Source organism: Phyllostomus discolor, chromosome 7 (genome assembly GCF_004126475.2).
Source record: "Phyllostomus discolor isolate MPI-MPIP mPhyDis1 chromosome 7, mPhyDis1.pri.v3, whole genome shotgun sequence".
NCBI classification, from domain to species: Eukaryota; Metazoa; Chordata; class Mammalia; order Chiroptera; family Phyllostomidae; genus Phyllostomus; species Phyllostomus discolor.
The window spans coordinates 107100297-107244475 of NC_040909.2; the positions used below are offsets into that span (position 1 = coordinate 107100297).

Below are 144179 nucleotides of genomic sequence, written 5' to 3' on the forward strand. Positions count from 1 at the left end.
GATTAAATGTCTCATAAGCAGAGACTGGACCCCCCTCCCCCGCATTGGCCTTCAGTTTTGCGTTTCTGGTGGGTTGGTTTGGAATTTTCTTCCTTTGCTCCTAGTCCAGCCTGCACATACTGGAGTAGGGCGCTAGCTCCGTGCAGTTCTCCACCAGGATGAAAGGCCCAGCAGCGGGGACAGAATCCTTGAGGAGCAGATGCACGAGGTGCGCTGAGTAGCTCACAGGTGAACGCTGTGGCCCCTCGCTGGACGGTACCCCTCGGCCCTCCGGAGGCCCTGGCTGCACTCAGGCCAACTACAGCATTGGCCGCGGGGGCGCGCGCCGCGTTGCCGTAGAAACTCCGGGAAAGCGCGGCGGCGCGCGGGGCGGGCTCCCGGGCTCCGGCAGCGGCGGCTCCCGCCCCTGCGCAAGCCCGGGCCCCGCGGAGCCCGGTCGTTGGACCCCAGTCCAGGGTCTCGGTGGTGCGCGAGGCAAGATGTTGAGGCGCAGCTTGGAAAACCGGTAACAGCCCCGGGGCCCCGCTGCCCAAGGTGCCCCACAGGCTAGGGGGTAAGGGGGGAAGCGGATCTCTCTTGGTGGGGCCTCCACCCCGAATTCGGCCTCAGCGGCTGGGCCCTTCCTGCTGCACCGTGGGGCCTAGGCCTACCTCCCTGGGCTGCGGTGAGCCCCGGGGTAGCAGCCGGGCGCCCCGGCTGAGCAGCCCTAGCAGCCGCCAGCCTGTAGCAACGTGGCGGCAGGAGCCGGGCCTCTTCTTGCGCCTTCCCTGTGGGGATGTTAAGGCTGGGCCCGAATGGGGACTTAGGGGAATGGGAATCGGCCTCGGGAGAAACTGCAAAACGTCTAGGGAATATCTGCATATAAATTTAACGTGGAGATGAAGCCATCTTGTCCCTAATAAGAATGATTAGATTTTTTGTGTCATCTTTTTCTCTAGGGACGCTCAAACCAGACAACTGCAAAATGCTGTCACAAATGTGGAGAAGCATTTTGGAGAGCTGTGCCAAATATTTGCTGCTTATGTGCGGAAAACTGCCAGACTGCGAGACAAAGCAGACCTCCTGGTGAATGAAATAAACGTGTATGCCTCTACAGAGACCCCAAATTTAAAGCAGGGCCTGAAAAACTTTGCTGATGAGTTTGCCAAACTTCAGGATTATCGACAAGCAGAGGTATGGCGTGAGGTCACACCGTCATTGTTATGAATGAGGCCTGAAGTAGTGGATGAAGGAAATATGAAGACTCACTTGTAATCTTCAGTGGTGAACATGCACTTGATGATAAACCTACCTTTTTATGTCTGTAACATTGTGTGAGTCTATTAAAGGGAAGCTTCCTGTGATTTTACCGTTTTCAAACTAAAACTTCAGGGTGTCTTGAATTTTCCCATTTCATTTTCCAACTTTTGGCCAAGGGGTGGCTATTACAGGGGGTCTTAAACATAGTGCCCATGAGAAAGAAAAGGAGCATGACTTGTGCCTTGTGGCCAGGTAAGTATAAAACATGAGTGGAGATGGAGGATGTTGGGAATGGTGGTGTGAGTGAATAAGTCATAAATGGACAAAAGATCCTTGCTGCTTCCGTGCTGGGGGAAGTTTGTGGGGGCAGGGAGGGGAATCAGCACCGAGTTATATTGTGGATGCTAGCAAGTAGTGAAACTTTGTAGAGATTTTTTTTTTGCTGGTGGGGGAGAGGGAAGTTGGTTGTCATTGTTTTTGTTCCAAAAGCCCATTTTTTCCTTTAATGACTCATAAGCACTTTCACTTATATTTATTTTAGGTTTTAAGACACGGGTTAACTTGTCAGAAGTTGCCCAAATTAGCTGCATTGCTCTTTTGGCACTTTTCTCATCAGTGCTTTGGTCTTTTTTTTTTTTTCCCCTAAATCCTAAAACAGAAGGCTCAATTAAAAAAAAAAAAAAAAAAAAAAAAAGACTGTAATGATCTTTGAACCTATAATTGCTATTCATAGAGAAATTTGAGCAGTAATTACATTTGGGTGTACTTTTTGGAAAACTTTAGACATGTATTTCTTCTGTAATAAACAACTTTCAGTTATACATAACTGGTGACTATTTCAGAAATCATGTTTGTTCACAGGTAATCCTAAAATTCTATGTTAGTCAATCATTTCAATGTCCCTTTCAGAAAATCTTTATGCTATTTATCAAAGAGCAAAGTGAATTGATTCACATTTGTTCTCCTTTTTATTTCCCTTGCTTACCAAATGGTAGAAATGCTAATGAACAATGACCAAAAGGTAGGCGACAAAAAGGAGAACAGAAAAAAAGACTTGGATAACCCATACACCGAGTAATCAGTGTATGGATTATTCAAAATGATATAGACTAAACTATCCTGAATATTGATGTTTTTACTTTAGGATTCCTAATATTTAAATACTCAATGAGAACCTGATTTTCTTTGTTTTTCCTAAAATCTTTTAAAATGAAACATTCAGATACATTTTATTTTAAAAAATAAATATGAAATGTACCCACTGATTAAACATGTATTATCAAAAAAGCCCTTTTCCTGCTACAAAAATAATCCATTTTCTTCTTAAATATTTAAATACATGTCATCTTGTATTATCTATCCTGAAAAATATTTTAATGTCCAAGAGTTATTTTTCTTATGCTATGTACTTGCCTTTTTGCTTCAGTGTTTTCCACTAGTGCTGTTAGTAAAAGAATTACCCAATATGTGGTAAAAAATTGTAATGTTTCAGAAAAACTGTTTACTTCTAAGAGAGCACAGCTGTACAGTTTGACAGCTCTGGAACATTTGAGACCTTTTATCTTGTTCTGTATGCTTTGATAATTTATGAATGGCTTCCTAGAAAAAAAACGCAGCTGAGACAGTGGTCTCCAAGCATTCTTGACTTTTGAGGATTGTGTTGCTTTAAATATTTCCCATATTCTGTATCTTTCAGCTTTGCTTTTCTTGTCTGGAAGGTTGGGCTATTAATTTTGGAGAATATATACTCAAAGTATCCAACACCGAACTAAACACACTCAAAGAGATAACTATTAAAAGTTGAGATGCCTTAAAATTTAGCCAAAAGCTCCATCTTAGAGATACAATGTAATACAGAGGTGATGGTATGGTAAGGATGAGCTCTTTGGAAACCTGAGACATTTTCTTGTCATAATGGGTACCAGTTCTTTTCTGTTTTGTTACTGAATAGCTTAACAGTTTTCAATGTGCTTAAGTTTAGATGCTGCGCCTTAAGTAATTGTGGTGATTATTGAAGATAAGTTGAACTGTGACATTTTAATTTAAAAAAATTTTTAATTATTCTGTGTAATATGTTTAAACATCACATCTCTTATTTCAGAATTAAAATTTTGATCTGTGTTTCTTTTCAGTTATATTTTATAATAATTTTCAATAGGTTGAAAGACTTGAAGCCAAAGTAGTTGAACCATTGAAAGCTTATGGAACCATTGTAAAAATGAAACGAGTAAGTCAATTCATTATTTTTCTGTTATTACTAAGTATTCTAGAGTATACAGTTTCCAAAAATGTTCTTTTAATGAAAAGTACAAAGTAGTGTTTTTTCTTTTTTTTTTTACACATTCTGAAGAGTCATCATTTCCTAGAACTTTGAGAATAATGAAATATTTTTAGTGAGCTTACTAAGTATAAAGCATCATTTTGTTTATTGTGGACACTTTTAATACTTATGGTCATGAAGAATATATGAACAGAAATTATTTTACTAAATAAATGTAAGTTTATATTTTTGTTTTAAAGCAAGTAATAACAAATGAAAAATGAGTGTGACAAAGTTTTATGTTTTAGTTGAGGTATAATTGACATATTAGTTTCAAGCATACAACATAATGATTTGCTATTATAGATATTGTAAAATAATCCCCACGGTAAGTCTAGTTAACATCTGTCACCACACAGTTACAGAAACTTTTTTTGTGAATAGGGCTTTAAGATCTATTTACTCCCTTAGCAACTTTCAAATGTACAATGCAGTGCTGTTAAGTATAGTCACCATGCTATACATTACATTCTCAAAGTTCTGTTTTTTACATCAATTTTATTGAGGTATAATTTACATGTGATGAAACTCTCCCATTTTAAGTCTTCATTGAATTTTGACAAATGTATGTATACATGTAACTACCACCACAATCAAAATTGTTTATATACATATATAATTGAATATATGTGGTTTTACATGGTTATTAGTTTTACATTGAAATTATCTTGTGTTTGTCGTTATTTTGAGAGGATATTAAAGAAACACATGTGTGCACTCTCACACAGAGATACACACTGATGACACAGTCGTAATTCCTGTGGCAATGATGCCGGGATCAAACAAGATGATTCTCCCATTCTTAAAACAGAGTGTGTATGTTTTATCTCTAAAATCACAGATTATTATTAACTAAACAATGCCTATTTGCAGGATGACCTCAAAGCAACATTAACAGCAAGGAACCGAGAAGCTAAACAGTTAACTCAATTAGAAAGAACACGTCAGCGAAACCCATCTGACCGACATGTTATTGTATCCTTTGAATTCTGGTCTTTCAAAAAATATTTTGTAAGGTATGCAGTACAAAAGTAAATATATATGGAAATTATGCATTTCTACTTTTAAACATGCAGAGAATTTGAATATAGAGTTTGAAAAGAAATATGCATTTATGAATCCTCACTGTAGAATTAGGAAAACTTTAAAGAAAAGATACCACTTAATTTGCTCCCCTTATGTTGTTTTTCACAATATGTATTCGAAAAATAAAACAGTCATAAATGTAGGTGTTTTTATAAAGAGTAAGTTCAAAATTATGAGATTTGTTTCACATGATAACTAAGTATTAATTATAAAATTAAAGATCTATCATTAATTATAATTTAGCAATTACCATCTGTCCTGCTTTTGAGAACAGGAAGGAAAATTTTTTTTGCCAGTATAATTGCCTTTATCTTAAAACAGACAAAAAAAAACACGATGTGAAACCATAATTACAACTTCAGCCAAAACCTTGAGGAGACTCAAGAGTATAATTGATCCACAGCTGGACACTAAGTGATTTAGGTAGGAGTGTCTACTGTAAAGTAACGAAGTTCTTCTATTAAGAATAACTGTTTTCTCAAAGTGGATTGTGCCTTGTTCTTCACTAAACAAAAGAACAGAAAATAGTGCCATGGCTAACTGCCAGCACCTGGGATAGGTACAGTTGTATTGAAAGTACTAACTTATCCCACTGCCTCTTTTTCCCATTCCTTTATGTCTCCTTCCTACTTCTTTAAGGTTTTTACTGCCCAGCTCAGCCAGAAAGCACATGAGGAGTGGCTCTTTGGGGGCATTTGAGGTTCCAGAACACCTCCATTCCTGAGGTGAACCCCTTGAGCAGTGATATGGGGCTGCGCCAATTGCCTGGTCCTCCTTCCTGTGGACCAAAGGTACATAACGCCCAACCTTGTAATTTAAAAAAAAAAAAAAAAGAGCAGCCACAGGGCTGGAACAGGAACACCTAGACAGTACTTGAGAGTTAAGATCTACAAACTGGAGGTTATAAAGTCTAGGTTTTAAGTAAGTTAGACAAACGAGAGAATGATGGAAAATTTATGACTGACAAATAGGGACTAAGGGAGACACCAGAGAATGTCACTAGCTTTTGAGAATTAAGCCAGAGGTAAAGTTTCTATTGTTTTGTTTATAGAAGAGTATATAAAGGCAGGAAAAAAGGTCACATCTGGAATCTCAGTGGTTGGCAAGGTTGAGTGAAGGGTATTAGTATTGACACTCAACACAGAAATGAATCTATTCCTAAAACAAAGATGTTACAAAGATAACTTAGATGCCATTTTCTAAACACTGCTATGGAAGAAGCAGGTCTGCAGATTTATATGGGGAGAAAAATGCAACAACTGAATAGCTTATTGCTATAGGTGAATTGCTGTGCTCACTGGGAAGAAAAATCTGTGAATCCGATGGATTTTGACAACCCGGGACAAGAAAATAAAGTATGATCTACATATAAACGAATTTGATGTAAATATATTCTATCATAGCATGATAAAATATTTACGAGGCTAGGCCCCTAAAATTCATCGAACTATTCAAAAGAAGCCCATTAAAGTTCAGTATGTACTGTATTTTGGTGTGTGTAATGTGCACTATTTTGCCCAAATTTTGCAGGGAAAAATAAGGACGTGCATTCTATATGGGTAGTACTAATTCCATATCTATATAAATGTTTTTAATTCTCGTATTTATGTTTATGTGTTAAAAGTCTAACTCTAGAAAGCAATAACAATATCCACATGCAAAATAATACCCTGGAATATGATCATCAGTTTTGCTTCTAAATATAAATAAATTGAATTTAAAAATTAAAACAAAAGATTTTTTTCCTGAAAGTTTGGACCAAAAACATGGGTGCACATTATACATGGCAAAGTACAGTAAAAATAAAATGGAGTAGTTCTGGTACAAGAGGATAAGGCAGAGAAGAATCCCAGGGTTTCTGCCTGCTGACCCCCAAAACCCCTGGTGGCTTCTGAACAAGCTGCCTATAACACAATTGGAAAAACATCAATCTGGCTCACCCTTTTGTAAGGCATTTTGCACTCATGAGTACTTTTATTAAATATACTGATACTCATAAAGTCATGCAGTATTTTAATCAAAACCATTTCCTACTCAAATCGGTACATTATAGAATCTTCAACAAAGGGAAGAAACAAATCTATACCCACTTTGTTAAAAATAGCTGTGTAACTTTGGGCAAGATGCTATGCTGGATGGAATAAAAGGATTTGAGACTTTAAGAAAGGAAGAGTAGTTTTTGGAGGGTGGTAAATTAAGATACCTATGCCCCAGCTATAGCTTCTGTTTCCCCATTTGTTCCTCATTTAGCCAAATTTGCCTACCCTTCCAAAATGTAAAATGAACCTATTGATAAATGATGAGAAGAAAGACATAAAAGTCAAAAGAAAATATTCACAAGTAAAAAATTGCATAAGTCGCATGTAATAAACAGTATTAAGAAAGAATCTGGCCCTGGCCAGTGTAGCTTAGTGGATTAAATGCCGGCCTGCAAACTGGAAGGCCATTACTTCCATTCCTGGTCAGGGCATATGCCTGGGTTGTGGGCCAGGTCCCCAGATGGGGCATGCAAGAGGCAGCCAATCGATGTTTCTCTACCTTTCTTTCTCCCTCCCTTCTCCTTTCTCTAAATCTTTTTTTTCTTTTAAGAAAAATTAGTCTGCTTGAAACTCTCATTAGTAATAAAAGGTTAACATGCATCAAATGACTAAGAAATTTTTCCATGTTAATGGATCTTCAAAGAAGCTCTATTTTACTTTTGGATTTCCTATGAAATTATATTTTTAAAAAATCCCCAGCCCAGTAATATAGAGAATTGTTTTTGATTACTAGGTATGATTAAAGTTAAAAGTTTATATGGTTTTTAAAAACTTCACACCTTTTATGGAAAACTTAATATACACACACACAGAGTATTTTTAAATGCTTAGTATCTTGAAATTGTGCTTGAATTAACCCAGTTGTCAGAGTGTATACTCAGTATAGAGTTATAATTAATGTATAATTTAATTGTAAGAGTACATGATTTTAATTTATTGAAAAAAATTGTTCTCTTTGAAATGGATTTTTCCTTTATGAAGAATTTCAGTCACAGGTGGGTAATAAAGTGGTGTGTCAAGATGGATCCTTAGAGTAAACCATTTTACTTATTTTAATTTATATATTTTCTTGAAAAAGAAAGCAAGGGCTAAATGTCAGAATATTATGTGTCAAATACATTGATGACAAATGCAAATTTTTCCCATGGATTACTATTAAATGATGATGTGTGATACTTTTGAGGAAATATAGTACTAGCATAGGACATAAAACTTTATTAGAAATGAATCTGAAAGAAGTGAATCTGAAAATTGGACTTTTAAAATCTGTTACTGTTTAAAAAAAACTTAAATTACTTTTGGTTAACTATTGTCCTAAAGAAAGACTTGCTTTTTAAAAAGAAATGCATGATTAAATTGGAAATGTTCTGCACTGTACAGTACTGTAGCCACTAACTGTATATGGCTATTGAGCTCTTGAAATGTGACTAGAGTAACTGAGAAACTAGATTTTAAATTTGCATTTAATTAATTTAACAATGAATAGCCACATGTGGCTAGATAGTATGAGTACTTACTAGAGTACATGAAGTATTAGACTTGTCATCTAATTTAGTAGTTACTAGTATATATACGTCTTGTAATAAGTATTAACTAAATAGTGAATGTACTATTGTTAGCTTATACAAACAGAAACTTGATGCTGAAATAAATATTTGTAGTGTATATTCCACTCTACAGTTATAAAATTAGAAACATTGAATGCATTTGAAGAACTAGAAATTTGAAAATACTTAAATCACAGGCCCTTTATTTTGGGGGGAGATAGGGTTAAAAGGGAGAGAAATGATAAGGAAAAAAAGAATGATAAATGGCACAGATAGTGAAATAGGTGAAAGCAGTAGAAAAATAAAGACAATTATTTTATAGTAAATCATCCAAGGGTGATGTAGGGAAAAAATGCTTTTGTAGAAGGAAAGGGAGGAGTTTTGTTTTCTTTTGTTTGAGATCTTGAGTCATGTCACTTAATAGATTTAACATTCTTTATTCTGCATGTGCTTGTAATATAGATCATTTTATTTTATGTGGCAAAAATATTATCAAACATTTACACTGTTATGCCAAAAAGCCAGTAGACTCAAATGAATGGATTCTGACTTACTTTTTTTTTTTTCATATCTTTTGTCGGGCAATACTTCTGTAGGCAGAAACGGAATTACAGAGAGCTACGATGGATGCTACCCGAACAACTCGTCACCTGGAGGAAACTATTGACAATTTTGAAAAGCAGAAAATAAAGGATATAAAGGTAATAGAGTAGATGCTAAGGTATAAAACATGTTTTTAAACCTTACTTTATGTTTTAAATTTATGAAAAATTTAAATTACTTTGATTTTTTAATTACAGTTGCCATTCAATGTTATTTTACATGAGTTTCAGGTATACATCAGAGTAGTTAGACATTTATATAATTTAGAAAGTGATCCGCCATGTGACACCGTGTATAGTTATTATATCATTGACTATATTCCCTAAGCTGTACTTTAAGTCCCTGTGACTATTTTTGTAAATACCAATTTTTACTTCTTAAAACCTTCACTTTTTCGCCTTCTAGGATTGCAAATTGGTACAGCCACTGTGGAAAACATTATATAGGTTCCTCAAAAATTAAAAATAGAACTACCTTATGACCCAGCAATTCTACTTCTGGGTACTTATCTGAAGAAATCCAAAACACTAATTCAGAAAGGTACATGCACCTTATATTCATTGAAGCATTATTTACAGTAGCTAAGAAATGGAAGCACCTTAAGTGCTTATCAATAGATGATTGGATAAAGAACATGCGGTACATACATACAGTGAAATAGCACTCAGCCATAAAAAAAATGAAGTTTACTATTTGGGACAACATGGACAGATCCATTATTTCTTTCTGAAATAATTCAGACAGAAAAAGACCAATATGATTTCACTTATATATGAAATATCAAGAACAAAATAAATGAATGAAACAGAAACAGACCCATAGATATAGAGAATAAATTACTCTGATTTTTTAGCCCATATTCTGCATGAAAAAGTTATTATAAAAATATATCAAATGTTATTTTCTGGAAAAATAGTATAAAGGTTCTACATTACAAAAAGAGTCCAGATTTTCAATTTTTTATCACAAATACTATTTAATCAAAGAGAAATAATATTCATTATGTTTTTATGTATCAGGTACTATTTCAGGCACTTTATATAATCTTTTAATCTTTAGATTAACTCCATGAAAATGAGCTGATATTAACCATATTACATTAAAAAATTTGAACTATAAACCAATTATGCATTTTAAAAATCTGTGCTTCCTCTTCTAATACAAATACACTATTATTCATTTTTAAATATATTTTATTATAAAAATATATCATGCTATTATAAGTATCCCAATTTTTCTCCCTTTGCCCTCCTCCTCCTGGTACCCCTTCCCTCCAGCATTCCCCCCTTAGTTCATGTCCATGGGTCATGCATGGGTTCTTGGGCTTCTCTATTTCCTATAGTATTCTTAACCTCCCCGTCTATTATCTACCTACCAGTTATACTTCTTAGTCACTGCACCTTTCTCCCCCTTCTCTTCCTTCCCCCTCCCAGCTGATAACTCTCCAAATGATCTCCATATCTATGATACTGTTCCTGTTCTGCTTTCCTTAGTTTGGGTTTTTTTTTTTTTTTTTAGATTCAGTTCATAGTTGTGAAATTATTGCCATTTTAATGTTCATAGTTTTGATCTTCTTTTTCTTAAATAAGTCCCTTTAACATTTCATGTAATAATGGCTTGGTGATGATGAATGCCTTTAGCTTTACCTTTTCTGGGAAGCACTTTATCTGTCCTTCCATTTTAAATGATAGTTTTGCTGGATAGAATAATCTAGGTTGTAGGTCCTTATTTTGCATCACTTTGAATACTTTTTGCCAGTGCCTTCTAGCCTGCAAAGCTTCTTTTGAAAAATCAACTAGTAATCTTATGGGAACTCCTATGCAAGTAACACCCTGCTTTCTCTTGCTACTTTTAAGATTCTCTCTTTAATCTTTGGCATTTTAATTATGACGTGTCTTGGCGTGGTCCTCTTTGAGTCCAACTTGTTTTGGACTCTCTGTGCTTACTGGACTATATGTGTTTCCTTCACTAAATTAAGGAAGTTCCTTTATTATTTTTTAAAATAGGTTTCAATTTCTTGTTCTTCCTCTTCTCTTTCTGGCATTCCTATGATTCAAACGTTGGTACATTTGGAGATGTCCCAGAGGCTCTTTATACTATCCTTTTTTTTTTTTTAATTCTTGCTTCTTCATTCTATTCTGGTTGCTTATTTCTTCCTTATGTTCTAAACCATTGATTTGAATCCTGGCTTCCTCCCCTCCACTGATTATTCCCTGTAGATTTTTCTTTATTTCACTGAGGGTAACCTTCATTTCCTCCTTTATATTGTTGCCATACTCAGTGAGTTCTTTGAGCATCTTGATCACCAGTGTTTAAAACTCTGTTTTAAACTCAGTGTTTTAATTTCATTTAGTTCTTTTTCTGGGGTTTTGTTCTGTTCTTTCATTTGGTCCATATTTCTTTGCCTCCTCAATTTAGTAGTCTCCTAGTATTTGTTTCTGTGTATAGGTGGAGCTGCTTTGACTCTGTGTCTTAGTAGTGTGGCCTATTGTAGAAAAGGCACCTGTTGATTGTATAGGGCAGAGCCTTAGGTAATCATCAGGGTGGGGCAATCCATTTCACTTTGTGGCTCTCTGTCGGGGGAGGGATCAAAGAGGGGACAGAGCCACTGTGTGGCTTCTGCAGGTTTGCCTGGCACTCATCCCATTTCCAGTCACTTCACCCACTTCCCTTATGCAACTGGCACCCTTCCTAGCTATTGCCCTAGTGGTGAATCCCAGAATGGGTGGGTTTGGGGATGTTCTAAGTCTGTGCAGGCCCTTTAAATGGAGTTGTCTAAAAATCCAGCAGTTTCTTTTGCCACCCCAACCGCCATTGGTTTTTATAGCCAGAAGTTAGGGATTTATCTTCCTGACACACCAACCCTGGGCTGTGCAGTCTGGCCTGGGGTGGCATTGCACACTCTCAAGGTTTCACTCCAGATTTTTATCCACCATACGTGAATTTGAGACTGTCCATTTCACCGCTGCTGCCACTTCTCTGCACGACACTGCATTTCTGCCAGTCTCCATGACTCTGCCCTCCTACCCGGCTGGATGAAGGTAGCTTCTCTAAATCCTTAGTTGTTGGATCTAGTTGTAATTCTTTCTATGGTTACACAAGGAGGCGAAACATCCTCATCTTGACTAAAGTCCCTATTATTGTTATAGCATAAAGCTTTCTAATAACTACATAGTATCAAATAAATAGGGTAAGAATTGCTAACCATGTAAACTTGCAACCACTGTGATAAAGTGTCACAGAATTGCCTTATGGTATTGTAACACATTAATAGATATGAAAACTTTAGGATCATGGATTCCAGAAGGTCTTCAGTGACTTTTTCATAGGCATCTTGGAAAGATTTGGAGGATTGCTTATGACCACATTATGTCCTTCAAAACAAGTCATCTAAGGATGTTTTTATTGCAAATTTTCCTGGAACAAGTTTTAAAGAAAAGTATTTGGTCATTGTACAATTGTTAACAAAGAAAACACCCTGTTTTCACAAGTTATGTTCTTATCAGTAAGCATGGTTTGCCACTTAATTATATCATTCCTCTCTACAATATGTAAATAAAATCTATTTACACCTTTAATTTTTTTTAATTACCTGCCACAGTTCAAAGGATTTCAGAACTTTGCTTTTTCTGATAGCCAGGCTCAAAGTTCTCTGGTTTTGCCCTGAGAAAAGTTTTTAAAGCCTCTCAATTCAGTCTGCATTCTGTTGGGTAATGGTAGATTGCTACACATGACAGGCATCTCCGGAAGCTGGCCTAAGACAAACGTCTTTCCTGAGGTGAGAGAGTATGATGAGCAGATATAAACCTGAAAAATTAGAGTGAAGACTTGTGATGTATGCCTCATTTCACTGCCACTGAAGGGCTTCTTTAGTGATGGGAGTCTTCATTTCTGGCTCTCAGCAGTGTTCCTCAGGCCTGCAAAATTTTCTTTTACCCATGGCAGTCTGTCTCTGATCTTTGGGCTCACTTCAGTGTTCCTCCTGCATGATGACTACCTCTACAGGTGCATTTAACACCAATCACAAAACTAGGGCAGAGTGAGTGAGTGCTGAATTCCCAACTACAATTCCTAATACCTGGGCTTTCCTGAAGCAATAGGACATGGAGAAAGGGACTGCACATTGGAGGGTGCACAGAGAAGGAAAGGGCTTCCAAGTTTTTCTTTGCCTGCAGTATCATGCCATAGAAAGAGGGAAGTCTCCTGATGGTCACAAAAAGACAGAAAGAAACCTACTTTTTTAAAAATTGAGATGGTACATCATATACCACACAATTAACCCATCATTTAAAAAGTGATGTTTCATGTGTTCAGATATATGCAGCCATCACTACTCAATTTTAGACCATTTTCACATTTTCATCCTGTTCAAAGTGAAACCTAGTACATTTAGCTTTTACCTCCCTGTTCCCTGCTCCCACACTCCTACCGCAGCCCTAAGCAACTCCTCTGCTCTCATGTCCTTTACTCTCATGTATGAATTTGGCTATTCTGGACCATTTCATATGAATGAAATCCTAAAATACAAGATTTTTGTAACTGGTTTCCTTCATTTAGCATAATGCTTTCAAGCACATTGTAGCATGTGTTGGTACTTATTGCCACATTTTACTTATCCATTCATCAAGTGATGGACATTTCTGGTGTTTCTACCTTTTGGTTACCATGGTTAATGATATTCATCAAGTTTTTGCATGGACATATATTTTTATTTCTCTTAGGTATACACCTAATTGAACTGCTGGATCCTATGGTAAACTCTTACCATTTGAGAAACTGCCAGACTGTTTTCCAATGTAGCTGCACCACAAGTATGAGGGTTCCAGTTTCTCTGCATCCTCACCAATCCGTTCATTAGACTTTTTCCTTATAGTCATCCTAGTGGGTGTGAACTGTTTCACTGTGGTTTTGATTTACATTTCTTGCTGATGCTAACTGGCCATTTGTTTTTCCTTGAAGAAATGGCTATTCAAATTCCTCAGCTATATTTTAGTTGGGTTGTCTTTATATTGAGTTATAAGAGTACTTTGTATATTCTGATAGAAGTGCCTTATCAGATGTATAATTTGCATTTTTTCCTATTCTGTGGATTCTTTTCATTATCTTAATGGTGTTCCTTGAAGCATAATTTTTTACTTTTAATCAGTTTTATTTATACACCATTGCAATAGGATTTATATGTGTATAAGAGTTAAGGGAGTAGTACCTCTAAAACAGATCAAAATAGAATTCTTCCAACAAAAGTCAACTCAGAACAGACTTCTCAGTGCATAAGTTTTAATTTTGACAAAACCCATTGTATTTTTGTTATTATTGCTTGTGCTTTTAGTGTCATACTTAAGAATCCATTGCCAGATCTGAGGTTATGAAGATTGATCTGGGTTTTTTCTAACAGTCTTTATAGCTTTTGTTATTTCATGTCTTTGATCCATTTTTATACATGATCTGAGCTAAAAGTTAAAAAATTCCATTTTCTTGATGTGATGACCAGTTGTCCCAGCACAATTTGTTGAAGAGACTTTTCTTCCTCCAGTGAAAAGTTTTGGCACCATTGTTGACTTTTTAATAGTTTGTATATTTAAATCAGTTGACATGGTTTTTGTTTCAGGTCTCTCGTTTTCATTGATTTATATGTCTGTCTTTATGCCAGTACCACATCTTCATTAATTAGCATTGCTGTGTAGTAAGTTTTAAAATTAGGGTGTGAGTTCTTCCTCTTTGGTCTTTTTAGAGATAGTTTTGGCTACTCTGGGTCTGTTGCAATTCAGTATGAACTTTGGACTCAGCTTGTCCGTTTCTGTAGGAGGTTAGCTGGGATCTGATAGGGACTGTATCAAATCTGTAGGTCAGTCTGGGAAGCATTGCAATTTTACGATTAATTCTTACAGTCCATAAATATGGGATGTTTTCCATTTATTTCAATCTTCCTTAATTTAACAATGTTTGTAGTTTTTAGAGTGTTAAGTTTTGTGCATTTCTTAAACTTTTACCCAAGTATTTTATAAATCTCCATGATACTGTAAATGAAATTGTTTCCTTATTTCATTTTTGAATCGTTGCAAATACCCAGAAATACAATTTATTTTTTTTAGTAGATTCCTTAGGATTTTCTGCATACCAGACCAGTCTGTCATATGCAACCTAAACTTTTAATGCTGACCACAACTCTAGTAAACTCCCAGAAATCAATACCAGAGTCTTTTACAGTTCTGAATCTCTGCTCTGTATGTCCTGCACTGCTCATAACTCCTACGATTTTTGAGGTGGGATTAAATCAACAAGTCCATCTGAATTTCAGTAGCATTTATCAGCAAGATAGCACAATTTCTAGGCAAAGACTTTTCATAGGAACCTTTCAAAGAATTTGTTCTCTGAGAAAAGTTGGTATGAAACTTAATGTACAGAATGTGGAAGAAAAATCACAGCCCCATTTGTTTCCCATATAACAGAAAGTCATCAGCTATATGGTGAGTGTCAAGAGAATCTCATACTTACAAAATGGATCTTGACCAGGGTTCACTCCTGAACAGATAGGGACGGGAATCCAGAGTGTGGTGAAGTAGTACACATGAGCAAGAAACATCTTCTAAATTTAATTTTTAGTAGCTTTGTTTTCCTTATAAAATCACCATAAATTTTTAATGAAATTGAGAAAAATATAATCCCACTAATCAGAAATAATCAATTAGCATTTGGTTTATATCCTTTCATACTCTTTTACTATGTACATAGACACAAGAGATATGGTAATAACAAATTTTTTAGTCTTTTACTATGTCACACATTCTAAGCATCTTATGTGGATAAACCTCATTTACTCCTCATGACATCATTGTGGAAACTAATATGGTTACTCCTACAGTTATATTTAAATGGGAACACACTAGCCCTGGCTGGTGTGGCTCAGTGGATTGAGCACCAGCCTGCGAACCAAAGGGTCGTGGGTTCAATTCCCAGTTAGGGCACATGCCTGGGTTGCAGGCTAGGTCCCCAGTTAGGGGTGCACAAGAAGCAACCACACATTGATGTTTTGCTCCCTCTCTTTCTCCCTGCCTTCCACTCTCTCTAAAAATAAATAAAATCTTAAAAAATAAATAAAAATAAATGGGAACATACTGTATATAGCATCTTTTTAAAATTTAACATACCATGGATATATTTGTGCTAAGAAACAGATCCATATAACCTATTATTTTTAAACCTCTGTCCACAAAGCTTGAACTTTTACTTGCCTATAAAACCTTGTGTGAGCACCCCAGTGTAAAAATTAGTATTTTTAATAACCAATCTGATATTGTAGTGTCTTAATTGGCATTTTAGTATTGTTGAAGCAGAGTACTTTTTCATCTATTTAATGACACATTTCTTCCTTAAATTATTCACACTTGTCCTTAACCCACCTTTTTGAATGTTGGCATTTTTATTAATTTGTAGCAGTTTTTTATATTTAGAAAACTAACCCTTTAAGAAAAAATACGGTGCAAATGTATTTTCCCATTTTGTTGCTTATTGTGTGTTTTTGCCACCATAAGAGTTTTATTTTTGTTTTAGGTCTATTAGTCTTTTTGGTTTCTGCCTTGGTTTCATGCTTAGAAAAGTTGTTTTCATCCTCAAGATTATATAAATATTTGCTTATATATTCTTGTTATTCATATGATTTTTTAATATTTTAAATGTTTAATCTTACAGTAGTGTTTTGATGTGGTATGAGGGAGATATGTGACCTTATGCATAGAAAGTTCTTCTGACATCATTTATGGAATAGCCTCTAATCTGGAGAGCTATCATTTCCCCTTTATTTGCCAAAATGTAAAAAGACCATTTATAACTTTTTTGTTAAATTATCCTGCTTGCTAATTAAACCAGATGGAAGTTTTAATAATAGAATAAGGAACATTTTCTAATTTAGCGGGTTTACTTCTTGAGCAATAAAAATACTTAATTTGTGTTGAGTACTTACTCTAAACTAATAGCCATACTATACTTATTCTTGGATTAACTCTTTAATCCTTAAGACAATACCTATGAGGTTCATACTGTTATCCCCATTGTGTATATGAGGAAAATGAGGGAAAGGAGCAGAGTTTCATATTGCATAGCTGGTATGTTTCAGTCATGATTTGAACCCAGGTTTATTTAATCCAGAGCCCATATTTTTACCTACTCTGCTATCCTGCTTTACAGAATACTTGCAGATGGGTAAAGAATTTTTCAGATTAGCTTCCTGCCGCCCACCAATAAAAACTGTCTTCTAGTCATACCAAATAAATATGAAAAGGGGTAAAAAAGTAACTCTATCCCTGACCATACTGACCCATTCCAGATAAACAGATTATCTGAGATCACTGAAAAGTTAGCCATGTTTATTTGAGGAAAATTCTTTCTAAATATGATTTGGTCCTAGAAAGTGACACCCTGAAATCATCGTATTTCAAAAACATAATGCTTTTCCTTGTTCTTATATCATTTGCCATCTAATTTTAGTGTTCCTTAAAATGTTATCCTCCTTTCTGCATGTTTTCAGTTATTTTATGAAATTCTAGCTAGAAATAAGAATATAACTAGCAGTTTTCCCTTCTCACTATCCTCAGGAATATAATTCTCCTCTATGATAATCTTAAGGCTTCATGGCTCTTGGGTCAAAATTCCAAATCTAGGATACTAGCTTAGCAGTTCCACTGATTCCCCATCAGTCTTTGACCCAAATATATATATATATATATATATATATATATATATATACACACTATAAAAAATTAACAAGGCTTATAGAGGTGTATAATATAAATTTTGTCAAGAGATGAAAGTTTAAACCACAGAGGACTAAACCAAAGTATCAGAACAATTGAAAGTGAACTTCTTCCTACCCCCATAGTAAATAATAGTCGTTTATAGATTCAAAATACTTTAAACTGAAACTAAATTTTGAGATTGGAAGCTGCTAACAGGTTCAAAGTCTATCACTCTTTTAAATGTGATATGTTCTCTTATCAGAGGGTATGTATAAACAAAAGTAATGTATCCTTCTTTAGCAACAGGCCTATCTACCTATTTCAGGGCTTACTTAAGAACTACGGAAAATGTAACTCCTGTAAATTGTTAGCATTGAAAAACTTAGTTCAGAGATGAAATTGCTTAAGAGATTTCAACCATCAGGAATTTAACAACAATAATCAAATATTTGAAAATTTTTGTTATTTGGAAATTATCATATATTCCACAAAGTTACCATAGTGGAGCAGATTTGCATTAAGCCTAAACTTACTGATTTAGGTGTGATAAATTTGGAAATATTTGGACTTCGCTAATAGTGTGGTGATCTATTAAAGATTAAGAATGTCTACTTATAAAATATTATAAAATAGAAGTTAATACCCACCTCACTCCAGTGATTTAAACTTCATTCCTTACTTGAGGCTATTTTATTTATTTCTCAGGTGCTTTTATAATATAAGACAAATACCTCTTCTCTCTCCACATAAGTAAAGATAGACCTTAGAGATATAGTGGGTTCTGTTCCAGACCACCATAGTAAAGCGAGTATCACAATAAAGTCATAATTTTTTCCATTTCCCAGTGCATATAAAAGTGATGCTTACACTATACTGTATTCCATTAGGTATACAATAGCATAGTGTCTTTTTTTAAAAATGTACATAAATTAAAACATACTTTATTGTTAAAAATGCTAAGCATCACCTGAACCCTCATTGAGTTGTAATCTTTTTACTGGTGGAGGGTCTTATCTTCAATATGTAAAAAAATGCAGTATCTGTGAAACACAATAATGCAAAAATGCAATAAAACACATCCACATAAGTAAACAGGTGGTCTCTAAATCCTCAACTCAAAAATTAAAAGTGTCTGACATTCTATAATGTGTATTCTCCACCTCCCTCTGTACTCATCTTAAACAAGTCTAAGGGCTTATTCTATAAGTCTAATTTTTTATTCTATTTAAACATTAGGTGTAGTTGCTAAAATACCAGCTTCAGAACTGAACTGCTTTATCTAATACTCATAGGCATGTGGTGACAGCATATAATGTTATACATTTTAGTTAGATTTTTTTTATCACAAATGTCAATTACAAGGTATAAAGAGAACTAAAAAAAATAAGAGGTAAGTAAATGGTGATAGGAGATATTTTGTATAATTGGAAGGTTTTGCTGCAAAAGGTCTTGCAACTATTTTTTCATTTGCTCTGTAAAAAAAAAATTCCTGTGTATTTCATAAAATGGCAAGCATATAGTAAGGAATAACTTTACTACATTCACAATGCAATTTTTATATGATTGTTTAATTTCAAATTTTTGTGTTTTCAGACAATATTTTCAGAATTTATCACTATTGAAATGTTATTTCATGGCAAAGCTTTAGAGGTCTTCACTGCTGCCTACCAAAATATACAAAAGATTGATGAAGAAGAAGATTTAGAGGTACGACTATGTCTGTCTAAGCTCACTTCTTCTATTAATATTGAAATATTTAAAAGACAGCCATTAGCATTTTGTAGTAAAAATATCTTAAGTTAGAATACTACGGTGGTTAATTTGTCATTGTGTACAGTCCCAAATAGCTGAACTCCTATGATTTTTTATTTAACTTTTCAAATTAACCATGGTAAAGTTCCAAGAATTAATTTCTTAATAGCTAGTAAAATGTAATCTAAATAAAGCCATTACATAAAATAACATATCATTTTGACTGGTAATAAGTCACTTTAGTGTGCTCAAAATAACATTCATTGATTTGAGCTAACATTTGAACGTTTACGCCATGCACAGTACCCAAAGCTGTACATGCAGTTCTCTCATTCACTCCTCAAACAATCCTGTGAATAGGTGCTGTTATTATTCTCATTTTATAGCCATGAAAACAGGTTTAGCGGCTTTAAATAAGTGCCCACAGCCACTTAGTAAAAAGCAGAATCAGGTTTCTAGTGAGCTTTCTGTGACTTAATCTGTAAGCTGTGAAATAAATGTAGGCATATATGAATGGCTTGCATTGTACAGATAGTTAAATGCAAATAAATCTGGCCAACTAACATTAAAGCAATTAAATATCAAAGCCTGGCAACAATAAGCATATCTGAAGAGTATATGACCTACCCTCTTACCTTCCAAAAGAGAGGGAAAAAAACACAAAGTATTTTTGCTGAAATAGATAAAGTGAATATTCAAGGCATACTTTGTACTTACTATTTCTAAAGAAATGAAAAAGGCCATGTTTTCTCAATATATAACCATCTGTATTAATAAGTAGTAGAATTTGGGAGTGTCTGCCATTTGACGATTTTGAAGATTCCCCCAGTTTCTTTTTTACTAACTTCCACAAGCTTTGCACTGCTACACTGGTTCCAGGAAACCCAATTATATGAAAAAAGGTACATGTTTAGTATGTGTAGCTTTCCAATGCCAAAACCTATCGCAGCAGTTTCATCAGTTACACATAATAATTATATTTACATTTACTGTTTGTCAATAGATGGCTTCCTAAGTGCCCACTCCTTCTAGATACTAAAGCTAAGATTTCTTAATTTTCATTCCTTTTAAGGTCCTATTTTTTTAAATACAATATCAAGCTTTTATCTTGATTTGTAAAATATCAAATGCTTATATAGTGATTATTTTGGACCAGCTACTCATCTTATGCATTTTATTTTAATCCATCAACTTTGATAAAAGTACTTACTGCTCTCCTTTCTATGGAGAAAACTGACAGTGAGGCTCCCATAGCTAGTAACATAGCTGAGATCCAAATCCAGTAGCCTTATAACACTGTTTTTATCCTCTCTACACTACTATACTGCCAGAAGTGTGGTTCTTCATGAGTGACATGAACTATTTCCTGCAGAAACAATACTTCACTGAATAACAGGTTCAAAATTGATGCCTTCTAATACCCCTGACATGCCATTTAACTGACACTAAAATTCCTTCAACCCTTCGAACCCCAGGATTTTCCTTCTCATTCCAGAGGCCCTAGATATCTTTTTTGTCACACCACTTCCATTACAGCTTCTCTTGCCACTATTTTTAATCAACTAAGTAGCTTGTGTGAGGAGAGATAAACTAAAGATCTCAGGGCTCTGTGGTATATCTGCTTTTGAGTATCACTTCCCCACTTTCTAAAGGGAAAATATTGAGCAAGTTAACTTTTTCACACTTCAGCATCCTTATCTCTAAAATGGAGGTACTTACAGTATTTACCTCATAAAATGTTCATTCAACAACTATTTATTGAGCACCTGTTATATACCAGGCACCATTCTAAGTGCTGAGGACTTAGCATTTTAAGTTAGAAATGTAGTTCAGACAATAAAAAATATACATACTGTATAAGTATTTAAGTTTTATAATGTAATCAGTCTCATAGGGAAAACATACAGTGTGCTGTGAGTGTAATGTCATGGAGGACTCCAAATAGTATGAAGCATCAAAAGAATGATTTAATTAGAAGTTTGAGGGATGAGTAGGAGAATGCCTGGCAACAACTTTCAGAGAGAGATATGCAAAGGTTCTGAGGCATAACAAATTATAGGTACAAACTGTTACTATTATGCCATACAGAAATTGTGGAGAAGAGAACAGTCTGCAGAGTTACAGGGCCAAGGGAAGTAAAATTATATCAAACAGGTACCAAGAAGAGGAATGATCTTTTAAAAGCAAGGTTTCTTGGAAATAACTACAGGAAATATACAGAGAAGGACAGAGAAATAACTTGATATTCTTCTTAGGTAGTCCGTGCTTATGAGAACTACCAACACTTATTCTGGCAGCACTTAATTTTTCGTAGTTAGGCATCTAGCTGTATCACAAATCATCTTACCTTATTTGTTCTTCACATAAAAAGTATTCTCTGGCCCATTTGTTCTGTGCAACTAACTACTTCAGAGCATATTTAGATCTTCAGACTCACTCCTAGAAGAGATCTTGGGCCATACTGGAAAATGCATTATTGCCAATCTGTAAATCTGTTATTTTGTAATGAGATTCATTTTCACTGGTTTAAAATTTTAAACCAAGGGTGTATATTGCCTTTCACTTCCTACTCTTAACTTCATTTTGCTAGAAAAGTTTTAAAAAATCTTATTCTAACAAAAATATATCCCTTCCAAATTCCTATTGATAAATGAGTCACCCAGCTTTTCTATCACACCAACATGCCAGTGTTCCATGTCTGGCACCAAACACAATTGGGTCCTCAGTAACCTGTTAAATAACCTAATTAGCATACCTGAATTGCCCTAAAACACAAATCTTGCCTCTTGTGTTAAGTTTCACCCCTTGATTCCTTTTTTGTTCCATACTTCTCTAAGGTTTAAAGAAATGCATATAGACATCCTCTAGTTTGGGTCTCCTTCCCCCCTCCCCAAAACATTAGAATTAAGTTCATGGTAACATCATTAATTTACCAGGTCACTGTCTTAAGCTTGGAAAGATAAAACACGACTCCTTGCATTAGAAGAACTTAAAACCAGTTACGGAGACATAATTACAAAACAGTGAGATGAAGGCTGTATTAGGGTATGAACAGTAGGAGCTACTGACTAGAGAATAGGAGAAAGCAAAAGATGGAATTTGACTTGGCTTTTGAAAGTTGAGTGAATTCCAGGATGAAAAACCAGCATTGCAAAGTCAGAATATAACATGTTCCACATGCAGGCATATAGGCTAGAAGTGAAAAGTGATAGGTAGATTTGGGTGATCTTAAGCTGTGGATGTCACCAAGACATCTGAACTCTTGGTAGTCAGGAACCATATAATATTTTGGTATAGGATTCATATTTTGATGTTTAGTAAGGTCATTCTAAGTAAGCCATAAAGGAAAATATGTAGTCAAAAATTAAAATAGAAGTACAAACCTGTTTTCAAACATCTCCAATCTCAAACAGTTCAGTAACAGATTCCACTGTACCTCAAGGAATTTAGGCAGAATGCTCAGGCTTCTAGCTTGGTCTACTAAATATATGGTAATGTCTTTCATTGTAAAGGTCAATCTAGAGCTACACTGTCCAGTGTAGTAGCCAGTAGGCAAATGTGGCTCTTTAAGGTTAAAATAAAAAATTTAATTTCTCAGTCACAGGAACCACATTTCAAGGGCTCAGAAACCACACACGTGGTCTTTCTGGACAGCCTAGAACAGTAAGCATTTCCATCATCTCATTAAGGTCTAGTGGACAGTGCTGATCTTAAGAGAATAGAAGGCAGCTGGGAGCATAAATATAGCCATCAAAAGAGGTCCATAGAGAACTGGTTGAAGGGTAGCCAGTAAATACTGTAGGTAAGATTTTCAGAGAAAGGTGTCAAGAAAAGGAAAAGTGGCCTAAAGGAAGTTCTTCAAAAATATTTATGGTGCAAGGAATAAAAGAGAAGATGTGAAGTAATAGAACAAGTGCACATGAAAAGTTGAGTGAAGGCATGCTTTGGGAAGTAAGTTTCAGTGCAAGGTCAGTGAAGATGACAAAACAATGACTGGTGATTTTTGCAAGAGCAATTTCAGTGGAAGGTAAAAGCCTAATTATAGTTTACTGACAAATGAATGGAGAAGTAGAATATTAGAGAAATTTTTTAAGGAATACAGTTTTATCTTAAATCAATAAAAAAGAAAAATTGATCTTGAGTTTGTTTGCTTTGGGAAGGAACCTATACAGAGAGAAAGCTTTTATTTGCTGGTTTGGTTTGAGGTTTTGGACTAAGGAAAAAAATCACCTTGGAAAGCGTCAAAATGACATTTACTTTAAGGGGAAAAAAAAAACATGAGGTGAAGAGTTAAGGAAAAGGGGAAGGAAGTTGAAGAAATTCATATCTGATAACCTTACATTTTAGTCTACATATTAGAGAAATGGGGCAAAATAAAAGATACATGTAGGAAGGCTTAAAAAGTGGTAAGATCTGGAACCACAGCTCTTAAGGAAAAAGAATTGACAAGTAATGGCAATCCAGATCCTAGTGAGATTGGAATCCATAAATTATAGTAGGTCTACAATGGAGTTATATTGGTAAGAGCTGAGGATAGGCACAACAGAATCAAAGGTGTGCTTTGCAGCCTTCCTACTGGCTTGCATATTCTTTTGAGGTGTAAACTTTTCCATTTCCCCAGCAAAATCTCTCAAGTGTCAGTTTCAGGATCCATCATTATCATATATTGTTCAAATAGAATTTTTTAGCTTTCAGCTTTACAACTTAAAATATTTAATTTTTTGTTTTGAGTTTATAATAAATAATTGAAATTTTATACTGGGGGAAAGGGGTTAGGGAAGATTACTTTTAAAAGAATCTTAGCCCTGGCTGGTATGGCTCAGTGGATTGTGTGCCAGTCTGTGAACCAAAGGGTCACAGATTCAATTCCCAGTCAAGGCACATGCCTGGGTTGCTGGCCACATCCCCAGTAGGGGGCACACAAGAGGCAACCACACACTGATGTTTCTCTCCCATTCTCCTTCCCTTCCCCTCCCTAAAAACAAATAAAATTTTTTAAAAACATTAACTAAGAGGAATTTAACATGGCTTTCTAGATTTCCATTATTTAATGTCTACTTTATAATGTTTTATCATTGCAACAGGTTTTCCGAAATTCTCTGTATCCACCAGATTATTCATCTCGTTTAGATATTGTAAGAGCAAATTCAAAGTCACCTCTTCAGAGATCTCTGTCAACTAAGTGTGTATCTGGAACAGGACAGGTGAGCTAGAAACCATAACTTCAAAGAATTTGAGCTGCTGCCATTGGAATTGTTTAGTACTAAAAATGTTTCCCTTAAATCATATGATCTCATGTAACTTATCCTGCCGTATCCTCTTAGACATAATGGTACCAGACTGCACTCCATGCATCTGTTATTTCTTTTATTATGTTTTATACGATAACACATACTATTCTCTCTCTAAAGCAGAACCTTCAGAGCCAAGATACAAAGGACAGGAGAATGCTCATCTAGATTTGTTCTCTGGTATAATACAAAGAACAGAGATTCTAAAGTCAACCTACTTAGAGTTTAAGTCCCATTATAATGACTTATTGGAAATTATACCTAAAAAGTGCCTTTCCTGGACATTACCATAAATCCAGAAGCACAGATCTTTAGGTAAAGAGCCAGTTTTCTCAGTCTATATCCAGAAAGCCTGAGTTACCAGGTATATAGAACAGGAAGGGCTCAACAACCTTCTTCTCTAAGGGACAACAAAGGAAAATAATAGATTTTGTGGGCTGTACATATGGTCTCTGTTCCATCTAAGAGCAGCCATAAGCAATACATTTAAAAAAAAAAAATGGCTGTGCTGTAATGAAACATTATTTAAAAAAAAATGAAAACTAGGCCATGGCTGGCCAATTCCTGATCTGGAGAGCTATGTGTTTTTCATACCTTGCCTTCAGAATTTAAAATTGAGCAAAATATTTTCAAAATAAAATTTTTAGGTAAATATGACCCAACACCTTCTGTTTTCATCTGTCCTCTACATTATCTACTTACTGCTTTATATTCATGCATCTCTCCCCTTAAACAATTTACCTTAAGATTCCAACATTAAATGACGTACACATATATTACATAAGTTCAGTATACCATTACCTATGAAGTTCTGTGTGACTATTTAGAGTTAATGATGTTACACCTAAGTTAGATAACATCTCCATAGCATTTGAGAATACATTACCCCAGGGTTTCTCAACCTCAGCACTATAGACTAGGAGCCAGATAACCTGGTGATGGAAGAGGTGGTACTGCCCTGTGCCTTGTAAAGATGTTGAGCAGCACCACTAGTCACTACTGAAGAGATGCTACACACAGAAGCACACACCCCCATTTGTGACAATTAACAATGTCTCCAGACATTGCCAGATGTCCCCTAGAAGGTATAATCACTCTCAGAAAGGTTTAGAACAAGATAACCAAAGTGATAACAGTCAGCATTTAAAGCTAAGTGGTGAATTCAGACTGTCGATTCCTTCTATTTAAGTTACTCTATTTTTAAAGTTTACTATTTCAACTGCCTCCTTGAAATATCCTTGTGCTTTTGCCATCCCTTTGATCATTCTCAACGCTTTGTGACCCAAGAATTGTTTAATTTAAATTTTTTTGACATTCATAATATACTGAGACTATACTTTTTTCCGAAAGTATTTTGTTATTGAAGTACTGACATCCAACTGGAATGATTTTCAATTTTTATTCAAAAAATAACATGAATGGAAAGCCTTTTGACTGGTTTCCACCTAAAAATGTAGTAACCCATAGGGAATTTTCATTACTAAAAATCATTATTTATGGACATTTTTCTGAAGTATTTGTTTTATGTGCCCTTTTCTGTAAGGGCATGTTTAAAATACCACGCATGTACAAACATACATTTTTTAAAATGTTTTCTTAACAGGTATCCACCTGTCGACTAAGAAAGGATCAACAAGCAGAAGATGATGATGAAGAGGATGAAGACTTAGATGTAACAGAAGAAGAAAATTAGTTTATGAGGACAAAGATGTAACAGAAGAAAATTCATTTTCTTAAGTAAACTTCACATTTCCATTTTTATCTTAAATGACTTGGAATCCAAAATCACTAAATTGTAAAACTTTATACTGGTTTGATACATTAAACCTCAAAATGAAATCCTACTGGAAATGAAAAATAAAGGAAATTTCCGCTGACAAAAATGAAGGCTTTAAAAAATATTACACACCAGTTATTTTAACATCCTGTCTAGCAGTATGTGATCTTTTTGTATAGGTTCCATTTTTTTAAAAAGATTATGTATTTTCAAAGTATTTCATATTAATTACCTAGTTGAGGTTACAATAGATGACAAAAAAGAAAATATTTAACAATACCACTTGCTTCAAGTTAGGACATCATGCTTTCATGCTTTCATTACCAGAAAAGAGTCCTTAGTCATTGTGATTAAATACGAATTCTGTTCTATGAAGTCTTAATCAAAAAAAAAAATCTTTCACTTTTATTTCAGCTTTTAAAAGCCACATTCAGCCTGATGCTAGTTTTAAAACAAAACTGCTGTCATACTCAAGTTGTCATGGTACTACTGCAACTTTTGGAAAGCTGTAATTTGGTGGAACGTTGCCTAAGAAAACACTGTGGAAAGGCATAAATCATTAAAAATTCTAAGAAAATTTTACCAAATTACCGTCTAATAAAAAGGAGTATATAGTCACAATTATTCCTGAAAATGTAAAACTAATTAGAGCCTTTCAATGCATCTGATGCTTTTGTTTCTTTGGATGGGGAATTGTACTTTGTTATTTCATGGATCCCAATCAGGCATATACAAACCAAGAAATTTACAAAGTCATTTGGGAAAACTACAAAAAGCAATTATTCATAACAAAGACTTTCTAGAATGTTTTTTTGACTTTGTTATTCATGGTTCCATTCCTAACAAAGCACTGTTTCCTGAGTGAATAGTCTTATGTGATAAAATTACTTCAGTACTTTAAAATATTCAAAACATTTAAAAATCCTAAATAAATTGGTATTCTTAAGGAACTGAAGATATCACTGCATTTTTATTTCCCCAGTACTTAAACCTAGTGGTGTACTTGAGAGAAAAACAAAGTTATAATTTCTTTTGCTGCAACTTGTGAGCGTCAGTTGCCCCATCTGTACAGTCAAAACAGTGTGACATGTAAAACAATCAGCAAATAATTAATACAGAATGTATGCTCTGCGTACCTCAAAGAAACACTCTTAAGGACAAAAGGAATACTATACATGATAATACTTTCATTGATGTAAAATTAAGTAGACTAGACATAGCTGCAAACTTTTCCTTTAAAGGCTAAGTGGTAAATATTTTTTTATATCAGTGAGCTAAAAGACAAAAAGCAGCCATTTAAATGTAACCACCTTTAAATATATAAAAACCTCTTTTACCTTGTAAAAAAATAGGCAACCACCTCAAGCAGCTTTTAGCTTATAGACCTCCATTTCTTATCTCCAAAATAGGTTTAAGGTTATTAGGATTAGAGGATATAGTTAATTTACATAATTATAGATCATATAGTATCTAATACAGCTCAATAAATGACAGCTAACATTTAATACAAACACAGAGGTGACAGGGTTACTACTTAACAGATGATTTATGGAATAAGTCACTCTTAGCCATGTTTTCACAGTAGGTGGTAAAAGTACATTCCTAATATGATTCCTACCTTACCTGTCGGTTATGGGCTTAAGTTTACTTTCTGGACATGATCTGTATTTTCCACATACCCTCTAGACAAAAATGTTTTAAGACAATTAAAATGGCATTAAACTAAAGAACCAATATGCCCTAATGTACTGATATATCTAACAGGTAAGAAAAAAGTAAAATTGGCTATGAGATGATATTGAAGTTAGATGATGGGTATGTGGGGCTTTATTTAGTACACATGTATACTAATTGGTACTCTTTTATGTGTTTGAAATTGGTGGTGTGCTAGTAAGCTGACTCCCTAGAGTGGAAAATGTCCTGATTTGCATTTGCCAATTTCCATGGTGTAATACTCCTACCATGGCCAATTTTGGTCATCAACATACCATTGTAGACAGAGTTGGGAAAAGATGTGGAAAAAAATGGCTCCCAACCAGCAGAATCCAAATTTGTATGATAAACTTTTTATTTTAAAAAGTTTGAAAATATATTAAACTGATGTATTACAGAGTAAAATTCACTTCATATCAATCCATTATTTTTACATTTATAATCAAAATACAAAGCTTGTGTTTACTATTGTTGGCCTCTTATCCACCCCTACCATATACCAGCCTCCTTTCAGCAGTTCTACTTTCAGTGATATTTCACTTTTAAGCTTCATCTTAGCTTTTATTGGTATATATTTGAGAACCATTTAAGTCCTCAACAATGCTGACCAAATGAACTATGTAGTCTTTTAGCATGTAAAAATATTCCTTCCTATTTTGTTCATTGTGCTTGATTTGGATATTAGCTTATCATTCATCTATTTATAAGCTCACTAGTTTGAAGAGCCATACTGATGTGTTTTTGAACCAAACTTCCAGTTTACTCATTTTACTAGCAACCAGAATATTCACTATTATTAAAAACAAATTTAAGGTTAGCTTCTCTCATATTTCTTTAAACCACTAAAGATTATTCCAAAATACTTATACTACTAATTGGCTAAGTACTGACACCGTCAGTTTTCTACTTCTGCAATATCCTAATATTAAATGACGACTACTGTATATCAACTCAAATTTTATACTTATTTGCTCAATGTAGGAAATCTCTGGACACAGAATTGAAAAAATTACCTAACTTGTTTTATGTAACTATAAAAAGCCAAAGTCAAATCATGTTTGATAAAATTAATTTTAAATTAGAAGTCAATATATAATGTTAGCATCCAAGAGAAACCCTGGATATATAAAAACTTCTAAAATTACTTTGTCTTTTGTTAGCAATGTTTGAGAACACTAATTTTACTTTTTAATGTCATTTTTAAAACTACAATGGAAGTAAAAAATATGGTTCACTCTTGAAAATGTTGTTAGCAAGGTCTTACTAAAATTTAAAGTACCATTAACAAAGTTAGTAGGCAAAAGTGTTAAGAGCATGAACTGAAGTCACTGGTGAGTGTGTTGAAACTGGCTCCATGATTTACTAGCTATGATTTTAGGCAAGTTATTTAACCTCTCTAAACTTTATTATCTCATCAATGAAACACAGGTAAATACTTACTCTATGGTTCTTACCATATTGAGATCATGCATGTAAAGCGCTTACACTTCCTAGCACACAGTAAGTGTCCAATATTTGTTAGCCATTAATATCACAAGTATAGAAAAATCAAATGCAGTATTTGCAAAATTCTATGCTAAATGTCAAATATCAAAAGTCAAAATTTGACTTCACAGATCTAATAGTTGTTTGGTCTTTTGATACCAAGTTTTGAAATTAAAGAATGAGAACCTAATAAAAATAGAAGTTATATGAATCATCAAAAAATTCTTCCTAGAAACACAAGCCATATCTATCAGGTGTTCCCAGCACAAGCCTGAAAGTCTCTTTGTACCTACAATTATTTTTTGTCTTTTTAAGTATTTTGAGTTAATCTTACCAGTTTGGTTGATGAGATGTTGAAGAAACCACAGGAACTTAACATAACACTCTACACTAGCATTACAGAATGTTTGGTCAGTCCTAAATATTGTTTAATGTAACTGTTGAAAAACTTCACAAAAGAAACTGTAATTCTTTTTTTCCCTTTTATACAAATACAAGTTAATTAGCTGGTCTACTCAGTTGCAATTTTTTTATTTTTATAAAACTTTTCAAGTCATGAACATGGAAACTAAGAATCTCCTAACCTTTTTACATAAGTAAATTTCAAGTTCACAGTATGTTCATTTAGAAATATTTATAATTAATAGGAAGCTTAACACAGTAATAGCTCGGACAAGGAAGAGGGCATTAATTCTGCAGGCAGTCAGCAATGAAAATGCTAAACCTGAACAAATCAGTTACCGATGACCATTCCTTATACATTTTGAGTAAAATATATAGACTACAGAATGCAAACAAGTGATTATGAAACTTGTCTTCCCCAAATACAGCTCTACTTTATACAGGTCTTGAGGTATACCCATGACATCAACAAAAATTAATGAACTCAGGGAATTAGTCCTCTTCCCCACTGTCGAAAAAAAAAATATATAACTTTAATTAGAAAAAGTAAACAGCAATTTGCAAGCAAAAGAAAACTAGACTTACATTCCACTACTTACATTTGTTCCAGTCACAAATCAGATTTAAAATGTTTTTCATTAGACTATTAAAATAAACACTTTTTAAGAAACAAATGTATTTTACTGCATCAATACTGTGGGGAGGTAACTGAATTTAGACGTGCTCTCTAGAGCAAAATTAACCGAACTTTGCGCGGGCCAACTGGCCTATCATTTAGATCTTTAATAGCAGCCATAGCTTCATTATAGTTTACCATGGCCACAATGGCTTCCCCTGTAGGTAATCCTTGCTCATTATACTGTATCCTAACTGAATCAGGTATGACTCTATAACCATGAAAAAAGTCTAGAATTTCATTAACATTAGCTTTAAATGGAAGATTCATTATCTTAATAGGTGTTATTCTACCTGAACTACAATTTAATTTCGGATCAGGCATAAATCTCCCCTCAGGAAAACTTCCCATATTACGCTTTCCAAAATCAAACTTGCCACCTTCTGGGCGACCGAAATTCACAAAAGGGCGATGACTTCTAAAATCATCAGATGGGCTCCTAAACTCTTCACCAGGCGGCCTAAAATCGTCAGGAACTCGAGAGTCCTCTGGAGCTGTCCTGAGATCTTCCTCCGGACACCGCCTGAAGTCCTCATCGGAAGGACATCTAAAATCTTCCTCCTGGGGACTCCTAAAGTCCTCCTCAGTAGGATTCCTGAAGTCTTCATCCGGGAGGCGCCTGAAATCTTCATCAGGCGGATGCCTTAAGTGTTCCTGGGGTGACCGTCGGAATCGGAAATGCTCCTGGGGTGGCCGTCGGAAATGCTCCTGGGGCGGACGCCGGAAATGCTCCTGGGGAGGCCTCCGAAAGTGCTCCTGGGGGTGCCGCCTCAAGTCCTCTTCAGGAGAACACCTGAAATCCTCAGGAGAACGTCTGAAGTCCTCCACTGGTGGACGCCTAAAGTCCTGTTCAAAAGGTTGCCTTAAGTCTTCCTCCGAAAGTCGCCTGAAGTCCTCCTTAGGTCGTCTCCTCCATTCCCCCTGGGGAAGCCGCCTAAAGTCATCCTCAAGGGGTCGTCTCCAATCCTCCTCACGTGGCCGTCTGAACTCTCCCTCGGGAAGCCGCCTCCAGTCCTCCTTGGGAAGTCGCCTCCAGTCCTCCTTGGGAAGCCGCCTCCAGTCCTCCCCAGGGGATCGCCTAAAGTCCTCCTTGGGAGGTTCCCTGAAATCCTCTTCTGGTGGACACCTCCAATTCTCTTCCCTTGGGTGCCTTAAGTCTTCTTCCCCACGGTACCTGAAATCCTCCCAAGAGCATCTGAAGTCCTCCTCCTGAGGCATCCGGAAATGTCCCTCGCGAGAGTGCCTGAATTCTGGGGAGCGCCTGAAGTCCTCTGGGGAATGCCTAAAGTCTTCTGGAGGGCATCTGTCAGGCTGCTGGAAATCCCCTTGGGCGTGCCTGAAATTGTCCATCTGCCTCAAGTCTTCTTGCAGATGCCTAAAGTTTTCAGAAAGGCCCACTGCATATACCGGTAGATCATTTGAGTCAAATGAATGGGAAGGGTCATCCCTATCACATGATTTTGAATGGTCTTGCCTTCTCTTACTGGACAGCAAAGAAAAATTTACATCAAACTCCTGCATCTGTGCCTCAGATATAAGTCTTAACAACACCTCTGTCCCCAAGTATCTTCGGCGATTTAAACGTTCAGCTTTCATGGCCTGTTCTTCTGATTTGAATTTCACCAGTGCTTCCCCCAGACCAACGCCTTTGTCATCATAAAGCAAGTAAATGTCATCCTCGGCAAGAGAAAAGTCTGCAAAGAACTTCTGCACTTCAACTTTTGTAACATCAAATGGAAAATTTCTCATATATATGCACAGTTTCTGGCCAGAGTAACCTTCTTGAGAATATTTTTGTGAAACATGTCCAATCCTCTCTTTCTCTACTGATGCTGGTCTTTTCTTTTCATAACATTCAATGAACTTCAGCATTTGTTTTCTAGAAATTGGATCAACAAGAACTGGACGATACTGTAAAACAGTCTTATGTAAACCCAGAGCAGTGTTATAGTCTTTCAGCGTCTTGAACATCACAAAGGCATATCTTGTTCTTCTTTCATCTTTATATAAAAACCTAATCTGTTCATTAGTCAGATCAGTATCTCTAAAGAAATTTCTTAAATCTCTTTTGTTAATACTTAGGGACAGATTTTTTAAGTGAACATAAAACCCCAGTGGGGAGCGAGAACGTGTTCTTCTGGGAGATTTCGAATGAGATCGTTTTCGAAAATGCCTATCATTTATTCCTCTTAGTGGAGAATGTTCTTCAGTTCTCATAGGAATGTCACCCTCCTTACTTGTGCTACCACCAAGCTCAATCCACTGTTGTTCTGAGCCTTGCATTACTTCTATAAATCTGGAACCCATGAAACTTCTATGACATTTAAGACCTCCTGAAGCATCAACACATGAAGCAAATTTTACTATGGCATCACCATTATTTCGGCCATCATGATGTTTTAAGAAAATTACCCCATCTACACACAAACCAGAGAAAAAGACACGTACATCATCTTCATTTACTAAGTAAGGCAAACCTCGTAGAAACAAGTAAGGATTCTCTGCCTTTAATGGTCGTGTCTTTCTTGGTCTTAAATCACCATGTCCTGTACCATTAGTATGAAACCCAGCATCTTGATTAATCGGAGAGCCATATCCAGAATTACTTGCTTCTTCTTTAATACCCTCAACAAAATTAGATAAGCAGCCAACCCCTGATGCCCCAGATCCCGGTCGCTCTCTTCCTTTGTGATCAGTTCTTTTCATTTCTATAGTCTTCTGCATTTCTGCCTTACTGCTAAGAAAGAGCTCTACAGATGAATCCTTGATAAACCCTCCTGAACGACTTATGGCACGTCTTGCATCTTCATCTGTTGCAAAAATAATAAAAGCCTCCCCAATTTCCCCTCCAATTATATGCACTCCTCCATCAGGAATAGTCAATCCCGTAAAAAAGTGACGAATATCCGCAGGCCCCGCAATAAAAGGAAGCCCCAGTAAACGGATGACTACAGCCATGCTGAGCTCAAATCACAGCAATAAAGACCTGCAGACAAAAAGGTACACATAATAGCAAGTCTTATTTTTGAAGTACCTTATCCGACACTAAGCTTAATAATTACTTGGTTCCTACTTTCTTCAGCACTTTATAAATGACAACAAAATACGAGTTCACAAAAATATTGATTGTATCTAATTCTTTAAAAAAAATAAGGAATAAACTTTTCTCCCATCTAAACATACAAATAAACCGACTACTTTGAAGATACATTTTCATATCACCTATCCTATATAGTATGAACATCAAAAATATAAAATCTTCTTTGTAAGTCTGCCAAGTACTGTTTCACAACAAGACCAAAACATTTCAGACTCACTAAGAAACATACTTTCTACTGACACATGAGAGAGAACTTTGCGGATGAAAGAATTTTACCATGATGAATTTTACATATTTATAAAAGCCATCTATGGTCAGTATATAATTTCTGCTCATTACATAATAAATTGCTTACCACTAGTGCATCCCTGGCCAGACATAAAGTACAGAAGCCATGGGTACCTAATATGTATTATTCTACTTTTACATTTTTTTGTCAAGCCTCTGTGAAAAGCCTTAAACTCTGAATATCTTACCTTTTTTTTTTAATTTCTTGGACACCTGTTAATTCTGTAAAAGCAACTTAACTGTGGAAAGAAAATGAAATATAATTAATCCCAGGACTCTATAATTGATTTTAAACAACGCCAGATTAGGATATTCACTTCAGAATGACCTAGTAAAAAAGTGAAGCAATATAAGGAACCACAACTATGGGTGTTACGAGATGATCTTCTTTGTTCTGAGAGGAAATAAATCATTCTTTAGCAAAAAAGGCCTACAAATTCGGAGAAGACATCTGCAAATAATTTTTTAAAAAACTTCCTATAAACTAAACTTGATTGAAAATGGTACAAGGAAAGGGATGATGGAAATGTTATACATTTTCATTGGAGTGTTGGTTGCATGGGTACATAAGTCTATCAAAGCTAAATAAATTTTATCTTTAAAGTCTGTGCTTAAATTGTATATAAATTTTACATCCACTTAAAAAAATAGAAAAGACAATCTTTCCACAAGTAAAATAAAATTTAAAAATAAAAAAATTCCCCAAAATTTTATCTCTTCCAACCATGAAAAGACCAAATACCTAACTCACTAATATGTCTGACACTTGTAATTCTCTTCCCTTTCAAAACGTAAGACCAAATCAAATTAAAAAGGCGACCATTCAAAAGATCAAATAAAAGAATAAAACACTTCAAAAACCAATTTTTAAAGCAAAATCCAAATAATGGCTACCATTTGGATACAATTTTAAGTTCTACATATACACTTCCAAACATGGAACCAAATATAATTAAAGCAAATATCGAAATATCTCTAAAATCAAAAATCTCAGCTACTACCATTTCTTATCTTAAACTCAACTATTACACTATTCCATAAACTCCTAAAAGAAATCACTATTCATCTCAAGTCAAACAGAAAATGTTCAGATACAGAATCTTCTCAAGCTTCCATTTCAAACAACTACCCTGGGTTCTAATGAATAAACCCAAATGACAATGTAGAAAAGTAAAAATACCTGGAATGTTTGGGGACTATCAGTAGGAACTACTGAAAAATCTCAACCTAGTATTTCCTTAAGGAAATTCACATCAACTTTCAGAGATAACCTAACAATATTTAATCAAGTTTTCCAAGGAAGTTTTTAAGAGCCATTAAATTAATAATTATAAATTGGTTTTTAATGTACAAGTAAGTGTTGCTTTAATTCAATACTTACACACAATTACCACTTTTCCACAAAGTGGGGTCTGAAGACACATTCTTTGAAGTCTGCAGGATTTATTTTCCTTTGAAAAGTGTCCAAAATTAAACTTTATAAACTACAAGCTAAACTAAAAAAAGATATCAAGAAATTTCTTGGCATCTTAATTATCAACGTCAAATTAATATTAAAAATATTAATGAGATTTACTATTAAAATATTTGCATGGTCTATGTGGGGGCAGGGTAGGTATTTGGGAAATATCTGTACCTTCTGCTCAAAATTGCTGTAAACCTAAAAAAACTGCTCTAAAAAATGGTCTATTTAAAAGAAAAATCTGCCCAGTACCAAAAAAAAGTCAAATATAAGCTAATTCTTCAACAAACCAACATCTACACCAGCATTTTAACAAAAACTATAAATGGCTTCTGGAATAGTTGTCACCATTCAAGTTCTAAAGACTCCTTCTTATACAAACTAACTTAGCTCCTTTTTTCACTTTTAAAATGTTTTAGAAAACATGTAAGATACATACCATGTTTCTCTCCCAATTTTTTTTAACTTTAAAAGGAATTTACCCTGAGAACATAAACAAATCTACAAGAAAAGTTAGGGATGTTTCAGGGAATAATTATGTCAAATTCCAAAGATTTCTAATAATTTGTCCTCCCTAACTTAAAAACAATATTTTACCTAAGTAGTTCCTTGAGGGCAAATCTCATGAATTCCAATTCAAGCAGACTATATTAAAAATGTGTTTTAATTTGCCACTGTTAAATATAACTAATGCTTAAAATTTTTTCCCTTCAGATACTAGGGTAATGTACCATTTATCTCTGCAATAACACAAGAGACCACTTATAAGTGACCAGTTCTCAAAATGAACACTTTTCCTCTGTTTGCCAAGTAATTTCCTTAAGCAAATTCTCCAGAAACTCCATTCTTAGAACATTACACAAAAAACAAAATACTCTAAAGCACTTAAAATTTTTCTACTTATGAATGCAACAAAAGTATTTTTCGTGACTGATGATTTAAAGACAGTGACAGATTAGAACTTCAAACCTATGAAAAGAAGGAAATGGGTCCTTAGAAGCTCGTTTAAGGGTAAGTCACTGAAATTAATGAAATCATTTTAAACTCATTTTGCTGCACTTTTATCCAACAATTCATCCCCCTTGGTTATCATTCACTAAACAATGAAATGTACATCCTCTAATCAAGCCTGAGAGGGCACTGGAGGCTAAATTTAAATAGGTATTATTTCAGATCCACTTGATTTTAACTAGCAAATAACAAAGTCATTCCAAACATGGTGAGGGAGCAAAAATTGCGACAATGTTTCAAATCTCAGTTACGATAAAGTACATTCAAACTCTAAACGCATAAATTTCCCCCGCAGAAAATAATCTACCCCCAGTCCACAATTATTCTTTATAATGACCTGCCTTTTATCCTCTTATAATGTAATGGTTCAAATGAAAACCAAAGGCATGAAGACAGAACCATAGTCCCCAATAGGCTCTGTAAATGAAGACGAATCCACACGGCACAGGATTTCTCATATCATCATCCATCAATCCTCAAATGGGGATCAGCAGAAGGCATCGCTTCTATAGCCCAAAGCCTTTGTCCAGATTCCCAGGGGTCAGAGCTTCCTTTTTTCACGCCAGGCCCAGGTTGCTATGTGCGATCCGATGCTGTCGCCAGACCTTCCAACAAAATCAGCTTTCAAATTAACCTGGACCGCCCCACCTCCGTGCCTTTCTGTTCCTGGGTCCCAAGGGCAAACAATCCGCCCTAACTCGCCAGAGCGTGAACTTCCAAATTTAAAACACTTTGGCCCCTCTCGCGCCTAACGAGCCGGGCCTTCAGCGCTTTCCTGCCACCGCTCACTACAATGACAGAGCAAAGGAAAAAAGATACCTATGAAATCCCTCGAGATCTTCACTTTTACGAAATCTGGAAAGCGCACACACAACAGCACTTGGAGGCTGACGGGAGAGTGAGTGTTTAGCAAGTAAAGAGGGTGCCCTAACGGCAGAAACTGAGCTAGGTCCTGGCGTGGCTGCCGGCCCCGCCTTTCCCAGTTCTTCCGTCCCAGACGCCAACTCCTCCCCACCCCCGACGCCCCCAGGGTAACTGCTTCGCACTTGACAATAAACACACACCACTGCTGCGGAGTCGGACACACTGGCCGGGGGGCGGGGGGGGCACCCGTCGTCGTCGCAGCAGCCTCCCCAGAAGAGGTAGAGAGAGCCCTCAGTGAGCCTAGAAGAAGATGGCGCCCACTCTCCCCTCGGCTCCGGACAAACGGACGTACAGTTTGCCCATGCGCTCTCCAGGCGTAACCCACCACCCCGGCGCCCCGGCCAGGTTTGCGCACGCTCCCTGACACTCACCCGTTTCCCGTTATCGGGGGTGAAGGGAGGCACCAGCCCGCACCCGCCCGCCTTTGCTGAGCTTCTGCGCATGCTCAGATTCCAGCCAATCCGGGAGCCACACCTAGGAAAAGAGATAATTCAACACAGAACTTGGGGATCAACCGGTACCTAGAATGAGAAGCTTCGATAAACAACTGCTTTAGTACATTGTTCAGTGGATAAACGTTCGTGATTTCCGGGAGTAAAGGAAAGGGAGGTAAAAGCAGAGAAAAGTTGGCAATTTGTTTTTCTTTTCAGTGCTGCAGTTAATGTATGGCATAAGCATCTTCTGAAAGGATCTTTGTAAACTATAAGAGGCCACAAAATAATAGTTTTACTACCTTAGATATTCTCAAGATACAATGCCAACACCCAGGAGGCTTAATAAATGCATGTTTATTCAATTTGATAGACATCAATAATTTTATGTCTGCATTTGTTGTTCATCTCACGGTGTTTTGAAACATAGGAACAAGCCAATCATGAAAAGTGAGAAAGCACAATTACAGTCATGTTCTATAATGCCTGCTCTGTAATAGCTGGTGAACTACCTTGTGTTTGATTTGATTTTATTGTTTACAAATAAAGCAGCCCACCACGTTCATAACTACACACGCATTTATCAGTTGTTTCAAACTTCACTAACAAAGCAAAAAACACATCTTTAAAATAGTTACAGGTGAGAAAAAGTGTTTTCGAGGCCTCGCTCACTGGAAAATACACGCTCTTTAATTTAATATGATTGTGAGTAAGAAGAGATAGTTTAACAAATGGACAATAGGTGGTTCCTGGAGTGAGAGCCACCATTTATTTACTCACTAGGGCAAATCACTTAACCTCTGTGCCTGTTTCCTCATTCGTAAAATGAAGGTAATAACAGTAGCTACCTATTAGTGTTGCTGGAAATGTTGAATGACTCCCTGTTTCTCAGTGTCTCTCTGTCGCTCTCTTCTCTCTTCCTCTCTCATCTGTCTCCACCCCCCCTTCTTCTTTCTTTCTAAAAGCAATAAAAAGAAGAAGAGTAAGGAGTTCATTCAAAACATAATAGAGGCTGCAGGGTTAAGGACATTTCCAAAGTGAGTGTCTTCGACATGTATGTGCCTCCCAAGCCATATGTGAACCTACATTACTGTGTGAGTTGTGCCATTCACAGCAAAGTAGTCAGAAAACATTCTCATGAAGCCTGGAAGGACCAAACACCCAACACTGATTTAGCACCCTGCAAGTACTGCCCCATGACCTCCACCAAAGCCCACACAAGGAGCTAAGTCCTTAAGGACTGATGAAAAGTTTTCTGGAAAAAGATTAAATGGAAATTGTACTCAAAAAAATAAAATAAAAAGCACACAAAAGAAATGTTCCAGAATGTTAAATTGTTAATATTAATTCACAAGAATAAATACTATTAAAGTGAACCCGAGATGAACTTAGTCTGACTAGAACTTTCCTGGCTATATACACTCTCTATATGAAGTCATATGATCAGGGAGTTGTTTGCTAAGCATGGAAATAGAACACGAGTTACCTAATCTCAAAGAGTGTTTCTCTATTAAGGGCACCTGGAAACACTCTCATCTATTTTATTTTTAAAATTGGTCTTAGAAAGAGAGAGGAAAGGAGAGAGAGGAACATTGACCTGCTGCCCCACCCATTCACACACTCATTGGTTAACCACTGTATGTGCCCTGAATGGGGGGGACTGGGGATCGAACTGGAAACTTGGTGCATCATGATGACACTCCAACCAACTTAGGTACCCAGCCAAGACCATTCTCATCTGTTTTAACAAGAATAACAGCTATCATTTAATGAGCACTTACTATAGGATTCATCTGAACAAGTGTGCTTAGATCAGACTGCCTTTCTTGGATAGGCTTGGATAGGTATTATCAGCCTCCTTTGTTGTTCTAGGATGACCATTTCCTTCTATTGACTCAAATTTTCTCCAAACAGGAGACTGTAGTGAATGCATGTCTTTTCTATTCTCTTCTGCCTTTCTCAGATAACCATACCATTACAATTAAATAAAGAATTCAGTCAAAGTATTTGGGTTTAATTACATGATATTCTGGTTCTTGAATAATTTCTTGAGTAATGTGTCAACATTAAAACCTGATCATTCTAGAGAACAGAGAGAATTAACTTTCTGGAACAGCAAAACATAAAACTATACCCCGAAATATGGTAACCACACCAAGCCACCTCAGCCATTCTGTGCCTCTACCTGGGTAATTAGCCTCTCTCCCAAGTGCACTATCACAACTACAGCACTACCTACTTTTCTGGATTATATTGGTATCAGATAGTATTCAGCTGCCTTTCCTAACTCTTCAACATCCACAAGAACACTCTTCAATCACTTGGTCTCAGAGTTCCTTGATCTTGTCACCTCCAAGGTGCTTCATGTCTCTTGCACACTCTGACTCCCATTCAACTGGCATTTCTTGAGTATGGAGTGTGAGTCAAGCACCTTGCTTAAGGCTCCTGAAAGACAAACCTGAAGAACTCATATTTCTCTTTCCTTAAGGAGCTCATACTATAGCAGAAGAAAGAGCACACTTGTGCAGCTAGTCATCACATATGGGAAGATGTGTACAGCCTAGGAATTAAGATGATGGGATCAGGAAGATCCAGGTGTAAATTCCACCTCTGCTACTTCGTGACTATAGATAATCCTTGTCCTTAGACTTCTCCATGTATAGAGTGAAGACAACAGTACCCATAATGCAGGTCCATTATGAGAATTAAGTGAAATAATGCTTGTAAAGCACTTAGCACAGTCCTTAACATGTAATAAACTTCACTTAGAATCCAAGAAAGCTGGTTCAGAAATCAAAATACCATAGTTTCAAGCCTAACTCTGTCACTTATGAGCTGTATCAGTTTAGTTGCTGAACCTCTCTGTGCCCTGATTTCTTCACTTATCAAATGAAGATGACAATAGCAAGATTGTTGTGTAGATAAAATGATCACACACACACACACACACACACACACACACATTAAAGGTGCATAATGAAACACCGATAAAGGCTTATAACATGAAATCTTACATGTTGCTCTGGTGGCTTGAATGCTCACTTCCTATTTTCCCCCTGCAGTGGTCCTCAGAGGCACAACTAAGGGTCGTTGGAACACTATTTGGATACCACTGACTAAATAAGGGGCTCCCTCATTTGTGTGTGTGACTGAAGTCAGATCTAAGAGACTTAACAGGATTAACACATGAACGACATTGGTAAATAAGAATGGAACAGGACCCCAAGCATTTAAGTTGGATAACTCCTTTCCTGAGGTAAATGGGAGTCTTGTCTCCATGGTGGAAAGACAGAGTAGACTGAGATCCTGAACATTGTTTTAATGCTATAGGTTAATACAGCAGGCATGCAGAAAGAGTACTGTGTCAAAATCTTGGTGTTTCATTTGTGGGCAGATAAACCTGGAGGAACTGTTGGGAACCACCCTGCCTGGTTTCAGAAGCTGTAACCCCCACCAAGGCTAAGGCTGAGGAAACAACCTTGGACCATAAGCCACCAAAAAGACAAAAGCTTATCTCCCTGGCAGGAGCACTGCTTCTGCTCTTTTTACTTCATCCATAACTGGCCCTCAATGCTTGGCCCCCAAGCCAATGACAGGTAAGATTCCCCAAGGGGGGAACGATCTAAGACAGGCATGATCACGTGGGAGACCCCCAAGGAAGGACTTGGGGGGCTACAGCAAAAGGGGGTGATGGGCCCTCACTCCTCAGCTTTGACAAAGCCTGAGTCCTCATTGTCTGAGAGAAATCTCCTCATCTCTTAGCTGCCTTACTTCCCTTGCTCCACCTAAGCCTGAAACAATGACAGAGGGTGGTGCAGCCCTGTGCTGAAAAGGGCAGGTTGCCCTGGTGATCAGGCCTAAGAAAGAATATGTAAAATCCTGTGAAACATGCTTTGTTTAGAATGCTCTCAATTAAGTGATAAGGGTCCAAGCAAGAAGTAAGTTTGTTCCTCAAGGTTTTCATGTTTCATGTTTCACAGATAGCTCTTTAGCTATCTGACCCTGACTCAAAAGACGCCCTCAGAGTTCTCTGTGATCTATTGTTTGATCCTTACTGCTTGACAATGATTAATAAGCTTTACCTGAATCCTTGTGTAAATGAACCCAATAAAAGCCCCTGAGGAAAAGACTCCTGGCCCTTCTCCTTTGAGAGATTGGCCAACTTTCCTCCCCAAGTAGATCATGTCTTGGCCTGCGAGCCCCCCCCCCCCCCCCCCCCGCCACAAGGAACAACTGGGGAGTGAGACAGACCACACAAGCCTGGGTTCCAGCACAGGGAAATAAAGCCTTAAAACCTCTAATTGAAAACACTGGTGGGGGTTTCAGCTGCTAGAAAAACTCCCAGCCTCACAGGAGAGCTCGTTGGAGAGACCTACAGGGTCATAGAATGTACACAAGCCCACCCACTTGGAACCCAGCACCAGAAGGGCCGAATTTGATTGTGGGTAGTTGGTAAAGTGACTGGAATCTAGGAGAGAGTAGAACAAGTGCCATTGCTCCCTCTTGGACCCCTCCCCCACATACAGCGTCAGAAAGCAGTGATGTGTTTGTCCCACACTGGTGAACACCTGAGGCTCCACCCCTTATATGTAACAGGTATGCCTAGACCAGAAAAAAAAAAAATGGACCAAATGAAAGAACACATCAAAGCTCCAGAAAAAATACAACTAAATGACAAAGAGATAGCCAACCTATCATATGCACAGTTCAAAACACTGGTATCAGGATGCTCACAGAATTGGTTGAATATGGTCACAAATTAGATGAAAAAATGAAGGCTATGCTAAATGAAATAAAGGAAAATGTGCAGGGAACCAACAGTGACAGGAAGGAAACTGGGACTCAAATCAAAAGTGTGGACCAGAGGAAGAAAGAAACATTCAACCAGAAAAGAATGAAGAAACAAGAATTCAAAAAAATGAGGAGAGGCCTAGGAACCTCCAGGACATCTTTAAACATTCCAACGTCTGAATCATAGGGGTACCAAAGGAGAAGAGGAAGAGCAAGAAGTTGAAAACTTACTTGAAAAAATAATGAAGGAGAACTTTCCAAATCTGGCAAAAGAAATAGACTTCCAGGAAGTCCAGGAAGCTCAGAGAATCCCAAAGAAGTTGGACCCAAAGAGGAACACACCAAGGCACGTCACAATTACATTACTCAAGATTAAAGATAAGAAGAGAATCTTGAAAACAGCAAGAGAAAAGGAGACAGTTACCTACAAATTAGACTGTCAGCTGATTTCTCAAAAGAGACCTTATAGGCAAGAAGGGGCTGGAAAGAAGTATTCCAAGTCATGAAAGGCAAGGACCTACATCCCAGATTGCTCTATCCAGCAAAGCTTTCATTTAGATTGGAAGGGAAGACAAAGTGCTTCTCAGATAAGGTCAAGTTAAAGGAGTTCATCATCACCAAGCCCTTATTTTATGAAATGTTAAAGGGATTTATCTAAGAAAAAGAAGATAAAAAATATGAACAGTAAAATGACAACAAACTCACAGTTATTAATAACCACACCTAAAATAAAAACAAAAACAAACTAGCAAACAACTAGAACAGGAACAGAATCATAGAAATGGAGATCACGTGGAGGGTTATCAGGAGAAGAGTAGGAGGGGGAAAAGGTACAGAGAACAAGTAGCATAAATGGTAGGTAGAAAATAGGGGGAGGTTAAGAATAGTATAGGAAGTGTAGAAGCTAAAGTACTTATATATAGGGAACTGTTTCACGTGGGGTAGGAATGTAGCCCAGCCCCTACTTGGAAAGGCCAGTGGGGAGCAAGGTTCCAGCACACAGGACCCACACCCACAGATAGGTTCTCCCATGTGGAATCAGGCCTGCATTGTACCTAGGCTGCTACATGACTTGCTTTTGCTAAAACTCCCTCACCCTGAATTGAGACAGCAAGTGCTTACTGTAACTTCCTAAAATTTGAGCTAAACCTCCCAAGTATGGAGTGCAACCAGTCCAACCACTTTTCCCCTTGGCCTGCAACATCCTTCTCTTTGAAGTAATTAGCAACATTCTTTCCTTTGTTATCTGGAAAAGGCAATCACCTACAATGAACCTGTGCATAGTAAATGAGGACCATCCTCTATGTAATGTACCCAGAAAAGCAATAAAAGCCTGTCCAGGCAGGGGTCAAGGCCCTCTCTCTCACTTAAGAGAGTGGCCCTGCCATCCCTTTTTCTCCACAGGACTTCTGTAGTCCATGTGAATTTGTCCCTTGCAACCACAACACACGGATCCTGCCAGCCACGATCCACATCACTTATATGTATGACCCATGGACATGAACTAAGGGGAGGGGCGATATGGGTGGGAGGGGGCATGCAGAGTGGAGGGAAATAAAGGGAAGAAAATGGGACAACTGTAATAGCAGAGTCAATAAAATATATTTAAAAAATTTAAAAAATTAAAAATCTTGGTGTTTTATTGATGAAGTGAAGCTTTGACCCCCAAATCTCAGTGTAGAACCAACTTTTAGTTAATGGTCAAGACCATCAAATGGGGCATCTCCTTCTGCATAAGTTTCCTTCCCCTGGGTTACATCCAGTCCCAGGAAAATAAAATAACAAACAAGTAAGAGGAAGGCCTAAGAATCTACAGAGAAATTTCAAAGACAGAATATAAGGAGAAAACCAAAAAAGAGAATCTGTAAGACTTTGTGTTGGAAAAGGCAGCCACATAAGAATGGGCTGTGGGCCATGACTGGTGTGGCTCAGTGGGTTAAGTATTGTTCCATATACTGAACAGTCACTGGTTGGATTCCAGGTCAGGACACATGCCTAGGTTGAGGGCCAGGTTCCTGGTTGGGGGCATGCGAGAGGCAATGATCAATGTTTCTCTCACACATCGATGTTTCTCTCCCTCTCTTTCTTCCTCCCTTCCCCTAAAAATAAACAAATAATCCTGGCTGGCATAGCTCAGTGGATTGAGCGCAGGCTGCAAACCAAAGCATCACAGGTTCGATTCCCAGTCAGGGCACATGCCTGGGTTGCAGGCCACGACCCCCAGCAACCGCACATTGATGTTTCTCTCTCTCTCTCTTTCTCCCTTCCTTCCCTCTCTAAAAATAAATAAATTTTAAAAAATAAAAAAAACAAATAAAGTATTTTAAAAACAAACAATGGGCCTTGAGTCTGGAAGAGTTCTTAGCAACAGTTAAAAGCCAACATAGACTGTGTGTGTCTTATCACCTTGTGTAGGAATAAATTTCTTTTTTTTTCAGGCTCAATGAGTATTCTTTTGTCTCTGCTTAAAGTGTGTGCATCGTATGGCACCTGGCCAACCCCATTGTATATCTGTCCTCCGAGGGAAGGAGGCAAGATTCCTCCTACCGTCGCATGAGGCCAATTACCCTATGTCAGCAATCAGAAAGGACCTGCTGGCCATGGGAGACCAACATCCACTATTGAAGCTGATCTTGCTTTGTCTCTTCTCTGTGTAAGTAAAGTCTTGTCCCATTTGGTGCTCTATGTATTGTTTTTGGGGGGAGTTTTTTGGCAATTCTGATACCAAGATTCAATGGGCAGAAGTGTTCGGAGTCTTCCCCTGGGATTGGTAACCAGAGCACAGTACTCTGCTTGACACCATGCCATGTGAACACAAAAAATATCTATCTGTTAGGACTATGGCCAGAGGCCTTATAGTTCAGGCCAAACCCCCATTGGTCCTCTCCTAGGGATAAAATGAAGGGAGACATCACTGAGCTCCCTTAGAGTTTGGAAGATGGCAATAAACTAGAGCATGAGGAAATAAAGCAAGTTTTGATTTCTTCTTTTCCACTCCAAGAAATGTGTATTAAATGCTTACAATGTATTATGAATGACTCCAGGCACTAAGGAGACAATGGTGAACAAAAATGGATATGGTGGCTGCTCTCATGAAACTTGCAGTCCAGGAGAGGAGAAAAACACTAATGAAAGAATTATTAGGCCTCACTTTTCTTTTTCGCCATCTTGAATCTTGCGGTGCCTGCCAGGAACAGAACTTCTGCAACAACAAATATGTCTGGAAGGCTGTGGTCCAAGGCCATTTTTGCTGGCTATAAACGGGGTCTCCAGAACCAGAGGGAGCACACAGCTCTTCTTAAAATTGAAGGTGTTTATGCTCGAGATGAAACTGAATTCTACCTAGGGAAAAGATGTGCTTATGTGTACAAAGCAAAGAACAACACAGTGACTCCTGGTGGTAAACCAAACAAAACCAGAGTAATCTGGGGAAAGGTAACTCGTGCTCATGGAAACAGTGGTATGGTTCGTGCTAAATTCCGAAGCAACCTTCCTGCTAAGGCCATTGGACACAGAATCCGTGTAATGCTGTACCCCTCCAGGATTTAAACTTACTGATAAATAACAACCCTGACTATGTGGCTTGTTTGGGGGCCCTCTGGCAAAGCAAAGGATTCCGGGTTGGGGGACATGGTTGGGTTGCAGGTTCAGTCCCTGGGAAAGATGCAAAGGAGCCAACTAATGAATGTTTCTCTCACACATCTATGGTTCTCATCTTTTTCTCCCTCTCCCCCCCCGCAATAAGTAAATAAAATCTATTTTAAAGAGTAAAAAAAAAAAAAAAGAATTATTAAATTAAATGTAAATTTAAAACAGAGATAAGAGCCATGAACAAAAAATACATGGTGCTGTTGTTACCAAACACAAACGGGCGGGGGGCAGGGTGCGGGCGGGGGGCAGGTTGCAGCCGAGGGCAATATACTACTACCGAAAGGAACCCCCCAGGTTTGTTATGTCCACTGCCTGATAGGAAAGACGTCTCTCAACACCAGAGATTCGTGAAAAGGAAATGTTTATTGAATGCTATACAGACTTACAGTAGTGACCTAATGTCTTCATCAAAATCCCAAAGTCCCTTAAAACACCCACAAACACACACAGTCCTTCCTTCCCCCCTTTGCCCAGTCTGGGGTACCATATCTCAGGAAAAGAAATAGAAGTCTGTGGCTCAGGCAGCCCCCAGTTCTTCCCAGTAATCCATGCTCAACTCGTAGGCCTCCCTCGGTTCCCAGCACCATCAGCTGTGTCACCGGGATCTCAGCTAAAGCCAGGTGGTGGTTCCCCCTTCTAAAGCTGCGGGAGTCCCCACTCTGGCAAAGCCACGTGATTCTCCCTGCACAATGGCCAAGGGAGTCTCCACTCAGCCAAAACCACGTGGCTCTCTCTCCAATGGCTATCAAGTCTAGGTTTAAATCCCCGCACCAATCTTTCTCTGCAGCCCCATTTCCGACTCCTCCCACAATTGGCTACACTTGCCAGAACTCTCATATCCTTCCAGCTTTACTGGGCTGCAATTTTGAGTCTGGGCAGGTGTGGCCCCATGTCATGGAGCCAATCTTCTCCAAGCTCTCACACAGGCGCTGTAACTCGGGGGACCTGCCCCCCAGTTACGACTTGGTGGGGAATTTACTTCCATTCCCCTGGCTCAGAGCATGGCCACAGCTATTTAACATATCTATGCAACCAGTTAAAGATCGTGATATGTTAAATGACCATGCCAGAGGTTAGCTGCAAAGCTGCTACTATGCAGAGCAAAATGGCTCTCAATGGCCCTGCTCCATTTGTCCCTTCCCCCAACCCACACTATGTGGGGGTGGTGAGGACATCCTAATATTTCCTGAACACCTTGAGTTCTGGACCCCATTCCAAATTCTTATTTGGGATCTCCCCTCTTGGCTGCACCCTGTTACACTGTGAGAATATTTCATAGGAGAGCCTGGCCTGGTCACAAAGGTGAAAGGAATTTCCTAAAGAAGTGATGGAGGGTGAGCTACAAGGAAAGGAGGAGTTTACAAAGTAAACAGAAATTGCTTGGGAAGGAGAGGGAGGAGGGATGCTCCAGGCAGTGAAGTACACAGACTCTGTGGCATTCAGAAAACTGAAAGACCAGTGCTGGCAGATTGCCCAGGACAATACGAGGTTGCAGGAGGAAGTTAAATACTGCTGGGGGTTACTGCTTATGTTAAGGACTTAAGCTTTCCACTGGAAAACCAATGAACTATTTTAAGCAGAAATGTGGCATATTGTGTACTTGCATTTAAAAGATTACTACAACTGAGGTATAGAGAATAAATTAGATGGTGACAAGAATATGTATATGAAAAAAGGTTAACAGCTTATTTTCATTTCCAGTTTAAGGTCAACAATTTTAACATAGGTAACTACTTCCAGTCCTTCCAGAAATACTAATAAAACAACAGAAAAAAAACTTTCAAAAGAAGCAAAAACTGATAAGAATGAATGAAGATATAGGGTGAGAGGAAACAGCAACAAAACTTTGCAAGCAGGAAGCAGATGTGTAACCAGAAAAGACACCGGGCGTTCAGGCTGCTTGTCACTAGCAAATCCAATAAGCAATGACAGCGATTGAATCTTTTATGGGCGCTTTATTCAGATGGCCGGGGATCCGAGAAGATGGCAGATTCATACCCTAACAAACCATCTTCCCTTCTCTTTCCTGGCCAGACCTTTTAAAAGGGGGTGGGGGAGGACAAACAAGGTGTGGTGAGGGCTTTGAAATTCAGGGAGGATTAGGTGAGCAAAGCTGCAGCATTCCTGTTCTTGGCAGTTAGCTGTTCCCAAGGCTCGGGGTGCGGGGGTTACACAAAAGTCCTGGATGCCTCCAACTTGTCCCCAGGCTGTAGTCTCTAGCCAGTGCCCCAGGAGGTCAGCTGTTTTTCTCAGGAGCCAAGATGGGCCTTATCTGTAGTTTCTGAAACAAAAGCTTAACATACACATTACTTGGCTAAACTTATAACTTTTTACCTTAAGCTAAAATTTTCCAAGTCTTGAGTCCCCTATCAGATGGGTAGGCGATAATTTCTTTCAGAAATCCAAAAAGGCTGAATACTAAATTGGTGGTGGGAAAGCTAAGAAGCAACTTCATCTACACCAAATAAATCCTCAAAGGCTTGGGAGTCCTCAATATCTTCTCTTCGGGGAAGAAGTGAAAACAGAGTTCATTGAACATCAATTTATAAAGCACTCTATACACACACTTAAGAATTTTTCCTTCCAGCCAGGAACCATGTCTGTCCCCAGCTAGCACAGAAAGTTGAAAGTTTATTCTCTGGAGTAGCTATGACTAAGGCACAACAGACATACATGAGATCAGGGGCCCTGTATGTTGTATAAGACAAGCACATTATGTGAATGATGAAACTGAATGATGAAACATACCCTCTTTCTTCACTAAACCTGGCAGCCAGGGTTAAGTCCTCCAGGAAAAGAATTCTTTCTGGGGAATTTGATGAGCACAATGGGGGTGGGGCGGGGCAGGGATGAGAAGGAAGAAAAACTACTGACATGAGGAATGCCCTGTGAAACAGCCCTAGCTGTTTACCATATACATGGTAGCTCAGGCAAGAAACCCCTAACACTTACAGAGCAAAGGTTAGCTTTTTGGTGTGTTCCATTCTAATATGCATATATTTCATAGATATACATAGATATAAAATACATATGGATCAATAGCAAAGGGTCGCTAGATTTATGAGGACATACTCTAGTATAAAACATAACTTCAAAGAGATGAAGATTATGCAAGCAAAAGAAAACCTTATAACACTATTCATAATGTCTTCAAAGAGTTAAAATATTGCATCCATGAGAGAATACTAAGGTGGTATAAATAAAATATAGTCAGAAAACAAAAAAGGAACTTGAATTAATAATAACAAAAGTGAAAAGTTCAAGAAAATGAAAACAGAGAAAGCTTAGAAATATTCCAGAAAGTAGAGCAAAGCAAAATAAAATAGATAATGAAAAGGATAATATATAAAAATTAGAGGAACAGGCCAGGAGGTCTAATATCTGAAAAATAGGGTATCCAGAAAGAAAGAATAGGAAAAAGGAACGATCTTCAATGGAATAGTTAAGGTCTAACAAGTGCTCAACACAAAAAAAAACAATGAAACACCCCAAGATACTTCACTGTCAAATTAAGAAAAATGAGGGTAGAGGGACATTGTAAAGACTTCAGAGGATAAAAAACAAATTACACACAAAAGACTAAGACTAAAAAATGGCAGCTATTTTTCAATAGCAATTTTAGAAAACAAAAGAAATAGGAGCAATGCCTTTGAAATTCTAAGGGCAAATTATTTCCAAACTAGCATTCCATACCTAAGTAAGCTAATAAGTTTACGAGGGAGAAGAAGGACATTTTCACATACCTCTCATGCATCATTTTCCAGCAAGTTGCTGACATGCTCTACCCAAATGAAGCCAAGAGAAAAAAGGATAATGTAATCCACTAAACTTGAGGTCTCTCTTTAACATCACTTCATTTTCCCTTTCCAGATTAATAGATTGCACATTCTCTTCATTCTTTGTTTACTGTCTTGAGAAGAGACCACAGAACATAGTGGTTAAGAACATGAATGCCTAAGGCAACAAAACAAAAATAAACAAGTGGCACTACAACAATAAAAATAAAGTAAAATAAATAAAAATAAAATAAAAAGCTATACAGCAAAGGGAACCATCACAAAATAAAAAGGCATCTTATAGAATTGGAGAAAATATTTTCAAATCACATATCTAATAATGGGTTAATACCCAGCATTTATAAACAACTCAACAGCAAAAACACAACCAATTTGATTAAGAAATGGGCAGAAGATCTAGTCATTTCTCAAAAAAAAAAGACCTCCGATGGCCAACAGATACATGAAAAAGTGCTCAACATCATAATCATCAGGGAAATGCAACTCAAAACCACAATGAGATATCACCTCACACCTGATAGAATGGTTATTATCAAGAAGATGAGAACTGACAAGTGTTGGTGAGGATGTAAAGAAAAGGAAACCTTTGTACACTGATGGTGGCAATGTAAATTGGCGCAGCCACTGTGGAAAATATTAGAGATTCCTGAAAAAATTAAAAATATACCTACCATATGATCCAGCAATCCCACTTCTGGGTATTTACCTAGAGAAAATCAAAAGACTAACTTAAAAAGATATATGCACCCCCATGTTCATTGTGGCATTATTTACAATTGCCAAGATGTGGAAAACTTGTGTCCATCAATGAATGAGTGGATAACGAAGATGTGGTGTATACATATAATAAAATATCATTTAGTCATAAGAGAGAATAAAATCTTACCATTTGCAACAACATGGATGGACCCTTGAGGGCATTATACTAAAGGAAATAAATCAGCCAGAGAAAGACAAATACCATATGATCCCACTTAAATGTGGAACCTAAAAAAAATCAACCAAACGAACAAAAACCCTAAGCTTATAGATAGAACAGATTGGTGGTTGCAAAAGGCAGGGGTTGAAGGTGGGCAACATGGGTAAAGGGGATCAAGAGGTACAAACTTCCAGTTATAAAATAAAAGTCATGAGTATGTAATGTACAGCACAATGACTATAGTTAATAATACTGCACTGAATATTTGGAAGTTGTTAAGACAGTAGATCTTAAAAGTTATTATCAGAATAAAAAAGTTCCACCCTGGCTAGTGTGGCTCAGTGGATTGAGTGCCAGCCTGAGAACCAAAGGGTCACTGGTTCGATTTCCAGTCAGGGCACATGCTTGGGTTGCGGGCCAGGTAGGTCCCCAGTGGCAGGTGAGTGAGAGGCAACCACACACTGATGTTTTTCTCCCTCTCTTATTCCCTCCTTTCCCTTCTCTAAAAATAAGTAAGACCTTTTAGAACAATTTTCTCTATGTGTGGTTTTATGGTGATTGATATTAACTAGTTATTGTGATAATTTCACAGTATATACAAACATGTATTATTATATTGTACACTTGAAACTAATATAATGTTATGTCAATTATAACTCAATACAAATAATTAAATAAAATATTTTCTTAAAAACAAAAAAAGTGTAGATTCTTGAATCCTAATACAAGTTCTTATTGGCTCTCTTTGTTTCTAAATTCCTCATCTCTAAATTGGGGATAATAGCACCTACTTTAAAAGGCTATTATGAGGATTAAAAGCACTCAGAGGAGAACCTGGTAATACTAAATGCATTAAATACATTGAAAAGAGATTAATAGTTCTGAGGGAAAATTTAGGAATTAGTTAATGATAACACAATAAGTAAAAAAGCAAAGACACTTATTCACACTAGAAAAAAAAACAAAAAGTGTGGTATGGCACGTGACTCATTTCACAGTATGTAAAAGTGATTACTACTCTATCTTTAAATTTTAAAATATACATTAGAAATAGGAAGGAATTAGAAAAATATGGTAGAAAGCAAATATTTATCTTCCATAGTGGGCAGTCAATTGCTAAAAAAATTAAGTTTTAAAATAGGTCATTGCAATAATTCATATGGGAGAAGATAGCATTTTAGGGTGGTAGTGATGTTAGAGGTTAAGAAAAGTAAAATAATTTAAGGGACTTTTGTGCAATAAATGAAAGAGATATTTAGAAGATAAAAATCAAGATGTCTTGCTAACAGACTGAAAAATGTAAATGAAGGAAAGGAAAACCTCAAAGTGGACTTCTAGATTTTGGGCCTCTATTTTAGGTTGGACGATGTTGCCATTCACCAAAATAGAGAACACTGGAAAGGACGAAGTTGTGGGTTGGGTAAAGGATGGAGATCGTGAGTTGTTTTAGACACCTTGAATTTGAAAGCTTCATTCCATCCTCATAAAGTTTTAAAGCAAGCATTGGAAATACTGGTTCAGGGCTTAGAAAAGATACTTGACCTGGATATATATAAATACATGAGTCATCTGCAAAAAATGATCATTCAAGTCATGGACATAGTTGACATCACCTAGGAAGAAAACCAAAAAATGAAAAGGGAAAAAAATCTAGAACAGAGCACTCAGGGACTGCACATTTAGTAGCCAAATAAAGGAGGCTGACCCTACAAAGGGCAGAGAGCAGGAATAACCAGAAAGTTTATTCTAGGAATAACCTGTAAAAAAGCCAGGAGAGTGTTCCATCATGGAAGCCAAGTTCGGTTTGGAAAATATTGAATATGATGCAACAGTTGTGTATATCCAGTAGGCTTTGGCACTAAGAGTCTGGAGATTGGGAAAGAGTACAAGGATCACCACACAAAGTACCCCAACTGTAAGATCTTTTAAAAAAAAAAAAGAATTTATTTATTTATTTTTAGAGATGAGGGAAGAGAGGAAGAGAAACATCAATGTGTGCTTGCCTCTCATGAGCCCCCTACTGGAGACCTGGCCCGCTACTCAGGCATGTGCCCTGACTGGGAATAGAACCAGAACCTTTGGTTCGCAGGTAGGCACTCAATTTACTGAGCCACAACAGCCAGGCCCCCAACTGCAAGATCTTGGCTTTACTAATTCCTCTTTTTGAGCACAACCTCCACTTCTGCACTTTGAATTTGTTCTTCACTTTCTTTGTAATATTTTAATTCATTAATCCCCTAATGGGTTCACTGGTTTTCCTTTTTTTTTTTTTTTTTAAATTAATGCCTCAGAAACACATCCAGGGATTCAAGAACAGCAGTAAAGAATCAGTGTTAAGAGTGTGGGTTCTGGCATAAAACTGCCAGCATTAAAAGCATGATCTGAGTGTGCCCCTAAGAAGTCATCTGTGCTTTCTAAGCCTTGGTTTTCTCATACATAAAATAAAGGTAATGATAATGGTCCCAATTTTATCAAATCAGATATTGTAGTGACTGACACATAGAAAGCCAGCAATAGCCATTTTTCTTTCTTTCTTTCTTCCATCCTTCCCTTCTTTTTGCAGAGTTTAGCTTTTTATTAAGCATGTTACAAGAAAAGGTTTAGTCAAAAGAACCAAATCCCATGTCATCATTAGACCCCTCAGATTCTTTTTTCTTTTCTTTCACTTTCTTCTCCTCAGCTGGGAGTTATTTCAATTATTATTCATGGCCATAACTTCCACCAACATATGAGATAATTCCTATAACTTTAATGAACACTTTTAATAGTTTTTCTTTATTCAATATGAAGATTGTATCTGCCACAGGTCTTCCCTATATTTCTTTAATGTCACGATTCACCCAGACACACAAAGCAGAAACTGGAAGTGATCCTTGTTTCTGTTTCTTTACTTCCTCTTGTCTAAATCATAACATTCTCAGAATTCTTCCTCCAAAATAGCTCTTTCATTCATCCTCTCCTTCCCCTCCCTTCTTCCATTACCCTAATTTAGACCCTAGATTTCTGATTTATCCTCCAAAGTGATCTCTACCTCTAGAGGCTTCCATATAACCCTTTCATAGGATATTTTCTAAAATGCAAATCTGACTGTGTTATTCCCTAGCTTAAAGTCTTAACAAGCTTGATACCTGGTAGACAAATAAAGGCACCCAAGAGCTTTCGTTTTTATTTCTTCATACCTTTCCAACCTTACCTCCTGCTGCTGACCATACACCCCGTACATCTCAGGCATACTGAGAGACATGTCATTCCCTAGTGTCCCTGCTCACTCAAGCCTCAGGGTCTGCTCTAGCTGGTACTTCCGCTTGCCCTGTCCTACAGTATCTCCTTGTCTGTGACTTCTTCACTGATCTCTTTCCCACCCCCAAGGCAGGGTTAATGCAATTTTCTAGCTTCACAGTCTCAATTAAAGAATTCATCTCAAAATATCTTAATAATCTGTTTCCATGTCTGTTTCTCTGCCAGATTATGAGGCCCCTGAGGGAAAGCACCATGGACAGCTCTTTCCCCCAAGAAGTATCTACTCATACAAATGCTCAAAAACTCAAGTTGGGGGTTTAAATCATAATTATCTTTGAAATACCCAAAATTACTTCCATTTCTGGTTTGTGGAGGGGGGGGGGGGTTCTACCCACAGGGCCCCCTGGCCACCAGGGATGAGAATAAGTCTACCAAGACATGATCTGCATGGGGAGAAAAGGTGGCTGATCTCTCAAAGGAGAAGGGCCAAGAGCCTTTTTCTCAATGGCCTTTTATTGGGTTCATTTGCACAAGAATACAGATAAAGCTCATTAATCATTGTCAAGCAGTAAGGATCAAACAATAGATCACAGAGAACTCTGAGGGCCTCTTTTGAGTCAGGGTCAGATAGCTAAAGAGCTGTAAAACCTTGAGGAACAAACTTACTTCTTGCTTGGACCCTTATCATTTAATTGAGAGCATTCTAAACAAAGCATGTTTCACAGGATTTTACATATTCTTTCTTAGGCCTGATCACCAGGGCAACCTGCCCTTTCTAGCACAGGGCTGCACCACCCTCTGTCATTGTTTCAGGCTTAGGTGGAGCAAGGGAAGTAAGGCAGCCAAGAGATGAGGAGATTTCTCTCAGACATTGAGGACTCAGGCTTTGTCAAAGCTGAGGGGTGAGGGCCCATCATCCCCTTTTGCTGTAGCCCCCCAAGTCCTTCCTTGGGGGTCTCCCATGTGATCATGCCTGTCTTAGATCGTTCCCCCCTTGGGGAATCTTACCTGTCATTGGCTTGGGGGCCAAGCATTGGGGGCCAGTTATGGATGAAGTAAAAAGAGCAGAAGCAGTGCTCCTGCCAGGGAGATAAGCTTTTGTCTTTTTGGTGGCTTATGGTCCAAGGTTGTTTCCTCAGCCTTAGCCTTGGTGGGGGTTACAGCTTCTGAAACCAGGCAGGGTGGTTCCCAACAATGGTTCCAACCTCTTCATCAAGCACAGAACTCCACCTCTTCATCAAGCTATAACACTCTACCTGAGTAGGCAACTCATGTTCAATATAATCATACTACAATAAACTTCACAAACTGTTCACCTCAACCCTAGAACTTTCCTAAATCATCCTCTATCTACTTCCACTCCAACATGATCTAGCCTTGTAGGCAAGATCTGGACTTGCTTCAAATTTTCACACCTAAATGATTTCTGTCCCAATTTTCCACTCTGTCTTTTCAAAATATTTCCTAGTTTTACCTATGTTCTTTACTCAGGAAACTGAGCTTCTCAATTTCTTTGTTCCCCAGCCCAGGATTTCTTTATGGCTTCACTCATCTTCTTTTCTCTCAATCTTGGAAAGAATGACTCTGTTTTCTTGAAATGGTGCTTTTTCTACTCTTACATCCAAACCCTTTATCTATTCCTTGAAACTCAAAAGAAAGTAAATTATTCCTTTCTTTAGTGTGAATCTCTCCTTGACTACTCCTTTCCTCTCCACTTATAGACATATTCTTCTTATCCTAAGAAAAATGAAAAACTCTTAGCTCAGTTCCTACTTTTGCCTTCCTTTCAATGTCAAGTTCCTCAGAATAGTCTATATCTAGTGCTTGCACTTTCTCACTACTGCTCTATGGCTTGCTTCTACCCATCCCACTATAATGAGACTTGCCACACCCTCTTCCAACCATGTTTTTTGACAAGGTCTGAACATGGAAAGAGGGTATTCAAGGAATCCATCTTCCTGGAAGAGAGCGTGGCATACAAAGGGGGGTGGTAATTTTTCTGGGGATTGCTTTTAATAATTCCCTTGCTAATATTAATCATGGTCTTACTTTGTACCCTGATTCCCATAAGAACAGAACATGAGAAGAAAGAGGCTCGAAAAGAGTCAATGATTGATTTTGAGGGAAATTCTGAAGGGACAACTAGTTCTCCCTAGACTACTGAATCATGCTCAGATTGTTTTAAATACAGTGTTTATAAACCTGAGTAAGAAATTATCCCCGATTGTTCCCCATAAAAGAATTCATAAATCAGTTACAATAGGTTGAATTATTGGCGGACTTTCCCATGCCTGTTCCTTACCCATAGATACAAAGAGTCTTTCTAGAAAACAAGAAAAAAACTATATAGACCCTTACCCACAGCCCAGGGATACCCCTGGGTAGCATATTAGATTATTGGCAAATTATGGTATCCCCCAAAAGGAGCTAATGGTCTCCAGAGGGTTCCAGATCTCCCATTGCCTTATACAGGAGCATATAATGAGGGTGACATTAGAATGGTCAATTAGGATGAAGTTCAAGTGTTTTATAATAGTCTAAATTTCATGGAAAGGCTAGCTCAAAGCAGACCTCCCTGGTGTTTATTAACTAAGAAATAAAAAGAGTTTACTGTAGCTGAGTTTCCTGTTTATCTCTCCTTACCTGTTTGTTTTGGAGATTAAAAGGTGGTGGGATTGTCAGCTATCTGTATCTCAGGCTTATTGATTTGCATAATTCCAATGAAGTTGTATAAAATAATTTCTTGACCAGAGAATAAAATCCCCTCTAATGAATAGCCCCTGAATGTCTAAAAGTTGTTGGAGTAACAGCCCCGCCTTTACCTTGAATAGGAATATATATCAAATAGAATTAGACAGGCAAAGAAATAAGAAAAGCTGGTTAACTATTATAAATTAAGCACGTAGAAACAGTTACCAGGGAGTTAGAGTCCATAGTACATAGAGAAATATTTTAGACAGAAAAGATAAATAGGTAAGTTAGACATCACAAAGGCCTTATAATAAATTTCCTATAACCTCTGTTCAATTTAGCGTATCCTTTTGCCCCATGACAAATTCTGAGAATTTTAATAAACAATAAGACATTCAAACTCTGTACGTACAACTATTTCTAAATGTCTGATTTATGGCTCTCCTGGTTAAAATAATCTTTGCTTAATATAACTGAATCTATGGGAATTTTTGTATTTTTCCTAGTTACCTTTGTATTAATTTTTTTCTGCTTTACCTAATCGCAAATGTCAATCACTGCTAAAAATGAAAGTATAAAAACCTGCTTGTACTTGCAATAAACGGAACAGAGCATCACTGTCCTCTGAGGCGTGTTGTCCTCTGTCTCCCATCGCCGACGCCTTACCCACCTTTCAGGAAACCCTGGACCTAGCTGCGGCTGGACCTCGGCAGAGACTGAACTCTAAAAGGTAACTGATTGATAGCCTAATTGCCAAATGCAAAAACTTTTTCTCCACCTTCAGACTCCTTGACCTTTTTGCAGAATTTATACCATTAGGGGAATAGTGCTAGTGGTTAAGCAGCTGCAAGAGTTAAACTGCCATAATTCAAAGTTTGTTTCTATAATTGCAAGCTGTGTATTTAGGTAAGTTTTTAAAACTCTCTTTGTGCCTACATTTAACCATCTATAAAAAGGAGATATAACAACAGTACAGGTTTCATAAGGTTGTTGAGTGGTTTCATTTTGATAATTTAATTAAAGCATTGTGTAGTACCTATCTCATTCTATCAACAGGTGTTCAATAAGTATTTGCTATCTTCTTAGAAACCATTTTCTTACTTTAGGGGCATACTTCTCCCTAAGCTGATATTAAATTATGTTCTCTTTGTCCCATCCACTTTCATGTATAATTCTCCCACATATTAACTGGGTCATACTGAGCATGTCTTTAGGCCTGATAAATGGGGATAATTTTACTACCTTTTCATAGGGTTGTTAAAAAGATTGAAATGATGCATGTAAGAAGTGTAGCTCAGTATGTGGCACAGAGAAAGCATTTGCTTTCCTCATTAAAGAGACAGGAAACATCTCTTGTTCAGTTCCTTTCCTTCATCCCATCTTAAATCTGAATGTTGATATCTGGTGTAAGGCAATCATATTGCAACTAAGAGGGAAAAGGCAAGAGAACTGCAGAAATCACTATCTGACATCATTGAATAAACTCCAAAGGCCACCTACCTCCAGATTTCCTGTGTTTGTTTTTGTTTAAGCAACTGGGAACTGGCAGACAATACCTGATCTTCTATTACCTGCAGCAAAATTATCCCTAATAGTATGGTCCTGATAGATGCTTAACTATTTCAGCTAAACATTCTTTCTGCTATCCTTGCAGGAAGTTTATACAATGAACCCATAGTACCTACAGTTACCTCAACTTTAACTGTCTATTTTGAATCTTTCTACTAAAAATAAGTTCCCTATTTGGCTCTTTGGGACCCGTTATGTTAAGTGCAGTGCCCAAAGGTCTAACACGATCACAGTTCCACTGTTTGTGATGTACAATGGCAGCATCATCTTGTTAAGTAAAAATAATAGCTTTGTCTTATTGTAGAATATGCCAAAATTTTCTCTATCTATTCCACAAAAAAAACCCTGCTTAATAGATTGAAAAGATAACCAGTTTCAGAGATAGCAGATGGAGATTAATTTTAGTTTTACTCCTTCTTAAATAATAACTTTCTTGATCTTCAATTTCCTTTCTTGTAAAAGCACTAAAAAAATAGTATTTCCTCGAAGAGTAATTATGAAGAGTTAAGGTCAATGCTGTCAAATGCCTAACACAATGCACAGTATGGACAAAGAAGGCCATCATGAATGGAAGTTATTTCATTGCTTTAATCATATAGTGGGTGATGAGTAAATATTATTGTCCTAATCTTTTGCATAGAACATATAAAATAGTAGGCACTTCACTAAGAAAGACTAGAGTTAATATTCACCCATAGGAAGCTTCTGTGTATTAATCTCAACTATTCTCACCATACCCTTTCTGAGTATCCATTAACATTTATATAGTCACATGTTTTTAAAAATTGTATTCTGTGATTTTCACTTCAAATTAGACACTTCAACAACACAGTAATTATTCTAACTTTTTAAAGAATTTCTGTTTATGGAAGGGTTTTCAGACATACATTTCCTGTGACATAGATACCAATGACTGAGTGAATGCTGAACTTTTGGGGAAGGTTACATGAGAAATACTAGGCCTAACAGTGACCAATGTTTAAAGTTATCTAACTTCCTTTGATGCATTTTCCACATGCATTGAAAATAGTGTGTGTTATTTTCCTTAAAAGTGAGAAATCATCACTTTCATTACAAAATTTGGTGTTTTGTTTCATTTTTTGAGAAAGCTGAAAGTCATTTCAAGCTGCTGCTGATGAGTAAGGGGGCTTAAAAGTATGCCAAGCGATTTTACAGGAGGGGAAGAGCAGGGAACAAAATACAATAACAGAAGTGAGATTTTTTTAATTTTATAAACTAAACTCTTTTTTAAAAGATTTATTTATTTTTAGAGAGAGGCAAAGGCAGGGAGAAAGAGAGGAAAAGAGATATGAATGTGTGGTTGCCTCTCATTCCCCCCTACTGGGACCTGGTCCATAACCCAGGCATGTGCCCTGACTGGGAATAAAACCAGTGACCCTTTGGTTCACGGGCAGGCACTCAACCCACTGAGCCACACCAGCCAGGGTTAGAAGTGAGATTTAAATATCAAGAAATTAAATTTTATTTTATGACCTATAAGCTGGCTCTGAAGTAATTCTGAAATGTTTTGGGGCCAACAGCTTCCAAGGGTGCCTACTTTGAAAGACAACATTCATGTATGTGTTTGATTTAAAAATATTAGGTTCCTTACTTATTCACAAGTAGGATAAATATTATCACATTTTATATACATGATTTCCTATATTCAAAACAAGGTAAGTAGAAACTCAAAGAAAGGCCTGGCAGGAAAAAATCTTTTTTTTTTTTTTTGTTCTTGAGCCAGTCCTCCAGCATTGCATACCAGGGTTTTGCCTACCTTTCTGACAAATGTATTTTGACAAATACTTTGTTGGACTGTCTCCTTTAACACGAAATGATCTAGGCTGGATGAATTCTGATGTAAAAATCATTTAACAGTTTAACGTAACAATATTTTCAATTTGTGCGATGCAATCTAATATTTTCTTTCCTGTCTTATTTTATTTCCCGACCTCCAAAGTAATTTCACCTCCTGCATATAGGTCGCGTCCCAGAGTTTGAAAGAAATATTGTAAAGAGCAGGTTGTGCCCGTCAGGCTCCCAGGTTAGTACCAGCCAACTTCCCGCGGCTTTGGTAACTTAGCAACCAAGCATCACCAAGTGTGGACAGTTCCGGAACCTACGCCGGAGTTGTCCAATCGGCTCTGCAGGGTCGCCGCAAAGGCTGACGGGACCCTGGAGACAGGGCTGTAGTCCGCGTCTTCACCTTGGTGACGGCGGCGGTGGAGCTAGCGTAGCAATGGCTGCTTCGTCCAACTTATCGGTCGGTGCTATGACTGCATACCTCCTGTTGGTTCTCTTTCACGTCTCACAGGCCCAGACCTTCTCCTTCCCTTTCCGGCAGCCGGAGACCTGCGGCCATACCCAGTATTTCGATATCTCCTCGCTCTCCTGTGCCCGTTGTGGAGCCAACCAGAGGCAGGACGCCCAGGGTGAGATGGTTTGGGATGGGCTCGGGCTAAATAAACACTCCCGCCTCGGTGCTGCGTGCAGTCCCTGGCGTCGCTGAAACACCTTTTGGTCTGAGGAAAGAGTATTTCAGGCAAGCTAACGGCCAACACTTTAGAGGTTTTCCTTGGAGGATTGCAAGTTGGGGGACGCCGAGTCCGCTACTCCGCGAGCCGTTACCAGTAATAAATCTTGGCCTCAACCGCCCCACCCCTTAGCCTAAGGGTCTTTAGGGAGCCCCTAGAAAGCTGCCTATAGGAAGCAGAAAAAATGGAGAAGTAATCTGAGATGCAGGTGACAGGGAAGGTAGGGGAGGGCATGCAAATTAGCCCTTGTAACTTTTATAACCGTTTACTTTACTTTTCAAGTCCCAGAAATTTAGATCTGGAAAGGACCTTAATCTTGAGCAGGTCCAGGATTCTCGTTTTACAAATAAGGAATTTTAAGCCCAGGTGAGGTTGTAATGTCCTCTTTGTCACCTAAATTGGAGATTAGAAGAACTTGTGTCTTTGTCCTCAGCCTCGACCTATTTTTTTCCACAATGGGATGTGACCATATTATGATCTCTTTAGGACTTATTCCTTTGATTATTGAATATTACTAATTGCCCTTAAAGTTTCTTGGGATTACTTTTTGTTTTTTGCTTGAAACATCATATTTGGTCCTGGTTCTGTTCACTGAAACTGCTTAAAATAAAACTTTCTCCATATTCTAAAGTTCAAGATGTTTTCAATCTTGATTTGGTTACCCATGGTATTAGATTTCTGCCATCTTCAAATTTAATATATCCTTATTTATGTCATATAGGACAGTTCTAGCTCCTCAGGTTAGGATATATGAATGAAAAAGAATTTCACATAATGCTATCTGTACTTATCCAGCAAATTGAGTATTGATGATTTTACATGGTTTACTATCTGTGTACAGGAATATGGCAATTTATTTGAATGAATGTAACTTTTTTTAATAAAGTTTTTCTGATAAAGTAAATTTAAATTTATTGGATATATGTGTATGTTTGGGTGAAATAGAAATGTAAAATTTCCACATCTGTTAATTAATAGTTTATTTGTTTAATAGTTCAAAAATATAATAATTTAGTTATGCTTGCACTAAAAATTGTAGCAAACACAGTACCTACAGTGTGCCAACAACACATTCTAAGACCTTTACATATAGTTTAATATTCACACTAACCCTAAGAGGAAAGTGTTATTCTTACCATTTTACCGAAGTGGAAGACAGAGCACGGAAAAGTTCAGTAAGTTGCTCAAAGTCACACAGATAAGTAACAGAAGCAGCATCAGAACCCAAGGAGTATGTTTCTGGATTTGAACCCAGGCAGTACTTGCTTTTAACTACTATACTTCTTCCCTAGATCTTAAGAATTATTGTAAGTTTCCCTGTCTTGGAGTTTTATTATTATTTACCAAGGTCAGAATTGGTCCTCTTCTTTTTAGGAACTTCATGTGTGTGTCTACCGGGATTTCAGATGATCTCTAATAATGGAGGAGCTGATATGATTTGTAAAAAGTGCCCAGAAGACATGGTATGGAGTATTTAGCTTTAAATAATTTTACTGTAAAAAGTAGTAAATTAAATGTATTTTTAATGTACCAGTTGATGCGTACACTAATATTTTCTCTCACAAGCTTTAAAGTTATATAAAGTTCAATTTGTTTTTACTAGAGTACATTTTGGAAGATTGGTGAAATTTTATGCCAACTTGGAAAAAATTAATTTATTGCTTTATTGTTTTTTAAATCTCAAATTTAAAAAACCCACAAAGCTATGAAAATTTGTGTTTTACCTTTCCTCATAGAATAATTCAGGTATAAAGAAAAATAGATGAATGATACATATATAGAGCAATTTGGAATATGTGTATCCTTTGGTACACATTGAGTTCAGTGTCTTAGACCTGTGTGCCAATGTTTTATATAATAACTCATGTTTATGTGAGATCAAGATGATAAGTTTATGAAATGCCAATTGCATTATTAAGTAGGTTATATAATATCTGTTGCTGTTCTGTTAGTCATTTCATTACATCATAATTTTTAGAAATTAGGAAGTTAATAGTTATATATAATGATTTTTAATTAACAGATATATTTTCAATCATTTTAGATAATTAGGAGTCTCTATGTGTCAGTTCCAACTTTTATAGTAATGTCTTCTCATTATATGTATTTTAAAAACATTGAATTTGGGAATTTAATATAAAGTTACCAGTTGTCCTACTTTATGTCTAGTACTTATAGATTTGATGATCATTTGATACTTATTTTATATTTTTGGAAGTATTGACCCTATGATAAATAACCACTAATAAGAAATGATGCCAAAGCTGATTGTTTTTTTAGTAATATTACTAAGAAATCATAATTTTTATTTTTTTAAGATTTTTAATTTACTTTTAGAGAGAGGGTAAAGAAGGGAGTAAAACATCAATGTGTGGTTGCCTCTTGCGTGCCCCCACCACCAGGGACCTGGCCTGCAATCCAGGCATGTGCCCTGATTGGGAAGTGAACTGGAGACCCTTTGGTTCACAGGCCAGAGCTCAATCCACTCAGCCACACCAGCCAGGGTAGAAATCATAACTTTTAAATAGTCTTATATATATATATATGTGCTGGCAAGTGTAGGAACATTTATTAATATATCCAGTTTTTCAACCAAAATTTAAAATAATTTGTGGCATTTTTTTATTGCCATTGTTCTCTATTAATTTTGGCTATATTCATGTTTGTAATATAATTACTGTATTGTTGTCCCAGGTTTTTCCTCATATAATAAGCCCAATTTTGAATGATGTCATACTTTATCAAAAACCTTTACTAGCAAAAAATATTAATGTTAGGGATAGAAGGAAATACTCTCATAATTTAATTTTAACAACTTTGCATATTAGTTATATGTAACATTTTCCTACTATGAATCATAACTTGATTTTAAAAAGCTAATGCATTTGGATTTTTAAAAATTAGAATAATTATTTTAAGGCAAGTAAGACTATTAATTAGCTATTTATTAAATCCTGTTGCATTTTGTTGTTTTATCTTTGTAAATGAAAAAACTGAATGACAGTATTAATTATGAAAGTAAAGACTCATTTGAGCTGAAAATCATGAAGAACTATTGCCCAGAGTCAATATATAATTATAAATGTGTATCTTAATTTTGGAATATAAGCTCAAACTGGCTACCCAGGGAATTTTTATGTGGCCTATATGCACATTATGTATTTGAATATAAATTGCAAATTATATACTATTGTGGCTTTTGGACTTACATTATCAGTTAAGGAGGAAAAGGTTGATTAAGGACAAAATGATTTTTTTTTTAATTCAGAAAGGTGTTACCAAAGATGGCTGGAACTGCATTTCTTGCCCTAGTGGTTTAACTGCAGAAGGGAAATGCCACTGTCCTACTGGCCATATTTTAGGTAAGTAGATTTCTTATGAAATAGTAACACATCTTTTTTTGTATTTGTTTATGATAAGGACATTAATTGAAATAGTATGGTGATTTCTTAACAATATTTTTTTATTACTGTCATCCAAAATTTGATGATGTTTGAGACAGCAGCAGGCATTAAAAAGATAAAGCTCTACCTAATTTTTAAAAATTCTTTATTCTGAATAATGTAGTACTAGATGGATACTTCTTTAGTGTAATATGATAAAATACATGTTTCAACTCAGGAGCCAACATGATGCCTAATAAGGAAAAAATATAAGCATTCTTCTGAATGTCAGGACCCAAATGGAGAGATGTATATGATGTACATAGGTCAGTGAAAGAAATAGGTCATAGAGTAATTAAAAAAGAGAAGATAAATATTATTAATTTTTGATGATTTGATTATATGTTTAGAAAACCCAATGGAATCACTAGAAATCATTATAACCAAGTAAGGGTTCCTGAGAGCAAAATTAATATTCTAAAATTAGTAGGCTTCTTTTTCAAACAGTAATCCTTTAGAAACTGTGAAGGAAGAAAAGAACTCATCTACAGTAGCAGCAACAGCAAAAAATACTGAGGTGTAAATGTACAAAAGAAATTAGTTGCAGAAATCTTTGGATGCTATTGAGGGACACAGAAGTAGGCTTTAATAAATGCAGTATACATCTTGTTTTTGGTTGTGAAGATGAAATATTGTAAAATGTCAGCTCTCCCAATACCAAGTCTATTTAAAGGAGCCCTAATAAATGTTACTAGGGTTTTGTTTCTCTTTTTTAGGGACTGCAAAAACTAATTCTAAAGTTTATCTGTAGAAAAATATGTGAAAGCCACAAAAATTATGAAAAAGGAAGAAACAACCCTGTCAGATATTATACACATTTTATAGCTGCTGTAATAACATCTGCGGCTAGCATATGAGTGTAACAGACTGGTTGATGGAATATATCATATGCGATAAAAGTGGCATTTCATATCAGTGGAGAAAAGACTGATTAATAAGTGGTATTTGGGGAAATACTAGGTTGGGTTTCTACCTTATTCTTTAAAAATAAATTTTAGGTCAATCAAATATTTTAATATTAAATATGAATCTACAAAAGTTTGCAAAAATAATAGGAAACATTTTATGTCTTAGTGTTGAATAGGCCTTTTAAGTATAGGGCAAAAATCTCAAGCTATGGAAGAAAATTTGGTAAATTTGATTATATATAAAAAAATTTTTTTAATCATAAACAATACCAGAAAGTAAATAGCAGACTAGAGAAAAAACTACAATCTATCCAATAGACAGAGAGCTAAGTTCTGTAATATACATGAAACTTCTACAAATAAGAGCAAGATGAATAACTGAATTTTTTTAATGGCCAAAAATCAGGAATAAAGTTTGCAGAGAAAAAGCATTTAAACATGTATAAATTGCTCAGCCTTACTCAGAGAATAATATTAATTAAAATTTTAAGGGACTGGATGAAAAAGGTAGAGGGATAGAGAAGTACAGATTGATAGTTACAAAACAGTCATGGGGATGTAAAGTACAGTATAGGATATATAGTCAATAATAGTGTAAGAACTATTTATGCTGCCAGTTAGGTACTGAAAATATCAGGAGGAGCACTTGGTGAGTACATGATTGTCTAACCACCATGCTGTACACCTAAAACTTGTATACATACATGTATTAAATATTCACTAAACTGAAGGGCCTTTAAGCTAAAGGGCACTGGCAAGCCCCAGTTCAGCTCTAGCAGATTGTCATCATGTAAGTACATGGAACCCATGAAAACAGACTTGCCTATTTTTTAAGAGATGCCAGAAATACAAAGTTTTTAAGTGAAACCTCCCAATTTTAAATCTAATTAAAAAATATTTATTGAGCAATAAATAGGATACAATAGTGAATCAAACTTACATTCCAATGGCAAGAGAAAGAGAGTAAACAAATGAATAGGTATATCTGTCAGGTGGTAATAAGTCCTATGAGGACAAATAAGACAGAGCAAAGGGAGAGGCAGCAGGGTGCTATTAATATGGATGATCTTAGAAGACCTCCCTAGAAAGTTAACATCTGAGCAAAGACTTGAAGGAAATGAGAAACAGCTGTGTTGATGACTGGGCATTCTAGGCAGAGGGAACAGCAAGTGCAGAGGTCCTAAGATGGGTGCACACTTGGTGTAATCAAGGGTCAGCAATATACTAACGTGGCTGTCACAAAGGAGGAGAAAGGCAGAAGTGGGTGGGTCTGAAAAGTGGATTGATGGTTTGCAGATCGTGTAAGGCACTATACAGCGTAAGGCCTTTTACACTGTATGGTGACCTCGGAAATGAACTGGTGTAAGATGGGGTTCCAGACCACTGGGAGGTCCTTGGAGCAGTGAAATGATCACACTTAGTTTTTAATCTAGCTTCTTCCTGGAGAATAGAACCAAGAAGCTAGTTAGGAATCTGTCACAAAGGTCCAGGTTATGGATGATGGCATTGGGCCAGGGTAATAGTTATGGAAGTAGAGAGAATAATTCAGCTTCTGCATATACTTTGAAGAGAGAGCTGACAGGATTTGAATCTTTATTTTCTATTTTTTTTTAATGTGGAACATGAAAGGAGGAGACTCTAGATGTACTGAGGAAATGGTCAAGTGGAGTTGCCACTTACTGAGACAGGATGACTGCAGGAGGAATAAGTTGTTCACCTTTACTTTTGTTAAATTTGTTTTTACCACCTTACAAAACCTTAAAAGATTATGGATAACAGTATGATTGGGGCTAACGGTCTTTGACCATTTTTCACAATGCTGTTTCTCTATTACTCCTTCAGCCCCAAAAGTAAATGTTAACATTTTGCATGTGTATGTCCTTTTAGAATCTGTCTTTTCTCTTTTTAACATACACGTGTACATTGTAGTTACAGGAAATATGCAGTATTTTTATATAAGTATTTCATATACCAAAAAGATTGTTTTACAGTATACTTTTTTCACTTAACAGTATGATCTATTTTGCTATTTTAAATATTTAGGTTATTTTTTAACAAATAATGCTTTGATGAATATCCTTATTCACATGTACGTATATTTCTATAGGTTAGGTATCTAAAAATGAACTTTTAGTGTTGTAGGGTAGGTGAATATAAAATTTTAGCAGATACTGTCAAAAGCTAAGTTGCAGAAATGTAGCAACAGTCTGTGAAAATGCTTGTTCCCCCATAACCAGTGTAACAGGAAAAATTTTTTAAAGATTTATTTATTTATTTTCAGAGAGAGGGGAAGGGAAGGAGGAAGGACGGGAAAGAAACATTGATGTTCGAGAGAAACATTGATCACATGCCCCCAACTGTGGACCTGGCCTGCAACCCAGGCATGTGCTCTGATTGGGAATCGAACAGGTGACCTTTTGGTCTGTGTGACAACACCTGACCCACTGAGCCACACCAGCCAGGGCACTGGAAATTTTTGAAGAAAAAATATTAACTTATTATTATGAGGATTTGGAAAATTAGTTTCTGTATTATTTTTATGTGAATGGGAAAGGTTTCACTTTTCTCTATTATTGAGGTGCTTAACATGCATTTAATGAAAAGCAGGTGTTTTGAGAATTATTAGAATTATAAGTGGGTTTTACTAAGTATACCCAGGCTTTTATGTTGACAATGAGTTATATCTTAATTTTGTTTTTAAATTGTTTAGTGGAAAGAGACGTAAATGGAGAGTTGTTGTCTCAAGCAACTTGTCAGCTCTGTGATGAAAATGAAAACTCTTTTACAGTAGCAAATGCTTTAGGAAACAGGTAAGCAGTGTGCTGTGTGCTGATTTAATTAATATCATTTTATATATATGCAGAATGTGTACCTTTTTTAATTACTTTCTAATCATATCAGTTGCTTCTCACAACCCAAGGAAGGATAGAGGTAGGCATTAGTAGCTAAGGAAGCTGAGGCCCAGAATAGGGTTCTGTCTCTTATCAGTTGTTTGACCTTGGATAGCTCAATAAGTTAGTCTCCTTATCTCTAGAGTAGGGATATACCACCTAGTTTATAGGCTGTTATCACAGCTTAGAAATAAATATATTAAGTTCTCAGCATAGTGCTATAGAATAAGTGTTCAGCTATTTTTGTTATTATGTAATTTGTACACACTCTGTAATATATAGTGCATAATAGTAACTTCTATTTTCAGTACAGTTACTATATATCAGATATTGTGCTTTATATGTTATGTTACCTAAGAAAATATATTAATATGATAAATAAATTCAGGCACCCTATTATAGCCCTGTTCTCTTTCACTTTCCATTTGTGCATGTACACACCTTTGTGCATGTGCATGTACACACCAAACACACGGGTGCACATACTACTCCCTCTCTCTAATTCAAACACAGTATTCCTATTTCAACTTCAGTTTTAGAGGCCACATGATAACCTCCCTTTAAGCACAATTTTCTCTTCAGTTCTCAAGTTTAACATAGAAAATACTTGGGCAGCTTTTTGGGGGGATAATTAGTGTTAGATCATCTTTTCTTTCAGGCTGACCTGCATTATAGCACATAAATATGGACTACGGGGCTGATCCTCAATTTTCCCCTCCAGTACTTATCTAAGCCTAGTCAGAGTTCTGTGCCATGTCCTGGCACTGTCTCCTACCTGCTCTATCTTGCTAGTAATGAATACCCATCTAAAACCATCAGTGTCCTCCCTTGTCCAATGCCCTGCGTCCTTTTATATCATTCATTAATGAAAATTTTTTTTTCTAAAATTAACAAAGATCATGAATAGACTCAAGGTGTGATGAGTAGATACACGTTTCTTTTCAGCAGACAAAATAAAAGTATATTGATATAAGTACTTATAAAAATGGATTGGGTTTCATTTATATGAGTTTGTTGGACTCTTTTGTTAATTGAGTGACATAACCATCTTTGCTATTCAGTATTTATTCTTTACAATCCATGTGGTTTCAAAAGAATACTCTCCTATTTAAAGAAAAAAATTATATATATAGAGAGAGAGAGATTCCTGAGGAGGAGAGAAAGGGGGTTAGAGAGAGAGAAACACTGATGTGAAAGAATCATCGATTGGTTGCCTCCCTCATGTGCCCCAACTGGAGACCAAACCCACAACCTAGGCATGTGCCCTGATCAGGAATGGAATCCCGATCACACAACCTTTTGATGCATGGGACGATGCTCCAACCCACTGAGCCACACTGCCCAGGCAAGAATACTCTCCTATTATTGGTTAATTTTATTTATATATACCTTGCCTTGTAATACTAAGAGAGGGATAAAATTATTCAAATCAGTGTTCGTATTTTTAATTTGTTTACTTATTACAAGTAATTGCTTAGCTGAATGAGTTTAATCTAGTATTTACGAAGACAAATTCTTAATTAAATTTAAGTTTAATATAATTCATTAGCATTTAAAAAATGTTTTTTGTTATATTGACAGGTGTGTCCGATGTGAGCCAACATTCATTAATACCAGCAGGTCCTGTGTGTGTTCAGAACCTAACATTTTAGTAAGGCTAATCAAGTTGATAAAGTATATATTTTTAAATTAAATTACCTGTACCATTCCCTAAACTGTTTTATTCATTCATTCGTTTTAGACAGGGGGCTTATGTTTCAGCAGCACGGGGAAATTTCCTCCACGTGTAATTTCAGCTGCACGTTATGGAGAGCTTGTGAGTATGTTTACATTTTTTGTTTCATTGTTAAGAATATGTCTGCATTTCTTTGGTAATTAATTCGGGACTAAAATGAGGAACACTTATGTGTAAATCACTTGAAAACAGGAATTATCAGTCTAAGACTACAAGCTTGGCATTATAATTTATAAGTTCAGTTACTGTCTTCTCTACCCTAGCTTGTTCCTTTTTCAGTGGATCTCAGAATGTTAAGATTGGGCAGGTCCATTATAGATCCTGTAAAGAATGCAATATAATGTGGTTAGGAGCACCAGAGACTGGGTTTCAGCCCTGGATTTACCAGTCATCTGCTTTGTATCTTTGGACTTGGTTCACATTTTTAAACTTAAGTTTAATTGTCTGTAAATTGGACATAATAATAATACCTACCTCATGGTTCCTATGCATGGTAGTCACCAGGGAAATGAGGATTATTTATATCCAGCCAGTTTCCTTATTTACAGATGAGAGCATGTTGGCATAGAGTTAGAGCTTTTGTGACAGATCCTGGTGATGACAACATCTGGGATGTAAAATGGGAAGTAGGTGGATGGTTTGGCACTGAAGAGGTCACATATACAAGAGAATGGTGTTGGATGACTGACTAAGTGTTAGATGACTGACTAGGTGTTAGATGACTGCTAGGAGTTAGCTGATGAGCATTGAAGATACCCAGTATGCCAGCAGAGCTTGGGACGGACGGGCTGGGATCTGGTTGGTAAAATCATCATTGAATAGTAGGTAGGAGCAGTTAGGAGGGCTGTGAGGATAGCCGTAATGATGGTGGAAACTGGGATCTTGATGAACAAAGCAAAAATTTCTCTCCTCCAATATAATTTTGTTGGGTGATAGTCAAGTATGAAGTAATTGCAAAACAACAGAATAAATGCTAACATATGGGTATGCATAGGGAGCTTGAGATCATAAAATTTGGCTCATTTGTAACAAGATGCATGTCTTTGGGGGCATTCTTCTTTAGATTTCGATTACAGTGAACATATATATCCCATTATCACATTTGTAGGTCTTTAATTTTCACTTTTTCCTTTTCAAACTAAGTTGAAATAATTTTGCTAAAAGCCTCACCAGTGTCTGTCTCTCTTACTTGGCCTCAGGTCACCAGCCATTTAGGGAGGAGTCCTCCAATGGAGGAGCCCTTTTCAGTCTCCTCCATTCTGGAAGAGGTCCTCAGTCTTTCCTCTCTGAACTCCATAGTTTTGAAGATTATAGGCTTTACAATCCACTGGATGATCCTCAACTGGTTGTATCTAATCTTTCTTCACAATTAGAACAAGCTTGGCAGGAAACCACAAAAAAGATGGAGTGCTATTTTTGGTGCATTGCATCACATTATGGGGCATGGGGATGTCCATCTGTCCCACCACTGGTGATGTTAACCTTGATCACCTGCCATAAAGTCACCATGTCTGCTTTACCATTACCATTTTCCCTTTGCAATTGATTACTGTTTTTAGGGAAATTTCCATAATTATGTTTCCTCCTTTTCACTAACACTAACTTAGTAGCTTCAATATCCACTGATGACACTTGTCTATCAACCACTACTGTGGTAGTTGCCATATCTTTTCATTACGTTTCCATATTTGCTAATTAACATTCCACACCAAGGAAGAATTTTTCCTTCTCTTTTCTATACATTTATTTGTATATTAGTGGCAGTATGGATTCATGGGTTCCTATTTTATTCAGTTGGTTTTAATCCAATACATGTATTTGTTTTAATGCTCAAATGGTCCAACATTAGGCCAGTATAAGCCCCGTCCATCATGTTGGCTCCCCTGTCTTTATTGACATGTCCCCATCATTCTTTAATTGTTTCCTTACTTTCTGGCACAGCAAGATTTCCAGGCTTATCTTGGACTTTTTCTGCCTCAGCCCTGGAATCAATCATTTCTCTAAGGGGCTTTTAAGGATAATATTCAGAAACCAAGATTACTACTTTAGTATGCCTTCTTAGTAGACATAGCTAGAAAATATGTATATAACTGTCTCAATACTTATCTTGTATATGTATTAAAATAAATGAGTTCATACTGATATTTTCAATTCCAAAGTGACACCTCAGAATTCTTTTTAGCCTTTCCTTTTGACAGTAGTGAAACTTTCCACAGTAACTTTTCTGGTAGTGAGAAATCTGGGCCTCACCCTCAATTTACTCATTTGCTCAACAGAACAACTCTCTTCCACTGCACCTTCACATCCTCCCTTTCCCCAACACCACTGTGCAGCAGATCCATTGCAGACCACTCTGCTAGAAAGGGAAGGTGGGCAGGCAAAGGCTATTCCAACTGTAAAGTTAATCTGATTCAGTTAATGTATGTTATTAGTTACATACATTAGAGAGGGGGAGGGAGTGAGAAAGAAAGTGAGAGAAGCATCAGTGTGTGGTTGCCTCTTGTGTGGCCCCTACTGGGGGCCTGGCCTGCAACCCAGGCCTGTGATCTGACTGGGAATGAAACTAGCAACCCTTTGGTTCGCAGGCCGACACAGTACTCAGTCCACAGAGCCACACCAGCCAGGACTAATGTATTTTATTTAAACATACCAGTCTTGAACACTGACACTTTTCCAAGGACACGTTTGTAGTTCCTAACTTTAATAACATTTTATTAAATGTTAATGTATAACATTCTGTGTGGCCAGTGTATGAATTGTGTCAAGAAAATGTAGTTAAGCTGGCGAGACTATGTTGGCCCAGTTCTCAGCTTTGCTAGTATAAGAACTGTTTTATCAGTGAACTTGTAGGTCAGTCAGATTCTAAGGAACTGGTTCAAAGTAATTAAACTCACCAGAGATTAGATAGACTGATAAACAAAATGCATGTTTATTAATTTTTGTTGAGACTGTAGTTGCCAACTACACTAAAATACTTGTATGGACATGATAACATCCACTCTTCATAATTGGAAAAATGTACTTAGAATATTACCAGTCAGATGCTTTCTTGATTAATACAGAATTGAAATGTAATTGGTTTTGTATAATTTTATAAGCAAGGCTTCCAGTCCACCTCTAGGGATATCCCTGCCTTTCAGTAAATAAGTTCCATATATTTGCATATATATGGGTCAGTGTCTTCCCATTCACATCCCCTGAAGGTAGTAATGGTGATACTGTGTCTTGCTTTTTTCTCTTTTCCAACTTTTATTTTGAAAAATTTTTAAACTGCAGAAAAGCTGAAAAAACAAGATGATAAATACACGTATATCTTTTACATAGGTTAACCTGTTGTTAATGTTTTGCCAATTTGCTTTATATATATTTCTGTGTATGTAAATGCATATATATATATATATATATATATACATTTTTTTCTGAGACACTTAAAAAATAAGTTGTAGACATGTGACATTTTCCTTTTAAATACTTTATTATTTAGCTCATAGGAAAAAGGGCATTTTTTTTGGCATCACACCTAAACATTTTAAATTAATATAATAGAATTACTTTATATACTTGTTTCAATGTCTTTTACCGTCCACCCCATTTTGGGGGTGGGGTGTTGTTTATAGGATCCAATCAAGGCTTTCAAATTGCAGTTAGTCTTTTTATCTTTTTTTAATTTAAAATATTTTTTCTTTTTTTATTGAATCTATTGGGGTGACACTGGTTAACAAAGTTATACAGGGTTCAGGTGCACAATTCCACAACACATCATCTCATCTGCACACTGTGTTGTATGTTCACCAACCCAAGTCAAGTCTTCATTGCATTAGTCTGTTTAGTTTTCTTTAATTTAGAACAGAGACTCCTGTTCTGTTTTGCTGGAGGGATTTTTTGTTTTGTTTTTACTTTTCTTTTCTGCTTTAATAGAATTGATTCTTACATAGCCAAGGCCAGCTTTTACTGTCCCCAGTCTGAATTTTTCTCATTGTTTTCTCATGATTAGATTCAGTGAAATATTTTCAAGCAAGAATATAAATGTTGTGTACAGCCCATTGCATCAAAACAAGGAGCACATAATGTCAGATTGTCCAATCATTGGTGGTGCCAAACTTGATTGCCTGACTGTGGTGGTATCTGCCACTTCTTTCCATTGTAAAGGTACTCTGATTAATAAGGTAGTCTCAGACCTTACTCTGAGACTATGTAAACATCAGTTTTAGTAGCCATTGATGAGCCTTGCCTGAATCAAGGAGATTGGTGATTTCAAGATGAATTTACAATTCTACTACTCTCTTTATATTTATTAATTAGAGTCTTCAGTAAAAAGCACTTTCTTTCTATGCCTTTTTTTTAGCTCCACTGTAAATTCATAGAATCTTTGTTTATTCAGTGTGTTATAATGTTATTGTTATTCCTCTTTTCAAAACTCAAATTGTCCCAAGGTTGTACTTTCCTTTGAGATAGCTCCTGTGTTATTTTTGACATGTCTCCATAAGTCTTTAGACACTACCTTGGTTTCTCTATTTTATGTTCCAGGCTCAACCAATGTAATAATAATTGTGAATAGTCACACAATGCTTTTATTTTAAATTGTACTTTCATTGAATATTTAAGTTTTCTGTTTTTAATAATACTGCTGTCAACAATTTTATGCACATAATTTTGTTTTTTCTTTTGGAGACACTACCTTAAAATAAACTTCCTAAGTGTTTCTAAATTCCTGGGTTAAAATGAACAGGTATTATTTTATGAAAGGATTGTACAACTTTAATACTATTGCTGATATTATCTATGGCTTTGATTTTACATGTGTTTCCCAGTAGTGTTGTAATTGCTTTCCATTTTTACTAGTTTTTTGGTGCATTGTTCAACCTTTCATGCATATGTTTTTTTTCCTTACACATGAGAACTTTTGCTTATTGAAGAGATAAAAGTAGAGATGCAGTTTCATTTTAGATTCCTTTGATAGCTCTGGTGCAATGTTCGGCTAACTTAGTTTTATCTCCTCTGTCCATGTCCAGAGAATTTACTTTGAACTGTGCTTCCTAGTATCTTATTTTTTAGCTATATGCACAGATAAACTTTAAAGCAGTTCTTAGCCAGAGGCATGTATCTGTAGCTTTCAGAGCACATGTACGCTTTGGTCTCATCCTGGATATTCTGATTCATTTTGTTTGGAATGAAGCCAGGCATTTTCTGCTTTTAGGAAATTCCACAGGTGATTCTGTTGCCCATCATTGTTTGAGAATCACCACATCAGAGATTTTAACTGCTACTCAACATATCCCAGTCTCCAGTTGCTTAGAAATCATTCACCAATATTTCTTTTTTATTACGTTCAAATTTAATACAGTATAATAATCCTAAATTAGCGATTGTTAACTATTCAATACTGAGTAAAGATCTAGTTTTTCTTTTATTTTTTGACATTTTGTTTCTGTTTTATTGGAATGGGCATAATAATTTTTTGGGACTATAGACACATATTTTTCCCTATATCTTTTGCCTAAGTGACATGATTTTGTAATGCAGTCCTATTTGTAAAAACTGACATTGGTTAGAATTAATTCTTGTATTCCCATTAAAATCTGTTTCTTCATTTTTAAATTATATTTTATTATTTATGCTATTACAGTTGTCCAGCTTTTCTCTTTTGCCCCACCCCCCACCAAGCCTTCTTCCACTCCCTCAGGCAATCCCCACACTAGTGTCCGTGTCCATGGATCATAGACATATGTTCTTTGACTACTACAATATATTCCCTATGCTATACTTTACGTCCCTGTGACTATTCTATAACTATAAATTTGTACTTATTAATACTTTCACCTTTTCACCCATCCTCCTGACCCCCCTTCTATGTGGCAGCCATAAAAATGTTCTCTGTATGTATGATTCTACTTCTGTTCTGCTTGTTTATTTTGCTTCTTAGATTCAATTGTTGTTATATATGTATTTATTTCTATTTTAGTGTTCATATTTTGATCTTTTTCTTCTTAAAGAAGACCCGTTAACATTTCATATAATACTTATTTGGTGGTGATAAGTTCCTTTAGTTTTTTCTTATCTGGGAAGCTCTTTATCCCCTTTGATTCTAAATGATAACCTTGCTGGGTAGAATAATCTTGGTTATAGGTTTCTGCTTTTTATCACTTTGAATACTTCTTGCCAATCCCTTCTAGCCTGCAGTTTCTTTTGAGAAATCAGCTGACAATCTTATGAAAGCTCTCCTGTGGGTAACTAACTGCTTTTCTCTTGCTGCTTTTAAGATTCTCTCTTTAACATTTGGCATTTTAATTCTGATGTGTCATGGTATGGGCCTTTTTGGGTTCATCTTGTTTGGTACTCTCTGTGCTTTTCAGACTTGTATGTCTATTTCCTTCACCAAGTTAGGAAAGATCTGTGTCATTAGTTTTTCAAATAGGTTTTCAATTTCTTGCTGTCTCTCTCCTCCTTCTGGCACCACCATGATGCAAATGTTCGTATACTTGCTTGAAGTTGTTCAGAGGCTCCTTACACTGTCCTCATTTGGGGGGATTCTTTTTTCTTTTTGCTGTTCTGATTGGGTGTTTTTTGCTTCCTTATATTCCAAATCTCTCATTTGATTCTCGGCTTCAGCCACTCTACTGTTGATTCCCTGTAAATAGTTCTTTATTTCAATTAGTGTATCCCTCATTTCTGACTGGATTTTTTTGTTGTTGTTGTTATTGAGGTTGTCACTTATTCAGTGAGCATTCTTATAACCAGTGTTTTGAACTCTGCATCTAATAGATTCCTTATCTCCATTTTGTGTATTTCTTTTTCTGGAGTTTTGATCTGTTCTTTTCATCTGGGCTATGTTTCTTTGTCTCCTCATTTTGGCAGCCTACCTGTGTTTATTTCTATTTATTGGGTAGAGCTGCTATATCTCCCTGTCTTGGTAGCCTGGCCTAATGTAGTAGGTATCCTGTAGGATCCAGTGGCACAGCCTCACCTATTTCCCAAGCTGGGTACTAGAGTTGTGTTCACCATATGGACTGTGTCCACCTTCCTATTGTACCTTGATTGCTGTTGGCACATCCAACGTCGGCCACTGTCTGTGTTCTTTCCCGGGCAGCCTGGCATAAGATACAGAGTGATCTGCAGATGGCTGCTCCTTGTGCTGGGCTTGGAGGTGCCCATGTGAGGCCAGGTTGTGAATCAAGGCTGGCTGCCACTTAGCCAGTTACAGGGTTTGCTGCAGCCATATACTGCTTGAGAGAATTTAGGAAAATCTGAAGCATGAACCAAGACAAGCTGTACACACAGAAAAGCCACTGGAAACAGCTTTGGTGGGCCTGAAAGTTGAGTAGGGCACAACTTCAGGGAGTCACCAGGGAGGGGCAAACAGTGTGAACCAGGCTTAGAGTCTCAGATATGGCTCCTGCCTGCTGGCTCTGTGTGGGGAGGGCTCAGAAAAGGAACAAAGGCCTCTGCCACCACTTGTGTCTGGGAAGAAGTTGCTCCCCAGCTCTGGCCCTGATGCAGGACAATTCAGTTTCTCCTAGTATGCCTTGGTGCCTTTCAATCTGCCGACCCCATGCTGGAGCTCAGAGCCTGTGAGTCTGAGTAAGTCTGTGCACAGACTCTTTAAGAGGAACTGCCTGGAACTCCAGAAATTTCTGCCTTCCACAGCCTTAATCCCCCTTGATTTTTACAGCCAGAAGTTACGGGAACTTATTTTCCTGGCACTGTAACCCTGGGCTGGGTGGCCTGGTGTGGGGTTGGGACCCTTTGCTCCAAGATATCCCTCCTGATTTTTATCCACCACACATGGGTGTGGGACCATCTCCTTCTTCTCTGTTCTCCCTGCTGGTCTGGATGTGGTTTCTTTAATTCTATAGTTATAGGACTTACATTTCAGCTTGAGTTTTGGCTGTTTTGAATGATGATTGTTCTGTGGTTTAGTTGTAATTTTGATGTGGTTGTGGGAGGAGGTATGCCTTGTTTACCTATGCTGCCATTTTTACTGGAAGACCAATAGTCTAAAGTCTATATTTTAAATCACATCAAGAGAGTAATGTTAATCTTTTCACATTCAACAATATGTGTATTAATATCTTCCTAACAGTGTAGTGTTAAGGAATCTTTATTGGAACTTAAAACTAAAATTCATCTTTTTGTTTGCAGGGAATGTCTTTAACTTCAGAATGGTTTACAAAGTATTTGCAATCATCAGCAGCTGCTTGTTGGGTAAGTTTGAATTTTTAAAAAAATAATTTTATATCATTTTGAAGAATTCTGCTGTTTTTTCCCCAGATTATAAAAGCTTTCTAAGTAGCTATATCTCCGTAGTCATAGTCTTTAACAAGAATAAACCCTTTTTCTAGTAGGTTGGAAGAGAATACATAAAGAAAAAATTCATTCATTCATTTTATATTTCATTTTATATTTCATTATATACAAATTGAATGTCTCCAAACTTACTCAGCTGAAATTTAGTGTTAGGGGACACTGATTCATACTGTCATTTAGTAAATGTTTATTGATGACCTACTATGTGCCTGGCCTCCTTCTCAAATCAAGTGTTGTATTTCAAAAAAAGACATTAAAAAGACTCCTTGGAATTATAATCTAAGTAAATGTCAGGTGATGCGAAATGCCACAAAGACACATAAATCAGGATAAAGAACATGGAAAATGGAAGGGGATGCTATTTTACTTAGGGTGGTCAGGACAGGCGTCTTTGAAAGGGTGATATTTGAGTAGAGATCTGAAGGAAGTGAGAGTGAGCCATGTAAAGGGAAGAATGTTCTTAGCAGAGACCACAGCAAGTACAGAGGTCCCAAAGCAGAGTTACCTGGCTTGTTCATGCTTAAGAGACAATAAAGAGCCTAGAGTGGCAGAAGCAAAGTGAGCAGGGAAGATGGAAAAATGAGTTCAGGGATGAAAGGAATGGCTGTGTCTAGGACCTGGAGTTTACTACAGGGGAAATAAGGATTTTCTGCAAAGGAAGACATAACTGAACTTCAGATTTTAAAAGGATTGCTAATGCATGGAGAGTAGATTTTGTTGGGGTAAGGACACAAGCAGGGAGACCAGTTAAGAAAGTATTAGAGTAATCTGTTTAAGGGATAGTTGACCCACAAACAAGGGTAGTACTGTAGAAATGAGATATACTTTTGGATATACTTCTGTTTATATTGTGTTGGCCAAAAACTTTGTTTGGTTTTTTCCATAAGATGACTCTAATAGTGCTTTGTTGTCTTTAACTTTATTTGAAACAATTTTGTTAGATTGTATTCACAGCTGTCATATCTGCATGTATTTAAAAAAACAACTTACCAAATTGGTGAATTTTTGTGCAGCCATTTTAATATTGAAGATGGAAGAAAAAAGCAACATTTTGGCATATTATGTTTTATTATTTTAAGGAAGGTAAAAAACTCAACTGAAATGCAAAAAAAAAAAAAAGATTTGTGCAATCTATAGAGAAGGTACTGTGACAGATTGAATGTGTCAGAAGTGGTTTGCAGTCATGACCAGTGTGGCTTAGTTGGCTGAGCATCAGCTCTGCAAGGCGAAGGGTCACCAGTTTGATTCCTGGTCAGGGCACATGCCTGGCTTACAGGTTCAGGCTCTTGTCAGAGCATGTACGAGAGGCAACTAATCAATGTTTCTCTCTCATGTCAGCGTTTCCCTCTCTTTCTCCCTTACTTCCCCTCTCTTTAAAGTAAATAAATAAAATCTTTTTCTTTTTTAAGTGGTTTACAGAGTTCCATGCTGGAGATTTCTCACTGGACAATGTTCCACAGTCAGGTAGACAAGTTCAAGTGGATAGCGATCAAATCCAGACATTAATTGAGATTAACGTTACACCATGCGAGAGATAGCCTATATACTCAGAATTTCCAAATCACTAAAGTTATTGGTAAAAATGAAAAATGTATCCTTTATTTTATGGAAAAACCATTCAGACTTTTTGTCTAACCTGATGTTTTGAAGATTAAGCCAACATGATTTACTGATGAGTTGGATATAGGAAGAGAGAAAAGGAAGATCTCTCTAGTGTTTTGATGTGAATTACTGTAAAAATGGACTTCTTTTTTTCTGATAGGGAAAACTGAGAAGTTTGAGGGGCTCAGCAAGTGATTTTATTTTGTTATGTATAAAACAAATTACTTAACTCAAAAAATGGATCACATTTACATATATAAGAGCTAATATCCAAATTATTCTTTCAAATATAATTATTCTGCTTAATAGTTTTTTTAAATGTCATGCTTTAAGTTTTTAGTTAGTTCTTTCAGTGGCTTATCTTTTTATTTCAGCCTAAAATTTACACTTAAAATGTACACAATATCCTTCTGCCATATGGAAAGCTCTTTTGTACTGAAAGTAGAAGAAAGGTATCAAAAAGTAAAAGAATACCCAAAAGAAGAATTTTTAGACTAGGTCAAATTAAAGCCGAGCATAACCTATTATATCAACTTTTCTTAGGGTATTAAAATCCATGTTACATTTCTTTATCATTATTTTCTTGTAGGTATATGCCAATCTAACATCTTGCCAAGCTCTCGGAAATATGTGTGTGATGAACATGAATTCCTATGACACTGCCACTTTTGATGCATGTCGACTGTTTCAGTTTGTCTTTGAAAATACTGCTGGACTACGCACTGTTCATTCTGTTTCATTTTGGTAAGGACATTCTAATTGGTGAACTGTCATTTTGACCAAATTCCGTTACTTTCATAAATATTAATATTTCATAAATGTTGCTTCCCTATTTCATAAATATTTCATAAATATATTCGTATATTTCACAAATATTCCGTTACTTTCATAAATATTAATATTTCATGAATGTCGCTTCCCTATTAAAACAATTGTAATTGATTGTAGGAGACAGAATCTTCCGTGGCTGTTCTATGGAGATCAGCTAGGACTAGCACCTCAAGTACTCAGTACTACACCTCTTCCTACAAATTTCAGTTTTAAAGGGACAAACCAGGTATAAGCACTATATTATTAGAGAATAACTAGATTCTAATTTATAATTTGAAAAGGTAATACGAATGTTACTAGTCATAATTCTTGTTGCTTTACGGTGTTTTAAAAATTTAATTACTAACCTAAATCTAAGTATCAGCTGTTCATAGAAACTAAACAATACAGAGTTTAGCTGTCTTCTTTGAGTACATATATGCATATGTCTGGATTACGTGATTATGGCAGCAAGTAGTATTTATGGGGTTGGGAAGGGTAGGGGGTAGTTTTCATCGCCAAATGCAAAACATTGTCAGTCCCTCTTTGTCTCTACATATTTAGGAAATGCTTCCAATCACAAATGAGGGCTCTATGCCATTTCCCCAGCACTTCACAGGTCCAGATTCTCACCTCCAACTTGACTTTGTAGAATGAAGTAATGGAGTATTTCCTCCCTTACCTCCAACCTCCTATTTAACTGGTTTGAAAGGAGCTTATCTGTTTATAGCACTGCTCCTGGTTTTCATGCAGAAAAAAATGGCCCATTATATTAGTTGTGTTCATTCATAGAGATATTAGATTAATTTTACTTCAAAGTAAAGATAATTGAATTTATTGCTTTTAGAGTATGTGACATTATTTTATTTTTGTTTTTCTTTAATCAGGATACAAAACTGAAATTTGTTGCTGCTTCCTATGATGTAAGAGGAAATTTTCTCAAATGGCAAACTTTAGAAGGTGGTGTTTTACAGGTGAGCATGATTCTAGCTAAAGAATTATTAATGTGCCTTATTTTTTCCTGAGGAAAAAACCAACTTATTGCTTGAATGGAGTATCAGTTGCATGCTACAGTTGATTTTTTTTTCTTGTGTTTTAAATTGGAATTTCTTAAAACTAAATTAAGTTATGACTTCAACTTAAAACAAAAATGCTCCCTTAACTTTTCATACCCTTAATACATTTACTAGTATTATATAAAGTATATATCCATGCTGGGACTTGAGAATTCTTACTATAAGCCAAGCAAACATTTGTGAGAGATATTTATCAGTTGTATTCTTTTGCTCTAGCTTTGTCCAGACACAGAAATAAGATTAAATGCTGCTTATTCTTTTGGAACAACCTATCAACAAAACGTAAGTTTGAGCTGTATTAAACAGTCTGTATTTTAGTTTCATTTTCACATTAACATAGTTGGAATAATCTTTGAATGTTTTGAAACTGAAAATGTTTTTAATAGGAATGAAGAGTTTCACTAGTTGCCATAATTTTTATTATCTGGGTATAGAAAATCTTAATCAACATGAAAAAAGTAAGTGCCTTGTCCTCTTAAAAGCCTTATATATCATATAGTGTTAGATTTTCATAATCAGTTGTTGATTTGCTTGTAGATACATAGGTCTTAAAAATAATGTCTACTTCTCAGTGCTTTGGAATAAAGTAAAAATATTACTTTATTTTTAGTGACTAATAAAAATGTTACCTTCATCTCTATCTATCCCCAGTAACAAATAAAAATGCTTTCCTTTATCTTTCTCCATACTTTCTTTCTTCCTTCCCTCCCAGATCCTCCTGTTGGTAACCCATTTTGAAATTACGATATGGTACAAAGGAATATTATGAGCCATTAAACATTCACTAGTCTACAGAAATGCTTCTTGGTTAAATTCATATGCATACACCATAGAACAAACTGTGATTCCAGTTTTCTTATAGCCATGATGAAAAATACTATCATGGAAAACACTGGAAGAAAATAAACATTTTTAACAGTGGTTATCTCTGGATTGTGGGATTACAGGTGGTTTTCCTTTAAAAAATTATATTTAGAAAATTTTCTATCGTGAGCGTGAATTTACTTTTATTATTAGAAATGAATTGTGTATTATTTCCAAAACAACAAACAAATGTTATTATATGTTTCCCATAGTCAGAAGAATCAATACTTGTTAATGCCTGCTGCTGTGTGTTCAGCATTTTATCATTGTTATCTGATCCATGAAATGCCTATGTGAGATACGTATTATCTGTGCCTCACAGATGAGGAAATGGTGCTCAGTAAGGTTAAGTACTTTACTCAGTCTTGCATCAAGTAAATTGTGTAGCCAGTGTTCTGTTAAGTTTAAAAATTATGATTTTTCATTGAACTTAGCCACCTCTCGGGTAGTTCAGAACATAGTAGGAAAAAACAGCTATATAGGCCAAGAATTGGGAAGAATGTGTGTTGATCTATAGATACGGACAAGGTACCATATTGGCACAAAGGAGAGGCCATCAACAGTTCATGAGGAAGTAGGGAAGGGCTTCAAAGTGTTAGTAATGCTTGGGCTTATAGAATAAATGTGAGTTTACCAGGAGAACATAGTGGAGAAGGGAGTGTCAGGCAGAAACAATATTTTCAATGTTAGAGAGACATAGAATAGCATAGCATATTTAGGAACTGCAAGTTGATTGGTGTGAATGGACCCTAGACTGGCAGGAAGCAGTGAGAAATAAGCCTGGCTTTGTTAAGGGGGTGCCAAATCATAGCTAGCATTGGCCATCAGGATGAGGAATTAGGACCTCATCCAATAGGACAGACAGGAGTTTTTAAACCTTTTCACTGCCTGTACTTTAATGTTGAGAATGAAGGCATACCCTCTTCAGCTGGCTTTTGTAGGAGAAGAGCCAGGCAGTTCTTTACTGTTCAGTTTTTGGTCCTTATTAAAAATAATCATCTTTATAGCCTTCATGTTTTGGAAGGCACATAGAAATGCATATAAATAAAGTAATTTAAAAATATTTTATTTTATAAAATTAAAGAAAACACTTTTAAAGATTATAACTATGATTTGTAATTTTCATTTGGGATGCTTTTATTTTTAATTTTTATTTTCCAGTGTGAGATTTCTATCTCTAAGGTCTTAACCGACTTTCCCACTCCTATATTTTATGATTTATACCTTGAATATACCAGTGAAAATCAACACCAATATATTTGGGCTGTGCCTGTGTTAAACCTAAATCTTCAGTACAATAAAATGTTTGTGAACCAAGGTAAGACATTCATACATGCCATTCTTTCTCTGAGCTGAACCCAATAAATAAGTCAACCAACCTGATAACTTAATAACCCCGGATTACAAGAAAGGCCATAGATTCTCTCCTGCTACATGGTTTTATATAGCTTGTTAAAAAGTAAAACAATAAGATTGCTGGCATATTTAGAAATTTTGACAAAATGTGTCAGGCTTATTTAGCAACTATATTATTACTAAAAGTGTATTCTGAGAAAAATTAATAGACTGTAAATTGGGGCTTCTTCAAGTTCTCCTAGAGCTGCTTTCTGGACAATTAGTTGATTTTGTTGTTTCCCTATTATAAAATCCTGGTTATTCAGGCATTATGCAGGGAAAATTCTTCCAAACTGTTGAAAAGTCCAAATAATCAAAAAACTTTCAAATGAGGGAAGAAATCTAGTAGGAATTTTTTACAGCAATAGCTTTTTTTGCAGCCATCTTATCTAAAACAAAATGTACTAATTTTGTGTTTTAAATGTATTCAGTAAGCTTCTTGAGAGCTGTCTTGAACAATTTGAAGATATTTTTTAATGCCTTTTTTTCCTTTTTATGATAAAAGACAGTAATACTGGCAAGTGGCTTTTGACTCGGCGCATTTTCTTAGTGGATGCACTAAGTGGGCGAGAAAATGACTTAGGAAGTCAGCCAAGATTAATTCGAATTGCTACACAAATATCACTGAGGTAAACAAATGTCTTATGCATTAAATTATGTTGGAGTATACAGCAAAATGTTACAAAAGTGTTTACTAACAATTAGCAGATGAAAACAGAAAGGACAACTAAATTGAAACAAAACATAAAGTTATTTTAGATATATGTGTGAATTGGTTTATGCCAATAGAGGTGAGGAGCCAAGAAGATAATTATAACAGGAGCTGGCAGAGTTTTGTCAGATTTCACATTATAGGTCTTACTCCACACCTGCTGAATTAGAATGGGTTGAGAGGTAGGGGTGAATATTAATGGGCAGAGATGGTATATTAGAGTCTGGTGATTGCAATAGAGAGGCCTCCTCTTTTTTTTTTTTTTTTTTTTAAGATTTTATTTATTGTTTTACAGAGGGGAAGGAAGGGAGAAAGTGAGAGAGAGAAACATCAATGTGTGGTTGTCTCTTGTTCACCCCCTACTGGGGACCTGGCCTGAAACCCAGGCATGTGCCCTGACTGGGAATTGAACCAGTGACCCTTTGGTTCAAAGGTTGGCACTCAGTCCACTGAGCCACACCAGCCAGGGCAGCAGCCCTCCTCTTGTTTTCATCTCTTTGAATAGCTACTGTTGTAGGTTGGCCCTGATTAGCTAGCAACTGATGCAGACTTCTTCCCCCCAGGTCCATGTATTGTGGCTGCGAGAGACAAATTCACATGGACTACAGAAGTCCTGTGAAGAAAAGGGGACAGTGTGGCCGTTTTCTAAGTGAGAGAGAGAGGGCCATGGCCTCTGCCTGGACAGGCTTTTATTGCTTTTCTGGGTACATTACATAGAGGATGGTCCTCATTTACTATGCACAGGTTCACTGTAGGTGATTACCTTTTCCAGATAACAAAGGAAAGAATGTTGCTAATTACTTCAAAGAGAAGGATGTTGCAGATCAAGGGGGAAAGTGTTTGAACTGGTTACACTCCATACTTGGGAGGTTTAGCGCAGATTTTAGGAACTTACTTTAAAGATAAGCAGTAAACATTTGCTGTCTCAATTCAGGGTGAGGGAGTTTTAGCAAAAGCAAGCCTTGTGGCAGCCTAGGTACAATGCAGGCCTGATTCCCCACAGGAAAACTGATCCATGGACTCTGTTTCTGTGTGATGACTTGCTCCCGCCAGTTTTCTGAATCAGGGTCTGGTATTCACCATACCATGCAAACAGGTTCCCTATAAGCAACACCTTCCTCTGTTTAGCATACTTTAACAGTGATCCTCATTGTTATATTCAGTCCTTATTTCTCTCTTTTCCAGTGTGAAATTCCTGTCTCTAAGACCTTAACCAGCTTTCTTATTCCAATATTTTATGATATATACCTTGAATATAATGATGGAATTCAACACTATCATCTTAACATTAGTCTCACACTTCAGCATACATTATTTACTTTTTTCACTGTTATTTTGATCTTTATAGCAATATTAGGAGGTAGGCAGTACAGAAGCTTTGTCATGTGTCTTGCTGAAATCCAAATGTTTGTAGTATTCTCTCAACCTGCCAGTGTATCCCTAGTGAAAATGATATCACACTTAGGCCTGACTTGATTGTGGTGAAACCACATACTGGCCCCTGGAGCTTAGCAGTTTTCTTTTGAGTTGACAAACTGTACATTACTAATGCATTGAATTCAGCAAAATGTACCCCACTCTGTGCCATAAACAGTACTAGAGCTGATATATTACTTTAAGAATTCATCTCTCTCTTGAAAATCAGGATTTATCTGCCTTTCTCTAGGTTTTATGTGCCACTTCTTATTTGAATATTACTCAGAAAATGGTTCACAGTATTTCAGTGATTTCATTTGTAAACCTCATAGGACCTATATCAAGAAGAGTTTTCTAATTTGTCTCAGAGGGTTTATTTTAATATTAAAGTTTTAACCACTTAACATAGCTTGTGTTACTATCATTAATTTATGTTTAACCTTCCCTAGTCCTTATTAACTAGTTGGTTCTAAGACCAAAACTGGCTATGTTAAATTTAAAAGAGACAGTAAGTTAAATATATGTTTTAAGGGCCCAGATGTACTTACAACAAGAAGTGTATTTTCTTTTAAACAGCATCCACCTTGTACCCAGTACAAAAAATGGAAACATCTTCCCTCCCTTAATGACCATTGGCTACAGTGACATTGATATCAAAGATCCCAACAGCCAGTCTGTGAAGGTGAGTTGCTTACTAATCAGTCCCTTTATGTGTGTTAATATGGGATGTGGTTTACATTACAATCAAAAGGCAGTCCTTTTTCAAGTTTTACATAAAAACTGATCTTTATATAGTCAAGTCTTAATTTTTTTTTTACTAATAGTGTAACAGATGAGTTTTTAGGGATCCTGAGTATTAAGAAAGCAAGAATTAAGTTTTTTAGTAGACAGCGTTACCAATAGTTGGGCATCACGGTTCAGGATGCTGGGGTGTGCTGCAGTGCGGTGTCTGCTGCTGTTCTTTTCGGCCACCTTGCTTCTAAGATTTTGTCTCCTTGCCTAAACCAGGAACTCAGACTTTACAGTGAGCAGTCTTGCCCACTTGAAGACATACTTCAGTGTGCGGAAAGAGATTAAAATGGTCAACTTTATAACTAGTGCTGAAATGAACTAGAGAATGCAGTTTGAACCCACAGCCACATAGGCTTTCTGTCACTTCTCCAGTTCAGTTAAACTTGAACACAGAACTAAAGGCCTCCCTGCCTGGCAGGGTCTGTGTATGGCAGAGACCACGTACACCCTGAAGACAGGCTGCACCTAAGGGAATGAGCCTGGAAAAGACCGAGGCATACTTGCTTAGTTCCTCCTCTCACCCTCGCCCAGCTGGTAAAGCGTCCCTTCTCTGAAGAGGGGTAAATGAGAGAGGGCTAGAGAGCCAACCCGGGGGTAGTCCTTCTAGACTTTTTCCTCGGAGAGATCAAATGGTTATCCCCTGAGGAAAAAAAAAAGGGTCCTTCCTCCTTGTTAAAGCTAATCTTCTCATCGTTTACAGACTTTCTCCAGTGCCCTGTTTCAGGCCTAACCCCTTATTCAGTCTGCTTCCCTATTAGTCCCTTTCCTTTGCTTATAACATCTTTCAGGTTGCCCCATCTTAAAAACAAACTAAACCAACCAAACAAGAAAATGTTTCCTCAGTCCCTCTAGCTTTTCAGCTTGCTATCATGTATCTTTCCTTGATTTTCCAGCCATTAACTTTTTCATCATTTGTACTCTGGCTCTTGCCATGTTCCTTCTTTGAAAAACTCTTTGACTGAAGATTGGCAATGAATTTTACAAACACTGGCTTTATTTCTTTAACTTGGCATTTATACAACATTTGACACTATACTCTTGACCTTCTTGGAACTCCTTATTCTGTAACCATGATAAGACTGAGGTATCTTATCCCTCCTACCTCTCACAGTCCTGTTTCTCTTACCTTTTAGTGGTTCTTCTTTCTCTTCCTGTCTCTTAATATAGTGATATCCCTAAGATTCTGTTTAGCCCATCAAAGGGTATGATTATTGAGCCAGTTGTTAAATTCTTGATACATAAGATATGCCACATTCCTCAGTTATGTAAACCTATCAGAAAATGAAATATGATTAGTTTTGGTTGGCTGCTGTCAATGAACCTAATCTAGCTCCTAATGAACCCCTTTTTCCTTAATGTGTATTCAAAAGGGATATTTAAACAGCACGAATAATTCCCAAAAGGATACCCATCTGTATGTAAGTAAGGGTCAACTCTAGTAATATTGATAGTTCAAAAATATGGCATTTATGGTAAAATCCAGCTACAAATATATTTTTATAGTAAAAGTAGATTTGTATTATATAATTTCAGTATGACTAATTATGACTTTCTTTTAAATATCAGGTTTCTTTCTCAGTCAAATATGAAATGAATCAAGAAGAAGCACGTATCCAGACAGATGTGAGTTTATTTTAACCTGTTAAAATATTCACAGTATATTTTTTAATTAAAAAAAACTATATATGGACAAGAAAGTTGTCAAAATAAAGAGATTTACATTATATCCTTCACCCAGCCTCTACTAATACTAACATCTTATGTAACTATAGGACAGTGATCATAGTCAGGAAATTCATATTGATGTAGTCCTTTTAACTAATCTAAATACTCTGAAGTTCAAACATTTTTTTACTCGTGTTTTTTTGTTTTAAGATGTAGTCCAGGGTTGCATATTGCTTTTAGCTATCACGTCTCCTTTGATCTTTGATAGTTCCTCAGTTGTTCTTTGCCTTTCATGACCTACCTTAACACTTTTGAAGAGTATTGGTAAATGCTTGTGTCCCTCAGTTGTGCTTATCTGGTACTGTGCTATGATTAAATGTAGTTTTAGAACACACACCACAGAAATGATGTTGAATCATGTCAGAAGGTACTCAAAGTCAGTATGTCTCACCACTGGTGTCAGTTTAACTTTGATCATGTGGCTAAGGTGATACCTACAGAGTTCACTGTGTTTGGCCATTTATAATTGATAAATATTTGGGGGAGAGATACTTTGTTATTATGCAGAGATCCTACTTACTCATTTATCTTCTAAGTTTAGCATCCATTGACACATCTTGCCTATAAAAAGTATTACTGTGATATTTGTGTGACGGTGATTTTCTGTTTCCATAATTTCTTCTATCAAATTGGATTCTACTATAAAGAGGAGCTGTTCTTTTGCCCACACTGATTTATTTATTCAGTTATTTATTCAAATCAGTGTGGACTAGTGGATACTTATTTATTCCAGTGATTATAATTCATTACTATTTATTGTCTTGCTCAAATTATCCCAGATTTGGCCACTGAGGGGTTCCCTTCAATTTGGCTCCTGTGTCCTTGGAGTATACCACCCACCACCATTTTTTGAGTACTTTTGTACTTTTTGTTTCTAGTATTTTTGAACATTGATGAGGGAAATTACATAAATTCCTAAATTCTCATTTTTTTTCTTTAGATTGCTTTGGGTGTGTTAGGTGGGCTAGCTGTTCTGTCATCGCTTTTGAAGACAGCAGGGTGGAAGAGGCGCATTGGGAGCCCCGTGATTGATTTACAGGTATGATCTCAGGAGTTTTTAAGTATATTTTTATCTTTGATTATTTTATATCTTTCTAATAAGAAAGAGCTAGTGCATGGTAACTGAGGTTTGCCTAGAGTTTCTCTGGGGTGTATAACTACAGAGGTGTGCGCCTGCCCCTTTCCGTCCCGTGTTGCTGTGCCCCAGTCTGCATCCCCACCTGCAGCGCTGCTCTTGTGTTCTCACATCCTCACCAACGTTTGGAATTTTTCCAGCCTTTCCATTTCTTGCCAATCTGTTGGTATAACTAGCATACCCCATTGTTGATTTAATTTTTATTTCTCTGCATACTCTTCATATGCTTCATTAATTATTTGGGTTTTCCCTTCTGTGAACTACCTGTTTATATCTGTTGACCATTTTTCTATTAGATTTCCAATTTTTCTTGTTTATTTAAAGGGTTTTTTTTTGTATTTTCTAAATATAAACTCCCTTTTGGTTTTTGGTGCTGAAGTGTCTTCTCTGTTATTTTATCTGTGTTCCTTTGTTTAACAGAAACTCTTAATTTTGATATTGTCACATCTGAATAATTCTTCATATCACAGTATATTATGTGCTTTTAGGATCTTGCTTTAAAAAAGCCTTCCATACCTAAAGCTTAAAAAGGTACCTGGAAGCTATCATTTAGAATGGAAAGGCAGATGAAGTGCTTCCCAGATAGGGTCAAGTTAAAGGAGTTCATTATCACCAAGCCCTTATTATATGAAATGTTAAAGGGACTTATATAAGAAAAAGAAGATGATCAAAAATATGAACAGTAAAATGACAAGAAACAATATCAACAACTGAGCCTAAACACAAAAACAAAAACAAACTAAGCAAACAGCCAGAACAGGAACAGATTCACAGAAATGGAGATCACGTGGAAGGCTATCAGCAGGGACGGGGATGGGGGAGAATGGGGAAAAGGTACCGGGAATAAGAACATAAGTGGTAGGTACAACATAGACAGGGGAAGGGTAAGAATAGTATGGGAAATGGAGAAGCCAAAGAACTTGTATGACCCATGGACATGAACTAAGGTGGGGGAATGATGGTGGGGGGTGGGTACAGGGCAGAGGGGAATAAAGGGGAGATAAAAATGGGACAACTGTAAAGCATAATCAGTAAAATATATTTTTTAAAAAACATGAGAAAAGCAACACAGTGACTTGTTTATGCTGGGATAGCTTCCTGACTCCAAAGCCAATATGGCAAAGAATCAGAGGATGGACCTTGATTTACATTTTGGGATAGTCTAGAAAGTCTCCCCAGAGAAGTGGACTTGAAACTGGTTTATCTGTGCATTCCACAGATAGTCACTGAGGGCCCGCTCTCTGAGTGTCAGGCTCTCTATCAGGTGCCAGGCCATGGGAACATGTGATGGTGAGCAAAGACAGACATGGCCTCTGCCCTCGGAGCTCATGAGTTTGCCAGAGAGAATAAAGGAAAAATATTTGATGAAACAATACCCATTTCATTCCACAAAATATTTGAGATGAAAGTGTGTGGAGTAGCAAATCATTAAATGGTTGCCATTGGTAGATGAAGCTAAAAAAGTTGATTTTGGTTTAGGTTGTGAAGGACCTTGTGGGTCAGGAATTTATATTTTAGTGAGGAGTCGCTGAGGAAGAGTGACACAATCCAATTCACATTTCAGAAAGCTGACTCTGGCGGCAGTGCAGCAGCTAGATGGAGGAGAAGGGTTCCAAACTAAGACAAAATCAGGAAGTGGCTCTAACTTTCTTAGATGGTTGAAGATGAGAAGGGTTGAATAAGACAAGGGCTATTAGGAATGGACCAAAAGTTAGGTGTCTGGAAGTGGCCACAGTTGTTTAAATGACCTTTGTGTTATGGGAGAAACCCAAAAACTCAATTCTTCTCACCAATGCAATAAAGAATTACAGATCAGCAAGTCTGTTAGCATGCAAGCAGGGTTTATTAGTGATCTCTTCTCATGGAAGAGAAAGGGCCTAGTTAAGGGGGGTGGGGGTGAAAGGAATAGGTTCAGGGCAAAGCAGGGAAGGACAGCCAAAGGCTGGGGTGGCAGGCGCACGTGTGGCAGGAGGCCAGATGGCCCAAGGCTGGGCGGCCACAGAGTCTAGAGCACCAAGCCCCCAAGAGTCCTTTGTTCTGAGGACTTATATAGTTAGTGGGATGGGGTGAAGAAGTTACATATTGATCTACAGGTTAAAGGTGCTGTCAGCTTTTCAGTGGGGCAGGCTGGCATGAATACCCAAAGGTGTCAATGGACTTCTTCCTTTGGGCGCTATGGGCCCTTTCCGCCTTTCAGTGTTGGGATGAAAGCAATTTCAAAGGCTTTCTTTCCCAGATAGTGGAGACATACATAGAATATCAAGGGCTGCCCTCCTCCCATGTTAGCATAGTGTCTCTTGTGGTACTGGAACAACTGTCAGTATTACCGGACCAGGCTCAGGGCTGCTGAGTCAGTGGGTGGGACATGTCTCCCTCCTCCCTGCCTCGGTTTGCTCTGTCCTACCTGACACATGCATACAAGAAACAAGGCTGCAAGCTTGAGAAACTGGTAGATAATGTTATTAAAAGTAATAATATAGCCCTGGCTGGCGTAGCTCAGTGGATGGAGCGCAGGCTGGGAACCAAAGTGTCCCAGGTTCGATTCCCAGCCAGGGTACATGCCTGAGTTGCAGGCCATAACCCCCAGCAACCGCACATTGATGTTTCTCTCTCTCTCTATCTCTCTCCCTTCCCTCTCTAAAAATAAATAAATAAAATCTTAAAAAAAAAACTAGTAAATTGAAAAATAAAATTTAAAAAAAGTAATAATATAAATATATTGAGTCTATAACAGTTATACTCTTCTTAAATTGCAGGCAGTTATGAAATTCTTGATATACTATGCTGGTGATCTGGCCAATGTATTTCTTATCATCACTGTGGGAACAGGCCTTTATTGGCTTATTTTCTTCAAAGTAAGTGATTTTCTGCATTTAACCTGAATGTCAGTGCCTGAATAACTGGTAAGAGTTCTTTATAAAGGAGCTGTTTTTATTTGGGGATATTTCTGATTAAGAGTATTGAGGCAAGTGCTAAACTCACCATTCCTTGAGTGTGTGTGTTTGTTGAGAGCATTACCACCTTCCTCTTTCATGCTTTCTTTGGGCTGTAAATGCTGCTTAGTAGAACCCTTTTATGGTTATAGCTAATGGTGTAATTTTTGTCATAGGCACAGAAGTCTGTCTCTGTTTTGCTACCAATGCCGGCTCAGGAAGAACGTTTTGTTACTTACGTGGGATGTGCTTTTGCTCTGAAGGTAGGTTTCAAAGGACAGGTTAAAGCGTTTAAAAGGTCTGCTAATGAACTTGAAAGTCTTTACAATTAAAGTACTTTCAAAATCTCTGGTGTGGAATTTAGTTTGATTCTGAAAGAAAACATGAACTATTCTATTTTATATAGGAAGTCTACTTTTTTGTATAATAGTTCATTCTGAAAATCTGGCTTAAGTAATTTTTCCCAAGAAACCATAAATATGTTTGAATTAACATGAGTTATAGCTAATTTGATAAAAATAGTATTTCATTATATGACTTTCTTCTTTAAAGTCATTTAAAGATGCATTCACAGCAGGGGCAAAATGCCTTCAGGCATGAATTTTGTCTCTGTTAATTGAGAGTAAAAGGTACTGAAGTCTTAGAATTTGTTTTCTGTCTCCATGTTTCTTTCCTCGCCTTCATTGTTTGCCGATGTGCATAAAGCTCTTTGCATGCCTCTGTGGTAGATCTGATCCCACCGCGTTGTGACTGTTACCTGCTTTTCTCATTGATCTGTGAGCTCCTTGAGGAGAGGAATCATCCCATATTTAGATTTTTATCCTTTGTTTAATTAATAATGTGTCTACTAGGAAGAATGCCCCAGTTTAAACATATTACTTCTATAAATGAAAAATATGTGTTTCAACAGCACATTTTTTAAATCAGAAATTTCAATACCAGAAATAAAGATACTATAAAAGCATCGTAAAATTTAATTAGAACAAGTAAATTACAGTGGAAAATGTCTTTACTTATAAAAAGAAGTCAGGTGATCTAGAAAACAAAGTATATATTTGGAAACCTTGGGAAAGAGAGTAAATTATTCAGGGTCCTTCTGTGTGGAGGGGTCAGTATATCTCCTTTTTTCATGCTCTTATTGCAAAGAAAGATAGAAGAAGGGAAGGTGAAACATTATGTGCATAAAAATTGTGTGAATTTGCCCTGGCTGATGTGGCTCAGTGGATTGAGCATCGGCCTGTGAACCAAAGGGTCGCTGGTTCACTTCTCAGTCAGGGCACATGCCTGGGTTGCAGGCCAGATTCCCGCCCCCCTACTGCCAGGTGGGAGATATGTGAGAAGCAACCACACATTGAAGTTTCTCTCCACTTTTTTCTCTCTCTTCCCCTCTGTGTAAAAATAAATAAATAAGATTTTTTTTAAATTCTGTGAATTTGGTGATTCCGTGTTATTTGATGAGCACCTAGTGATTTCTAGTGGTATAAATTTGTCACTTGTGAAAGTTATATATTTTTATCACTGCAGTATATTTATTTTTAAATAATTAGTATTGGTTTCATAAGCAGGCTTAATGTGGATGCTTTTGGGTGTTTTGTTTGTCATTCTCAGGCTCTGCAATTCTTGCATAAACTCATATCCCAGATTACCATCGATATATTCTTTATCGATTGGGAGCGACCTAAAGGAAAGGTTCTTAAAGCTGTTGAAGGTAACTGAAATAACCATTTGCACCAAAATTCTGTTGCTACCCTTGCAGAGCAAAGAAGATGAAACCCCTTTATTCATTTTATCTCCCTGGCCAGGTGAGGGGGGTGTACGGAGTGCCACCGTTCCTGTAAGCATATGGAGAACATATTTTGTAGCAAATGAATGGAATGAAATTCAGACTGTGAGAAAAATTAATCCACTCTTTCAAGTACTTACTGTCCTCTTCTTTTTGGAGGTATAAACTATTCGGCATAATTATATGCAACTTATGAGTATCTCATAAATTTTTTTTTGGAATGGTTATTGGTATGAGATTATTTCTTTTTTAAAAAATTATTTTATTGTTCAGTTATTGTAAATGTTCATTGAATTTAATTCCAGCTAAGTTTTCGTGTCAGCAGAAGACTTTTGTGAAGGTTGTAATATTGTTCAAGTCATTAAAAAAGGAGCGGCTTTTGAAAAATCATGGTAAAATATACATAACATGAAATTTACAATCTTAACCATTTTTAAGTATACATTTCAATAATGTTATGTAAATTCACATTGTTGTGTAAACTATTTCTATAACTCTCTTCATCTTGCAAAACTGAAACTCTGTACCCATTTAAACAACTTCCCATTCTCCCTCTCCCCAGCCCCTGAAAACCACCACTCTATTTTCTGTCTCTCTAAATTTGATTACTCTATCTAGGTAAGAAGTGGCTTCTAAACCATTGATTTGTAGTGAAATTCCCTGAGAAAGCTTTTGCAAAGTACCTATATCTCGCCTCACCTCCTAGAGATTACATTTGATTCACTAGCTCTGAGGGAAGCCCAGGTATCTTTTTTTGAAAAAAACCCCTTGCTGTATGATTCATATTTTCACTCCTGTATTGGAACCACTATTATAAAGTTGAAGTTTTCCAACAAGTTATGTTGAACACCTACCATGAACAGTGTTGTATGTTAAGAGCTAAATAAGACACAATGAATGAGTAAATGATCTTTATGGTTATTTCATGGATCTGGTTGGAATTATTAAAGGGAGTATTCAGTACTGTATATGGGACTGAAATATGGAAACAGTTTATATGAATAACAGGTTTTCTCAGGCATTATCAACACTTTGTCTCTCTTCCTTTTGCCATCTTTTCCTCCTTTTTCTGCCTTTTTTCAAGCAAGGAGAATATGTGTGTCTCTAGGATATATGAACAATGTCTCAAAATTTTATTTATAGCATTGTTTTTTAAAGCAGAAGTTTATATTCAATTAAGTTTGGAAAACAATGTGTTTAATAAAGTCATGTAGATTTCTTTACCATAAAAACACTTGCATAGTGCTTAACATGTTAAAGTCTAATGAAATGTTGGTTTTGCAATGGTAGTTTACTGAAGAAAATTTTATTCTTGTAACAGAAATTTTGGGCTTTGTCAATGTATATGATAATAAGGTAGTATTTGGCCCTTAATCATATTAAAGAGAATACCAAATAAAATAACTAAATATTTTGTTTTCAGTGCTTTGTAATTAAAAATACTGAATAATTATTTTATCTAGATTTTCTACTGTTTGAGTGAACTTAAATATTTTCATTTTTTAAGGTAAGGAGTAGGGAGCAGTATCTTATTTTCACACTAGACAAGTTTTCTTCATTCATGTCTGTTTAAACTATTATTTTTCCTTTTAATTCCAGGTTGTGGGATTCAAGAACTTAGCATTAATGGATCCATCCTCTAGTCTTTCCAGAGACCCACTTAACTACATACCTCCTTACAGCCGCATTTTGAGATACGCAGTGTCTACTGCTCTTTGGCTAGTGATTGGAATAATACAGGTAACGAAATTATACTTCTAAGCAACATTACCTCTCTATATTTATAATTGTTTATATAATAATTATCCTCAAACATTGACCACGTTCCAATTTCTGTTAGTAAGAGCAACAATAATGATAGCTAATTCTTACATGATGTTATAATCCAGGCACTGTTAATTGCACTGTACATACTAACTTTCTTAGCCTGCCCTCCCTCCCTTCCTTCCTTCCTTCCTTCCCATTCTTCCTTATGCTATTACAGTTGTCCCAGTTTTTTTCCCTTTGCCCCTCTCCACCCAGTACCACCCACTCCTTCCAATGATGCCCCCTCCTTTGTTCATGTCCATGGGTCATGCATATAAGTTTTTTGGCAACTCCCATTTCCTACGCTTCCTTTTATAACTTTCTTAATCTTTGTAGTAGCCTTCAGAGATGGGTTCTGTTAGTAGCCCCATTTTACAGATGAGGACCCTGAGGCACAGAGAGGTTAAATAGTTGCCTAAGGTGATACAGTTTAGAGGTTTGGCAGAACTGCAGTGGGAACCCAGGCAATCCAATTTCAGAGTCTTATCAACAGTGGGGCTCTGAAGTCGACAGTTTTCTAGTCATGTGATGAACTCCTTGTTTAGTTTATAACTACATGGTGGTTAATTTACCTTTAGTATTTTTCTTTGAAATATAACTTAATACTTATTTCTCACTCAGATTGCCAATACTCCTTATAAAATTTTCTTTGAAATATTTATTAAAATAGCTGAAACTAAAAATAGCAAATCTTCCCAGCCTCAAGTCCCATGGCTCTAGCAGAGGATTTTTGTCTATGCTTACTTCTTTTATCATTTAAAGCTTAAAAAGCAAACTATGAAAGAAAAGGAATATCTGCACATCTTTCTCTTGCTTCCAGACATTCCCATGAATGGAAAGAGACTTTTTGTTTGATTAAAAATTTCTTTAACTTTTAATTAAGCAAATAAAGATGGGAGCTCTAGAAAGACTAGGCTAAACTTCCTGTAACCTGGGAAACAAATGTCTGCCTTAAAAAGGCTATTGAAATCCCAGAAGCTTCTATTCTTAGGTCACAGACTGCCTGTGACCTAAGGCATTCTGTGACCTAAGAATAGGATCTTTAAATTTGTATTTATTTAAATTGGTAGGACTTGTTAAAGCAGGACTAGCTTTTAACCTATGGCTAGACGTGGTGAGGTATGATAGTTTGACAGAGAAGGAAAAGAAATTACAATTTGATTTAAGATAGGATCAAGAGCATGGAGGTTTGACATTTATCATCAGTAGAAGAGAAAATATTTTGTTTTGTGCATTTACCAGTGTAAGTTTTTGTGAATAAACCAGATTCATCTGGACGCACACAATTTAAAGGGATAATATCTGAAGCTTTTCATATTTGGTTGAGCATGATAAAAATAAATAACTAAAATAATCGTGTCTGAAGCAAAAGGGACTGTCTCTCTCTCCGGAGAAAGGGGGGCAGAGGTGGGCAGTGCAGGGCCAGCAAGGTGGCTGATCTCAGACCTGGAAGCCGGTCGTTCTCTGCTGCTCAGGACTTTATCTCTGAGGTCATCTCATGGTCCATAATGGCTGATGGGGTTGCAGGGGCAGGCAGGTGGGGGCCCAGGGGAAAAGAGCTCACCCTGTCCACTTTAAGAGCCTTTCAGAAGTGCCTTTCAGCACCTCCTTGGCCAGAACTTAGTCACATGACCACAGCTAGCTTTGAGTGAGCAGTGTGCCCATTTGAAGAAGGGGTCTGTCACTAAGGAGAAAGGGAAAGGGATTGTTGGGGAAGCAGCCAGCAGTTTCAGGCACTGACCTCCTTTGTTTCTCACTCTCATTCTGATAGGAAGGCATTTCCATGGACACTTTCTGAGATTATCAGTGTTTATTCCTCATGGATCTTAAAGAGTTCCCTTAACAACCTGAGAGTTCCATAAATTCGACTGTACAACTTTTCTTGATTCTCATCATATTAGGCTTCATTGTTTACTCCTTTATTTCCCTGAACTCAGCTTCTTCAACTTTTAAGTGGTATCCTTTAATTTTTAAACTTTAAATGTTGATGTTTTTCATCACCTTTAAAGAGGTTTAAAAAATATGTACATAGAGTGTTTAGGGAAATATTTTCAGTAATCAGCTGCCGTTTCATTTTATTTTTTCATTCACCTATTTGGGTACATGTTATGTACTAGATACTATGCTGAGCTCAAGGATATGCTGTAACACAAACACATTACAAATTGTGACAAGTGCTATGAAACGCATTGCAGAAAGGTGAGACAGCAAAAGATGCTGAGGGGAGTGGGAGTTAGGAATGGCAGACGACCGAGTCAGCAGGGACAGCTTCAGATTGGGTGGTTAGGTGGTGTTATCTTTCTTTGAAGCGCATGGAAGGACTACAGTGTAAACTTCTCTGGCTTATAAAACTTCCCTTTGTGTATTGCTATTAATCCTAGAAAACACTTGAAACTATTCCATTTGAATATTTAAAACATTATCTGTAGTTGAAATAGAACACTTAATACATGCTTTTTATGTGCTACTGTGTCAGAGATTATTTGCAAACAGCAGCTTTTCTAATGGCTTTTGGAATTTAGGAATGGGCAGGACTACAGAACAAGACATAAATCTGGCCATTAATACACTGGTTTATCCTAAATTTTAAAAGCACTTTTCTTTCTTCCTTCATGTTTGTCCTATCTTGTTTTAATGATACAGAAAAAGTTTTTAAGTGTCGCATGTTCGATTCCCAGTCAGGGTACATGCCTGGGTTGCAGGCGATGACCCCCAGCAACTGCACATTGATGTTTCTCTCTATCTCCCTCACTTCCCTCTCTAAAAATAAATAAATAAATAAATAAAATCTTTTTTTTTAAAGTTTTTAAAATACAGATATACTCCATCAATGAATCATACATAACACGGTTCCAAAACCTTCTTCGTTTGACAGAAGAATCAGAGATGATAAGTAGCATTTTATCCCGTAGGACCCATTATAGGCCACTGTGTTCTTGGTGGGAACTTCTTTTGTCTTAAGATACTATATTGTGGCTATAAAAGAAAATTAAATCTTAAAAGCTAATAAGCATGAACTTGGCTTAATGTTTCAGATCATGTTCTTTGCTGTCTTTTATGAGAGATTTATAGAAGATAAAATTCGACAGTTTGTTGATTTATGCTGTATGAGCAATGTAAGTACTTTCTGTCTTTATCTTGCAAATGTTATTTTTCCCTTTTTAAAGGTCGTGAGTACATTAAGAGAAGCTCTAAAAGTGATTTGGTATAATTGGATTTCAGTCCAATTTCCACTGGTTGTTATTTCCAGAAATAGTTATAATGAGCTACAAGTTAATATTTACTGTCTTAGTTTTTTTCATTTTTATTTGCAGTTTCTTAATTATGAATTCCTTATGCCACAAAATAGTTCACTCAGCTGAGAAACGCTTTCACATATAAATCCTATTTCTTCCTTTCTTGGGAAATATCTTCCAGCTCTTTTCCATCTACTTTTTAAATAATAACCGCATTATCCTTTATTATTCTCTTTATGTATTTTCCAAGAATTCAACCCTCATTTTGAAAAGAAGCAATGTTAAGAAAAAGTTAATTTTTATTGTTTTGCAGATGAGTTGCTAATTGCTTCTTATTCTTCTCTTTTTATAGATATCAGTATTTCTGTTATCCCACAGATGTTTTGGATATTACATTCATGGTAGGTCAGTGCACGGGCATGCAGATACTAACATGGAAGAAATGAATATGAATCTTAAAAGAGAAGCGGTATGAATGTACTTTACATCTTTTTATTGTTACGTCTATTTTGTTGTTGCTGCAATAGTAAATGGGATTGTTTTCTTAATTTCCCCTTCTGATAGTTTATTATTGATGTATAAAAATGCCACCAATTTATGAATATTAATTTTTGTATCCAACTTCTTTGCCAAATTCATTTATTAAATCTAGTTTTTTGGTGGAGTCTTTACGGTTTTCTGTGTACATTATTATGTCATCTGTGAATGACAGTTTTACTTCCTTCTAATTTGGATGACTCTTGTTTCTTCTTCTTGTCTGATTGCTGTGGCTAGGACTTCTAGTACTCTGTTGAATAAGAGTGTGAAAGTGAACATCCCTGTCTTATTCCTGATCTTAAGGGAAATACTTTTAATTTTGTCCTGTTAAGTCTGATGTTGGCTATAAGTTTGTCACATATGGCCTTATGTTAGGTTTGTTTCCTCTATTCCCACTTTTCTAAGAATTTTTATCAGATATAGGAGCTGGATTTTGTCAAATGCTTTTTCTGCATATATTGATATGATCATGTGATTTTTATCCTTCATTTTGATATATCATGTTTATCGATTTGTTAGTATTATACCAAACTTGCATCCTGGAATAAATCCCACTTGATCATGATGTATGATCTTTTTAATGTGTTGCTGAATTCAATTTGCTAATGTATTTGTTGAAGATTTTGGCATCTGTGTGCAACAGGGATATTGGCCTGTCATTTTCTTCCTTTGTAGTATCTTTACCTTATTTTAGAATTAAGATAATGCTGGCCTTATGGAAGTCTTCTCTCCTATTGAATTTTTTGGAATAGTGTGAAGAGGATAGGTGTTAATTCTTTGAATGTTTGATAGAATTCTCCACTGAAACCATCTGGTGTGTAAAAAGTATCTTCTTATAATTCTTTGTATTTTTGTGATGCTCACTGTTACTTCTTTCATTACTAATTATTTGAGTCCTCTCTTTTTCTTGATGAGTCTGATTAAAATTTTATCTTTTCAGAGAATCATCTTGGTTTCATTGAGATTTGTGTTATTTTTTTAATGTCTATGTGATTTATTTCCATTCTGATCTTCATTATTTCCTTCCTTCTACTTGCTGTGGGATTTGTTTGTTGTTCCTTTTCTGGTTCTTTTAGGTGTAGAGTTAAATTAGCTATTTGAGACTTTTCTTGCTTCTTGGCGTAAGCCTGTAATGCTGTGAACTTCCTCTCTCGGCTGCTTTAGATGTGTCCGTAGATTTGGGGTTGTTGTGTGTTCATTTTCATTTGTTTCCAGGTAATTTTTTATTTCTTCTTTGATCTCATCGTTAACCCATTCATTGTTAAATAACGTACTCTTTAGCCTTCATGTATTCGAATGTTTTTCATTTTTTTATTGTAGTTGATTTCTAGTTTCATATCATCGTGTCAGAAAGGATGTTTCATGTAATTTCAATCTTCTTGAATTTGTCGAAACTTATTTTGTTTCCTAACATGTGGTCTTCTTTGAGAATGGTTCATGTGCACCTGAGAAGAATGTATATTCTGCTGTTTTGGAATGCAATGTTCTGTAAATATCAATTAATTCTATCCAGTCCAATCTAGTGTGTTGTTCAAGGTCATTGTTGCCTTACTGATTTTTTGTCTGGGATATCTATCCACTGATAACAGTGGGATGTTAAAGTCCCCTAATATGATTGTATTGCTGTTGATCTTTCCTTTAATGGGCACCAAGGTTTTCTTTTTATATTAAGGTGCTCCTGTGTTGGGTGTGTTTACAAGGGTTATATCCTCTTTTTGATCAATCCTTTTAGTATTATGTAGTGATTTTGTCTCTTGTTATGGCCTTTGTTTTGAAGTCTATTTCGTCAGATTAAATATTGCTACTCCAGCTTTTTTTGTTTCCATTTGTATGGAATATTTTCTTCCTTCACTTTTGGTCTGTATATCTTTTGTTCTGAGGTGGGCTCTTGTAGACAGCAAATACATGGGTCATGTTTTCTTATCCATGCAGCTACCCTGTGTCTCTTCATTGGAGATTTTAATTCATTTACACGCAAGGATATTATTGATAGGTACATATATATTGCCATTTTATTTGCTATACCTATGTTTATCTCAATTTACTTTTTTTCTTTCTTCTTCTTAAAGCAGACCCTTTAACATTTTTGCATTATCGATTTGTTGGTAATGAACTCCTTTAGCCTTTTTTTTCTTTTGGTCTGGAAAGCTCTTTAGTTCACCTTCAATTTTAAATGATAGCCTTGCTGGGTAAAATAGTATTGGTTGTAGGTCCTTGCTTTTCATGACTTTGAATATTTCATGCCAGCCCCTCTAGCCCAAAGAGTTTCTGCTGAGAAATCACCTGACAGTTTTATGGGAGCTCCTTTGTAGGTAACTAATTGTTTTTCTCTTACTGCTTTTCAGATCCTCTCTTTGACTTTACCCTTTGCCATTTTAATTATGACGTCTTGGTATAGGCCTCTTTGGGTTTATCTTCATCGGGACTCTCTGTGTTCCAGAACTTGTATGACTTTTTTCCACCAGTTAGGGAAGATCTCAGCCATTATTTCTTCAAACAGGTTCTCCATCCCTTGCACACTTTCTTCTTCCTCTGGTACCCATATGATGCAGATGTTGTTATCCTTGATGTTATCCCAGAGGTCTCTTAGACCTTTCCTCATTTTTTAAAAATTATGTTTTCTTTTTGATGCTCTGCTTGCATGCTTACTGTTATCTTGTCCTCTATATTGCTGACTTGATCCTCTGCTTCATTTAATCTGCTGTTGAGTCTTCCTAGTCTTTTCTTCATTTCAGATATTGTAGTTTTCATTACAGACTGGTTGTCTTTTATGGTTTCTGTGTCCTTTTTAATGTTTACTATCTCTCTGTTTAAGTCCTGACTGAGATCATCCATTCTTCCCCTGATATCCTTGAGTGTTCTTGTAACCATTGTTTTAAACTCTGCATCTGGTATTTTGGTTGCTTCCATTTCATTTAATTCTTTTTCTGGGGATTTTGCTTGTTCTTCAATTCAGGGCATATTTCTTTGTGTCCCCATTTTGTCTTTATGTATCAGGTAGTTCTGCTGTGACTCCCAAACTTGTTTTCATGGTTTTATTATGAAGGTGTCTTGTTGGGCTCAGTGGAACAATCTTCTAACTCACCTGAGCTCCATGCTCCAGGAATGTTTCTTTAGGTTATGTGCATCCTCCCATTGTAGATGAGTTTTGAATGCTGTTGGCCCTTTCGCAGGTGGAGTTAACTCTTCAAGCTGGCTGACTATAAGGGTAAAGCTCAGTCATCATGTACGAAACACCATGCAGGGGCTGCTTGAAGGTGCGGTTGTACCCAGCAGGGTCTGGTACCTGTGAGAATCCCCCCTTTGGTGTGGTGGTTGTATGGCTAGTTGGGTCAAGCTCTGGTGTGATCTGAAGCCCACCACTGGTTGTGCTGGTCCTGGGTCCAACACCAGTTGGGTATTGTGTAGCCAGCCTTAGGTTTTCTCTCCAGAGCTACCATGATGTTCACTATTTGTGGCTGCATCTGCTGGGCCCGGGTGTGCATGAGAGGAACCAATCTGTGTATAAGGCTGACCTTTTTCAGATTAAAGCTGGGGGTGGATCTGTGAAAGACCGTGGTTCCCTGAGGTCTGCCACCACTGGTCAGCTACTCCACCTCCCCCTGAGGATGCCTTGTCTTTTCCTCCAGAGCCTTCCAAAGAAAGACTAGAGAGTGAGCATAGGCTGGCCACAACTCACAGACTTTTTTACTGGTTGTGAGCTCAGTAGGTTGGGGGTCAGGAGGATGGGGATAGCGGGTCCCCTATTTGGGGGTCACACAGTCAAGCACACGATGAGGGGAAAGTGGCCCCTACTCCAGAGCTAAACCACTCAGTCTCTGCCGGAGTCTCCAATGCTGATTCCTCAAGAAGGGGCGTCTAGCTGTCTCCTCTAAAGGAGCAAGGTCTGCCGGACTGAGCCACTGGGCTCAGGAGGACAGATCAAAAGAGTTTCTGGTTGGGAGTGATGCCCGCTCAGCCTGCAGTCTCAGACAGTAGCTTCTGAGGGACTCACTCTGAATATTCCAGCTCTGAGGCACTCTCCCTTTTCCCCACAGAACAGAGCTCAGCAGGGCAGGTATCCGGGACTTGGCTGGGTAGATCCACACAGTCTCCCATTGTGGGTAGTACCCACAACAAGCCTGTAGGAGAGGGGCAGGCACTTCTTCCCCTTCCCATGTTAGCACAGGCTGAGCTCACCAGTACAATAGGAGCAGTCCCTCCATGATGTAGCCACACAGCCTGTCACCTGCCCATCTGATTCCCAGACAAAATCTCCCCTAGGGGACACACTCTGAAAGTCCCAGCTCTGCATAGCACTCTGGTCCCTCTACGCAGCTGAACTTAGGAAAACAGGGCTAGCTAAGTGATTCAACAGGTGGTGTGGCGGTGTGCTGGCTGTGCACTTGAGATGGAGGAGACCAATCCCCTTTCCAAGGCCACACAGTTTAGTCACTGAGTCCCTTCCAAGTGCCTCCCCAGAAAAAGAGAGCCCGAGAGGGTACTGCTGGGTGCAGCCAGTGGACCCCTCCACAGGACCCAAGCATGGCAGAGTGGCCTTGCCACAGTTCGGACTGGGCAGTGTACTCCCCAGGCTGGTGCTGAAACAATAGGAGCACTTGTCCCTGAGAATGCGGCATCTGGGCCTGCCAGGTGTACTGAATGCCCTGATTTTCACGTCTAGATACTCTGTGGGGTCCTCTTCCTGTCTTTATTGCTCTGGGTTGGGGATCCCCTCGTAGGGTTGAGACCCCACACTCCTGGGGTAGGGAGTTTTGCAGCTGCACTGTCCCTTTGGCTTCTCAGCCACTGTACCTGGGTGCAAATGCTAGCCCTTTCCACAGCTCCACTCTTCTTACCTATCTCTATGTGCCGCTGCCTTCGGTAAATCCTTGGTTTTAATATTTCAGTTTAGCTAGGCTTGACTTTGTTATTCCAAATGACTGCAAGTAAAAATCACCATTTTGTAGTGGCTAATGGATTAATCATATAGGCTACAATCATCAATGGATGCTAAAACAATCAACTGAAAGTAGGTGGAATTTTATAGTGAAGAATCAGGTTGTCATAATGTAAACACACTGGCTCAATCTTACTACAGGTAAGAATTAGGAAATTGACATGTACTTCCTGTTACAACACAGTGCAAAGTACATGTCACCCATGAAATATTCTTGCCTAAGGAAATTGAACCTGAATATAATCAAGTCTCTAGATCTAAACTCTAGGTTACAAGAAATACAGGGGATAGAAAGGAAAATTACATAATACCACAGGAAGCCATTAGCCAGATCCAGAAAGTAAGGTGTCTCACAGGACAAATGACCCAGTGTCTCCAACAAATCAAAGTCAGGAAAATAAAAGAGGGAGTAGTCGTGGAGGTGGTGGAAGAACTGTTAGATAGTAAGAGAAATTTAAAAAACAAAACAATGAAATACAGTGCAATGTGTTGAGAAGACTCTGGCTTCTAATTCAAACAAATCAACTATAAAAAAATGGGAAAATCTGGAAGATTTAATGAACCAAATATTAAATTATATTAAGGAAGATTAATTTTATTAGGTTGTCAAAATGGTGTAATGGCTTTTCTAAGCACCTTGTTAGATACACTTGAAACTAGTACCAATAAAAATTGAATGGAAATCATAATTGAAAAATAATTTTTTTTTAAAAAAAGACCTTATTAGAAATACATACAGAAGTATTTAGAAATGAAATGACATGCTTTCTGGGGTTTGTTTGAAAAGAGAAAGAAAAGTTGGAAGGATAAATGAAATAAAATTAGTAAATAAATACCTAAGAGGACAGTGCAAGAGGATTTATTGATAAATGGATTACACCTATGACTTGTCAGAATTTAACACATGATAATGACCTCTCAAACATGATTTATTTAATACACTTAACTGGATCAGTTGGCTAACTACTAGAAGTCATACCTAGATTGAAAAGTGAAATGTAAAATATTAAACTATAAAAATGTAGAAAAGAATATTTCAGGTTGGGAGGTAACATTGTGAGCATAAAGAATAGAAAGCATCAGAAAGGGAATATTCATTGATTTTACTTTATTATTATGGAACATTTACACACCTGACAATCATATGAATAAAGGACATGGGTAGATTTGAAAGTCATGCAAGCCTGTAAGCAAACACTACTTTAAAACCTCAGTGGAAAAGTTACAAAAAGATTTTTAAAAATACATAAAAAACAGAAGAGACTGATAAACCTCTAAAAATGTTTAGCTCATAAATAATCAAAGAAATGAATGTAAAAATAACATTTTTGCCCTCTACACGTTAGCAAACTTATTTTAAAAAAGAAAAGTCATTACTTATCGCATCACGGGCACGGTGAAATGGGCATCTGTACAAATACTGGTCTCAGGATAAATTTTCATGAACCTCTTGTGGAGTATTTGGTGATGTATACCAACAACTTTTTAAAAGTTTATCATCTTTGACTCACTGATTGTATGAATCGAACTGAAGGAACTAATTAGCAATGTGAATAGCTAATTAGGTTCAGGATCTTCATCGCAGTGGTTAGTTATAAGGGCAAAAACATGTAAAAATGAGAGAATATTGAATAACCTGGTTTACCTGTACAATAAAATCTTAGGTAAACATTTAAAATCATGTTTTATAGAATATTTGATGACATGGAGAGTTGCTTAGGATATAATGTTAGATGAAAAAGAAATCCATATGATCCCAATTTTATGCCATCTATATACACATCTAGACGAAGGACTGGAAATGAAATTCCTGTCCCTCTGGGTGTTGAGGCTATAGGTGGTTTTTTTTCCTTTTCTTTTTCATGCCTTTTTGTATTTTATAAATCCTCTACAGTAGCATGTGTTTGATCAGGGGAAAAAACCCTGTACATTTTTTGTAAAAAAGAGACATTTACTATATGTAGCTTTCTTTTGGTCTGTAGAAAACTAAATGTTATGCTTGCAGATTACTTGTAGACAAAGAAGGAGAATATTAAGCTCTAGAGGAGGCAAATAAGGACAAGAGAATAGAGGCAAGAGGACTTGAGCTAACCTTGAAGCATCGATGGGACTTGGCTAGGGGGGTGGGATAGCGGAGAATTTTATATGTTTATTGTGGTTGGGGCCATGTCAAGGAGACCTGAAATGGGTATCTGATCCATACATTAGCTGTTGGGTCATATATCACTATCTTATTTTGGAGTTGATTCAAGAAGTGCTTTAAAAGTATTTTTAAACAACAGTAAATAAAATAAAATAAAATCTATTGAATATTAAAAAATAAAAGTAAAATTAGTTATATTAAAAAATAAATTTAGAAAACAAAAGGACTATTTGTATGTATAAAAATAGTTAATTCTAAGACTGGACTCTTTGAATGCATTAAATAGCAATAAAGTTAATCATAAAGAAAGCAAAGAGTATCAATATACAATGAACTTAATATGGTTGAGTTCATTTAACCATCCTGTTTTTGAAAACCAGGACAAAGTAAGGGAGATGAGATAGAGACCTGCGATGGATTTTGACAAAACAGAAGTGAGTCTAGAGGAGAATGGGAGCCTTGTAGAAAAGAATATTTCTTTTGATAAGAAATATCAAACCTCCTGATAAGGTTAGAATCTCTTTGTTTCAAATATGGTTTCAGTAAAATTTTAGTTGGCTTCTGAATTTTGTAATATGTGATACCAATTAAGAGAAATTTTTTTGAAACAGGTGGAATTTTTATAATGTTGATCTTAATTTAAATCTTTTAACTTCTCAGGAAAATTTGTGTAGCCAGAGAGGTTTGGTTCCCAACACTGAGGGTCAGACTTTTCAGATTGCAATTTCCAGCCAGATGCGACAGCACTATGACAGAATTCATGAGACGCTAACCAGGGTTTGTATAAAATGCAATTATAGTATATTTTGCCAATAGTTCATGTTGTTTAAACATTTAAATGCCAAGAATGTAAGACATTTGTATTTATTCTTGTCTCTTTTTTCCATTAGAAAAATGGACCTGCTAGACTATTGAGTTCATCAGCAACGACTTTTGAGCAGAGTATAAAAGCATACCACACTATGAATAAATTTCTTGGCTCTTTCATCGATCATGTATGTATGTCAGCATTTATATAATTTAAGCTAGAATCAACATGCAGCTGCTTTTTTTTTTAAAGTTAGCCAGGAATGTCAGTTATTCCTTTAGTCAAGCAAGGCGGCGGACTTAGGAAACACCCCACTTTCTTTGCTGTCCAGATTAATGGACTGTGGCTTAAGAATAAATTTAGGTTATGTAAAAGTAAAATGAAATTTTATATATATCCATTAGCATATTGGTGATTACCTCAAAATATGTCTGTACTGGAATTTTGTTAGCCAGTTCCCAAAACCTTACTGTATTACTTGTTATAGAAATATGTTATGCTATGGTTATATTCCTGAAAAACTGATTATAAATTAGTTGTATGTGTAGCCCCAAGTACTACTAAGGGCATTTAAATATTAAAATATTCCTGAGAGAAGTCTTGTTATAAAGTCCAGTGGAGTAAATTCAGTCTTTTTGAAGAACAGGTTTTTTTGTGTGTACTATTCTTTTTTTGTTTTCTTTTGATTTTTAAAAAATTGGGAAACATTGATTTCACTGCTGTTTTTGAAATGACTGTGGCTTTCTATACTAGGTTCATAAGGAAATGGACTACTTTATAAAGGATAAATTGCTTCTTGAAAGAATTCTTGGAATGGAATTCATGGAACCAATGGAAAAAAGCATCTTTTACAATGGTATCCTTCAACTGCCTTTGCTGAACTTGATTACTGGTTTCAAAGTTTGAAAAGAAGTACTTGTAGTTATTGATTTTTCTTTTGATTTTATAATTTTATATAAAAAAGAGGAAACATAATGAACTTTGTTTCATGGAATTATAATAGTTTTCTTTGTTCCATTTTACCATGTCTTGTAGCAAGAAACAAATACGTAAAAGATAATTCTTCTATAGGAAAGTAAAAAAGCTGAACTTCAAAAGCAATGGCACACATAGAAGAGATAATCAAACACGTAAAATTCAGATTTTATTGGAATGTTCATTCAGTAGCAAACTTATGGAACACTTGGAAGATTAACACTTGACTGATTTTTAACATTTAATTTTCATTTTATCCAAATTCCTAAAAATCGCAGCTGTGATAGGATTTGACTAAACATGATTTTTCAACCATTAAAAAGGTGATTTATGTATGTGCCACCTTTAATGTGACTGATAAGCTCTCACATGGCTTAGTAAGAATGGAAATGGCATAACCAATGTCCTGGCCTAGATGTCACTTACCCATGGCATCACTGAGTACCACATCTGCACCAGTCCTGGCATACACAGTCCAGTGGTCTCTCCATCAGCAGCTTGTTTAGTAGACTGTGCAAGGTAGGAGGTATGTGCCCGGGAGAGGGGAGAGATGCTAGAATAGATGTCTGCAGGCACAGCTTACAATGGGCACAGAGCAGAAAGCAGAAAAGCTAACCAGGCATGGTTGAAGCCAGAGAAGCAACATGGACAAGTTTCAACTGGGTCTTAAAGATGAGTGGCTGTCGTCAGACAGAAGGGTCAAGGGAAGAGAGGCAAAGACATTTTGTGCGGAACGGGAAAGGGGCAACGTGCACTTAGGAACTTTGTGGCTGAAGCCTTGTATGAAGTGGGACACGGTGAGCGAGAGTGTGTGAAAGATACAGAGGGCAGAGACCCAGCCCTGAGAAGTTAGCTTTATCCCACAGAGCAGTTGTTTCCAAGAAGTTTTTAAATTTTCATCCCATAGGAGGTATGCAGGTTAATCCATGGAGATATGAGAAGAAAATATTAAAATGTTTACATGTATATTTGCAATTCCATCATTTTTAATTTATACTTTTAAAAATGTATAATGTGTACAGTAGTAATTAACTAAAAAAATATGCCCCTTCCGGATGCAAAGTTCACATTTTATTCTGGTAAAGATGCATGATGAAAACAGTTTGGAAACTACTGTTAATGAACATAGATGTCATCAGAAGGTCCTAAACAGAGTTGATACGCAAATTGGAAGAATTATTCTGGGAGCAGTGAATAGGTTAAGGTAAAGACAGAACAGTGTAGTTTTTAGTCTTCTGGTGTCAGATTCAAAATCCAACTCTTCTATTTTTGTGAACTTTATGTACCCTTTCTGAACTTTAATGCCCTCTCTGTGAAATTAAGTACAAAGCTCTAAAGGTTTTTGGTTTTTACACGTGTTACCTTGTATAAAGAACCTGGTATGTACCAGTATCTGGTATGAGTGGGCACCCAGTAAAGTGATGTTATTACTCCTTCCAATAACAATACAGTCATCATCATCTTCTTGATTTTTATCAGGAGATGATGAGAATATGAACTAAGGCGGTAGTAATGCGGTAAAGAAGGAAGATTACATTTAATGCCAGAGGTCTCAGGGAAAAAAGTGGTAGGAGATAGAGGGTCGTCAAAAATGACGCCAATTTCCACCTTGTGTGACTAGGTGGTTGGTGGTGCCTCTCACTGAGACAAGGGGTGAAGATAAAGGACCAGGTTGTGAGGGGAAGAGGATGAATTTAGTTTTGAATATGTTGTGTCTTGAAGTATTTTTGAGGCCTTTAGGAAGAGATGTCCAGTAAGGCATTAAATGTAAGACAATGGGTTTTAGAAGGAAGCAAAGGCACACGGAAGCTGGGGCGTCTCCTCAAATGAGGTGATCGTTGGAGCAATGGCAGTGAAACATCACCAGGAAGAGCACACACAAACACACACACACACACAAGTGCACGTCTTATAAGGATATAGCATAAAGGGCAGTGAATTTTCACAAACTGAATTTGTCCCTGGAACTAGCACCCGGAACAAGAAAGACCATTACCAGCACGCTACATGTCCCTTGTAGGAAAGAGCTCCTGAGTGGGTGTCGTGGGCAGTGTCAGTGGTCCTCTGGGCCTCCCTGAATGTGTGTGTCCTTGTTTTTCCTCCTCCTGGTAGAAGGGTCTGTAGCTTCCATCAGACTCTTAAAAGGGTGTGTACATCCCCAAAAGGACCAACCTCTCCTTGTAAAGTGTGAAGAGGTTTCAAAGCAGAACCTTAGAGGACTATTTGAGATACAAATTATAGCATACTGTGTATCATTCTTGTCCTTGATGGTTTTGTTTTGCTTTCTTAACTCTGAGAAGTTATCCTTGAGCTATATTAACAAAAAAAAGATATTCATTAACTGGTCTTTGAAACGTATTGACAGTATACTTATACTACTAGCAATTACCAGTGGAGTTGGTGTGAAGTTAAAACTGAATTTTAGCCCTGGCCAGTGTGGCTTAGGGCTCACATGGTTGGAGCATCATCCCATACATCGAAATGTGGTAGGTTTGATTCACTGTTAGGGCATGTACCTAGGTCATGGGTTCGATCCCCGATTAGGGCACATACGGGTGGCAGCAACAGATCAAAATTTCTTCCTCCCTCTCTCCTTCCCTCTCTCTATCTCCCCACCCCACCCCACCCCCCTTATCACACTCCCTTCCTTTCTGTCTAAAAGCAATGAAAAAATGTCCTCCAGTGAGGATAAAAAAAATTTTTTTAACTGAGTTTTATGAGTAGAGTTCCTTAACTAAACTTTTCAATTACCAAATTTTAATGTCCTTTGTTTATTTTTTGTAAGCCGTAAAGTATTATAGATAGTAACAAGTTTTTTTTGTGCTGTTTTAAGTTTCTAATTTATATCTTATAAATTGCTTTTTTTTAAAATAGATGAAGTTTATTCTTTCAGCAGTGTTCTGTATTATGGAAATGAAGCCACTCTTCTTATTTATGATCTGCTGTTCTTCTGTGTCGTGGACTTGGCTTGCCAAAATTTTATTTTAGCAGCCTTCCTCACATACCTACAACAAGAGGTAATGCTTTACATTTTTTCTGGGTTTCTTTGAAAAGAACTGTGTTGAAAGTAGATAGTTATTTTTATAGCACAAAGTAACAATGTTGACTTTCACTAGGGACTTGTGAAGGTTTAGAACCCTACCAAAAACAAATGACATTTCAGCCAGTGTCATTCCACACTCTCAGTCAGGATCAGTGAATTACTGGGGTCTGTAGAGGGCGTAAGTTGCTTAGGCAGATGTGAAAGGAATCCAGTAGGAAGACACTTACGTGGTTCATCTCCTAGATGCCAGATGTGAGCAGCGATTCAAGTCCCAGTCATGCTCTGCGCCAGATGCCAGCTTAACGGAAAGGCGGGCGCTGGAGGTCTAGCTCAGGGCTAGTTTAATTTAGGTATTTTAATAGATTTGCATATTCAATTTATGTAATTTTATAATTCTGAATTGTTTTCATTTTTTCCCAGATTTTTAGATTTATCCGTAATATAGTAGGACAGAAGAATTTGGCATCCAAAACATTGGTGGATCAAAGATTTTTGATTTAATTTATTAAATAGATAACTGAAAGACTCAATATAATCATGGCCAAAAAAAAAAGGGCCATGATTATCAGGTTAGTTTGCTATATATTTTTAAAACTTGTAATACAAATTATTCTATTTTTATTTGTTTTTAACTCCCAGAAAGATTTTTTTTATCATTTGTGGATACATTACTTGTTTTGTGAGCATATAATATGATATAAAGGAAAATACTGTTCTTTTATTATGTATAATATTTAATTCGCCACCTTGTAAAGTAGCACTGACAATAGGGAAAAAATCTAAATGTTGCTTTCAGCATAACACTTTAATGATAATCAAAACAGTCTCCATCATTTGTCTCTGTAGATTATTTGTTAAGCTGGGATTTGCCTGCATATTTTTCACATTGAAAAGATGATTTGATGCCAAGTTTAAGCCTAGTTTTCATTTCAGTATTTACTTGTTTTACATATTTTATGGTTAAATAAGTACTGAAAAATATTTTAAAGTTTACTTAGAAATTTAAAATTGTATATTGCCGACCCAACTTGCCTCATCTTAATTGCCCACCCTCTTTAGCAGTAGACTAATTCAGTATTGGATTAACAGGCATCTCAAGACTTGGTACATATTCCTTCCTTTGTGTGCTTATATTATTAGGTTAGTATACTCTTCATGAAATGTCATCTACCTTTATTAGCTACAATGTGTGACATTTTACCAATGTAGTTTTTTATGCATTTTAAATTACTTAACATTTAAAAAGCATTATCAAAGTTTTGCTCCTCTATTATGTTTAAAGATTGTAAATAACAAACTATAAATTTATTATGTTATGTTGATGAGGTGATTTATTGAAAGGAAACTTAGGCTTCCTAAGTCAGTAGGCTTATATTTTTTTAGGTTAAGGGAAAAATATTAGGACCCAAAATATACTTAATGTAAATTCTGAGCCATGCAGCTAATAATTTTTTACTATGTGATTTTTTTACCTGATGCTCTTTAATAATCCTTTTTATTATATATTCTGTACTTGAAAGGCACCTCATATCAACATTTCAAGTATAATGATCATTAACCCCCAAACCAGCATTTCTTACTGTCTTCTATAGTAATAGTATGTAAATACTTTAATGTTATGTAAATATTGTTTATATTTTTTAATTTAAAATATAGAATAAAACATTTGGTGTTTCTGTTTCCTGTTTGGTTAATTTGTGTTTCATGAATAGCATTCACAAATAAGTGCAGCATACTGGGGCAGCCGTCCCCAGCCACTGCTGAAGGTGAATCTTACACATTTCCCTGAATCTTGAGAATTGCTGAGGAGAAGAAGGGAGGGCTAATAAGTCGACTATTTGAAACTCTAGTTTCTGAAAGGTCGCATTGTAGGAATCCCTTTATAAAAGTTGCAGACATAATATACTAGCCTGGATTTTTTTAAAAACCACCTGCACAGAAGCATATGAAAGATATTCAGCTTTTATTCCACATATAAGAAGTTCATATTAGTGTGACTGTTTTTTTAAGTGGACATTTCAAAAACAATAGGATCAGTTGACTCACCTGCTGATAAAACAGAGAAAAGACATTTAAAAATCATTCTACACTATTTTTTTACAGTATTTTATTTGGTTAGATACAGAAAATTGTGTTCATATGCTGTTGACTCCTTTGTTCACATTGCTATAATTTAAATTTTGTGATCACTTGACTAATTTTCCACAGAGTTTTAATCTCTTGTCTATTTCTGTACCACCAACTCATTGTACTTTTTTTATCTTGTGTTCCCAATTTTACTGATTAGTTAGAACCATTTGATAAATCTCTTCGTCATTTCATAATGAAACATCCTCTAGATTCACCTGCAAGTTGTTTACAAGCTGCTGTGTGCTTCGTGTCCTCCCTAGAAGCACAGGCTCCTAAAATAATTCTTCACTCAGTCCCTCTGTTAAGAGATGTTTATATTTGTTTACTTGTATTCTGCTTTCTTAACAACCTGCCTTTGGAGAAGGCTGTACTGGTTACCTAGATTGAAAAGCATTCAAAATGAACATTAACTTAGTGCTTGTAAACCTGAAACACATTCTTTTTGTTGTCTGTAAATGTTGATGGATAAAAGCTGAAAGAAAATAGGTGTAAGTCGAGCAGCGTGGCTTGCTGGAAAATGCTCCAGATTCAGTAACAGAAGCCCTGGATTCAAATTAGAATTTTACGCCTGTTACTTTCTAGCTCTGGAACCTTAAACAAAGTCATTGGCATCTTTGAGCTTTATTCTGCATCTTTACAATGGAAATAGCCCTTGCTTACCACTTCATTAGGCAGACATATAATAGTGAGTAAACTTTGGACACTGGAATAATTATAATTTTCAATTTAAAATTTCTGCCCCCAACTATACTTGTATTTTGCTCATAAATTAATTTTATGATACTAAAACTCAGATTACTGTTGTAATATCCGAGCCTTTTATCCACTGCAGCCTCTCCAGCAAGGGGCCCTGGCAGCAGAAGTCGCAGCCGTGGGTAAAAGGAGGCATGAAGGAGCTGTCTGCACGCCACGCTGTAGATGTGGTTCATGGTGCAGCTTAGAAAGAAGAGGGAAGAGAAAGGAATATTTTCTTCAGAACGGAGAGTTTGATGTGCTTATTCATTCAAGCAATATTCCTACCTCTTCCCACTCCCCAGTTACTTAGAAGGTTCTTACAATTCATAGAGGAAACAGGTATGCTAACCAATAATAACAGCAACCTGAAAAGTGCTACAACCACCAGGGTGTGAGATGTTGAAAGCTAACTGCATCTGTGGTCATCAGGGCTTTGGCCTGTGACAGGTGGTATTTGAGCTAAGATTTAAAGAGTGATCAAAGCAAGGAACAGGCTCTGAGGGGAAACACGTGCTAGCTGTGCGCTTCAGGTAGCCTGCGCACAGAATACATGCACAGGGTGGGCAAAAATAGCCTTACAGTTTATTATCTATTTAGTACTTTATATTTTTATTGTCTTTCCATGCGAACTGTAAACCTACTTTTGCCCATCCCTGTATTTATGGTTTTTTAAAATTTTTTTATATATGATGATGTTTTCACATCTTAAAATTGTTTTCACACTGCCTTCCTGAGACTAGACAGTTTTTAGAGTTACCAAAAAGCCTAACACATTTTTGGTGCAAACTAACCCATCCAGATCCATACCTGCTCTCGCTGGCCCATGCATGCAGGAGGCAGCATTCCTCTGCCGTTATCATCCCAGGACCAGGTACCCGGCAATCAGGACCACTCCTACAGCTCAGAGCCTGCTGTAATTATTCAAGATAGTCCATTCTAAACTGGTCACCTCGGACCCACCTTACCTTCTCTGCGGAAATGCAGAAACTAACGCTGTGGCCTCCCCTCACTCCTGTCCCTCTGCTTCCTGACCAGCACTGGTGCTTCTCCAGGTGGCTCTGTGGCGTGGGTGCCTGTGTGGCATGGCATGCCTCCTGTTGCCAGCATCTGTGGGTGTAATAAACTTTGTCTCCTCTTGTGGCCCCACCAACTGACCAAATAAAAAACAACAGTATTCTCGGGGGGGTTGGACAAAGATGGGGTTGGAAAGAAAAAGAACTATATCAATAAAGGTTTTTACATCAAGCCATGGTATATGGAGAGTTTAACTAAGCTAAGCTCACTGGTCTACCTTAAAAAAAAAAACAACAAAAACTTCAGCACCCCAAAGAGTAAGTGAATGAGTGGAGTGGGAGAAATTTTGCTGCAATGATTGATGGCCCGTGATCTTGGAGACTGGTGTGTTCTCGGCTCCCGCCCATTGGCTGGCTGCACTGCCTGTAAGAGAGGCCGCAAAGGGGACTGGCTGAGAGCACAGAATCTGGACCAGACTGCCTGCTTTCAAGTATGAGCTTCACCACTTACTAGCGAGATGGTTTGGAGCAAGTCACTTACCTCCCTGTGACTGAATTTCCTCATCTGTAAAAGGGAATAATAATACCTACCGTAACAGAGTTATTGGGAAGATTAAATGAGTTCATGGGTATCCAGTGCTTAGAAGAGTGCCTGGCACATAGTAAATGCTATGTGTTAGTGTAGTAGCAGTAGTGGTGGTAGTAGTAATAGCAGGAAGTTCCATTCATTCTTAATTCTAAGAGAGACCCATGTTAGTTTCTCCAGAGCCTGCACTAAGGCATTGCTGGGAGTGCTAGGAGAGCGATACACAAACAGCCCAACACAAAGTAATCTGTGGGCTTAAAAAACAGCTTTTCTTATAGTATAATTACTATTACAAAAAAAATACACGGCTATGGCTCAAGCATGAACAGTGACCCCTGGAATTGAGTCTAGAAACACCCACAGGTCTGAGACAAGGGTGACATGCAAAGCAGTGAGGAAAGGGTGGGGTTTCAATGGTCCATTGAGTGTCACAGTGGAAGAACCTCTACCCCAGTAGCACACAAAAATCAATTCCAGGCAGACGGAAGATACAAATGTGAAAGGTTAAGTGGTACAGCTTCTATAAGATTACGTAGGAGAATATATTTATGACTATTGTATTGGCCAAGATTTCTTAAATAAGACCGAAAAAGACCAGCCCTAAAGGAAAAGATTGGTAAGTTGAAGTTTACATTCTAAATTAAATGTACATGTATGTGTATTCATATTAAATATAAGTTTTCTGTTTACATTGAAATTAGGAACTCTATTAATCAAAATACACCTTTAAAAGAATGAAAGGCAAACCTCAATATGAGAAAAAGTATTTAAAAACATCTACCTGACAAATAACTTCCATCCACAATAATGAATTAGTCAAATCAGTAAGGAGAAGACAGCCTAGTAGGAAAATGGGCAAAGGACTGAAGACACATGTCTCAAAAGATAAAAGGGTTTCTGAGTGACCCATAAGCACGTGTAAGTGCTCAGCCTTAGTCATGAGAATGCAAAATAAAGATATGCAAGATGCCACTCACTACACAGCCTCACAAATTAGAAACATAGAATACCAACTGTTGATAAGGATGTGGATGGAGCAAATGACTTTCATAGTACATTTATTATATAAAGTGAGGTGTTTCATCTTAAGCTGTGACTTTCAAGTGGACTACTTTAATTATCTTGAGGACCTGAAGACGTCTTTGCTCTGCATTTGATGGAAGCCACAGTGACAGCAGATGGCGGTAGAGGGCACACTAAGCTCTTTAGAATGCTTTCCTCCAGGCGGTGAGCTCAGGACTGCGAGCCCAGAGTACTGCTCCCTCTCCCCGCTGCTCACTACCTGCACCACTGCTGAGTGCGTTGTCCTTCCCCTTAGGCATCAGAGCGCTGCACAGTTCAGATGATAAGGTGTACTGCTCTATGTGTAGTGCTGAGTTTCTTCAGTTCAGGTTTGGGAACTGAATGCTAAAGATAGAAATATACTTTCATCCATCTCCCAGGGACAGAGTCATAAAACAGGTCACATCTCAGGAAATAACAAAAAGAGCTGATTATCCATGATTATGGAATCCCCTTCCTTCATCTGAATGCAACACACATTTACATAAAAGCTTTTTAGAAAGCAAACCATTACCCAGAGCATGTAGTGCCTCTTGCACATAAATACAATCTCTCCAAATGGGAGTCTGTGACATTTTCCTTTATACCATGATACACATTACATCATCTATGATATACTACACTGTATGTTTTAATGCTATATGTTATACATATATTTTAATGTGGCAACTTTAAACTTTCACCAAAGGCAGTATGGTCTCAAAGACCACATAGCCCACTTTCTTAGGGTCCCTTAGAGTTTGTTTCAGTGTGAGTGAGGCTTCCATATTAAACAAGATTACAAGAGGTGTTTTTCCACAGCTATAAATTTGTATACACGTGTGCATTTTACCTCTATTTTGTTTACATATATTGGTACTTTTTAATACTGTTTTGGTATTACTTCTGCAGTGTACATCTCTTATATTTTTTCTTTTATGTGATGAAAGCAAAAAGAGAAAAACAATCACACAAAGTCTTGAGCTGACTGAGAGCGCTCTAGACAAGCCTGTTACTGGGTCTGGTTTCTACCAGTCTCATTACCCTTAACTTGTACGTGCTCCTTTCCTTTGGAAAAGAAGGGTAGAAGTTACATATGGGGGTCAACGTTTTGAACTGCTTACTCAGACAACTTTCTAATAACTATGTAAACTTATAGACAACTTTCTTATATACATCTTCCACTTACAAATCTATTGTTTTGTTTTGACAAATGACAGCAAAGATAAACAAGATTTTTCATCAAAGAATTAGTTTATCCCCCCACCCCCACTCAATCGCTTTGGACACTTGGATACAATCATGTGACAGAAAAGGAAGCTCCTGAGTAGCTGGTGGCACCACTTATAAATACTCATCAACATTTAGGCGGAAACCGGGTATGTTTTGATCCCGCTTTTATCTCAATTGTCTAGCACTGCACCAGGACCATAATAGTAGATGTTTGAAGGAATTAATGAATGGACATTCTGGTTCAGGTTATCATCTATTATAATGAAGAGCTTCTGGGTGAGATCTCATGATGCCATTACTGCTTGCTTCTATGGAGCATAATCAGTTTGCACATATTTATCCAGTGCTTGCAAATGCTGGGTACGATACTAGATGCTTGGGACGCAGAGGCCTCTACCTTGATGGAGCTTATGGTTGAAGAGAAAAGACAGAACAACAGATAAATACAAGTGCCATAAGTACAGTATTAGTATTAGTTTTTTATGGCTGCTGTTAAAAATTACCACAATTTAGTGGCTTAAAACAACACACATTTATTATCTTATAGTTCTGGATATCATAAGTCTGAAATGGTCTCACTGGGCTAAAAACAAAGTTGGCAGCAGGGCTGTGTCCATCCAGAGGCTGTAAGGCAGGGAGACTACTTTCTTGCCTTTTCCAGCTTCTGGAGGCCAACTCCATTCCTCGGCTCTTGGCCCCTTTCTATTTCTTCAAGGCCAGCAGCATAGCATCTTCAAATTTCTTTTTATTTATGGACTGATTTTAGGGAGAGGAAGTGGTGGGGGGGAGAGAGAGAGAGAGAGAGAGAGGCATCAAGTTGTTCCACTTATTTATGCATTCATTGGTTGCTTCTTGTATGTGCCCTGACTGAGGATTGAACCCACAACTTTGGGGTTTTGGGACTATGCTGTAACCAACTGAGCACCCTAGCCAGAGCTTCAAATTTCTTTCTAACTCTGACTCTCCTGCCTCCCTTCTTCACTTACAAGGACTCCTGTGATTGCATTTGGACCTACCATATAATCTTCCTATCAAGATCTTTAAGCATACCTGCAAAGTTCCTTTTTATGTTGTAATATATTCACAAATTCTGGAGATTAGGATATGGACATCTTGGGGATAGGAGGGATTTTTCTAACAACCAGACAACCAGAAGCACTAATAAAAAATCAATAGAACACAAGAACATAAGACCTGAAATAGTTTGGTAATCTGGAAAGGCCTATGGAAGAGCTCCAGACCACATCAGAGCACCACCACCCTGCCCCTGCACAGCCAATCCTCCACAGAGGGCAGAGGTTGGAGGTCAGTGGTCACAGCCAGTCCTTGCAGCTGACTGGCCTGGGTAAATTCCTCCCATTGACCAGCCAACAGTGATCAAAGCTCAGCTACAGGATGAGGGTATATTCAGCCCACAAGAAGGGTGCCCCTCAAGTACCCAGCTTGGATGATAGGAGAGGCTGTGCCACTGGACTCTACAGGACACCTACTACATTAGGCCATGCTATCAAGACAGGGAGTCATAGCAGTTCTACCTAATACATAGAAACAAACACAGGGAGGCTGCCAAAATGAGGAGACAAAGAAACATGGGCCAAATGAAAAGAACAGATCAAAACTCCAGAAAAAGAACTAAACAAAATGAAGATAAGCAATCTATCAGATGGAGAGTTCAAAATACTGGTTATAAGGATGCTCAAGGAAAAAGAACTAAACAAAATGAAGATAAAACATCTATCAGATGGAGAGTTCAAAATACTGGTTATAAGGATGCTCAAGGAACTTAGTGAGGACCTCAACAACATAAAAAGATCCAGTCAGAAATAAAAATACACTACTTAAAATAAAGAACAATTTACAGGGAAACAACTGCAGAGTGGATGAAGCCAAGAATTATATCAATGATTTGGGACATAAGGAAGCAAAAAAACAACAAACCAGAACAACAGGAAGAAAAATAAAGAATCCCAAAACCCCCGAGGATAGTGTAAGCAGCCTCTGGGACTTCAAGCATTCCAACATTTGTGTCATAAGGGTCCTAGAAGAAGAAGAGAAAGAGCAAGAAACTGGAAGTCTATTTGAAAAAATAGTGAAAGAAAACCCTAATTTGGTGAAGGAAATAGACATGCAAGTCCAGGAAGAACTGAGAGTCCCAAACAAGATGGATTCAAAGAGCCCTGTATCAAGACACATCATAATTAAGATGCCAAAGGTTAAAGATACATCATAAAGATACAAAGGATCAAGACACGTCATAATTAAGATGCCAAAGGTTAAAGATAAGGAGAGAATCTTAAAAGCAGTGGGAGAAAAGCAATTAGTTACCTACAGGGGAGTTCCCATTAGATTGTCAGTTGACTTCTCAAAAACTGCAGACTAGAAGGGATTGGCAACAAATATTCAAAGTTATGAAATCAGGGACCTACAGCCAAGATTGCTCTTTGTAGCAAAGATACCATTTAAAATTGAAGGGCAGATAAAGAGCTTCCCAGACAAGAAAAAACTAAAAGAGTTCATCATCACCAAACCATTATATGAAATGTTAAAGGGACTTATTTAACAAAAAGATAAAAATTATGAGCAATAAAATGGCAATAAATACCTATCAACAGTTGAATCTGAAAAACAAACTAAACAAATGAGAGATAGAAACATCAGTACAGAGAGCATTATGATAGTTGCCATATGGGAGGGAGGTGTGGAGGAATGGGTGAAGAAGTGAGGAGATTAAGAAGTACGAATTGGTAGTTACAGAATAGCCACGGGGATGTAAACTATAGTACAGGAAATGGAGTAGCCAGAGAACTTACACACATGACCCATGGACATAAACAAATGTGTGAGGATTGCCTGAGGGAGTAGAGGAGAGTGCTGGATGGAGGGGGGCAAAGAGGAGAAAATTGGGACAACTGAAATAGCATAATAATAAATTATAAATTTAAAAAATAAAATATTTCCTTCCTCTTAAAAACAGTTATGATAGATGTTATGCCTCAGAGTATCAAACCTGAACAGTAACCAAATGAAAACTCCAAACCCATTTCATTTATTCTGTCCACTTCCCTTGGCTCTTACAAAGCTACAGCAAGAGTCCTTATTTAATCCTTTTTTGGGTTTTGTTTGGGTTATTTTGTTTGTTTGTTTTCTGTATGCTTAGAATAAAGAGACAGAGTAGAATTATAGCTAAGAGCAAAAACTTTCAATTCTGAGAGAACTGGATCTGAATTCCCACTACTCTAAGTCTTTTGTGTGTGATCATAAGCAGACTCTTCCACTCAATGGGCCTGTCCTTCATCTGTAAAACCAGATAAATATTTGCCTTAAGAGAGTCCTTTTAAAGACTGAAGGAGATAATAGACATGAAGTTGTTACCGCAGGGCCTGAAATAGGTAAGGCAAGTGCACAATAAATGTAGTACATCATTGTATGTGAATTATTATTATTTTGACAACTACAAAACCAATTAATGTGACATGCTTACATATGGAACAATTCTGCAGCATTCCTGATGGCAATCCAGAGGATGAGACCTGGCCAAATAGCAATGCTCCAGAAAAAGTAATAGCTTCAATGGGCCAAACAAGCTCATTGTGGAACAACACGGGGATGCAGTTGTTAATGAAATTTAAGGCCACCTTAATTGAGTATCCAAAATAAAGGAGGAAATGGCTCTATTATGTGCTATTCACCTCTTATCTACAGTCTTATGTCTAGTTCTGAATGTACCTGGTTCTAAGGGGCCTTGATAAATTGGATTTTATTTGGAGAGTAGTGATTAGGATGGGGAAGGATCTAGCCATGCCCCAGGAAAAATAATACAAAATGAGGGGGGGGAACAAGAACCATGAAGGCTTTCTTCAAATATTTGTCCAATGAAAGATGGAGTTAACATCCATATAGTTCCCAAGTACAGAACTAGGATAAGTAAATGGAAGCTATGACATAGTGGATTTCAGCTGAAGAGAGGGAAGAAATCTCAAATAATTTAGAGCTGCCTAAACAATAATGGCTCCTTCATTCAGGTCTTCCTACAGAATCTTATGGCAATGAGTGTGGAAGGCCAAGACGGGTTACCTGCCTCAGAGGAAAGGACAACCACATGAATTCCATGGTTCTTTCCTAGTCTACCACTCAGGTATTCACACAAAACCTTCCCAGATAAATCCACAACATGAAAGGAGGGAGTCTAATGGCCTCCAAGATGGTGAGCCTTGAAGACAGAAATACGGCAAATCCCTTAAAGCATTGTCTTGTACACAAAATAAACTCTAGGATCAGAAACTAACTGGATCACAAAAAGCTCTTATTTATATGGTTCAGCCATTTTGGCAAATATAATTTATCCCGCAATATATGTGTCTAAGTCCATAAGGGTTGTTCTGAGGGGTCCTATAAATAAGAACTGGTGCCTGGCCAGTGTGGCTCAGTTGATATAAGCATTGTCCTGTAACTGAAGGGTTGAATGTTCAATTCCCGGTCAGGGCACATACCTAGGTTTCGGGTCCTATTCCTGGTCCAGGCCCTCATGATCCCCTATAGGGTGCATACAGGAGGTGACCAATCAATGCTTCTCTCTATCCCTTCCTATCTCCTTTTCCCTCTCTCTAAAAGCAATGAAAAAATATCCTCGAGTAAGACTAAAAAATAGCAGAGTTAACCTTGAAAATGCATAGAATGAAGCCAAGTGAATAGACTATTGATAAATAGTCAAATTTATAGAAACCTATCAGGACTTAATAGAAGAAAAACCAATTTATAGGTGAGGTGATTTTATATTTTAGTGGGGGGAAAACATGTATGACCATGGTTATGTGTACTTCCCACTGATCTGAATATGGCTGTAAAAGAGGAGTTTCAGGAGAACTTACAGAGTGTAAGTCCTCAAAACTCACACCTACTTGTTTGCAAAATAATAGTCTATTCAATTAACAAGCACTTAGTAAGGATTTAAAAAAACAAAAACAGGTGATGTGGAGGATCTATGAAGAGCAAAGGCAACAACTCTCTGCTCTAGAAGAGTTCAGTGCAATGGACAAGAAAAACTAACATGACATAAAAATGTGATAAAATCCAAGATCTTCCTATCTGAACCATTGTTGGTCAGCCTCTGGGAGTTGCCAGCTTCAGAAAAGCTAGAAACAGAGACAAGTCAGACGCCAGAGAGAGCACAGACAAGATGAAGAGCACAGGGCTGGTGGGAAACTGAAGTCAGGTAGCCATCAGACTGCAGGGCTCCAGCAGTAGGCCTGGCAAGTTGGAGCAAGCAGAAGCCTGGAGGACAAATTTGACATCGAAAGCGACAGGGCTTGGGGGAGAGGTAGGGCAAGGGAAGGAGAGACCTAAAGCAGGAGACCTGAGACAGCTTGTTGGAAGAACATTCTGTTGCAGTGGGGATTTTCCCCAAGATCTAGTAACCAGTTCCATGGGACATTCCACTGCTGGTCTTAAGGGCTGTATTACCCAACCAAGTCTAGCTGTAGAGACATACAGAGTGCTGGGGAGAGTTGTCAATGGGCTTTTTGAGGGTTCACAGCAGAGGTAACAGTTTTGGTTGCATGAAGGGTAGAAGATGGAAAGCAAATGGTTCAAGATGGGACTGGGAAATGGCTACCCACAGCCAACATTCATCAAGTACTTTCTTTAAAAAAAATTAAAAAGATTTATTTATCTATTTTTAAAGAAAGGGGAAGGGAGAGAGAAAGAGAAGAAGAGAAACATTAATGTGTGGTTGCCTTCTGTGTGTTCCCAACCGGGGACCCAGCCCTCCACCCAGGCATGTGCCCTGAATGTGAATCTAACCTGTGACCCTTTGGTTCGCAGACTGGAGCTCAATCCACAGAGTTGCACCAGACAGAGCTTTCTTCCTTTTTTTCCCTTTTTATGTATTTTAGATGTTTTAAAAATGAAATGTGTGATCCTGTCTTTAAAGAAAGGCATGTAAATACATTTGAATGTTGTAGGTATAGTGTCTGGTGTGGCTGGCCCAGGCCTTCCTTGCATCTATCTGCCTGCAGCCAGAGAGATGCCCGGAGTTAACCTCCGGCCCAGGGTGGAGCCACCACAGGTGGGCTCAGCTTTTGCTTTCAGAACCACCTAGTCTTTTTTTAACAAAAAGAACAATGTTTCTTACAACGCAAAAAACTCTTTGTACTGAAAAAAAAGAAAAAAAATTGAGGTTTAGAGAGGTTATATAACCTTATTCAAGGTTTTACACTAAAATGTGGGTTATAATTCTAGAGCAGTACTATTAAATATTACTATTAACTACTAAAGCTCAATTTATAACACAAGTATAGTGAGACTTTTTCAATGTGCTAAAAGGTCTCAACTGTCTCTTGCAGGCAGTGGTAATGAATTGAAGGTCTTAAAGCCAAAGACTGACGTGGGTTTGGTAATGTGGTGAATGTCATCAGTATAAGCTTTAGAGACCCGGAGTGCAAACACCAGCTCTCTGACTCTTTGAGGATGCCTGATGAAAGTAATTTTCTGAGTTCTCAAATTCCTGTTCTAAGTTAAGAAGAATAACAATGTCTCCTTGCTGCAATGCTGTGATGCTTATGCATAATAATGCATAGGAAGGCCATTTGGTAACTACCAAACTAAAAGTAAATATTAGCTATTATGATTTCTACTGTAGTTTAGGAAAATCCAGCAGCCATGGGGCTGAGCCCCTGGGGACCATTGTAATGGTCCAGATAAAGAAGGACCCGCATGAAGGCAGCAGCAAGGAGAATGGAGAGGGAGTACCTGTGTAACAGACAATTAGGCCAGTTTACAAAACAGGACTATGTGACTGATTGGATATGGAAGGGAAAGGAAAGGAAAGGGGCTCAGGACGATTCAGAGTTTTCTGTTGAGTAATCAGGTGAATGGTGATGTCAGTAAGGCAGGAACAGGGGTGGGCAGGATAATGCTTCTATTTCAAGACCGTTGTGAGGAGGCGGCTATGAGGCATTCAGCAAGAGGGGGTGGTAAAGTGAGTGGGACTGAGAGTGGAGGGCTCAGATGGGTGGTGAGCTGCTGATTCAGATTTGGACACTGTGGGTACATGTGTGACTAAAACCACAAGAATAAAGTAATGTAAAGAGATGGTCTGCAACCCTTCACAGCCAAGGAGCCGTCCCCACTCACAGGAAAATAAATGGCTGATGCAGAAACCCAATTGTAAAAGAGATCAAAAGAAAGCATTTCTGGTCAAATCTGGAACGAGTTGCCTGAAGCCCCCACTGCTTGAGGCAGTCCCTGAATGGGCTTTACGGAGCCCAGTGTGAGAGCCACCAACTTGAAGCAAAATGAGAAAGAGGAGGGTTAATTGCTGTACTGAGTCCACAAGAAAATAGCTTACACAAAACCAGATTGGAATTTCCATTTTGGATTTTTTTAAGCTGTTTTGAAACTCTTAATTCCTTTGGATGCCTCACCCAGTCATAGGCTGTACTAATTTCTTTCTGGCCAGCTCTCACAGCTGCCTGGCCGGGACAGTGTCCCTGCGTGCACACTGGAAGCCACGGTGCCATTCAAGTCAAGAGAGTCGGCTGAGAGCTCAGACTAACACCTGTGTTCAGGTCCGTGCACACTGGCCTTCCCCACCAGAGGATGGTTGCCGGGTGCATCTGCTGGGTCCCCAGCACTGAGGGAACCGCGTTTGTTACCATAGTTACCGTGAGGTTCTTCCGTGACCTTGAAACTAGAGCAATGTTACCCATTTACGTAAAGAGCTGTTTAATAAAAAGTTATCCTAGATATTTCACATGTAACCTTTTTAAAAAGTTGAATTGATTGAACTTTTCCTTCTAATTAAATTCATTGAATCTGTTTGTTTCAACACTGTTAAGGCTTAATCCCAAATCCAATAAAAGTAGTTTGGTTTGGTTATTGAATCAGAAAGACATATCACATGATAAAGACAATAGGAACAAAGAAATGAAAGCAGGAGACAAACAGAACGAAGGACAAGTAGGTGACATAGCAGTAGTTACTCTTAAAAGCAACCACAAAAGTGAAAATCTCTGAAATCTCAGTGATTTAACACAACGTAAGTTCATTTCTCACTCATAGCTCAGTGTTGCGGACGTTTATGATTGGTGCGAGGGCATTCATCCCGCGACTTGGCCCCAGCGTCCTCGCCTGGATGCTCTGCCATCTGGTTGGTGAGTGGAGTGGGGAGCAGAGATTCTATGGGCGGGGCCTGAAGGTGAGCGCAACACTTCTGAAAGTTTCCCCTCCACCGGAACTAGTCAGCAGGCCACGGCACTCGCCTGAGGGGCTGGGATGTGTAGTCTGGCTGTGCGAGCTCAGAAGGTGGAAGTGGGTATACTGAACATCTAGCCAGTCTCTGCTACAGATGAAAAAGTGCCTATGTTCATGTTTTGTAACGTTTAGGAAAAATCAATTCCTTGCATATAAAAAATGTTCACACTGATTCATCCTCTACTATGGAAGCCTTAATCTAAAGGACTGATGAAGTGAATATTGAATACTCTCAACTCTGCCATAAACATCACTTCATTCTTAAGGGCGAGTGCATTATCATGTTGTCAAATGCACCCGAAAAAGAAATGTTCATCACTTTTATAGGTAAGGCTCAACACAAAAACATAGTTTTTAAAACAATGTATTGCAAATAATGAAATAAAAGTGTATTTTTATTTGATGCAGCTCGTCATTGTTATATAAACATTTTCTTTACAAACTTCTCAAAAAAAAAAACTTCTTCATATTCTTACACCTCCAAAAAAGAATTCTTTAAAAAGCTAGACATATACCCACTGAGTCATAGAATAATTGGAATTCTAATAGGAATATAACTGTAAAGCAATTTAAAAAAAAAAAGAACATCATTCTTTTTTTAAACTCCACAAAGCAGGTAAGCATTTTGTGGGTCAAGAGTTTAATACAGAGTGTTATGCAATGGCTCAGCTTAGAATAGTTTTCTCCTTTGTTCTTCTTGCACACCACGCATATGCCATTTGGTGACATCCTGAGGTTTGGGAGGCTATTGAATAAGGCCTTATGAAAAGAAGAGGTTATTCTACATCATGTATAAGAAAAAGCTTTGATGATTCATAAAGTTAAAGCCTTTTAGTTCCTTTCAGGGCAGATTTCCCGGCAGATGTGTTGAAAAGGAAGTGGCTAAATTATAGCTCGCCCCCTGCGGTAGAACCACAGACCCCAGCTGGCTTTTTACAGGAAGGACTAAGCGCTAAGCCAACTTTGATCACACAATTTTAAACAGCACCAAGAAGGCAAAGACATTTTCAGCCTACAAAAGAGAAACGGATGAGTGTGTGATAGAAAGAATACGGATTGTTCCAGCAAATGTTTCCTTGTGAGGAAACCTACATCAGGCGTGTGTCCCGGATAACTCATCCTATAACACTGGTTCATGCCACTGAGGTGTGTCTGCTAAGATAACTTTTGCCTCAGAAAATAACAACCTGCGTTGGGAAATGTGGTCTCATCAAACCGAACTTAGCTGAAGGGTCTCAGCACAGTCTTCCATCCCCTCATCTTCTATTTTCATTCCACCCTTTGTTTTTGCTTTTTCAGCCTGGAGGGAGGACTTAGTAACTGTGCATTGGTTTGTAATCAGCATCAGAACCTGATAACTCAATAATTTGTAAACAGCCTTAGACTCAAAAGAAGTTCTTGGTGAGTTCTTCCTTCCTTTTTTTTTAGCATACCCAAAGAAAGTTCTGTGTTTTTCTTTTCTTACCCATTATTTCCAGTTCTTTTAATGCCAGAATTCTACCCTTAATGTATTTTGATCTTTAACCCTTCTCATTAGATGGCCATTGGATGGCAAAGGAAACAGTGAAACAGTCACACCTCCGATTGTGCGTGCAGCCGGCAGTTCGCAGAGCACTGGGCGGACCTCCTGGCACTCGGGCCGTCTGAGGTGCTCCCCGTGTTGAAGGGAAAGCCTTAACTTAACGAGAGCTACGTGGTCATTCCTCTCTGTCCCTTGCTGTTCTTTTTTTTTTAATATATTTATTGATTATGCTATTACAGTTGTCCCATTTCCCCCTTCACTCCCCTCCACCCTGTGCCCCCTCTCCCACCCACCTTCCCCCCCTTTAGTCCATGTCCATATGTCATACTTATGAGTTCTTTAGCTTCTACATTTCCCGTACTATTCTTGCCCTCCCCCTATCTATTTTCAACCTACATTCTATGCTACTTATTCTCTATACCTTTTCCCCCTCTCTCCTCCTCCCACTCCCCTGCTGCTAACCCTCCATGTGCCCTCCATTTCTGTGGTTCTGTTCCTGTTCTAATTGTTTACTTAGTTTCTTTTGGTTTTGCTTTAGGTGTGGTTGTTAATAATTGTGAGTTTGCTGTCCTTTTACTATACATGTCTTTTCTTTATCTTCTTTTCTTAAATAAGTCCCTTTAGCATTTCATAAAGTAAGGGCTTGGTGATGATGAACTCCTTTAATTTGACCTTATCTGAAAAGCACTTTATCTTCTCTTCCATTCTAAATGAGAGCTTTGCTGGATAGAGCAATCTGGGATGTAGGTCCTTGTCTTTCATGACTTGGAATATTTCTTTCCAGCCCCTTCTTGCCTGTAAGGTCTCTTTTGAGAAATCAGCTGACAGTCTGATGGGAACTCCTTTGTAGGTGACTGTCCCCTTATCTCTTGCTGCTTCTAGGATTCTCTCCTTCGTTTTTACCTTGGCTAATGTAATTATGATGTGCCTTGGTGTGTTTCTTCTTGGGTCCAACTTCTTTGGGGCTCTCTGCGCTCCTTGGATTTCTTGGAAGACTGTTCCCTTTGCCAGTTTGGGGAAGTTCTCCTTAATTATTTGTTCAAATAACTTTTCCACTTGTTGGTCTTCCCCTTCTGGTACCCCTATAATTCGGATGTTGGAACGTTTAAAGGTGTCCTCGATGGTCTTAAGCTTTTCTTCGATTTTTTGAATTCTTATTTCATCATGCTCTCCTGCTTGGTTGATTCTATCTTCCTTCTGGTCCACTGTGTTGTTTTGAGACTCAGATTCCTTCCTTTCACAATTGGCTCTTCTCCGTATGTCTTCCTGCATCCCTTTTATGGTAATCTGCATTTTTTCATGTAATTTGGATCCAAAATCCACCAGTTCCGTGAGCTTCCTGATCACCAGTGTTTTGAACTGTGCATCTGATAGATTGGCTATTTCTTGGTCACTCAAAAGGATGAGTCCTGGGGGTCTGATCTGTTCTGCTGGAAACATGTCTTATGTCTTTCCCTATCTCTCCTATTATTTTACTTATTTATTTATTTTTTCTCCGGTCTGGTCGCTCTTATTACAGTGGGGGGCGGAGCCTTAGGTGTTCACCAGGCTGGGCGCCCCAGTCGCTAGCTTGTGACGTTATATGTGGGGGCAGGGGCGGGAGCGGGGACAGGAGGGATCAATGGCGACCCTTCCGTTCTCCTGGAGTCAGACACTTCCCTGGGCTTCTGGGCCGTGAGCTCTGCCCTGGTCCCCAGTCGCTGCCCCACTGATTCCCCCAGCCGCTGCTTGCGTACTCAGGGATCACCGCTACACCGCTGTGCTCTTGCGTCCCGGATTGCTGTTGCGCCGATTTTGCGCCAAATTTCCCCCGACCTACGTGCGCCTGCGACCCGCGCCAGCCCCGCGCCCGCTCGCTCGGCTCGTCGTCCCCTACCAATCTGGATGTACGGGTCTACTTCAACTTCTAGGCTGTCCGACTTCCATTTAGATAAATCATCTGATAGTTCTGATATTATGACTGCAAATCATTGTTGTAAATTATTGTGGTTCTGTTCTTGGTTGTGCGAGGAGGTACGATGCGCCCACCTATTCCTCCATCTTGCCGGACCCTTGCTGTTCTTTTGAAGGAGAGAGTGTTAGGGTCAGTCTTCAGCAGGCAGTTTTATCTAAAAAAATTAAAAAGTTAAATGTTAAAAAGGAGTTTCTTTAAAGGAAAATGTTGAATTGATAGAGTATTTTGTGAATGTGTCAAGATTGAAAAACACAGTATGGTAGAAAGAACACCGGCCCAAGAACCAGAAAACCTGGGTTTCTGTCCTTTGCCACTAATTAGCTGTGTGACACGGGGTAATTAACTTCTTTGGGCCTCAACTTCCTTATCCACACAAGGTTGTGATACATCAGTGCTTTTTAACTTTGGCTGCACATTAAAATCACCTGAGGTGTTTTAACGACTCCCAGAGCTCGGGTCACATCCCAGACCAATTGCATCAGAATCTCTGGGGGTGGGACCCAGACATCAATATTTTGTAAGTCTCCCAGACAAGCATCCAAAGTTGAAAACCACTGCACTAAATGACTTACAAGGCCTTGAAAACTTCAATTTCTTTGATTCTAAAAGGAAACAATAGGTGACATAAAAGGTTATATATCAAAAATATATATCAAGAAATATATCTTTGCCTTTCACGTAACTAGTAGAATGAACCAGCTCACAGCCATCATTCATGGATCCACATAGTCACATATGTACTGCATACAGTTACCATGTGACACAGGAACTATCCTGGGGATACGGCGGTGAACGAGGCAGATTGGCCTCTTCCTATACAACTGGCAATTTAATGAACCAGGGGCTAAATAAACACAGCTCAGTGTTCCCATGTTACAGAATGTCAGGGAAAATGGGAGCACAGAGAAGGGGCATCGTCGGTAAATCTTACACTTTATTCTTTAAATTCTATAATAAAAATCAAAACATCCTTCCATGTGGTTAGTGTTTTATTTCACTAGGGTTACCAGCTCATAATAATATAACATCTGCTAAACAGAAAAATTACTGGTGTGAACACTTCAGGTTTGAGGTTTGCTGTCTGCACATACAAACTCCCAAGTTGGCACTTATTCATTCATTTGCACTCACTCAACAAACTTTCTTTTCTATATGCTAGGTAGATATTGTGCTAGGCACTGTAGACAAAACTAAGGAGCATTTCTATACTTCAAGTGCACATGGTGTAAGGCAAAGAAACTCAGGTTGTATAGTGCAGGGGCTAAGAGCACAGGCTTAGGAGTCCAACTACCTGGCTTTGAATTCCATCTCTGTTACTTACTAGTTGCAGCCTTGGTGGTACCCACCACCAACGGTTGTTGCGAGGATTCCATGAGGTAATGCATGTAAAGCATTTAGCATGGAGCCTGGCAGATGGTGAATATTCAAAACTAGTGAGCAGTTTCTGTTATTATCACATTACAGTGGGAAAAAAGCCAGATAGCAGCAAGCAAGGGGATGCTTTGGAACATACGGCTGCTATTCTTAAACTAGACTGAGGAGGTAGGCCAAGTCAGGAAAGGCTTCCTGAAACAGAAGAATAGCCTAAAATGAGTCTTAAAAAGATTAACTAGGAGTTAGCCGAGGGAGGGAGTAGGAAGGGGAAAGCAAGGCTGAAGGTACTCAGGTACAGGGCACTGCCAGAGGGAAGAAGGAGAGAGCACAACGCCTCTTCTGGGGTAACCTGGGTAGTGTGGCTGGGATTCAGGGTGAGGGGAAATGGACCTGTGGAAACTGAAGAGAGGGGGCCCCTCACCTGCAAGGGCCTGCCACTGCCCGAAAGCTCACCTTGTACCCTGAAGGTAGCAGGGGACTTGGAGCAGGCTGGTTGCAGACCCAGACTGGCTTTAGGGGGAGGTCATTCTGGAAACAGAGAACAAGGAAATTAGTGACTGGGGGTGCTGGTGGTTAATTTAATGTGCTAACCTGTCTACCTAGATTTTTGGTTAAACATTCTTCTGGGTGAGCCTGTGGGGACGCTTCTGGATAAGATCAGCATTTGAGTATGCAGACTGGGTAAAGCAGATTGCCCGTCCCAGCACTGGGGGCATGGGGGGGTGCATCATCCAATCCGCTGACAGCTTGACGAGAAGAACAGGCTGAGTAAGAAAGAATTCTCTCTCTGCCTGTCTCTGAGTGGGGACAGGGGTCTTCTCTTGCTTTTGGACTGGGACTTGGCAGGAACTTACATCATTGGCTCTCCTGGTTCTCATGCTTTTGGACTTGGACTGGAACTATACCATCAATTCTGGATCTGGGTTTCTCAGTCTACATAATCACACGAGCCAGTTCCTCCTAATAAATCTGTTTCTCTCTCTCTCTCTCTCACACACACACACACGCACACACGCACACACACACCTGGTTCTGTTTCCTTGGAGAACCTGCAACCCTGTAATCCTCATTGGTCTCTGTTTCTAGGCTTCCCTCCCTCCCACTTACCCTTGATATTTCTAGCCAAGCTCTTTTTCTAACATATGTCTGCAGAGCAGGCCATTCCTTGATATTCTTCTCTAGCTCCCAGTTACCTATAATTCCTAATTCCCGGCCTGGAATAAAAGGTCCTTCAGAATCTGCCCCCTGCCTTCCTGCCTCTCTTTCCTCCATACCAATACCACCATCCTAGTCCTTCCTGCATCTGTGGCGCCTGCACCCACTGTTCCCATCACCTGGAGTGCCCCTCCCCCTTTCTCTCCCTGGCTGGCTAACTGCTGGTTAGCATTTAAGCTCCAGCTCAAGTGTCACCTCCTTGGTAAACCCATCCCCGATTCCCCAAAGGCACACAACCTGAGCCCCATTCCATTCTGTGCCTGTTTCCACTGTGGCAGGCATTACAGCTTATCACAGTGATTTGATTTGTGTAGTGTCTATTTCCACCAGCTGACAGAGCAGTTCTCAAGGGCAGAGACCATGGCATTTTCGGTTTGGATCTCAAGAGTTTAGAATTTGGTAGGAACTCCAGTCCCTGAGTGTTGAAATGCTGGGCATGGACGGATAGGTGAACACATGATAAGTGAATGGAAGAGACAGAGCAAGCAAGAGTGATGGTGTGGACCCCACTCATGGCAGGTCACTCTGCTCTTTAACGTCCTGTTAAATGAACATCACGATCCTCTTTCCCATGAATGTTACATACCGCATTCCACGAGCAGTCAATAATCAACCATGGGAGTGTTTTTACATTTTTAAAATTTTTGTCAAATTGTGTACAGTTTCTACTGGGGCTTGAAGAGCCTGGGCTTAGTTTAGGGGATGGCTATTCTCTCTTCCTTATTATGCTTTCACTTTGCACTGGAGAAATTTCAGGAATTTATGCTGATGCTTTTAAGACATTCATTCATAGCATTTTTTAAAGATAGTAATTAGCATTTTAGGGAGGACAGAGTTTCTGAAAAATGTTCTTTGATCTTTTGCATTACAATTAAATAGACTTCAGAGTTTTAAAGTTCAAGCTCTCTAACTTGTGACAGAGGGTGGAAAGCCTTTGGAGAGGAACTACACTTTTTAACAAAAGTTAGAAACATATGATATTGAGATTAAAGAGCAGGCAAATTTATGGTGGCAATTGCTGCCCATAGGTCTGTGAGTTTCTCCTCATAATGCCCATAAAAAAAAAGAGAGAGAAAGCCCAAGTGTAGATCTTAAAAAGGAAACCTCAGCAGGGGCAGCAGAGGTTGGTTTAATTATTTTTAGGCAACAATAAGGCTGAAAAATGCTTTTAACATTCTTAGCACACAAATTCGTTGGCCCTGATGTTTTGCTGTTGAGCAATCAGAGAAATGAGTATTTTCACTGCGGCCAAAAGCCTGCCATTTCTCTTCTGACTCATCTCGCGGTTGAATCTCAGCGGCTTGGCTGCGGAAGGACGGGGAACGCCACACCCTCTCTGGGAGCTGGGGCTGCACTTCAGGGGGTTTTGTGTGACAGTTCAATTCAGAGTATATTTTCTATGGCCCTTGATATTTGGGGTGAGGAATGATTCTTCACCTCTAATTTTTTAAAAATGTAGACACAATGTTACACATCAACAGCAGCAGCCACCATAAAACATGTTCCCCTTCCCACGCTGCACTGTGAACTAACTGATGGACATATCAGCACCCCAACTCTGGGCAAGTAATCACTGTTTCTGAGCTTCATTTTCCTCATCTGTAAAATAGGAACCATGTCTGCCACACTCGTTTCTGCAACAGGTAAAGGAGTGGATACATGAGTTGAGACACAACTTAGCACAGTGTCTAGTACATACTCCCTGTTCAGTGAACAGTAGCTGATGTGGTGGTTGTCGATGTTGACCGTAGTATTAATATGTAGTAGGAAGAACATTGGCCTGGAAATCAGAAAATCAAATTTTTTTTCAAAAAGAACTGCTTCACCTATTAGTAAACCTATTTTACTTCCTTAATTTATTTTGAGCCATAATTTTATCATCTTAAAATAAGGAGTTTGGTCCAGATAACTTTCCAACAGAGTATATATGATTCTGTGAACAGATTGAGCAGCACAGTGAAGTACTCTCAGCTCCATTCCCTGAAGTCCCTGCATCTTTCCTGAAACGGTCTTCAAACACAAGCCAGGCTTTCTAAGACGGCCAGCTCTGTGCGGGTGCAGAACAGCTCTGCAGAACTGCAGAGCAAAAGACTCTTGTGCGTAATAACTTTCAAGTCCAAGGACATAACATCTAGAAACATGTTTTTAGTGCCAGTGGGTACAGAGATAACATTTAGACTTGCCTCCTGAGATACTGTACCCTTGCGAGTGAGAACAGAAGATCAAGGCCTACTCCTGTTTTGAGGGAATTTAACCATTTTAACTTGGAAACGAAGAATTTTTTACCTAGGGAAATAAAATTCTCCAGACTGATTCCAGGTAAGGGCAGGCAGCCATAACAGCACAGTAATTACCCTTTGTGTGTGTACAGCTTGTTGCCTGTACAAAGCCTTCCGTTGTTCACTGTGCAGTTTCACCCCTACAACGCACAGTATCAGGCAGGGAGGGCAGCTGTGAACACTCCTATTGCTAAAATAAGGGAGCTGCCCCCAGGGAGGTGGTGTGACTTGCCTCAGATTGCACAGCTCCCAGGGGCATGTGCTCTGCCAGAGAGAACCGTGGCTGACTGGCTTTGTGGGCCACCTAGACACCTCCCTGTGCAGCCGTAACTCTGTCTTCCCCCACGGCTTTCTTTGGGAATTGGCAAAACATTTCAAAATTTCCATCAGATAATTAAGCAGAGAAAAGTTTTCAAAGAAGGATCTCCAGATCAGCTTCTAAGCATTCCTGCCAGATAAGCGTAAGGGATGAAGGGACAGGGAGGCCAGATGCTCATTCTCTACCCCATTTATTGATAATCAGAGCCTCTCTGATAGGTCGGTGAAGATGCTGATGAGGGCGGGGAGATACAGCTGTGCAGCTCCGCTTACATGGGAAAGCCTGAGGCCTGTGGACTAAAGTACTCCTCAAGGAAGTCCTTCATGAGGGCTGGCTCCGATGGCAGAAGCGCAGTGCAGGCAGGCAGTTCAGTGCAGGCTTCTCCTGCAGTGCAGTTTGTGTGAGGACTCTGTGTGCAAATGGCTGCTAGGCTCTGCTTTTAAATTTGAGCCCAGTTAGCCACTTGGAGCCCTTTCCTGTCGGTATGTTCTTTCTCAGCATCCAGAGATTGCAGACAAGCAAAGCTGGACATGAGCCTTTGAGAGGCTGGACTGAATGACTCTAGACAGCCCTTCCAGCTGGAAGGCCAGAGACATCCCTTTTTCTTCCTGGAATCAGCTGACTAAGAATGCCCAGTACCATTCTCTGGCTTCCAGCAGGCACTGCATTAAGTTCCCCAGATAAAGGAGGAGAAAGAGGAAACCCTCAGGGATTTTCACCCAGTTTCCTCCTCACTTTCTCCTGAGCAGGTCCACAGCGTTTATGCATCTGCTGGGAGAGAGAGCTATGTCAGTTTGAGTAGTAGCACTCCCAAGCCTTAGGAGGTATGGCAGGCAGTGAGGTTTGGGGCCAGGTGCACAAGTGCCCCAGAGGTACCCAGAGATATGGCTCTACAGCCTGTTTAGCCCTCAACCCATTTCACCAAAGATTGGGATCAGTTTTTTAAAGCTTTAGAAGAAAACAATCACACTGGTTTGTTGTTGTTGTTGTTTTGTTTTGTTTTGTTTTCAGTCTATCAATCTTTGCAAAGCCTGGCTTATCCAAGTCCAAAAGCATCTGAATGAGAAGTTTGCAGACAAACTGTGAATGCGCCACTCTTACCCCCTGGCAGATTTAAAGGGAGTGATGATGTCCGCGTACCAAGGACCCACTTTACGCAGGAGCAGCCTTTCCTTCCCCTCAACCCTGTGAGGTAGGTGCTCTCACTGTTCCATCTCACAGCTGAGGAAGTAGACTCAGAGATCGCAGAATAATTAATTTTACTTAGGTAGTAAAAGGTTACTACCTAGGTAAACCCAGGTCTTACATTTAACCACCAAGTAACATTTCTCCTAGATGGACTAGAACAGCGATTTTCAACTTTTTCCATCTCCTGTCACACATAAACTAATTACTTAAATTCTGTGGCACAGCATTTGGCAAAAATATGTAATATCTTTTGCCAACCTGACAAAAAATAATAGGCACAATTTTGATTCATTCACACTAGAGGGCTATTGCAGTGTTGGCTGTTGTCATTTTTTTATTTAACAATCTAAATGAAAAGAGGTCAGTGCCCCTGACTGCACAGTCAGGTATTGTGTGTGTTAGACATTCTTGCAGCACACCGGTGGAAATTCACTGGACTGAAAGGATCAGAGCTTCTGACCAAAGAACTAGCTCATCAGTGCGGTTGACTGCCACTTCATCCAGTCCCTTCCTTGTTTCCTCCCCATCCACTCTGACCTGTACCCCATAGTCTAGAAATGCTGCTTCTCTTAGAGACATTAGGAAATATGGAGGCAAAACTTGGAAAGAAAGTTAAAAAGACTCATGGGTGTGATGGGGCTGAGTATCGAAGTGTGTGTGTGAGTGCGTGCGCGCGCGGGTGCTTGCATGCTGACGCTGTGGATGGACTCCCCTCTGTGAATGCAAACAGAGAGCCGCCCCTGCGTCCTTCCCTGCAGTGAGTGCTGCCCAGCACAGCCTTGGCCTCCCTCTGCCTCATCTCATTACGCAGCAGCATCTTTTCAGCAGCCCACCTCGCTGCTCTTCTGCCGCCCGCTCTCCTTCCTTTCTCCTCATACCTCTCTCCTCGCTGTGGATCAGCTAGCTCCCTGTGGCAAATTTGGTTTGCACTTCCCCAGACAGAATCGCATTTCCTCTCTCCTGCTCCGCACCAGCTCCTTTGTAGGCCTGCTTTGGTTTCCTCCTCTGGTCTTTGTAGCACCGCTGGGCCTGCTGTCTTCCAACTTATTCCAGATAAACGTGAAATGAGGACAGCCCAGGCCAGGTCTTCCACTTGACGGCTCCCTGAAGCCAGGGGCCATCTCTGCCCTGAGACGGGACCCAGAAGGGCACTGCTTAGCCTCTAAGGCACTATCTGAATCCCAGCTCTGCTGGTTGGCAAGTACTTCACTTCCTCAGACTCAGTTTTGTTATCTGTATGATAGGTACAATAATCCCTTCCTCAAAGAGTTGGGAGTAGTTAATGATTTAATGGTCCAAAACACGTGGTATGTGACAGCTATTGAAAAAGTCGTAGGCCTTTGCTGGGTGGCTCCATTGGTTGGAGTGTCTTCCCACACATCAAAAGCTTGCAGGTTTGATTCCTGGTCAGAGCACATAAGAAGGCTGAAAAACTATAGTTGTAGCTATTATTAAGATAACCATTATTATGAGTCTTGTTCCTCACCACTTAAGTGACGTAGATCTTCCCTTATAATCACTCCCCCACCCCAGCATTTACAATTTAAAAATATACATTATCTCAGTATACTTTACAACAGTTGTTATTACCCCAATTTGTAAGTAAGGAAACAACGTTAGAGACCACTTATATAACTTTCCCAAGGTCATACTGTTTGGGAAAAGAGCAACTGGGATTAATTAGTTCCATCTCTGGCTCCTTCAGGAAACATTTACTGGGCCTTCTAATGCCATGAACTCGGCTAAGGGCTGAGGAGACCTGGGCATCAGACACAGGCCTGGGGGTGTGGGGTGCACAGTCAAATGGGAAAAGAGGCAGGTAAATGGATAGCAGGTTATGCAATACTGGGGTAAAGAAATTCAAACATGCAGCCAGGTGGCAGGACTCCAGGTCTGTGTGGTGACTCCATCACCGCAGGACTAAATGCAATGTGAGCTCGACTGCGTCCTGCTGTCCAGCAGCAGGGGGCGCACTGGAGGAGAGAGTAATTCTGATGAGAGACGGGGCAGTGAAGGAGTCCAGCAGCCAGCCTGATGAGAGAAGGTTTCAGAGGAAGGACGGACAAAGGTACAGGTGGGAGGAAATGTATCCAGGTTGTAGGACAAACACAGCAGAGGCTGAAGGACAGACGATTCAGGGCAGGGAGAAATGCTGATGACAAGGGTGGGGCCGGAGCACGAAGAGCCTACAGTGCCAGGCTGAGTCAATAGGCAGCCATCGAAGGTGGCTGTTTGGGGTGGCAGCATGCCTATGAAGACTCCACGGGAGAGAAAAAAGTTTCAGGCAGGAAGATCCAGAAGGTCTGTCATTTTAATCCAGGTTAGGTGGTGGCAGTGGCAGAAAAATCCTAGGATTTAGATAAGATATGAGACGGGAAGGGAAGATAGAGTGTGGTTGAGCAAGCTCTGCTACTTGGACTAGTCAAGCCAACCTCCAATGGAAGAGTGCAGTAAATCAATCAACTTAAACATAAAATATCGCTAGACTCCGAACAGGAAAAGCAAGAGCATGACTGTAGACATTATACTGTCAAAAGGACTGTGTTAATGACAGTGAAGCTGCCATTCTGAACAAAATTATAAAGAAAAGTGTTAAGAAGAAAATAAGCACAAACACAGGAAGGCAGAAGTTGGCAGTATCCAGGGGAAGGGGTTCCATGACTCCCCAAATTCAATTGCCTTATCGCTGCAGTGGGTGCATTTTCACAGTGCTGTGTGTCCTGATGCCATTAGCCTTTCAATTTACGTCGCCGACTCTCCTTGCTATGCCTTTGTACTCACTAAGCTATGTCCTAATTATAATTCTGCTTTGCGTGTAGATCCTTCTACAGAGGAACAGAAACCACTGAGTGGCCAGCATGAACATCTAGTACATTTGGCAAGAGGCAACAGATGGTTAAGAGCATGGTTACTGAGTCTGAAACTTTCCAGCTGTGTGACCTTGGGCAAATTATTTCAAAGCTCTGCAACTTAATTTCCTCATCTGTAAAATGGGGATGATAATAGTACTTTAATGCAAAAGGTCATTGTGAGGATTTAATCACACAGTGCCTAAAACAGTGCCCGCATATAGTAGGTGCTCAAAAAAAAAATCACAGCTGTTATTACTACTGGTTTTGCTGAAAACTGAAAACGGTGGCGCCAGGGTTATATGTCAGTCTCTCATGAGGATGGTTACTGTGAGTCAGTCTTTCAGGGTGCTGTTTCCTTCAGAACTAGTAAGATTGAGTTTATGAACATATAAAGCTGAGAATAAGCTCCTCTTTCATAGTGAGTATGTTTACTTGCCTCTTTCCAACAAAATATTTGTAACTCCTTGAGAGGAGAGTGTGTGTCTCATTGTCTCAATATCCCCAGTGCCTAGAATGGCACCTAGCACATTGTATGTGCTCAATACACTTTTATAGAATTTATAGTTATGACTCCAATACTGACACTGATCTATTTTGGTATTGCCCAATAGAAAAATAAGGTGAGTCACATGCATGATTTTATTTTACTTTATTTATTTAATTAATTAATTATTTTATTTTATTTTATTTACAGTCACCCATAAATGTTTCTCTAGCTCCAGGCTTGTTTGCTGTGTGGGAATGCCAGTGCCCTCAGTGTCCTTCAGTTCATCTGTGAGACCTGAATGTCTCGTATGTGGGTGAAAATGAAACTTCTCTCCTACCTGGACCTGGTGGGGCTGCAAGTTTCTCTTGGACATTCCATCAAAGCAGGTGTCAAAGAGCCAGATGCCTGCCCGAGGCTGATTTCCTCTCCCACATCAATGCTAGTCAGAAGCAGGCTGGGTCCAGCCCACCCACTCCCCTCCCTACCAGAGGAGACCCAAAGGGAAAATGTTCCCCATCACCCTCTAGATCCCCATGTCTTCCCTAGAAACTTCACTGAAACCCTGTTCTGTTCTTTTTATTGCAACCTCTTCTCAGGTCTTGGGTACTGACCATGGGTGCAGGGTGGGGACTAGGTGAGGGACAGACATGAGCTGTGTCGGGGTACACCCACCCGTTACTAATTCAGTGTCCTTGAACAATCTTGCGGCTCTCAATCTCTCTTCCCTTAGGATGAATTCTCCCTTCCCTTAGGAGGCTTTTCAATTCTTTATGCACAGAGGCCCATAACTATCCCCCCTCCTATTTTTAGGCAATACTGAATACTAGGAGGATCCGAGCTGAAGCTCCCAGGGTGGGACCCTTGTTTCCAAATAAAAACAAATGGATGCATATTTCCATTTAGGTTGCTGTTCTTTCCAAGAGATGGAATCTTACCTCTTCACCTCCATGCATGTGAGGTTGGCCATGTGGTCACTGGCTTTGGCCAGTGACACATTAGCAAATGAGACACAAACAGGATTGAGAAGAATTTGTGCAATGGGGTCTGCTCTCTTTTGCTGCATTTGGAACCCAGCGGTCAGCGAAAAGCCTGGGGTGGACTGGTAGGTGCTGCAGACACGTGGTATAGTTACCTCTGCACCATAGCCCACCACAGACAGGTGAGCGAGGCCATCCATGTTCAATCAGCTCCTGACTGAACTGCCGGCTGGCTGTAGCCGCATGAGTGGGCCCAAGCAGGACCGGCAGAAGAACCACCTAGCTGAGCTTAGTTTGAAATGTCAATACCCAGAGTTTTGAGTTACTCAGTGATTGCTTTTTTTAAGTCACTAAATTTTGGAGTTGTTTGCTATACAGCAAAAAAAATTATACATTATTGGAAGAAGAGGGAATGTGGAATTAATAAAATAAGTATCCATAACTGATATCTAAGGTCTTCTTCAGCTACTGAATTTCTATCATTTGGTGAGCAGATCCCAATGTCTGTAACAAGTGCAATACACATAATTTACATTTGTTTCTCTTCCACTTTGTGTTATATTGTAAACCTCAGACACACAATGTGTGGCCATAAAGAACTATGGCTGATTGTCACCACATCAATCTCATTACTTCCTGGTTGTACCTTGTTCTGTGGCTGCCGAGGTGGTACCTTTCTTGAATTGTGTACTGTTTGTAAATGTTGACGTCACACAATTCACATTGCAATCTTGGAAAAGAGTTATATATATATATTTTTTTTTTTTTAAAGAGTTGAGACTTGACCCTGGCCAAGTGACTCAGTCAGTTAGAGCATCATTCTGATGTGCCAAGGTTGTGGGTTTGATCCCTGGTCAAGGCACTTTCAAGAATCAGCTAATGAATGCATAAATAAATAGAACAACAAATTGATGTCTCTGTTTCTCTCTCTCTTCCTTATTTCTCTCTCTCCTAAATCAATTTAAAAAAAGAGTTGAGACTTATGTATGAACTATGTTTTTAAATGAAAAGATACTGAAATCACTTGCAAAGCCATATAGAGCCATAAAAGAATGCAGTTGCTATAGCACTAAAGGAAATTGCATCTAGGCTTCCACCCTGTACAGGGCAATTTTCAGCAACTAAGACACAGGCCTTGAAAATAAGAGGCATTAATAGAAATGTTGATGAACTCATAATCCCCACTGCTGAATGAATGACTGAGAAAGACAAGAATAATAGCAACACAGTGTGACTTCTCGGTGTCTTTGGCAACAAGTGACTAAGCAGGCTTTCACAACAACAGCATAATTGAATTACTAATTGTTTATCTAATTTCTGAAAGTCAGGAAAAAATGGCACTATTTAATTTTGGAGAGTTCATTTAGCTAAAGTTTTTGCCACCTGCCCACAAGTCAGAGATTTCCCAGATGGGCCGCCACCGTGTCCTGGTTTGTAGACCTGGTGTCCACCTTAGGTCACACGGAGGGAGACTCGGGAGGAAGGCAGATGCATCTTTGTGCACGTGTTGCACTGAGGGCTGTGGGCCTGGGATTCTGGGAACAAGTCCTCTTTCAACTCACTGCTCAGCGCTTTCTCCTTCTCTGGTTTTGACAGTTTTCTCTTTGAAGCACGAGGACATCAGGAAAGTGTACAGTTCTCATCTCCACTGATGCTGCTCCCTGCCTCCTGCCCTGCCAAGGCCTCAAAGGGTCTCCTCCTCCAGGTACCTAGGGCTGACCCAGCAGGAGGGGCCGGGTGGTTTGAAAGTGCAGCTGCCCTTATTCATTACAGAACACCCTTTCTTCTTTTCTTGCCTTTTTTTTAGCCTGAAGGATAAAGACAGAGAAGAGTCTTGCTTTTCCTCATTAATCTGCTCCAGCTGGTGGCCTATCCAACTTCTGAAATCACCTGTGATATGACATTTTTAAAAAATGCTAGCATCTATTTTATGTAATTTTATGGGTAACAGTTTTTAAAACTTTTGACCAACAATCATCCAAAGAAAAATAAGGACAGAGAATAACAGCGATGAGCAAATACAATACGATAGCCTGCTACACCAAGGACGTACATGAGTCATGTTTTCCAAAGGCCATATTCCTCCTGTTTTGGAATGACCTGCAACTTCCTCCTGACCAAGTCTCTCTTGAGTTCCATAGGGACACGCAGAGCCTCAGACCCTCACAGCAGAAGGCACCTCAGACATCCTCTTGGTTCCTCAGCTCCACTGTATCCCCCATTCTTGTTTGGGGGTTGGGGAGACAAGGATGGAGAGTGTTATGGGTTGAATTCTTCCTCTGAAGAGGCATGTCAAAGCCTTATCCCCTAGTACGTAAAAGTTCCATCTTATGTAAAAATAGGGTCTTTGCAGATGTAACCAAGCTTCAAATGAGGTGGTTGGGGTGGGCCCTAATCCAATACAACTGCTGTACACAGTAGAGGAGAAGACACACTGGGACAGACACGGGGTGGGGCGGGGAGGACCACACTAGGTAAAGACAAAGGAAGACATCCAACTGCTCCAGCTGTGAGCCAAGGATGTCTAAGGGCTGCTGGCAAATCACCAGAAGCAAGGAAGGGGCAAGGCAGGATTCTTCTCCCCTACTGATTTCAGAGGGAATGTGGCCAGCCAATGACACCTGAATTCTGGCATTTGGAACTGTGGGGCAATACATTTCTGTTCTTTTAAGTCACACAGTTTGTTATGGGAAGCCTAGCAAATGAACACAGGGCTTAGGTAGATTGCCCACAGTCACACGGCTGGTGACAGCACAGGATGCACCAGAACAAAACACTCGTGAGTCCCATTGCAAAGTTTCATCCATTGTCGTTTATTCCTGTGAATTGTGGCAACACGATTGTGTGCATGTGTTTTCTTACATCTTTTGTTTTTGCAAAAAATAATAAATGGAGCTACTCTAAAATGGAGCCAGAACTGTCCTGCCAGAGGAACTTCCTTGC

General features: G+C 38.0%; 4 protein-coding genes across 12 annotated transcripts; 3 read left to right on the forward strand and 1 right to left on the reverse strand.

Annotated features, from left to right (window-relative positions):
- Positions 1–348: 348 nt before the first annotated feature.
- On the forward strand, positions 349–27179 carry CIBAR1 (CBY1 interacting BAR domain containing 1). The gene is made up of 9 exons (XM_028533635.2): positions 349–505; positions 939–1173; positions 3398–3466; positions 4433–4534; positions 7674–7679; positions 8828–8932; positions 19160–19273; positions 24403–24522; positions 26213–27179. The coding sequence occupies exons 1-9, from the start codon at positions 480–482 to the stop codon at positions 26300–26302; spliced, it is 867 nt and encodes a 288-aa protein (XP_028389436.1). The 5' UTR covers positions 349–479; the 3' UTR covers positions 26303–27179.
- A 476-nt stretch (positions 27180–27655) lies between these two features.
- On the reverse strand, positions 27656–37834 carry RBM12B (RNA binding motif protein 12B). Of its 8 annotated transcripts, none has more exons than XM_036031247.1 (3): positions 37819–37834; positions 34239–34289; positions 27656–33648 (listed from the first exon to the last, which is right to left on the reverse strand). In XM_036031247.1, exon 3 carries the CDS (start codon positions 33618–33620, stop codon positions 30714–30716), a length of 2907 nt encoding a protein of 968 aa, XP_035887140.1. In that variant the 5' UTR covers positions 33621–33648; positions 34239–34289; positions 37819–37834; the 3' UTR covers positions 27656–30713. The 8 variants fall into 8 exon arrangements, with proteins under 8 accessions (XP_035887140.1, XP_035887138.1, XP_028389394.1 ...); XM_036031245.1 differs by lacking the exon at positions 37819–37834 and adding an exon at positions 37588–37782 and having other exon boundaries at positions 27656–33651; positions 34240–34289; XM_028533593.2 differs by lacking the exon at positions 37819–37834 and adding an exon at positions 37588–37782.
- A 7982-nt stretch (positions 37835–45816) lies between these two features.
- LOC114514618 (60S ribosomal protein L35a-like) lies at positions 45817–46334 on the forward strand. Its single transcript, XM_036031248.1, has one exon. It carries the CDS (start codon positions 45886–45888, stop codon positions 46216–46218), a length of 333 nt encoding a protein of 110 aa, XP_035887141.1. The 5' UTR covers positions 45817–45885; the 3' UTR covers positions 46219–46334.
- A 14397-nt stretch (positions 46335–60731) lies between these two features.
- Positions 60732–113762, forward strand: TMEM67 (transmembrane protein 67). 2 transcript variants are annotated; one of them, XM_028533976.2, is made up of 28 exons: positions 60732–60968; positions 62445–62533; positions 64339–64432; positions 68132–68231; positions 69894–69963; positions 70054–70128; positions 78187–78249; positions 80543–80697; positions 80902–81010; positions 81651–81737; positions 82056–82121; positions 83865–84021; positions 84604–84727; positions 86803–86908; positions 88585–88641; positions 89684–89782; positions 92635–92733; positions 92988–93074; positions 94420–94519; positions 94614–94753; positions 96194–96334; positions 99436–99516; positions 99989–100105; positions 107916–108032; positions 108146–108250; positions 108817–108919; positions 111913–112055; positions 112502–113762. In XM_028533976.2, the coding sequence occupies exons 1-28, from the start codon at positions 60776–60778 to the stop codon at positions 112580–112582; spliced, it is 2958 nt and encodes a 985-aa protein (XP_028389777.1). In that variant the 5' UTR covers positions 60732–60775; the 3' UTR covers positions 112583–113762. The 2 variants fall into 2 exon arrangements, with proteins under 2 accessions (XP_028389777.1, XP_035887142.1); XM_036031249.1 differs by having other exon boundaries at positions 112721–113762.
- Positions 113763–144179: the final 30417 nt, after the last annotated feature.

Bases quoted from the DNA above. Each gene is read 5' to 3' on its own strand.
- CIBAR1 (XM_028533635.2), top strand. From the start codon at position 480: ATGTTGAGGCGCAGCTTGGAAAACCG. The intron at 506-938 runs GTAACAGCCCCG...CTTTTTCTCTAG, and splicing joins AGGCGCAGCTTGGAAAACCG to GGACGCTCAAACCAGACAAC. The intron at 1,174-3,397 runs GTATGGCGTGAG...AATTTTCAATAG, and splicing joins AGGATTATCGACAAGCAGAG to GTTGAAAGACTTGAAGCCAA.
- RBM12B (XM_036031247.1), bottom strand. From the start codon at position 33,620: ATGGCTGTAGTCATCCGTTTACTGGGGCTTCCTTTTATTGCGGGGCCT.
- LOC114514618 (XM_036031248.1), top strand. From the start codon at position 45,886: ATGTCTGGAAGGCTGTGGTCCAAGGCCATTTTTGCTGGCTATAAACGG.
- TMEM67 (XM_028533976.2), top strand. From the start codon at position 60,776: ATGGCTGCTTCGTCCAACTTATCGGTCGGTGCTATGACTGCATACCTC. The intron at 108,033-108,145 runs GTTTGTATAAAA...TTTTTCCATTAG, and splicing joins TTCATGAGACGCTAACCAGG to AAAAATGGACCTGCTAGACT. The intron at 108,251-108,816 runs GTATGTATGTCA...TTTCTATACTAG, and splicing joins TTGGCTCTTTCATCGATCAT to GTTCATAAGGAAATGGACTA.